At 40.4% G+C, this 144179-nt stretch overlaps 3 protein-coding genes across 10 annotated transcripts; 2 read left to right on the top strand and 1 right to left on the bottom strand.

Annotated features, from left to right (window-relative positions):
• Positions 1 to 63172: 63172 nt before the first annotated feature.
• On the top strand, positions 63173 to 72545 carry DDX18 (DEAD-box helicase 18). The gene is made up of 14 exons (XM_071435374.1): positions 63173 to 63381; positions 63497 to 63676; positions 64661 to 64795; positions 65296 to 65431; positions 65744 to 65844; positions 65941 to 66140; positions 66229 to 66343; positions 67180 to 67319; positions 67515 to 67676; positions 68587 to 68739; positions 69398 to 69511; positions 69976 to 70032; positions 71031 to 71208; positions 71837 to 72545. Exons 1-14 carry the CDS (start codon positions 63264 to 63266, stop codon positions 71977 to 71979), a joined length of 1932 nt encoding a protein of 643 aa, XP_071291475.1. The 5' UTR covers positions 63173 to 63263; the 3' UTR covers positions 71980 to 72545.
• A 5459-nt stretch (positions 72546 to 78004) lies between these two features.
• LOC139593896 (5-hydroxytryptamine receptor 5B-like) lies at positions 78005 to 95242 on the top strand. 7 transcript variants are annotated; one of them, XR_011680421.1, is made up of 4 exons: positions 78005 to 79088; positions 85949 to 87052; positions 91492 to 91576; positions 94935 to 95242. XR_011680421.1 is itself a non-coding variant. In XM_071435379.1 (2 exons), exons 1-2 carry the CDS (start codon positions 78315 to 78317, stop codon positions 86279 to 86281), a joined length of 1101 nt encoding a protein of 366 aa, XP_071291480.1. In that variant the 5' UTR covers positions 78005 to 78314; the 3' UTR covers positions 86282 to 95242. The 7 variants fall into 7 exon arrangements, 2 of the variants coding, with proteins under 2 accessions (XP_071291480.1, XP_071291479.1); XR_011680420.1 differs by having other exon boundaries at positions 85949 to 90647; XR_011680419.1 differs by having other exon boundaries at positions 91492 to 95242.
• On the bottom strand, positions 90383 to 122559 carry CCDC93 (coiled-coil domain containing 93). 2 transcript variants are annotated; one of them, XM_071435376.1, is made up of 23 exons: positions 122331 to 122559; positions 121214 to 121327; positions 119421 to 119515; positions 116797 to 116908; positions 114292 to 114390; positions 113168 to 113224; positions 110968 to 111068; positions 109821 to 109860; positions 108323 to 108415; positions 107805 to 107855; positions 106749 to 106835; positions 103644 to 103760; positions 102148 to 102210; positions 101893 to 101966; positions 101257 to 101338; positions 100810 to 100881; positions 99603 to 99674; positions 99226 to 99334; positions 96599 to 96681; positions 94429 to 94466; positions 93508 to 93592; positions 92729 to 92842; positions 90383 to 91555 (listed from the first exon to the last, which is right to left on the bottom strand). In XM_071435376.1, the coding sequence occupies exons 1-23, from the start codon at positions 122370 to 122372 to the stop codon at positions 91502 to 91504; spliced, it is 1854 nt and encodes a 617-aa protein (XP_071291477.1). In that variant the 5' UTR covers positions 122373 to 122559; the 3' UTR covers positions 90383 to 91501. The 2 variants fall into 2 exon arrangements, with proteins under 2 accessions (XP_071291477.1, XP_071291478.1); XM_071435377.1 differs by lacking the exon at positions 122331 to 122559 and adding an exon at positions 121669 to 121995.
• Positions 122560 to 144179: the final 21620 nt, after the last annotated feature.

The following is a 144179-nucleotide window of genomic DNA, read 5'->3' as shown; positions in this document are numbered from 1 at the left end:
TTGATTTCTTCTACCCTGTTACATATAAAGATTTTTTTAAAAATATTACAGGCAGAGGATCGTGACATCAAGTGAAATAACCAAGAGAAAGCAACTAATGTTTTCCTAATCCTGCTTCCCAGAGATAAATCACAAACCCAACCAAAACAGCTTCGTCATTTGTCAGGATAAGCCATTAAGGTGTGCTCAGAGCAATTGCTCATAAAAGCAGTGCTGGTGTGTGAAGAACTGTATGGTGGATAAATGCTCAGCCTTGGTGCTCCATGACCACTCAGCACAGCCATGGCCTGGGAAGAAGGCAAGGGTAGTGGTGTTCACACACTGTGCAGCACCACAAGGCCCCAAAGCAGAGATTTAAAGAGTTACTTGGAAGGAGAGCAGAAGGTACAGTAATGAAACTGGAGCCTGAGAAACTCATGGGGTCCAGGCTTTTCAGAAGCACAGTGTGATGTATGTTTACAGAAGCCTCAAGTGCCCTTTTCCTTAACTCTGTTTATAGCTCATCTGTGTGCACTAAGTCTTGACCAGAATTGGTCTTTGACACAGACTGTAAAATACAAACCTTAAAAGGGCCCAATGGAAAATAAAAGTCAGTATCATGACAAAATGGATGATTTCTGATGTAATCGCCTTCCACTTGTACCTTCCATGTAAAGGAGACATGGAAAATATGTTTCCTGCTATAGAAATTAGGAATTCTGCTTCAGTAAAAACACATCTGGCTGCCATGACATTGAAGTAAGAGCTTGTTAGTATTATTGCTGCAATTATTACAGCTGCTCCCAAACAGGCAGCCTCCTTCTTGAAGGAGGTCTTCCTCAGATGCCTGTTTTTTGTCAAAGAGAGGGAGGGGCTGTTATAAGAAGAGATGGCAGTTTCCTACCAGTAATACACCAAATTATTACCAGGAAAACAAGCTGAATGAAGCTAAGCTGCTGCTGAGCTATGTAGAGATTAAATACCTATTTATCTGTTCCAGATATTTTGACATTGACACAGCTCAGTGACAAAGACATAAAAAAGTTTCTTCCACAGCTAACAACTTCTGTGACAAAGCTTGATCAGGGGAGGAAATATGAGTAATTTGTTTCCTGGGCTGTCAAGCCCTTTGTCTTGACCCAAAACAAACCCATTGATCTACTTCAAAACACAAAGGGAGTGGTAAGCATCATGACAGTATGACACAAATGAGATTTGAAAGCAAAAAGAGACCAGTAAAAGCAGCTTTTTTATGCTCTGAGAGTTGTGTGCTCCAGCACATTATGCACAATTACATCTGTTTCACATGGCTGAGACTCAGGATCCCCTCTGCTGTGTCCCATGGGCCCTCTGGCCCCAGTTCCTCAAGGAAGAAAACCTCATGAGAGAGCACAACAGTGCAGCCTGCCATCTACCCAGGCCAGGGAATTGCCTTGCAGGAGGGTACCTGGCCTGAGGTGGTGATGGCTCAAGCTGTGAGCTCAGCCCTGCACCTCCATGGACCAGAGCTCCTGCACACAAGCCAGTTCTTTCCTATGGGATCTCTCCCGTGATCCCTGCACTTCCAGAGAGCAGCACAACCATCTAACTCCCATCCCTCAAGCAGGCATACCCACAACTTCCATTTGAATCCAAGTGTCTCTTTCTATCTGGCTTCCCTGTGGTACAGAGCAGGGTGGTCAATGGCTCCACACCACCTGTCAGGATTGCAGCTGAAGCTTCCTTAGATCATCTCCAAGCTCATCTTCCTGAAAAGCACTGAAAAAAAAAACCTAATATTCAACTTGTTTTGGTACTTAAGAAAAGATCAGCTTGCTTGAAGAAATACCAAAAGGTTAAACTAGGATTTCATGTAGACTACCTGGTATTTTTCCTTTAAGAATTTTATTGGAAAAAGAAAGTTAAACAAAAGAGAATTCTTTCTGTGCAGTTGTTTTGATCAGTCTGAGTTCAATATATCAGACACCCTGAAAAGTTTCTCCCTCATTGCAGTCTGACTTGATCCCCCCATTTATTGCTTTGGCTGTAGAGCAAAAATATATTTCCCAGCTGTATTAATCAGCTATTGAGGATATTCCATTATTACAGACAGTTATACAGAGCTCTCAGGTTTTTTCTTTTAACAGAAATGAAGTTAAATCAATACTAAACAAATTTCCCAGAAGCCAAATTACAATGAAGAGGGATGAAGAAGAATTATGCCAGCTAACACAGCAAAGCATGAGGGCACCTGGGGCCAAAGGTCTGCCAGTAAGAGCTGCTCCTTTGAGGAGATGGACAGATGTACAGCTCCTGCAACTCTCACTGGTAAACAGAGCACAAAAAAAAGATTTAAAAAGAGCCTTTTCCCCCACCACCACCAGTTTAACCTTTTCTTTCTAACATCAGTGGAAGGACCTGGACTGATGGACTGTAGGTGTTGTGATGCTCACCATTAAGTACCAGAATGAGTCTGTTCTATTGGCTGTATTTTTGAAAAGACACCAAAGGGTACCCAGACACAGCCCCAGTGACAATGTTGTATGTAGTGCTCATAAATGCTGGTTTTGCTTTCACAGGAATACTTCCACAGAATATAATTTTTCACTAATCTTCAATTCATGCAGGACATAAAACAATCCTCCCTCCAGAAAGGCATGCAAGTACCTGCTAAAATTTAGCACTGGAGCACACATTGAAGCACAAAATAAAGACATTTTAAAACTTTGTTATTAAATTCCAATTTAGCTTAACTATGCTAAGACATGACTTACATTTTCTTTGAAATTTAAAAACTGTCAATAAAGAGGATTTAAACATAATCAGATGAGCAAGAGTCCCTGCACACCTACTAAGATGGATTCACTAAACAGATACAAACTCCATAGTAACATATGCAAATTACATTAAAAAATTAGATAAGGGCTTCAGTATTTACTGTAGTGCAAAAGGCAGACTTTATAATGCTAAATATAGACAGTGACAGGAATAATAAACAAAACAGATGACTATTTTGTAGGAAAATAGCAACCAATTTTCTTTCTGCAAGCAATTCATGTTATGATGTTTATGTACTCCTCACTTTAAAAAAAAAAGTCCACAACTACAGCAGGCACTGCTTAGTAAAAGGGGAAAACCACCCTTGGATTAAATCCCATTTCTAGATGTACACAATTTTCAGACATGGCTGCTGGTGTGGTCAGCAGGCTATGAGAAAAATGAATTTATTCCTTCCTTTTGGACAGCAGCTACACATCCCAGGTTACTTTTCAGCTTGGAAAACATTTTTCCTTCATGGTTAAAACCTAATCTGTCAGCCACTACCTTTTCATGGACACTCAAGTCTAAAATCTTCTGCTAGAATGGAATGCTAGACACCCTCTGGTATTACTTTTCAGAGAGCTATGCATTTAGGATTTGGTCAACCATGGCCAGCAAAGCACAGAGAATCAACAGTGCAACCCCATGACAAAACTGTGCATCACAAACCAGAATGAATACAACCATAAATTAAATAAGTTACCATTCACATTGACATCTAAGTGGATTAGGCAAATGCAGATGTACACAGGGGGGGTTCACTTCTATGTTCAAGTATTTCTCAAGAACAGACTGACAGGGAGCACAAGAGAAGCTCTAACCAATCTTTCCCTTTTATGCTTGGATGTGTCATGTAAGATGGGAAATATCCGAAACAGGGAAAATTGGAAGAGGATGGTACTTAAAAGGATTAAATGATTCATTCAATGGCATTTCTGCAGCCCTCTGTATAATTGAGGAGACTTTCTTCCACCTTTCTTCTGAAAGAAAACCTTAATTGTAACCACTGAAAGGAAATAGGTTTCTGGCTATTTTTACAAAATATGCGCTATGTCTCAGCAAGCCGCTCCCATTTAACTCTGCAATACTGCTATAAAATGGTTTATTTGATTTAGTACCTTACTTCTGAAGTACCTCACACAGCACACGAGGCAGTGAACCACTGAAGAGGTTCAGACTGCAGATGGAAATGCAAAATCTTGAATAAATCCTCCGTAATAAGAAACTTCTGAGGGACTTTGCTGCTATTATTTCAGGAAGGGGAGGGAAAGTCACTTCACTAGCCTGCAGAGAACTTCAGATCACATCAATCCAAAGTGCCATCAGCCACACTTCAGCAAACCATTCATGTATTACCTGGAAAGCAGGGTAAATTTTTTTCTACCTCTCAATCTGTCCCAAGGGATGTCACTTCTTTCCAGTTTCATACCCAGCACTATGTCATAGATATTATTCCCATCAGATTTCAGTCACTTGTCTTCCAGTTTGCAGCCTCCAGGAGAGCTCATCCCTGGCTCCCTCTCACCTGCACAGTGCTCTGTTATCTTCTGCATCCTTGCAGAGGGCCCCCTTCAGCCACATGGCAACTAAACCCTGTTGGGAACTCATTCTCACAACATCTCATCATTGACTCAGTCCAAACAACCTCATGGCCCTGGTGCTCATTTACACTAAAGCAAATTAGCCTGAAATTTCATTTACTCTAAACCCACACTATCACCCTGGCAGCTCAGAGGGGCTCTAAAATGAGCCACCATGTCATTCATTCCTCCTTCATCATGCCAGGAAAGCATAAAGTGGCCTGAGTGCAGACAAGATCACAGCCAAACAACGTCTGCCACTGATTCCATCACAGTAGAATTTGACCCAATTTAGCATTTATTGAATTGAGTGTAAAACCCAGCCCAGTGGTGCTGGAGTCAGTGAAACCACCTGTTGGGTTCAGCTGGGATGCACACCAAGATATCCAAACGTGCTTGGTTTAAGAGTCTCAACAAGATGGGCTAGAAGAAAAGAGCCAGCTCAGACAGTGGATATGGGACAGGTTGCAATTCAAATCCTTCTATTAACTCAATAGGTGGACACTAAAAAACAGAGGGGTTCACAAAGTCCAGCTGCTCCTGACCATAATTTCTAGGCCAGTTTTCAGCCACCATTATTTCATATGCAGCTTCATATCACATAACACTGATCTGCTCTATTTTTGAGTCTCTAGTTTTCATTTCCCCCTCTTCCTTTCCTCATAGTGGCTGAAGAACCAAGAGGTCTTTGGCAAAGACAGTCACAGGTCTTTTCCCAACATACACCTAAACCAGATCTGGGATGTTCTAAGACAGAGTTGTCACACAGGAAGAAGCAGAGAGACCAGGAGATCCCATCAGTCCTGTTCTTTTCCAAAAGCCTGTTTTTAAAAAGCAGTTTTTCCAAATTTTAGCTTGTGACCACTTGTAGCTGTCAAAAATCATCATTTGACTATTTTTTCCCTGTAATTTTTTGACCTTACTTAGCAGCCCCATGGATGAAATAAACGTGAACTAGTCCAACATTCTCTTAGTTTTGACTGCTGAGGAGCAAGGTTGGTAAGTGGAGGGATGAAGCTTTTTGACAACCAAAGCCCATGAGCTCTGCCCAGTTCTAACCACACAATTCTGCTTTGCTGAGCTTGCAGACCAACAATGCCCTGGCTGCTACTCTGCTCCTATAAATCCAAATGTGGATTTACTAGGCACTTCTTGAGGCAAGACTGGAGTCACAAAGCTAAAACTGGATCTGAAGTTCTCAGCTCATTTCTGTTGCCACAAAAAGGCCCAAACCACTGATTTTTTTCAGAGTTTTGGTAAGAACCCTGCCTGTGATACTGATGTGATGTTGTAAAGAGAACTTAGCTCTAAAGCTCTGGATAGAAAATTGCTTAGAAATTCAAAGTATATATCAGTGGGGTAAAGATATAATGCCACACATCACATCACTTGTCTCTCAGGTATTGTAGGTGGACAACAACTCTGAGTGCTGGAAAACAAGCAAATGTTTTCATGCATCAGTCCTGCAAACAGTTTAATGGGAAAAGCAGTGCTATCTTCATTTTCAGTGTGTATTTAATTCATTTCTCTTTCCTGCCCAACTGCTGCAGCTGACATAACATAACTAATCACCACTACCTTTTCTGCACAGAATAAGTGTGTGGCTTCTGACACTTCCACTAATTCCCTTCAGCTTGATATTAGGCTTGAACTAATATCAAGCTCAATTTCACTACAGGATGTGACATGTCTAGCCTCTAAAAATAGTAAGCCTCAGTCAAATGTGTACTACTTGCAAATTGAAATCAGTGTCTAAACTGCAGTCATTCAGAGCACAGTAAGTAATGAAAAACAGATAGGATTATGTTTAATATACATAGAAAGATATTGGTTATTTAAGAGAAAAAAAAAAACAAACAAAGAACTTAAAAATCTCCAAACCAAACTCAACACAAATTTCCCTCCATTTTAAAAGTTTTGGAAATAATTTGTTTTACCTCTTTTTTCAAAGGAAAAAGAACTGTTCATTCATTAGAAAATAAGCTTTGTAGAAAGAATTTAGCTAGGGAATTTGTCATTAACAAAAAAAAAAAGCATAGCTGCACCTTCCAGATGGTAAAATTAGCTTAAATGATTTGCAGTAGGAGTGCAGAACTGAGACCTGTCATATCTGTTCAATCCCTGAAGTAATCATCAACCCCAACCATATAAGACATATCAACTATGCTATTTTTTTCCTTTGGCTTTTTTAAGCAGTTTCCTCATTACAGACTTTTGGAAACAACACATTCTTTAGCCTCTTTGCAGAGACAGGCCCATTAACAAGCCCAATTAAGCACAAGCTATTTGCTACCTCACTTTGTTCTTGTTATTACAACCAGCGCCACATAACTCCTTTATAACCTCCAGTTTTCTCTCCCCATACTCCCACTTGAGTGTATTTCAATAAGCATTTTTCCCAATCTCATCCTGAAACCCGCCCACACACATTCCCAGACTGTTTATAACTTTGCTCAATCCCAACAGTACTCTTTAATTTAAGCACTCATGTTCATTTATGATGTTTTAATCACATTCTACAGGAATAAGTGAAAATGTATAGTCAGGCACAAAAAAAAAAAAAAAAACACCCAAAACCCAAAAAAACCTAATCCAGTCCAGGTACAATCTTGCAGCCTGCAAACCTGACTTGGCAGTGGATGCCCAGAGCCACATCCTGCATTGTGTCCCTGCAGAGGCCTCACCAGGCACCAGAGCATCCCAAACCCTCACACTATCACTAGGTTGGAAAAGACCTTCAAGATTGGGTCCAACCCAGCCCTAACACCTCGATAAACCATGGCACACAGTGCCACATCCAGTCTTTTTATAAACACATCCAGGGATGGTGGCTCCACCACCTCCCCAGGCATGCCATTCCAGAACTTTATCACTCTTCCTGTAAAAAACCCTTTCCTAATATCCAGCCTATGGAAATACCTCTCCTAACTCATCCTCCTGCTGCATTTGTCACCATCACACTGGTGTCTACTGTGTTTCTCTTAGAGCTCTCAGCTTGGACCTGTAAATATTCACCATTCCTTCAGTGACATGGCTTTGCCTTCTGGGCTGCTGAGCTGGATCTTGTTCTTGCTGCTTGCTACTCCAAGGTCATTTATTTCTTGTGTAGAGAGACCCCTTCTTGGTATGCAATCACTCCTTTTAAATATGATCTGCCAAGAAGCTGCATTAACCTAAATTTTGGGGAGTTGTGGTGGTTGCCAAGTTTATTTCATTACCAAAGGAAAATTGAAAAAGATCATAGAATGGTTTGGGTTGGAAGGCACATTAAAGATCAATAAGTTCCAATCCCTCTCCCATAGGAAGGGACACCTTTCACTAGACCAGGCTGCTCAGAGCCCCATCCAACTTGGCCTTGAGCACAGGGATGGAGCATCCACAGCTTCTCTGTACAACCTGTGCCAGTGCCTCACCACTCTCAGTGGGAGAATTTCTCTAACATCTAACCTAAACCTCTTCTCTTGCAGTTTAAAGCCATTCCCCCTTGTCCCTGGGTAAACACAGATTTGATTTTGGTGTTCATCACAGTTTTGTGTAAGAATCTGCTGAGCCCTGGCATTTATAGAGACTGTTAAAATAATCCCTGTAAGTAGTAGAGATGCAGCATTTAAGTTCAAAATAAATTAAACTTACATGTAAAAAATGTAAGTAAAGACTGAACCCTGGGGGGCACCCCCACTATCTAAGAAACAAAATTATTATCCCATTTTCAGAAACCTCCTCTACACAATATTAATAAAGGACAAATTACAAGGCATATTGTACATGTGCCATTAAACCAGTAAGATTAATTTTGCACAAAATGTAATTGCCTTTTGATGTGAGTAAAGCACAAAAAGCCCAATCAGACACAGCACAATCTAATTTATGACACAACCCTAGAACTTTTTGGTGATTGGTACCACAACATCACAAGTCTGATATATTACAGTGTTAAGAGGTACATAGCCTTGTCATAAATTATTTCACTTTTGCTCCTGCGCATCTGAAGTGACAGAATGAAGGTAAATTTCTTCCTGACCATTTAGACAGCTCATTATTTCCCCAGAACTCTCCTGTGCCATCACTAATCTCTGTAATGTATCATCATTCATTTAAAATATCAATTTTCTGCAACCCATGTTTAACAGCACATTTTGTTTTCTAACTTTTTACTATTTTTGAGGACAACTTCCCAACTGAATTCTGCAAAGACTGACAAGTGGCAACTCCCAAAACCCTGATGGCAAGACACCTTTATGAACTGGTTTCTCAGTTGACACAAGTTGTATTTTCCCCATTGCATGTGTTACATCAGGGCTTAGATTGGTTCTTGGAGTAACCAAGGGACAAAAGAGCCAACTTTATTTGGCAACAAGCTATCAGCTTCTTATTAGAAAAGGTGAAAGGTCTCTTCACCCAAAGGCATCTGCCTAATAAAGGGTAATTCCTCCACTTACACTGTGAGCATCAAGTATGAGGTTCTGCAAACAAAGATGCAAATATCAACTTGGACTGCAATGGAAAAGAAAAGCCAGAGAAAAAAACAAACTCTCAGAATTAACTAATTCTACAATAATTCTTCCATTTTTTCATCTACAAGGTAATCAGTGTCAGGTGGTATCAGATTCCATCACAGATAACCTCAAAAATAAGTTTGTGGAGCAAAGGATGCAACAGGCAGCTGCCCCCAGTTGAGAAGTTACATCATGGATACAGTCATGGGAAAAACTTCCCCATAAGCATGACTTAATTTGTCCTATAGGTTTGTTTGATTTCACTGACAATGCAAAGAATTAATTAGTTAACACAACCTGAGCAACTTGAAGAACCATTAATTAAAAGTGAGGAGACCATAAAAACTCTGTTTTGCCTACACTGGTGAAAACTCTGTTACACCTACACTGCTCTGGCCTGACTGAAAATTCCTCCCTGACAGAAAACCTTCACTATTAGACAACAATGTTCTGTTTGAGCTGAGATTTTTGTCCTGAGCAATTGCTTTAGTGGTCTACAAGGGTCTCCTTACTCCAGAGAGGACCTGTAGGTGCCATCATAAATACACAGACTCTTACCCAATTCCAATTTAAGAGGCTAAGCTCAGTTTTAAAAAGCTTATTCTACATATCAGAATTTTTTCCCATATTACCTTGATGCCATTGATATCCCTTACTCAGATCAGACTGCTCCAGAAGTGTTCCTGCAGTTACTTATGGTTCAGATTTATTAAGAATAAACTGTCAAGTGTATTGACTTAACCTCCACACTTGAGGGCAAAAAAAGTCATACCAAATAATCCTATTTGAATTTATTCCATAACTGCTATTTACAAATGCAAATCTTGACTGTTTAGGAACTATCAGAATATCAAGCTGATGTTAAAAGCTTTAAGTGGGCAGATTTCTCACATGGATTATGAAGTGAAATATTCATTAATCAACTACACAGTGTAAAACATGCTACATATTCCAGGCCAGAAATTACTGATGGACATTATGATAGCAAACTTAGTGTTAAGGAGAATGAATTAGAGTAAGGGGAAATAAACTGAAAGAAATCACATATGCTCTGCTTCCTTGCACTGAGGCAAAAGAGAAAGGTAGGCTGCAACCAAGCAGAGCTGACTCTCAATAAAGAGTAAGTTTTAAGTTCAAAAAGAGCCTGGAAGAAGGTAAGCTGAGCTCAGTGAGCAACAGGCACAATTTGGCAGCAGATATCAGCAAGCTCAGAGGAAGCAGAAGCAGCACAGCCTCGAGGGGTTTTTCCAAGGAGCAGCAGGAATCCCCACTAGCAGAGCTGGGGAACTGAGCACAGATAACTCACTTTAGCCATATCCCCAGCACTTTGTCAGTGAGTAAAGACCATTTAGTTCACAAAATCCTCTGTTTTCTTTCCATCAGTTGCTATACATCCCCCAAGAATAAAAATACGAAGTGCAGCAATCGGAAGCTGAAATTCTGCCAAGAGCGCAGCTGAGCACGAGGCAAGTCCTGGAGATCAATACTCCCTTGCAGGTGCCTTTCCCCAGCTGTCCTGCCAGGGAGGGCAAGCATCAATCTGTGCCCAGCAAACCTGCCCACAGAGATGTGCACAGAGATTGTAATTAGACCCATGACAGCTCAAAGGGGAAAAAAAAAAAAAAAAGAAAGCACGCAGCTCCAGAATTCAACTTCCAGCACAGTTGTTCACAATCAGGTGCTCAGCTGGGACCGAGCAGAAAGATATTTAAATAAGATCCCTGAAAGCAAAACTGAAAGACTTGAACCATATTTTGAGCCACTAAAATAGATGGGTGTTTTTTTCTTTAACAAAGATACTCAAATCTGCAGGCCTGAGCCTTTAAATCCAAAGCTGGCTCCTAATGGAGAGCAGCTCCTCTGCCACATCAGACCCCACTCCCAGGAGCCATCCCTCTGTGCCACAGCAAATGTCTACAGGCCACACAGCAGGGAGGACCAAAGGGAAAAACACAGCACAGGGATGCAATTCAGCAAATGGAGCCCCACAATTTAAAAATAAATTTATGGCACTCCAGTGCATCCAAAGGATTGCTGCAAAACAGACCCTCAGGCAAAATAGCAATAAGAGGAGCTCAGAGGATCCCCTAAGAAAATATCTTTACCTAAAGGCAGCCTTTATTCTACTAATAGCGAGTGTATCTCCTTAGGTTACTATATATGTCATATGCACAGCCTTTAACCAAGCATACTAAGAAGAAACAGCAGCAGAAGAAATTAGAAAATAAGACTTGAACTGAAAGGAGACAAAAATTCAATAAAGATCAGAATGTGGTAACAGCATTCCTAGATAGAAGTATTAGGGAAAAAATAATGTTCAAGTCAGTGCTGAAGTTGCCAGAAAAGCCACAGAAATGCAAGTTGTTATTTCTTCACTAGCACCTTAGTATTTGGTACAATACAGCTCCTGTACTTACAGCTACCAATAATAGCAGCTTCCAGCATTAGCAATTTCTATTGCAATAAATCGTGGAAGACCCAGTTATAAGAAAAGTCTTTAGTTAAAGCAAAGGTGAAATAGCTGTTGGGGAAAAAAATGTCTGGCCTCAATTATTTTATAGTTTGTTCAAATAGAAGCAAGAACTCCTGTGGATGAACACAAATTCATAAGTAATTTTAAAGGTGTAATAACTTTTATTTCATCCAAGAAAATACTTGTATTAGTTTTACTATTGAGTTGAAAGGAACAAAGGAATCAATGTAATAATTCTGAAACAAAAAAAATCAAGTTTAATAACAAGCTGTAACGTATGAACTGCTACAGTTCATACATTAGAGGGCCCTCAAGATGGTAGTTGTGTGCCAGCTTTTGACAAGACGTGGCTAGAAGATTACACAGTGCATTTTACACTGGTTTCTGCTAAATGGCAATATTGTGCTCTTCTCCATTGTCTCTCTGGCATGGCACTACATGAAAATGGCTTTTTTTTATTAAAGTTACCTCTTTGTGCTAAAAAATACCATTGTACCTGCTGAAGCACCAGTTCCTCCAATAATTTTAATTACAAAAGCAATAACCAAAAATAATGCAAAATAAGGCAAGACAAAACCAACAACTATTCACACAAGGAAGGTACTGGACTGAATACAGTGAAACAGTTACTGTGCTACTGCTACACACAGGTCAGCAGAACAGTTTAAGTGTTACTTTTATAGGTCAGCTGATAAAAATAAAATAAAACCTTACTCCACTGATTTCCTTGCTCTACCTTGGTCCCTTGATGTGCAAACTTCCCCTTGGACAGCTGGTCAAGGCAACAGGGCAGAGACAAGCAGATGCCAGAAAAGAGAGGGGAGCCCATGCTGAGGCTCTGCCTCAAGACCATCAGTTCAAAAGGCACAACAATTCACAAAGAACTCCCCACACTCACTTGTTCAGGTGAGGTCCAAAGATAACTTTCACCAATTCCAGACCCTCATGGCACAGCCTGGAAGCCCCTCTGGGTCTCTTGTTTAAGTAGTTTCCTTCAGAACTTATTGATAGATTATGCAGTACTCAGCTGTTCTAGCACCCCTGCTAAATCCTTTAGTCCCAGCAAGTTAAGCTTTGTGTCACCTACCCCTGCTTGAGGGTGTTTGGCTCTCCTTAGATAGACTCTGCATGCTCTTACAGCTCAATCACTGACACACAATCAATTTTATTCCAATTCCGAGCTCCAGAAATAGAAATAAACACCAAAACAGACATTTTACAAATGGACAATGTAACTTGTGACATCCAGCAGAAGACATATCCCTTACCTTGCAGCAGGCAGCTCAACAAGCAACATCCTTTACAGTCCTCATTACATGGATTATTAGAAAATCACCCACACTTCTTGGAGAGTACTATAAGTCCACTCAAACACTGTTGCTCTAAACCCAACCCAAACCTTTATCCTGCACCCCTCCCTCCAAATTTCCCTTCCTGCAATGAGCCTTGGCCACCTGTTCCATCCCACCCTCCACAAGATGCAGGTGATACCAATTTTCCAAGGCAATTTGCCCTGAGAGGCTCCAGCTGTCCCTGGGGCTGGACACCAGAGACTCCTCACATGCATTTAATCTTTAGGATTATTATCTCTGCCTCATGGTTGTGCACTCAGCAGCACCGTGTCATAAACAATGTGAATCCTCATACCAACCACACCTGAGGATACAAAGATTTGCCAGGGTGCTTAAGAGAAGTTTAACTTTTACAGCAGGTGAAGAGCAGAAGTTCTTTGCTCTGTTACGGTGTGCTTGGAATTGATATCACTTAATTTCATGCATTTGGGGAAGAAAAGTATGCAATTAGTAGTCTGTACAGCTTGTATTTTGAGGTTTTAATATGCTCAGAAGAGAAGCTTTGGCTATTCTTGTTGAACAAGCACTTCTCACTCAGCTGTCCTGAGCAATGTGCCAGGGTCACTAGCCCAAAGAATTTAGCAATCCTGAGTTGGAAGCTTCAGAACCATGAGATTTCAATTAAAAACTGTAATTTTTTACTCTTTGCTTTCTGATTTTTTTTTTTCCATTTTCAAGGTTCAGTCAATACCTACTTGCAAATTTCACAAACCCAAGAGCTTAACAGAAGCTGAAATTAATTGCCAAGAACTGGAAACTGATACCTTAAGCAGGACAGTAAATACTATAACAAAGGCAGAAGTTATGAAGTCTGAGCAATTCATATTTCCAAAACAGGCTTATGACTAAACTTGTGGAAGTTCTTAATTATTCAAATTTACCATCAACACAGGAGAGTCAAAGCTACTCCCAGGGTTATCAGACTTGCTGCAGATTTTGAGATCCTCACTGAACTTAATTGGCAATTCATACGACTTCAGTGGAGCTGTGCTGAGATCACCAAAAGGTGATGTTATTTTCAGTAAAACTTCTGTTCAGAGTTAAAAAGTATCTTGGAAGTCCCATTTTTACCTATAAAGCAATCTAAATACATCTGCTTGACCATGCTTGTCTCGAAACATTTGAGCTTTCTTTGATAATATCAAGTTTCAGTACTTCAGAAATACATTTATCAGTCCTCCTGGTTTTCTACTCTGGTGACCAGCTTTTTCCTTTGATCTCCATGTAAGAGTTTTCTCCTCCATGGTCTTGGCTCCCACATTTCTGGTCTACTTCCAAGTACCAAACATTTTTAGTTCTCCCATTAGCTTTTAACTTTTGTGGATTTTGCTTCATTGGAACTGGCAACATGGTGCTATTTAAATACAGCTCCATCTGTCAGAGTCAAGTCCTGCAGGTAGGGTGTCATGTTTGATTTCATGTTATCATTTGTTGTGTAGTCAGAGCTAAAGAAAAGAAATGTTTACTATAAAACAGTTGCCTTCACAATTTCCTTTGAGAATTGAATTAGGTTCACAAGGACCTACTTTTGTCCTTGTGAACACAGCCCCTTCTGCACTGCCAGAGAGAAAACAGAAGGGATTCTTCCCTCTCCTGCTTTCCATGTGTCCTAAGCATGTGTGTGAATTCGAATGGCAGAGTTACAGCTGATGGAAAACACTTAATGTTTTCACTTAACAGAAAGCTGGCACTTTGGAGACTGAGTTTTCAGATTTGAAAAGGAATCTACTTTGATTGCCCAGCTTCAGAGCTGCTGCCTGGTATGAGGTTACATCTGACACTGAAAGAGATATGGTTGATTTTTATCCCACCAGGACAACAGTCAGGGCTTCCCAGCCAGAAGGGGAGCAAAAACTTCATTTCCTGGAGCCTTTCTGACACACATATCAAATAGGTCTGGTGAGCACCATTATTTCCTTTGCAGTCTCCTATATTGCTTCCTCTGTACCTTTTTTTTTTTTTTTTCTCAAAAAGACAACCTCAAAACCAGCAAAAATATGATACACCACAGCATATCTAAGAACCTCTGAAGCCCATTAGAGTGTTGTCTTTTCACAAACAATATGCACATCTTGCCTTGCAGGTCTCAATGATCAGACATTAAACAAAAGCCTTCATTTTGCTTTATCCTGGACACTACATCAACATTGCAGTTTTTCAAGCCAGATAGAAGTGGCTATTCAGGTGTAAGCTTTCCTGAATTTCTTTCTTTTCCTTTAAAACTTTCACAGTTTGCTTTTTTTTTTCTTCCAAACAGCAACATGAATGTTTCTAGCCTGACATTTTTCAGGTGGACCTGCAATAGACACCATGTACAGCCTCACCAGAGCAGTGGTGCCCCAAGGTAGAGGGCATGGCCAGCATCTCTCGTGCTCTCCCCCTTGGAGAGACACCATGGTCAAGTGCTGACAGACAATCCATGTTCAACAGTGAGAGAGAGATCCAGCACTTCCCAAAGGACTGACATACGTGTTCTCTTAATATTTAGGAGGAGCCTGAGTGCTGTGAGGCTGTTCCCTTATGGGGGGTCTGGCAGTAAGTGGCACTAAGAGGGGTGAAGAGGCAGGGCAGCTTTCCTGCCATGGGGACCCAGCAGAACTGAGGGGTCACAGGGGCTGGAAGTGTAAACACAGAGAAGTGGGATGCAGCTGGCGGGCTGGGTGCAGCTCTCACAGATGGCCCTGCTGGCACAGGCACCTGCCTCAGCCGCAGGAGCCTGGCCTGACTCTGCACTTGGAAAAACAAACAGCTGGGGAAAGGCCATGTCTTAAACAATCAAAGCTCCTCTGCTGAGTAAATGTGAGCCATAAATCTTAGGGCTTACACTGACATCAGCACAGCTGACCCAGTGCTAGGCTGCTATCACAGGATCTGTGCTTTTAGTGCAAATAAAACATCATGTCAGGGGCAGGAATCAGCTAGGCCCTCTGCTATTAGCTCTGTTGCCATTGTAAGCACTTTTCCAGAAAGTGCTGCAGGAAGCAGCCATTTCAATTCACCCACAATTTGTTCCAAAGCAGAGAGGGCCAGATTCTCCAGACTGATGGAATGTAAACCATCACAGTGGATGCAGTCCAGAGCTGAGGATAAACACACAGACTCTCATCAGTGGTTGTAGTGAGCTGGGGATTTGGAGTGTTGGTGTGTTGGACATTGTGCAAACAGCACAAAAAAGTCATGTGCACCGTATAAAACTAGAAACAAAATTGCAAATGGATAGCTCCTATCTTCACATGTGACTGTGCTCCAATTTATACCAGAACAGTGCAATCCAAGCCCTGAACTAATGCATTAGAGTTACATTAACATTGCCTTTGCTGAGGAAGGCTGCTGGGATTCTTGGGACTCTGTTTTCTGCTACAGTAAGTTTATCCACAGCCATCTTCCCTCTTGGTTGTTTAGTGGCTGTCCTGCACACAGGGGAGGAACTGGGGACAGCTGAAAAGCTCTTACCCTGCAGCAAGCAGCTCCCAGAACCTCACTGCTCACAGCCTGCAAGGGCCCCAGAGCCTGAGCCTGAACCTGAGCCTCTCCTTCTAAACAAGAGACAAGAGCAAACTCTGGATCATGTACAGCTCATGCAATAGGCCCTGAAGCTGACAGTACAAAGCTGGAATTAAAGAGATCTTTCATTTTGTTTGCCTTGTATTTACAGCTGCAAACCAACAAACACAGGCTGGCTCACTGCACAGACCAAGAAGCCCTTTAAGTACCAGGCTTTGCAGAACAGCTGCTGCCTGACCAGGAGAAGCACCCTTCAGGGCCATTGCCATTAACAATTCTGTAATTTGTACTGATGGCAGTGCAGGGAAACAAAACCAACTGCTGTTCAGGCACTAGAAATCCTCTGCTGGACAGCCTGTCTCTCTCCAAAAGTAGTATACAGCCTCTCCAGTTTGGGGAAGGATGGAAAAATGGAAGATGCTGCGGGTCACAGACATGTTCCAAATACCTGTCCCATCCTTGGGCACAGCAGAGCAAAGGTGATCACCAAGGCAGAACTGGCTGCACCAGCACCAACCAGGCTCTTTTTTAGCAGAATTAGAAGTTTGAGCTCACCTTTTGCTTGCTTTTAAATAACATGGGTGACAAGCTGATTCAGGATTTCTGTGCAGTGGTGTGTGAGCTTCTTGTCCCCACATCAAGCTGACATGACTGATGCCACTCAAGAAGACTGATACATTTGGGACCAAATAACCTGAGCACCTTCACCACCATGATTCTGATGGCTACAGACCATGAGTTCCCACCAGGGCACTAAATCCCCACAGGGATTGTACCACAACAAGCAGAAGATTTCCCTTTAAGGGTTGCTTTTGGATTGTCATCTGTACCTTGTTTTTTTTCTCTGGTCATATTTTCCTATATTGGTACTTATAGTCTCTAATTCTCCAGACAATTCTGTTTCCAGGCAGTGATGAGCTCCTCCTCACAAGTCTATTTTGTCTCCTCTTTGTCTGCAGCTTTTAACACTGTGCTGCTTAACCAACATGGGATTAAAATAACCAGAACTGAGGCAATGATGAAATGCTGGAAACAGTTTTAAAAATAATGAGATCAATAAAGTTAAAGCCACATGCATTTGGAACTGTGGCAAGACTCTGTGATGTGAAGCCTGAATGTGGGTGGAGAATTCCCATTATCATGTGTTCACTTTATTAACTGTGCTGCACACCTAGAAATTACACTGCCACAGGAGAGGTGCCTGACTTAAATATTACACCCATCAATTTCACAAGTTATAAATGAAACAACATCTCTTTCTGCACCAGGGTTTGTGCTTAGAGCAGCAATGGTTGGCTGGTACTAGAAGGGAAATGAGTGGGACCTGGGACAGCAGGGCAGGGGATGGAGGGACCTGGCTGAGCAGAAGAAGGGACACTGAGATGGAAGGAGGACACTGAGATGGAAATGTGGGTCAGGATCTGGCCCAGAGTCACTGCTCAGGGTCTGTCTCAGTCCCACAAGCACTGGGGAAATCCAGAGGGACAAGGCAGGTCCAAGGTCAGGAAGCCAAGTCAAGACTGAAAGCTCTCAGGCTGTGCTACCACATTTACACCACACACTGCTCACCACTAAACCACTTAAAAACATTATCCATTTTTTAGGATTATATTAGTTTATATTCTGTTTGCTATTTCGCAGGAGAATAAATTCTTAGCTAAATTTACACTGGTATTGCAAAAAATTCATAAAAAGAGAAAGGAGGAATCAGCACCATACTTTGAGAGCTGTGACTGTGCTTCCTAAATGCAACAGACAAGAGCCACAGAGCTCTTCAATATTCATATGCATTACACATATACTAAAATAGAAAAGAGAAATCCCAGACTCCTTGAGAATCCAATGTGACAGGACAATTGCCTGGGCTGTAAGAAGTCCAGGATTAACTCCCTGCTGAGCCATTCTCCCACTTCCCACAGGTAAATGCCTTGCTCAGAATGTCATGACTGCTCTAGGTGACATCAGCCAACTTCAGAAACCTTCTGCCCTGAGAATACATTCCCAAAACAAAATCACCCAAACTTTTAGTTTCAGGAAGAGCTTGCATTTCCAGATATTTTCACTTTAACAAATCAGGGATGTTATGAGGGGCAGTAGGAGACACTTTTTTTAAGAAATCAAACACCTCAAAAGAAAAAGATTCTGATGCAGCTCTAATTCTTACACAGTCTAAATGGACAAGACCAATGAGAATAGTAGAAAGAAAAATTATTCCTTGAGAGGAGAGAAACAGAGAGGCAAAGTTGCTTACCCAAAATAAATCTTCTGGGTAACCATTTAGTTAGCACCTTACTCAAAAGGCTGTTTCAGATATTTAAAATGCCTTCCTCTCTCTTTCTCTCCCATATAACAAACACCAGACAGATGCTTGTATTCTCATAAGTGTGAATCTTTAATTCTTCTTCTATCATCTGTTTTAAACAGCAGAGTCTGATCTTCCTGTGATAGAGTTGTGGAATCCCAATATATAAATCTGTTTGTGATTTGTAAATGCCAGTACATACGGTACTTGGGCATTTGATTACTGGCTGCCTCAAGCATACAAACTAGCACATTAAATCCTTGGCATTCTAGTCAGAATTAACTCATCTTAATGCTTCTGAAAACAACTCTCACATGCAGAAGTAATTCCCTTCAAAGTTTTTCAAATATTCCTTCATTGAAGTTACTCTATTTGTCCTTGTAAATGGCAGAATTTGTTGCAAAAAGACCCAGTTGACAACAGACTCACAGGGTAACATGGGCAAAGTGTTCAACTCCTTTGATTTTGAGGGACAAATATGAAAGAAGCAGAGGCCTGAAAGTCTTCAAAGTAATCCCAGTCAAAGTCATACACCAGCACTGTATGCAGCTCCCACCGCTGGGACTATAAATAGGTATTCAGACCAAACCTGTGAAGGAAAAACAAGTAAAAAAAAGGTCCCTAATTCCACCTGACAAAATTTAAAATATTCACAAAAATATAACAAATACCATCATTTCTTTGCTGGCAAAAAAAACTGATCTCTCCTCAGTTATCCATCTCTCGCCCCTCTTGTCATTCAGTGGAGCTCCCTCATTATTCAGATTCTTCTCAGTGGAATTCACTTTTGCCTTCTTGTTGCTATCACTGAATTCTCCAGCAAATCTCTTTTTTGGTCCAGTACAGAAGAAAAATAAAGATCACCTTCATCTCCACAAGCTTGTAAATTAGAGCAACCTCCATGTACCTTATTTTACTTTTTCTGTACTCAAAGAATGTCACTTCAGGAGCCATGCACTACCACAAAGAGGTGCAGGGCAGCTCAAGTTTCAGTGCCAAAGACAGAGGGGCAGATAAAGCTCCTTCCCTCTAAAGAACCTGCTCTTCTCCATCTCTTCCAGTCTGTTCTGCCCTTACACTGCTCAAAGACACATTTGTAGCATTACACAGTGCAATATAAAACACAGGTATGCAGTATAATGTTAAACAGAAGACTTGATTTCTCTTGTCTAATCAAGACTACTTGTACATATTAGAGTGCAATCCTATTTTTCTCCAAGCTAATTCAGTAGCATGAAGATTAAGCACTAACTGATGAAGGTGAAAACATACTTAGAACCTAAATGTTGCACTATGTCCATTAAGACAATCACTAGTGGATGATTGTAAAAGTATTATTCAAAAATGTGTATTAAAAAGATGGAGAAAAAAGCCATATAACTTCCAGGAAGTTACTCATTATTTTATTTGGTGGGTTGGGTTTTCTCTTGTTAATTTTGAGCCACAGCAAAGCAACCCCATTTTCCATTTAATTTATAAGTGGCAGCATGACACACCTCTAGAGAATCCTGCCTACTGAAAATTCTTGGATTTTATGTCAAGGGTTCATTTTTTTCCAAATGAAAGTGAGGGATAGTTAGCAGTAAAACAAAGTGTTAACCATTTGTCTAAAATTCTGCAATTTGTGGAAGTCTCACTGTGTCTCAGAAGACAATGGCAAGAGTCTCTTCTATTCACTTTCAATTAAATGGAAAAGCCACAGGAATCCTACAGTTCTGCCATGGGACAGTGAAAGGTTTCCATGGTCAGTGCAGTATGCAATTAGTGAAAACCATTACTTTGGAGTACATTGCCAGCACCCTGCAGGGAGAATTAGATCTTCACAGCTGCCACTAGGCCTAATTTTTCACAAGGTGCATGGAAAGTTTCCTGCACTGAGGATTGAGACTGAACAACAAATGGGAGTGACTTTACTTGTGCATATTTTTATTCTGTTTTTCTGGTTAAATCAGAAGCAGGAATTGTAGTGAGATGCAATAATAATGGACACATCCATGTAGATTTTAACTGGCTTACAGAAGTGTGTTACTTCTTTGAAAACCCACAGGAACATTAAAGCAATACCTAAAGACTCAAGAGGTGCAGACATACCTGTCTATCCAGCCATGTCCTGTGTTTTCCACAGGAGGCTAAGGAATTAAATATCTGTTGCAGATGGGTTTGATCCTGGCCACTTTGTGTGTCTCAGTCTGCTTCCATAAATTTTGACAACCTCAGTCTACAAGTCCTGAACATTGCAATGCCTTCCTAGGGAGAGACAAAACATTCATACCCATAAGAGACCTCAGCCACTGAGAACTCTGAACACTCCCACACCAAACTCCTGTAGTATCTCCCTTTCTTGGCTGTCACAGCAAAGGGCACAAGCTCAGTTTGGACAAACTAATTAGAAGAGGGAGTGGGAAGCTGAGGTGTGTGTCAGAGGTGGCTGCTCTGATCCTAATCCTGGAGCATTGCAAAGCCAGCCAGTAAAACCAGTGATCCTGCAGGTCCCTTGTGCACACAGTCAGGACGTAGTAAGGCCAAGCTTTGCTCGCCCCCTGAAATAAGGATCTGCTGCAAGTACCCAAGCAAGAGATTTAAATTACAAAAAGTTTCAGAAATAAAGCAAAGTATCTCCAAATTCCTGCTTGCTCTCCCAAGGGATGTAGCACAGAGAGCCAGGTATGAAGTTGCTGCTGTGTGCTAAATCCCTGCAGAGAACAGAGCATTACACTTGTAAGGACAAGTATTAGATATCCATGGAGACTTGGAGGAGCTCTAGTGATGAACAGGTTTTTTTGCACCCAAAAGGAATATTGAATCCCTGTATATGAAAAGGACAAGGGCTGAGTTTCTGTCACCTAGATGCTTTTGGCAATGCAAAACTGACTGTCTGGGTCCAGCAGACAGTCTTGTTCTATTTTCAAGGAAGTGCTGATTGTTTTGCTTCTCTTTTTTTCTTGCTAGAGCTGGGAAAGCCCTAGAGAAAACCACACTGGGGTGAAATAACCACAGAAATTTTCTGAAATTCATAAAATTATTTAGAAACAGAAAAGTCCTCAGGTAGCATGACATACCTGAAAACTGTGAGAACTATGTTTGTCTGAAAAGTAAATAAATATGATTGAAAGCAAAGAAACACTTTTCCACTTAATTACTATTTGTTCAGCACCTACTTATGACACATTTGTCTTTAGGAAATTAAATTAATTGTTCAACCTCACCAATGAATGTCTACACTTGTGCATCCTATGATTATAGCAATCTCAAATTAATGACCCACTGATTCCTGACTATTAAAGTTTAATTTTGTGATTAGCATTGTCAATTAAACAAAACAATTCATGAAGCTGGCTGAGGCAGCAGCACTCTTTGTTGTGCACGTGCTCGATCTAAAAGTGTGAGTTATCACTTGTAACTCCTCAGGAGGAGTGACACAATCAGGAATTAAACCATGACTTTTCAGCAGGGACTTCTTAAATGGTCACAGACTTATAATACATGGATCCCTAGTTATTACAGTTGATGCACATTAAGCACCAAAAAAATCTATAGACACAGCAACTCAAGAAAGGACTCATAACGTGAAAATCACTGCTTAGACAAAATTTTAAATCCCTTAAAATCCCAACAGCCTCAGGAGGCTGGATCTAGTGTGCTTGTTGTGTTATGGAAAACCAGCAGTATTATCTGTTTCATGTTGTGAATTCTTTTCATTAAGGGATAACATACACTGTGCTTCCAACAATAAATTTGGGGAATTAATCCTTGCTTCCTATGAGTTTGAATGACTGTAACTTCTCTTTAAATAACACAGAGCGTAAAATTTCCAAGAGAGAAAATATCTCCTATTTCAATACTGAGGACTCAATTTCTAGGATTTCACAAATCTTTGATTCCTAATGTATGTGCTATCAATTTAGATATTTCCTTTCCACTCTCACACCATATCAAAGTAAAGTTTTTGGTGACATGTATGCCATGAACTTCCACTGGGCTATGGAAGGATAATTTGATGATATCTATCAGCCATTTTTATGGCCAGCCAACACTAGGCAACAAATACCAGCTGTGTTTCCTACACTGGACAGAGACTGGTCAATAGAGCACATGGCACATTGAAAAAAACCCTGTAGGGCTTTCAGAGAGGAACTCTAATCAAATAAAGCTCATTATTAGAGGCCAGATATTTTAGATGTCATCAGTGATCCTTCTGTGTTTACATAAGATTTTACCCCTTATTTGCACCAAGAGTCAGTAGCAGTGAGGTCTATTCACATAAAATGTCCATTTTAACATAAATACTAGGAATATTCACAGAGATATCGATCTTTGATTTAGCCCTGCCCCCATGTGGTCTCTTATGTAGTTTTCTTTTATTAAAACTGCCACTGCCAAATACTTAGTAAAGTCAAGATATTTCTTGCCACCTTCTATTCTTATTTTTAGCTTTCTCCATCCACTTGTTCTACAATTTCATCTTGATCTACCTGCTGCCTTCACTTCTTCCCATTTCTCATTCTCTTTCAAGCCTTTCTAACTGACTGGCCATTTCTGAGTAGGTCCACACAAATCTTCCCATGATCCACACCCAGCTGTAGCATACAACTGAGTCACTGCATTTTGATATGACTCATCTTGGTTGAGCAGAGATATCTGAGCACTGAAATTCAGAGGAAACTACAATTCACAAATATTACACTGGACAGGAAGAAGAAGTGGGACAAATTCTCAGGTGTGTTTCTGTGGATGAGCTCTGCTCTCAGGAATCTCTTTCTTTCCCCATAACAAAATAACAATAATCCCATCAGTCTGGGAAATTCTGAATAATACTAATACTGTTTATTTGCATTTCAAACTCAAGGAAAGACTATGCAAAGGTTGCTCTTGCAGTGGAATTTATAGCCTTTCAAGTTACAGGTGGGCATTTTCAGAAGGAAAGGAAATTGGGACAAGGAAGCGTTATTAACATGTTCTTTTTCTCCCAAATTTTCCACGTTCCAGGAGCAAGTTGGCGCTGTGAACTTCATTTTATCAGAGAATACTTTTTTCATCTTTGGAGAATGGATGACAGGTTAGACTGAATTTTAACAAAGGGGGATTCTGCTGATATATCCTAGTTGTGTTCTTTTCTTCACAAATTCATCTGGCAAATACTGTATGATCTTACTCAACTCCAGTTCAGTTCAGTGAAACTCCTGAAGTTCAGTACAGGTTCCCTACATTCAAAGACTGCACTCAGACTTCTCTAACCCATTTTAAAGGGTTTTGATGTCATCATCTCTGGAGACACCATCCTTGCTATATCCCAGTCATATACCAGCTCTATCTCTAGTGGTAAAACATGCTTATCCAAGCAACTTTTCATTCTCAGAATATTCAGAGCCTTTTTCCAGACACCAGCCTGGAAACACATTTCTGCCTTCTGTCTTGTCCTCTTGGCCATCACCATCCTAGAAATGAAAATGTTACCTGTGAGTTTTGCTGCCCTCCTACCCTGATCACCAGAAGACAATCTTTCCTTTTTGCTAGCACCACGCCCCATTTCATCAGGAATGTGAAAACTTCATGTTGGCTTGAAACAAGCAAAGCAGAAAACGTTCCCATATGAAACAGAGTGTATTCCATTTCCCCTGGCAATGCAATGCCCTGTGTAACCCCAGCACCAGTCAGAAATAGTTATAAATAAGTACTTATGACTACATAAGCTGACTTCTGGTGATAAACTACTTAATCATGAGCTAATGGCTCTCTTACAGTCAGTTATTCCGGTGCCAGAGTCTGCTGGCTCAGGTTGCCCTATATGCCCTTGTGTTAATTACTTTGACTAACTACAGGAGTGACTTATTAAATTTACTGATTGCCCTGTCTATAAACCAATATTTTCCAATTCTTCTGCATCCATAACCAGAGTACTGCTCTGTTTAGCACTGATAATTTTTCATTGGCCTACGTTGCTTTTGTAGAAATTCAGTGAAATTTCCCTCTGTTTACAGGGCCAGATTCAGTGATTAAGTTGTGTTTTGTTATAGCCCTCTCCAAGGGGCAATTTTTCTTCCAACTCCAAGGTTTTAACATTTAGCAATCAGTAAAATAGACAAATATCATATGCCTTTGATATTGAGATATATGGGACCTCATTCAATTTGCATTTTCCTCCAATGCTGCTGAACCACTCTTGCAATTTGCAGAGATGCTGCAGCAGTTCAGGCATTATTAGCAGTGCCATTTTCAATTTCTTTCAAGAACAAGTTAATGTCATTATCATCACTATGTATCAGTGCCCCACCTGAGCTGACAATTATGAAAGGAAGAACATTACTGGAAAAAGTCAGAGACTTCCTCAGCATTACTAATTGTAATGCCAGGGTGCCTGTTAGTCTGCACACATGTATCAGGGAATAAATTATTTCAGTCTACTATTACGTTTTCCATCCTCTCCCATCAGTAACTAGTTTCTGAAATTCCTGCTTATTCTGGTCTTCCAAGACCACAAATTTAAATATCTTTGCTTAGTGTGTCTTGAAGCAGACTAAAAAGGTCACCCTTCTGCTAGGTGCATTAAACTTGGCTCTCTCAGGTGCAGAGTTGGTGAGCACCTTGCTCCCCTCTCAATTAGTATAATTACTTATCCCTGTGCTTCACCAGTGGCAGAATCCAGAGCAGGCAGCGATACAGCATCGCCTCTGGCACTGTGGGCTAACAATGGCAAGGTCTCACATTTATTTGAGACAACCTGAAGAGGAACAGAACTGTAATTTCTGGTGTCTCTAATGCATTACTTTCCATACATGTAATTCCCTTTAGCTTTTCAGGGAGTTATCTGGATTTGGAGGTCGTGTGGCAGCACAGCAGAGGCTGCTCAGCACAGGAGAATTAAGGGCTCATTAAACACCTTGGCACCACCTTCTGGAGGGAATGCAGCTTAATTAGGATAAGGACCCAAGGCTTTCCAAGGTACAATATCTTCCCCAAACTGTTTTATGGCATTTCAGTATTGTCCAGAATTTCAGCAGAACAGATTTTTTTTGCAATTCAATTCCCCCCATGCAACATACTTTGCAAAGGAATTTTCAGAAGGCACCTGATTATAACTAAGACAACAGAATATTCCCATGATCAACTGACAGACTCCTGGGAGTCATTTACCTTTACTTGGAGTAAGGAAGGTAAAGAAGAGACAGACAATAAGGATTTCAGACCTTTCTCTGTATAATAAAAATTTCAATACATTTTAAAAAGTAGTACCATTATTTATATTAAAAATATTTATGCTGTATTCCAAACATGGGAGCCATTGTAGAAGAATAAAACCAAAAAGCAATTTAATAAATTTCAGTTTTGTCACTGAGCTGCTATTTTACCAGGCACTAGAATTTAATAGTTACCCTGTATCATCATGAAGCACAAAGTTTTGTGAGTCCATGCTGTTCTGGAAGTAAGCCAGGCAATTAAATAATGAGGGATTTGGACATGAGTCAGAGATAAATGACTCTGAATATTAAAGAAGGAAAGAAAAAAGAAGAATAAGAAATATAATTGACCACAACAGAATAAAAACCCCAGTGTTTTAGAAATCATTGGTCATTTTTCTAATGCTGCAGCCAGGAAGATAATGAAGAACCTAAACCCAAATGGCTTTCTTTTCAGAGATTCTGAGCACTCTTTCATGCAGCTGGAATGGTTTATGCTCAGTTTAAATGCTATTTCTTTCTAAAAGAAGTAATTTCCCACACTACTGTCTGTCACCTTTCACAGTGTTATGACTACAAGGAGTCAAAGCCTTATGATGACACAGACTTCTGTTGAAAAAGGACAATTAGTTCTAAAAAAAATTATGTTTCATGGTGAAGGCTCAGATTTGCAAATTTTATAAAGCTTTTCTACTGGAAACCTGGGTCAGACTTTTCAACTTTGGAGTACATTCAACTTGGAAACATTTAAAATATTGCTCCCAAGGAACCAGAAGCATTATGAATCCCACTGTGAATCAAAGAATTTAGGGTCAAGGCAGTGCTTGGCATTTCACAGATCTAGTTTCTCTGTCTCAAAATATTTGATCTTTAAAATTACAAGCCTTCTGTTCCAAGATGATGATATTAAATAAAATTCCAAAATCTCAGGCTAGCCAAAACCTGTATTTGCAAGTGTGTAGTCATAAGATCCAATTATTCAGAAGCCCAGGTGCTTTTTGGAGAGTGAAGTTTCACCTCAAATGAGACAAATTACATGGCTTTGGTTCTAAGCTCTTGGAGATCACAGGGAACACATTTCATTTCACAAAATGAAATCTGTCATGTGTCATTTATAAGCCTTTTTCTCATTTTTTCTGGATTGCAGCTCTGGAACTAACATAAACAAAATATTTTTTTAAGTGTGGGAAGTTAAGACTCACAGCCAGCTTTAGACAGTGAGATCCCCAAGGACCATTTCCTTACATTTCTATAGAGCTCTTTGGGGCCCCTAACTAGAATGCATAAAAATAATCATTAATATGGCAGAGCAGAGTTAGAGGGGTCCCAATACACAGGTGTAAGCTGATTTGAGCAGAAGATAAGGATTTGTGCCTTTTTATTTAGTTTTTGCCACAAAGAGAAATCCCCGTTTTATCGATCCACACTCCAATCAGTAAATTGTGTGTTATGGAAATTATTGATAAATATACATTCATATTCCTCAGGTAAGCCCTTCCACTCCAAGAATGGGGGGAAAAAACTTCTCTTGATACAAAGCACAAAGGACTGAAGGACTTTAGAACCATCTATGAGGAAAAAACCCAGAAAAACTGATTCTTCTTCCCCAAATCTACATTGCCCAAAAGAATGAAAGGCCCATATCCTAAGTTCCCTTCCAGACTTTCTCTAAAGCTTGTTCTACTTTACCTCCTCAACTGTTTGATCAAACCTATTTGCTAAAAATAAATAAATAAATAAAATTTTTTTAAAAAGGGTTATTGACTTCTAAAACCTTCTCACTACAGATAGATCAATAAAGCCTCCAATGGAAAAAGCAGCTCAAATCTCATTGTCCTTTCTGCATTTGCACTTACATCCACTGAGAGTGATCAGAAACACAGGGGCCCTGCTGGTCTCCTGAACTTCCCAGGATGTGTACTGTGTGTGGATGGATGCCTGTACATCAGAGACTACCAAAAACACAACATAAAAAATTTAGCTAATACACAGCCTACATAGGAGAAAATAATGTATTTTATGCAGATTTTGTTAAGAACTTCTCAGGATTTTTTTCTGAAAGCAGTTTCAAATGTTATCAGTGGATTTCTCTTCTCCTGCTTTTCTGTAATCAGCATTGATTGGCTGGGCTGTGTACAGTGTTGTGCATGCAAACCAGGTACAAAATTGTTGTTAGCACTGGAAAATCACCTGCCTTCAAGCTGCACTCTGTGGATGCAAATTTAGCCTGCTTATAAATGGAAAGCTTGAGAGGGGTACAGAATGCCCCTACAGCTACAGCTCAGAATATTAATCAGTTTGAAATATATTTAGACTGGATGAGCTGGGATTAATAACATCTCAGAGATAATAGATCTTTCTTCTTTAGATAATCGATCCAGGTTTTACTTTATTACTGTTTCATAGCAGCATGATGGCCCCTGTGAAACAAATGGGAGGTCCTGAAGTTTCCTAGTGAACAGCTTTGCCCACATGTCAAGGTCTTCCATCTCAAGCAGTATTTGTGGTCCCAGATGAAAGGTGAAAGCCTGAGTGAACAAAAGCAGCCCAGGCTGGGATTTTCAAAGGCTGGATCAGGGCATTGTGCCAGACTCAGGAAGCTCCTTTCTTCCCCTACCCACCACAGGGTTAGAGAGCTCACCACTGCTGGAAAGGGCTGCTCTTCACCACCACCTCAGCACTGCCAGATTCTCACTGAACACCAGCATGACTCCAGCAGGGGAGGCTAAGAAGGAGGATTCCTCCGAAATGCAGTGGTTACAGTGCTCTCCTGGCAAGAGGAGAACACATCAAACACTCCTCTGCATGCAAAGGGAGATCTCCTGAGCCACATTTCCTGGTGGGTACAGCTGGTGCAGGAGGTCACAGGGCTCCTGTCCTCTCTTCTTCCTTGACAGGAAAGTCAGGTCACACAGTAAGAGGGGTCCCAGGCACTGGGTGGTACAAAACACAGTGCAGCACTGTAGCTGTTGAGTCAGGGATGGAATGAAAGACACCAGGGGGATTAGAAGGCAAAAGCCAGTGAAATGAAAGTAGCAGGTCCTTTTATAATGTGACTTGCTAAGGTGAGACTTGATTGGTCTCAAAGTAAAAAGCTCTCACACTATTGGTGTGAACTATGAATAGCACACTCTGGAGAACCATATCTATAAACAACAGTTACAGAAAGAGAGATAATAATTGCTTTAATTCTTTTCTCTAAGTTTCCCACAGCTTCTCACAGCTTCCCAGGAAAATCCTGGGGCAGCTATGTCTCTCTCTGTTCAGAGGAAATGTGATTACCACACAGCACTGTAGCTGTGCTGGCCCCCATGAAAAAATCCAGAATGCAGCATTCCTATCTCAGAGTTGAAATCCAGCTCCACCATCTCCTCCTGTATTTTAGCTGTGTGCTTCTCACACACCCTGCTCTGACACTGGCCTTATCCCACAGAAAGCCAGTGCACCTTCCTAAGCATAAATGCTGTTCAGAAGACACATTTTGAACTAAGACATTGGCTTAGCAGCCTTATGAAAACCTTTCCCCAAATCCTTTTTCAGGTCTGAGTCCAAGACTGAAAGACACCCAAATTCTGTGTCCATCTAGGTCAGGCAGCACTTGAAGCAGCTTGCCTTATGGTCCCTTTTTAGTGTGTTTAACTCAGCATTCCTGAACCTCCTGCAGGCACTGGGATATGTACAAGGATATCCATATTAGCACAGGCTTTGCCATACCTGCAGCTCAATACTCTGCAGGTATTTACATGGATGCCTTCCATTGGTTCATCTGAGTCAGGAGCTTAAATACCTCTGCAAATGGATCCTGCAAGTTCTCTTTTTCTAGCCTCAGCCCATCAGGCTTTTGTTCCCTATGCTAGGAACTATCATTTTTGGTTACAAAAGGCTTACACTCAGACCTTACTGATGACCTAAATTCAGGACTTCAATTTCTGAGAAGTGATTTTGAAATAAGAGATAAATATGCCACAGCTCTTCTGCAGCATGGTTTCCAACCTATTTTACTGCTGATTATCAGCCTAAAATGAGATTTTATACAACCCAACCTAAAAATGGAAGTTTATCGTAGAACTGCTGATGGACTCTCTGTAATATGATATATGCCAATGCTTTTAAAATTCTTTACCTACAATTTAATTTTAAGAAAAGGAGCACAGAAGAATGAAACCTCACCACTAATACAGTATTTTCACTGTGAAAAGATCCTAGGGTATTTCCATGCTTTACCCAAGGGTAATTCACCTTTCAGTTGCTAGCAAAAAAATTGCTATCTCCATAAAAAGAATTGCCTCAAGGAACTTGACAAAACTTGAACTATTCCATTAATGAGATTTTAATGAGCTGCCCAGTAAAGATAAGGGAATTTCACAAGGATTTTTTTTTCCTGTTCCACAACTACAGTTGTATCACAATGAACTAAACACATCTCCATGAAAACATTTGTCATTCTTCCTGGTTTTACAGAAGGGCTAAATTAGACCCAATACTTCTTGTTGCAGTTCTGTAGGGCTAGTTACAAAAACACCTTTATGCCTTTCTCTCAGCAGCAGAAATCTTGTTATTCCAAACACTGAAAGTTGACCAACTGGATTAATCTTCCAGCCATGTTTTGCTAGTCTTGGCAAAATAACCTCAATGCAGAATTTCTAACATTGCATTTAGTTACAACACTTCAGCCTTTTGTTTCAGAAACAAAAAGGGATCAACAGTCTTATCTCAGAAATTTCAGGTAATTCTCATGATCTAGATTTTTCTGGGGTTACCTTCAGGTCATTAGCAGTATGTTGGGCATTTCCTTATGTATGAACTCCTCTGGATGTTTGTTCTGCACCATGCAGATCCCCTTTCTGTAGGATCCTGCTTTCCAGTGGTATGCCTGTTGCTGTCAGCAGCATTGCTCTTCTCCAGCTTATTCTCTGCACCCCTGTGCACAGGAAGGAGGAAGGGATTGTGTGAGACTGGACAGCTGAGGGCATTTCCCAACACAGTTGCACAAAGATCTTACTTGACAGCTATCACACCCCCCTTAAAAATAGAATGGGAATCTCCAATGTTACCCCATTTGCAGTAGGGAAAGAAATAATATTTATAATATTTTTAAATCAATGGAAAGGGAGAAACTTGTCTTGAATCTAAGCTATTTTTGACAGTCACAGCTTTTACATACTTTTAATTCGAGATCCTCTCATCTCCAGCTGTAACAAATATTTTAAGCAAATAAATTACCACAGAAGTAGAAGAGTGCCACATACTAATTACATTCATAATTTGTGAGGAAATTAAATTGTTGTGATCACTGACAGGGAAAACAATACCCAATACAGTATTTGTTCAGAACAAATATAAAAATAAAAGCCAAAACCAAGCAAGAGTAACATTTCTCTTTGAACTCCTAAATTGTTTGTTTCAATTAGAAACCAACAGGCAGACACAGCAGAAGTTGACCACCTCAGAGGGATCAAAAAGGACTGCACCCTCCTCACTGTTCTCCACCCCAATTAGTGCATATGCATTACTAAAAAGTCCCAATAAAATCCAAGTGTGGTTATAATTTTTTCATAAACTGTCTAAAATCAGCTCCTTTTTGAGATGACACTTTGTTTCAGTGTTTGGTTTCTCCACTCCCACACACGTTTCAGATATCCTAAAATGGCACAAGGACTCTGTTGAGCATGATTTATTGCCTTGATTTATTGAACTGAGCAATGACAGAGCTCCCACTTGACAAGTTTTCGTTTCTTCATGGCAAGTAATTAGCCTTCATATTGCCAAAGGGCCCTTCAGCTGCCCTGTCAATGCTGCTCAAACCTAATGAAAATACATCATCTTATCATGGTAAGACATTTACATTATTCACATGCTGCTTTCCAGTAGCCTCTCATTAGCTCCAGCCTGCTGGTTTATTTGTTGCAGCAAAACAAAAAATATGATGCTCAAGGAGGAAGGGAATCACCCAGCTGCAACTTTGCCTCTCTGCTGGGTTAAAATGACATCTTCTGACACCCCCATGCAATGATTTTGAAGAGAGGATGTGGGTACCCACACCCCAGCACACATTCCTGGCTATATATTTTCTTTTTAGCCTTCACAGAGCTGCATCCTGTCATTAGGCACAGTCACAAATAACAGGTAGTGTTATAATCCTCACTTCATCACAGTCATAATCCCTCTCCTACCTCTTCCTCCTGACAGGTGCTTTACAGCTCTCTGATCCTGATACCGACCTCATCTCCTGCCAAGCTGCCAGAGCTCCAGCAGCAAACAAAATCTATAACCACATCCCTGCCTCTTCCCTGACTGCCTGGGGGGAGGATAAATGTCAGTTCAACAACCCTGCTAACTCTTTCAGGCTGGGACCAAGCCCTGCAGGCAGGCAGTCCAGCTGGGGAGGAAGAGGAGCAGTGAGGGCATGTGCCCAAGCCATGGTGCTGCCAGGATTATACACATGGTCTGCTGAGAAATCCCATAAAAACACACAGAGAGAGATTTGCAAAGTACCTCAGCACACAGACCTACCCAAACAACTTTAATACAGCCAGTGCAGCTGCCAAGAGCAAATCTGTCCAGCAGCAAAACCTTCAAGGCTGTACCAGACCATTTTGGAGCCCTGGTTAGGATGATAGATTGTGCAAGAAAAATCACCTGGTGAGAGTGAACAGACAAGCTGCCACAAGATAGAAATTCAGCCAGGCTCTCTTATAAACAAATCATGACAGATCTTTTCAGAACTCTTTTCAGAACATCATTCCAATCCACAGATTAAGATTTTAAGGTGCTTTCTCCACCTTGCAATTATTTTGTTCTTGTTTCTGGGACAGAGAACTCTTCCACATCTACATAGAACTGGTCTGTCTCTTGACTGGGAGTCTGGACTGCCAGAGAGAGAAATTAGAAAGCAAGGCATCATTAGGAAGAAAATCTAATTTCCTCATCTGGAATGGATGATGAAGGAAGATGAATTTTACCTTGCAGACTTCAAAGTTATCAGCGAATTGCTTAATCTATAGCAATCATTTTCAGTCTGCCACCAGCATGATTAAGAAGAGAGATGAATCCTACTAGGAGAGACAAGCATCTGGCAAAGATATTTTTATAGAAAGCTGCTTTCTTTGAAGAAGCTACCTAATGGCCAGTGGAGTATTTAGAGAGTTTACATTCAAGAAGCCAACTTCCATCTGGACTGCCAGAGCCTTGCTTTGGTCACGCCAGATAATTGTTTAACCCTAGGTGGATGCAAAAGGGTAAAATAGGGAATAAGGCCCCCACAGCTCTGCTAAACTCTGGCTTGTGGCTCTCCTCAGACCTTGCCTTCCCCAGGAGACATAAAAGAGGGGAAAGCAAATCTCACCAGCCTCTGCTTAATCCTATCAGACAAGGATAGGGAGGAAAAGTGAAGCACATTCTCGGTCTCTGTACTCCCACTGGATTGCACACCTGAGAAATACAATTGGAAATATTCATGAACTGGGCATATGGCTCCCAGCAAGTGAGAGATAACAGATAAAAACAGTGTTCTCTAAATCCCACATTCTTCCCCACAGACCCTTTGGGGGATGATAAAGACACATCTAACTCCATGTTCTGGTTTTCTGCTTCTGCCTTTTACTGTCCATAGAAGGAATGCCTCATCATCAATCTGCTACTTACTCTTTTATTTTACTTCAGCTTTCAGGACAAGAAATTCCCTGATGTAAAACAACTGTCCAGTAGAGCAAAGTCCAAAATGGATGTATTCTTCTGCTTGCTTGTGTTTATTTTTGCTGATATTGCCTTTGATACTAATAGTGTGCCTTCCTTTCAATCTTCAAAGCACTTGGAACACTTTCTACTGCCCACTTAAGAAATACGAGATACTCATAAAACATCACTTGGGAGTAACAAAGATTGAGCTGTCCTACAGCCATGTATTCTGAAAAAAAAAAAATTGATTAAATTCATGCTTTACAGCTTAAGTGTAGCTATTCCAACTGTGAGCAACCAGATACTTCATCTTGAGCTTGCTTTTCAAGGCAATGCCTTAGGAGGGTCTTTAGTCATAGTTCCCTCCTCATCTCAGAAGTTTCCCCATGCCAGTGCTATTATGCATAAACATCCTTGGAAGCTGTGGCAGAAAGCAGATACTGGGCTTCTGCTATTAAGGCCAAAGGCTGCAGATAAATAGGGTTGTGGGGGCCCAAGGGAATATGCTGTATTTCTTCTAATTGCTTTTTTCATTTTCCATCTGAATGTACAGTGACAAAAGCCTACTGAAATTTCAGGGTATGGGAAGAAGGCTGAGAACAGAAAAGTAATCACTTTTTCAAGTTTCCTTGAGCCCTGAGGAAGATTCAGCGTGAAGGCTTGAAAGTCAAAAAGTAGGTCCTGCTTTTCCATCTGAGTGATCAGAAAAAAAGAAATATGCTAAATTTGCCTGATAATTAAATCTTAAATGTAAAAATGAAAAAAAAAAAGCAAAAGCCTAGAGTTGAGAGAAAACTAAAGTTCATTTGTAAGGATTTTAATGACAGTCTTCTTTTCTTTCCTTTGACCCACTTAATATCAATTTCATTGAAATCTTGCTGTGGGTCATGTAACCTCCAATGCCTCTCTTTAAGCAGTAGGGAGCTGAGCTTTCTTGTAGGCTGAAGGCTGTATGGCAGATAAACAGGCTCCCCAAGATGTGGAGGCTTTTCAATATCATTGATCCACTTTTTTTCTCCTTATTCTGCATTTCCTTATGAGACCTTGTTATATATTTGCCAACTCTAGAATTCTTATCCCTCCACTTTGGGTTTTTCTTGGGGTTATTTTATTGGTGGGATTTTTTTGTTTGGTTTGGTTTTTGGGGTTTTTTTGTTTTGTTTTGGGGTTTTTTTGTTTCCCATTTTCCTTTCCTTTCTCTTTTCTTTTATGAGAAATCTCCCTAATATTTCATTATTTCTCCTTTGGTCACATCTTCCTTCCTCGATTCCCTGGGTGAGGGGGATGCTGTCATTCCCTGTTGCATGTAACCCATCCAGGCAATGCTGGCATTTCTCTTCTCAAAGTACATTCCACTGCACAGCTCAGAACCAGAGCTGTTTGCAGCAGCCCTGGATCTGTTTTTCTCACAGAATTCCCAAGTCCTGCTGAACTGCAAAGAGCTGTCCTCAGAGATGACAATTCACATGCAGACAGCTCATCTCTGAAAAGCTTTTTGTACTCACCTTGAAGAAAGGAGCTGGTGAGAGCAGGGGGCAAAGCTGTGTATCAGGGATTCTTTCCTGGTTTGAATATTGTTCAGGGGCTCTGAAACTACAGGCCAGTTTGCAAAGGTGGGGTGCAGCCAAGATGGGAAGTGCAGATACAGATGGCAGCTGGAAGGCAGTGGCAGGGCAGAAGATGATCTATTGTTAGATCTTGACAAGCTGGCACCAAGTCCTGCAAGCTGCTGGGTTAATGAGTCATGAGAACAGGACTGGAACAAAGACGTCCCTCAGGATAAAGCTAATGTCCTTCAGGGGCTGAACCAGAGGCCTTGGAGAGAGGATGGGTCAAGAGCAATTGTAGTTAATCAGTATCACCTCTTCTTGCTGCAAAGCACCCACAAATCCCTTTCATTGTGAGTTACCACACTGTACCTCAGAGACCTTTACAATACACCTTTCTCAAGCATCCTCAAGCAAAGCAGATTCCTCCACAGAGCCCTTAACTACAATTTTCAGCTCACCAGTGTATTACAGTCCTTGGTGTAACTCATGTGAGTCACAGTAACACAGAGATTTTGCTTGCAGCAACAAAGTAAACACTAAATCTCCTTTTTAATTCATGTAAGGCTTATGCAGAGCCAATGGGTTTTTATAACATTGCCAAGAAACCAAATATTCTGCTTTTCCCTGCTTCTCTTGGTCTGGCAGAGTTCCTCCTTTTTATGTGAATTGTGAAGACTAAACCAGACACAACTGAGGGTAAAAAAAAATTGTTTTAAACTTTTTAGCAGCGTTTTTCAACATTTTTCTTATTTTTTTCTGTTTAAAACTTCCAAAAGAAAAGAGTTTAAAAAAAAAAAAAGAGGGGGTTGGGGTGGTGATGTCACAAGCATGATCGAAAACCTAGTGGCTTAGATATTCTTGAGATGCACACTTCTCTAGTCCAGGCACCCCAGTGAAGGAGTCTCCCAAAATGCAATATAAAGGATTTCTGCTTCTATTCCTGCATTCTCACACAGAGGGACAACCCAAGAACTCTGACAAACAGAACAAAACCAGAATGGAACTTACTAAGGGCTTCAAGATATTACTTCTGATATCCTTTTCTCATAACTTTGTCACATCTAGATTAGATGTCCAGCTTGTAAGAGATTGCAGAAGCTACATACAACAAACATTTTTTATCATATGAAAAGAGATAGCAGTAAAACTGCCAAATATTATATATCCAAAACACCAAGCAGAAGAGTTAATAGAAAACTCACTTCAGTAGACATAACTCCCTTATCTTCCTCACAGACCTGACACAGAAAGTGAATTAGCAGAGTAAGAATGGGACTCTTGCTGGGTAACATTACTTGTAGCACTAATGTGATTATGAGAATAAGAAATTGGGGGTATAACCTACCTTCTTCTTCTTTCAATATATTTGTTCAGTCACAGAAATTCCATTAGAAAAGAAGAAAACTGGGGTGAGGATGCATCTCAGCAATGCTTGGGTGGCAGAGTAGGAAAACGATGGTAACATGACAGGCATTTTTAAAAAATGAGATATTAGAGATGCCATCACAGAGTTTATATAAAGTGTACAAGACATAAAGTGTACAAGAGATGTACAATTAATGCAACTAATCTGCATGGATAATATCTATTCAATGTATATGCTAAGAGTCTCTATTTGAAATGGCTGATATTAAATCCTTACAAGAGTCAACCCAGAAGTTTCTGTGCCTGAATCTCCACGCAGAGTGGGATTTAATCACAGTTAAAACAAAGATGGGTGAAAGTGGAAATTACTGGCCCACACACCAGACAGGATGACAGAGAGGGGACTTAGGTATCCCTCTCAAAAGCTTGAAAGTTCTGCTGCAGAAGGGAAGGACATAATCCCAGTGTACCTCTAAACCCTGAGGTCAGTGTTCCTCCCAGAAGCACAAAAGGCAGAGAAGTGCTCCCTGGTGCACTCTGACCACTCTGATCTGTTCTGTGCAAACCCTGTCTGAGCTGTCTTTTGGAGAGCCTTAAATCCAGCTAAGAATTTTGGCATTACAGATGTCATCCCAACATTTAAGAGGAAAAAGATACACTAATAGTACAGCACTGGATGAGAGTATTTAAAAGGGTTTTTTCATTTCAAAAAGATCAGCTAAACTTGTTTGTACCTTCTAATAAGAGTCCCCTATGTATTCAAAGAATACAAATTGAACTAAAGAGATGTTATACAATTTTTATATAATTTATTAAAATATATCATAATTAGTATAATATCATCTGTTGTTTCTTGTTATTTGTTACAATGAGATGAAGGAACAAATAAAAAAAAGGTATTTTAATTAGATGTTTCTTCATTATAATATTCTTATCACTACTCATTTCTTAACCAATTTAAGGCAACCATGTCATTTTAGGAAACAAGCCTGGGAAATAATTACCTCCTTAAATAAAATTCAAAAACTCCTTATCCTTTCTTGTTGCTGGAAGGTGAAAAAACACACAAAAGATGCACAAAGGTACAGCTGCTCTAGTGCAGCCCCAAGACTCCTGCTTTCTGCAGGTCATGTTAATGACACATTTATGTGTCAAATCTAAACTGTCAATGCCTCAAAGTGCCAAGAGGGAAAGAGGAGTAATACTGGAAGTAAAAAACAAGGGCTCATAGGGACATGGCAAGTTATTACTTACTAAGCAAATTTGGGGGTTTATTCTCTGATAAGGACTTCAGCTGTCAACTTTGTGAGTCATTTTAAGACACATCTGAAGAAAGACTTCGGTTCCACAGTTGTGCCTAATTCCCATTTGAGCAAGGCAAATCCAAGTTACAGTCCTGAGTAAAATCATGCAGGTGACACTCCACAGACTCTTCACCTTTCTTTCCCCATCCTGTGTGGTCTCTCCTCCACCTGCTGAGCTCTGCAAGGAAGTGTCTGGCTTCCCCCATGCCTTCAAGGGGGACTGTAGATGTCTGGTTTAGCTTAGGTCACAATGTCCTGGATGAAGTGATGAGCAGTAATATTAAAGCCAGTACAACTCAATGGCAAAGCTAAGCTGAACTGTTGGGCCAGCACTGTTGGGACCTAGGCTTTAGGAACAAAATTCCAGGTTGATGCAAACACAGCCCCATCATCAGAGAAGGAAGAGCTGGAAACTGAAGTACTACAGGAATGTGACCTCTAGAAAACTGGTGGACCCTGACCACATCCACTGAGGCTGTTAAGAGAGTGATTGCTGGTGTTGTGAGGCCATTCTCCATAATATTTGACAAGCAATGAAGGGGTAAAGAAAGAAACTGTCATTGTTTTATTGCCACACTCCATGCAGACATTCATGCAGAGACAAACACCGCCTTGTTGACTTCCATAGCCACAGGACAGCTTAAGACACTGAAAAAAACAGTTTTAGGAAGGCAGAAACAATGGGTCCAGAGGGAAAAAGGGTTGAAATACAATCCTCAGTTTTTGCTCAGCTACAGCTGCCCTTTCTTTTAGCTGGGCTGAAAGGTGTATGTGAAATATTGACAGACACAAGGAGAGTGTATGTGCATAGGCAGCTAATGTGGAAGACCTTGGCCTGTAAGACTGTGTTGATAAATAATCTTCAAGGGGTGGAATGCAAAAATTCCCACTAACATAATAGGAACAGTTAATTAAGAACAGAAAAAAGGGAAATAGTGTAGGGAAAGAAGAAAAAATTCAAAAGAAAGAATACAAGGCATATTAATTGATGCCTGGCCTGTAACAAACAGAAGGAACCCCATAAAAAAAGTTTAACTTCAGTGGGAAAAACAACCCAAAACCAAGCAATTTTAAATAAAAGTTTAAAAAGGAAGAAGCAGAAAAGAAATTGCAATTTCACCTTCAGATAAAAGCTACTAAGAGAAAAAGAAAGTACAGAATGTAAAAGAGCATTTTCTTTAAAAAAATATTTTACATATTTCAATTCTCATGTTTCCCTTGGGGTTTGCATATTTCAGTCACACAGTTATCCAATTAAAATGAAAACTCTGCATTATCCTTTAGGCGAGGACAGCTGCCAGCTGCTAAGTTTTATAAAGTCTTTAATCTTGTCCATAAATATTTAACAAGAATTGGTTGGTACACAAACCAAAGTAAAGTAAGAAATCAAAGGCATGAGCTCTGCAATAACCTCTGTATTGTCTGAATAGAGATGAACTACTTGAACAAAATTATGACTTTTCCCTTTTTATATTAAAATTATTATTAAAATGTATTCAGGCAACTTTTCTGATCATTTTCCCATTTTCACCTCCTCATGTAATATAAAAAAAGAGAAACAAAGAATTAAACATTTCAAAACCGAGATAAAATCTGTCTTTTCCAAAGAGAGTTTACAGCACAGCAAAGCACCAATCTCTGCCATTTTATCCCATGTCTTTAGGTGTTAATCAGTTGTTTCTCAAGCACAGCTTTCAATAAAGGGTAACATCTGCTCCTGATGCAGGTGCAATGAGCCTGCAGGTGCAGCCCACTCCAGGTCTTTGCACCCTCAGCACCGGCACGCCCCGGCACGTGGGATGCTGTGTAAAGCCAGCAGTGCTCACAGCCTTCTCATTTCCACTGATATTCACCTGGCTGGCAGCCTAAGCCACACCCAGGAGCAAGGAGGAGCCCTGGGATCTCTGTGTTTCCATGGATTATGTGCACAGGAACATACCTGGGAGGAAGGAGCCTCCAAAGGCACAAGTTTGAGGAAAACAGTGATGCAGCAACCCCGTGCTAAGCCAGGGAAAATTGACAGCCCTTGCTTGGACATAGAATATTCCAACAAGTGCTGAGCTGAGGGACTTTGTACATTTACATTTTTAAGGCTGCATGCCTTACACAGCCTCATTTTCCCAAGAAGCAGAGGAATGTTCCTGTTGGCTACAAGGAAATGGTGTCCAGTGCTCCCTGGCAGGCCCAGGCCTCCAGCCCAGTGTTCTGTCCACCAAACCCCATTGCCATGGCCTGGACCATCCGCTCCCCAGGATTTTACACCTATGGCACTAGGGAGGACACACAACATAAGGAACAAGGATGAAACAGCACCTTCCAAGTCCTCTCTACATCCTCTACATGGATGGACAATCCATGCCCAAGGTAGAGAATAACAGCTGCTGACTCACACTTGCAGATAATTTTTTCCCAAATATTTGCAAAAAGAGTAACATATTTTTGTGTTACTGTGTATGTGTTATGTGTTTAAGTGGATTTAGTCTGATTTCACCTTTGCCTCAAGGAATTATTGTAGTTGAATTTTTCTTGGATAAAATATATAGTGCTAAGTATAATCAAACTGAGAAAAGGTCCTTTATCACAGCCTTCAAAAAATAACCATTAGGATGACCAATTTCTTGCCTATTCAATTATTTGGCCTGTAGAAACTCAGAATTGAGAAACAGCACAGTGAGCAGTCTCAGTCTAATAGAAAATACACAACCGCAAGCACTGCTCCTAATCCTACTGGTCTGAGAGCAGCTCTTCAAATATCACACTATTTCAACAGGAAAAATATTGAAAACTGTAAGCACAGGCTCTCCAAGCACAGGCTACTGAAGAAGAGGATCACCCAGATGACCTTATGGCTCTATCTCTGTGCCAAAAGCAGGTGTCTGTCAGCTGTACCCAGCTCAGGTGAGTCAGAGACATGCTCTTAAACTGATTGGTTTTTACTAAGGCAGCTGCAGCTGATATTAAAAAATATATTAATTTTAATTTCCATAAAGTCTGCATCACTTATAACAAAATAAAATAACCCTCTGTGTCAGAAAGTCACCCTTGATATAAACAGTTAGATATTGGAACTTCAGTCAGAAAACCACAGCTGCATATGCTATAAATTGGTTATAAGGCACTCCCTGGCACAATGGAGCAAAGCAGGCACTAGAGCTTAATCCTCCTGCTTTCAGAATCAATAGAAATATTCTTCTCAATTTAGCAGGACGGGATGAAAACACTAGACTCAGCTTCACAGAACTGGCAGAGTGAATTCTGAGGAACACTGGAGATGAAATTAAATGAAAGGGGTCATTGCTAGGACCTTTGTGAGTGACAGGTACTTTTCAGAACTTTGCATTTTCGGTTCTAATCTGAAACCTGGAAATAAAGAAGCCTGACTTTTCAAAACAAGATCTTTGACCATGTTATTTAGGTGGGAGGCTGGGAGGAAGACAGGCAAAAGAAAAGGGTTCTTGTGAGATTTCTGGAAATTAAAGCCTTGATATATTCAAAATCAGCAGTCATTAATGAAAAAATATGACTCATTCTCCCATCTCTGTCGCTGATGAGTCAAGAAAGCTTCAAAAATTCTGGTTGGAAGTGCAGGTGACTGCAAGTCTCTCTAAAGTTAATGAAATCTGCAGAGACTAAGCACAGTGGGAAAAATCAGGTTATTAATATCCCTGCACTAAAAATTCACATATTTAGATGGAACTCTGAGGCAGTACTGACTTACCTTCTTCAAGTAATTAAAATCAAAACATTTCCTTGAAAAAATGGTTTAAATCTCCTGAAGACAGACTCAAAGTACAAAGCCTATGGCATATCCCACCCAATCTGTGATTAAAATGCTATTTGAACTTCTGAGTCCTTTACAGGACTGTGAATTATTGAACAAAGGAATTCACTACTATGGTCAAGGTGAGCAGAACTTGATAAATATTTTCATGGAGGAACTTATCCTCATAAGAAAATGTCATAGCAGAGATTCATCTCTGACATGTATTAATTATAGATGAGGGAGCTCAATGCAAAGATAAGCTAGGTTGGGTAGGTACCAGGAAAGACTCAGAAAATTTGCACTTAGCCTATCGAGCAAACCCACTTCGGTCAATGCAGAGCTCCTCAGGCTCACAAGCCCTTAGGGCAGAGCTAATTATAAAGTTCAGACAGAGCAGCAAGAAGTGATGAGCTTGACAATTCCTCTGATGAAGAAAACAATCCAGGGGATACCCATGGAAGGCTGAACATAATCAACCTGAGGTGAAACAAAGCAAGACCGAGGAAGGCTGTATGAAAATCACTGATATCTGGGTGAAAAGAGCTGGGGTAAGCAGGAGACAGTCCCATACTTTGCAGTGAGGGGCAGACAAAAGCAGTTTTGTCTGCAACAAAAGTTGCTTCTTTTTTTCTATTCAATGAAAACTTTTCTTCAGCAACAGCACAGTTTGTGCACCAAAGGACAGCGTGACTAACTGAGCCTGAATTAGCTGCACAGAGCAGTAACTACTGCTGGGTGAAGCCATGGCTCTGCCAGCAATGCTGTGAGTGGATGAACACATGTGCAGGTCAGCTCTAGACGCTGCCAGGGACACAGGGTGGCTGTAACCTGAAACGTGTCCCGCAGCCACTGTGGGACAGGGAGGAGAGAAGGAGCATTTCTCCTCCAAGGTGAGGAACTGTCCAGCAGAGCAATATTTGTCTGCCAGAAGAGAGGCACAGACACTCCTCTCCCATTTTTGGATCTCCCCTGTAGACACCACAGATAAGACATTGTACAAGACACAAGCAACTTGAAGTGCAGGACATATTGGAATTCTATTTTTACCTGATGCTACTTTGGAAAAGACTGCAATTAAGCAAATAGGAACTTCCAAAGCAACACCAACTCCCCTTAACTGATACTATTACTTTAACTGATTCCTTCAGCAAATAGCCAGCAATTGCCTTTATTTTCTAGCTTCCTTCCCCACAACAGTAATTGAATCCTTGTTAACAATTTTCAGGAGGAAATCTGAACAAACTAATCTCTGATAAAGTGCCTCTGCTCACAGCTGTGCAAGCTAACGTGTTTCTGAGAGGGAGACATATTAAGCCTTGAAATTCATCCATTTACTATCCTCATGCCAATGAGAAAATGGAACATTTTAATTGACTTTTGAAAGAGTGTTTGCAAACTGCTGACCTAGAAGGAAAGCCCTGCAAATCATTTGCCATAGATTTCTTACACGACTAGCAAGAAATCTGTCAGGAAGCAAAACAGCCACAGCCACAGAGAGTGAGTAGTGCATAAAGATCAAGGTAAACACTGTTTTTCATAAGCCTCAGCCAGAGCTAAATGTAGCTTTGATTCAGCAGCAACTGAAGCATTTTGCACCACAGTGTCATGCACACCATTTAAGCTTTCCTTGAAAAGGGAAAACCCAGGAAATCCCAGGGAAATAGGAAGATATAAACAGATACAGATGATCTGGTTTATAGTGTTTGCCTCTAAGGTAGAAATTCAGGTTTCTTAAGCAACTATCTGTTTGTTTTCTAATTTAGAGGGACTCTACACAAATTATCATAAAACCTAGGAATAGAGTGGATACTCTCATCTCATTCTGATAAAAATTGATTCAGCATAATTCAGCTGCCTTGAACAGACCAGTGCAGCACACCACCATTAGGCAGCACACATAGATCTGCTCTAATGTGAACTTTCTGTAATAAATTATTTGGATTTCATTCTAAAACTACATTTCTGATAATGAAATGTGCTACTAAGCTCAGAGATGCTTACAGCTGCAGAGAAACACACCCCAGAGTCACCAGTAAGGAAAAGCATGATACAAGCCACACTCCTGCACTTCCAGACCTGGGGATTACATTTTGGGTTATCTTAACAGGCTGGATTTCAATACTTCATATTTTGGACAGAGTATACTTGTGACTTATAGTGATGGTTCCCTTCTACTCAGCCCTGATGAGACACATCTGGAGTCCTGTGTCCAGCTCTGGATTCTCCAAACATGCACACGTGTTGCTCTGAATCTGTGATATGGTGATCCAACCAATCAACAAGGACTGAAAAGGGCTTTTAGATACAAATAGAAGCTGAGAGAGCTGAGGCTGCTCAGGCTGGAGAAAGGAATGCTCAGGGTGACCTAAGCAATGCATAATATTACCTGATGGGAGAGTAAGGAAAATGGACTCAGGCTCTTCTCAACAGTGCCCAGTGATCAGACAAGAGGCAATGGACACAAAATGAAATACAAATATCTGTATAAATAAGAGAAAGCTTTTTCACTCAGAGGGTTCTCATGCACTGGAACAGGCTTCCCAGGGAGCCTATAAAGTGTCCATCCAGACCTGACTGGACAGGATCCGGAGCAATCTGCTTTAGCTGCCTCTGCTTTCAGAAGGGCAGCAGGATTGGATTATTTCCTGAGTTGTCTTCCACCATCAACCATTCTGGGATAACGGAATTTACCATTTGTTTAATTGTCTACACATCTTTCAGTGAGGTAGTTCAACAAAATTGTGTGATGCCTATTATTTAATTTAAGAAATGTGTGTATGCCACCAGGCAGGACACATTTGATGCTATGCTTGTGAACTGCAGTCAGGGAAACGGTTTTGAAGTATACTTTATATTGCAGTGCATTAGTGTGACTGCTCCTACTGTCTAGGGACTGTTATTAGACAGAAGTACCTGAAAAAATGGATGCCATTGCTCTTTCCAAAGTAATGTGTCTAAAAAAGAGTTCAGCCTCTTTGTTAATGCACAAAGAAACTGTAACTCATATTTTATATATTTTAAAGCTTCCATAATTCAAAGATACCAGCACTTACATGTTATTGATTATACTTACAGCTTCTAAGTTCTGGGACTCGTTTCTCAGAGCCTTTTTTTCCTTCTAATACATCCATATTTTTCATTGAAGAGCTGCTTCACCCATAGGCAAACACTTGTATTCAGTTGCTGCTTCACAGCAACCACTGCCTGTCTGTTTTTTCCTCTTAGCTTTAGTATGATCTCAACAGCAATTCTGTTCTGATTGATCTTACTTAAATGTAGTGTATACATGTCTCAAATAGCACAAATATTGAATTACAAAATGTTACCTACCATTCTGGTATTTCTCTAGCTTGGTTTCCTTTCTGAATCTGCTAGTCACATCTGTAAACTTTTTTGGATCAAGAAGCATTTCAACTAAAGCATGCAGGTGGACAAAAATAGTAGGAAACATGAACAATAAATCTCTCTCACTGCATGCTGAAAGAAGGTCTTGGCTTCTCTCTGCATGTGTACCTTCAGAAAACAGATTGAGAAGATTGAACACAGGAAGACTTTGCTATGGTGAGGAGGGAATATAATCATGTAGGACTTGAATAAATATATTAAAAAACAAACTAATAGGAACCAAAGTTCCATTTTCTCTAGAAAATTCAATATCATGACTAGCCTTCTCCATCGATCTCCTCCCTGGCAGAAGTATTAAATGCTGATATGGTGCCAACTTAGCTGGTCAATAGTGAGTGGCTGGGCTTGGGCTTGGTGTGGTCTCATCAGCATTCAGTAGAACTACAGCATTCTGCAGCAGGGATGAGACAGGAAGGGGGAGGGAGAGAAGGAAAAAAGGATTAGTGTAGTAAACCCCATGGACTTAGGTAAGGCCCCATGGAGAATTGAATAGTAGGAACTGCTGAGACAGCAACACAAGTTCCTGTCTCTCTGACCCCCGCCCCAAAGCTTATCTCTGTAACCCTATAGGCCACTATACCTAAACCTTACTATTGGTCAAGTTTGGATTCCCCTTAACCCTATAAAAGGGGCTTACTTTAGCCCATTTGACAGAAGAGGAGCTGTTGCTGGGACCCTTCACAGACTCCCCCAGTAAACATTGCTGTGGAACTGCCAGGACCTCCCTCTCCTCTCTCACATCTGCTGCAGCCTCAGCCAAGGGCTCCCTACCTAGCAAGCTAAAAGCTGATATCCTGAGAGAGCTGCAGTCACTGAGAGCTGATAATCAGCCAGCTTGCTAAGGGGGTCAGCCCCCGGTGTCAGCCTCGAGCTAGCCCAGCTTTTGGGCACCCTGTCTCCCTGAGGACTGGGCTCCTGGGCTATCTTGCACTGCTTGATAATAAGGCCAGAATAGAGGCTTTATCATAGATTAGGACAAATACTATTTCTTAAATTACACAGTTGGTTTTCATGTTAATGGATATCCCCTTGCAGACTTCATGCTAAGTAAAGAAATTGGCTTAGAAAATACCAAAGACACAAGCAGGATTATTTTTGGTGGTTTTGCTTTGGCAGGAATTTTGGCAGCCTTATTCCACACAGATATGTAAACATATCCTTCACTCTATAAACAAGCCTCCATCAGAGCCAGAACAACTTCTACTATTGTTCTCTTCTCTCTCTGCTCCTCAGACTACACAAGCTTTTCTTGAGCAAAGAACACAATCCAAGGTCCTAATAGCACCTCAGAGCCAGACCTTTCTTTTTGGTGCTATCAGATTTTTTTTATATATAATTGTATTATGTTCCTTTTGAGGCTTCTATGTTTTTATTTTCACCCTTAAAGCTTTTTCAACTGGGGCAAAATTTTGTTAGTTTATGCCTTTAATGAAATACTAAACTTTTTGAGCAAAAATCCACCTGGCTTAGCATGGAGCCTGGGCTGTCACCATGAACAATCCCATACAGAGCTGTCAACCTATTTCCTTCTGCTCTTCTGGCAGTCCTATTATCTAGAGCCTTCCCAGTCCCACCCTAACCAGCTGTGCTGGCTGCTGGGGTAGAATGCAGTCACAATCCCAGTTTCACCTCCACGGAGTCACACAAAATTTGGTAGGTGGGATTAACAGTACAATTTCTTCTTAAGGATTCATGGGAAGTGCATTCACATCAGAAGAAAGCAGAGAGATGGAACTGTGATGAAGATAGGGGTTTAAAATTCCACCTTGTAGTTTCACAAGGTGTTACTGTGAAAAGAAAAATCATTTCCATGTAAGCCTCCTCTCTCAGTAATATTACTGATATATCAAGAGATTTCACTTTCAGATTTTGTCACTTAGTAATTTATAGACACATCTAGAGCTGGTTCTAATTGATTACTTCTACCTGTTTCAAACACCCTACCTGAAATTTTATAAAATATAATGTCAGCAGTTTACTGCAGATCAATTAAAAGGGACCATAGATTTCTGATTCCCATTTGTAATGAAAATCAGTAACTAGGAATAAGACAAGAGATTTGTTATTAATATGGAAGGTCAGGAACCCACAAATTTAGGTTATATTTCTAGGTTGAGTCTAGGTGCCTGTGGGTCCAAGTATATAATTTCATTTTTTTGTACCTAGCTGCCTTTGTAAAATGAAGAATTTAATTTGCAGAAGGCTTGCAAAGGTTATCATTTATAAAGGTCCCGAAGTCTTCAGGTGGAAGGGCAGTCTGGTGTCACCAGACTAATAACAGGGGGGCTGATCAGTTGAATATAAAACAAGTGAATTGGGAAATATTAGGAACAAAGCTGGACAAAAGGCAATTAGTCAAGGCCAGTTCAGTTGCCCTGATTCCTTTCACTTCTTGAACACTGATTAAGGCAGGTACCCTGTAGAGAAATAAAATAGGATGTTATAATTGAAGACACTGGACATATAGTTAATGTTGCATGGGCAAGCATAAATCTGGCAATTTTCAGCCTCAAAATACTTGATTTTGCAGCCTAAGCAACTGTTCTAATGAACTGCATTGCTCCAAATAAAAGTAGACTGTTAGTACAGACAAGCATCATTTTGAAATGGGAATAAATTTAAATAACATAACTTATATTTAATTTTTACCTGTGCCAAGCTTACATCCCCAAAGTCATTTGTTAGTCATTCTGTGGACACAGCTGCCAACCCCACAGCCCCAGGCCATGGGGGTCTGCCTGTGTTTGCCTGAAGTTACTTCTGAATGTAGAAGGTATCACTGAGCCCTGAAAGACTCCCAACCCACGGGTCAAACAAGCATTTACCAAAGAGATAAAATGGATGTAACACCTCTTTACCTTCCCCAGATTCTGCCTTTGAGTCATCCCTGACTTTGCTTCCCTCTGAGAAACACCAATGCTGGCATCCACATCCTATGGCACACCCCAGCCATTAGCAGCTGGAAAAGTCCCAGAGACTGCATTTAATTCTTCTTTGAACTGAACCATGCCTTTCTGTGAAAGAACAGTCTTGCTAGGTAGAAAAGCAGAGAGATCTAAAGCTTGCACTGCCTTGCTCTTTCTTGTACCACCCTCACATGGAGGGGGAGGCTGTGGAGGTGGCAGGAGGTTTTCCCCCAGGTAACACCCTGGCTGTCAGTGTTTGCACAGCTGTGGCTTAGCAAATGGGCCTGATGCTAAAGAGAGACAAGGAAAGGAGTGTTTTTCTTTGTGGTATTGGCTGAGCAAATCTCACAGGCACTGTGCTAACAGTGAAAAATCGTTCTGAGGTGTCTCTTGTCATGCTAGCCAGTGAGTATTATATATACACTCTCTGAGTGCAGCCTGGTTGAGAAGGAAGAGACAATCATTACATAGTTACTTTTTGATCTACACTGTATTTTAAGGTAGAAGTATGTATTTAAAAGTGAGAACACAAAGACCAGTCAGAGAAGAAATGCTGCTTCATCTGGAATGAAACCAGCCATGGCAAAAAGACAAGACTATCATGAAATACTTTCTTTTGCAGCATGAGCAACCAGCTTCAGCACACGTCCTTCACAAAGCCTTGATAGCTGACCCAGACCCTACAGAAATGAACAGCAGATTTCCATACAGAATGTTCCCAGTTTCATCCTGCTGTGAGTGCAGGATATATTTATACATTTCTTGCAACAGACAAACTATTTTGTATCTACTGACAATCAGCCACTGTCATTACCCAGCCTGTGGGAGGCTGACTGCCTGCCATTATATATGCAAAACACCTAGAACTAACTAGGCTGTGATCTGGCTGCTTTCCCCTACTAGTTTATTCTTGTGGAAGTGCTGTATGATTGTGCAGACAAAAAACAGTGTAGGATCCTTCCTAAGTGTGCTTTTTGCCAGGTCTCCTCATCACAGAGGTGCAGCTGGACTACATATGGCCTACAAAAAAATGTATATATGAATGTCCCCACAGCTCTCCAGAGTGGGCTGTACCCAGCCTTGTCTTTGGATTCACTCTTAGATGTTAAAATAAGCATTTCAACTTATTCTGGAGAGTTGCAGCAGACAGGTGTCCTTCCTGAAGCAGCAGGAGTGAGTGGCATAAAGTCTTTTTAACCTCTGTTGGCATTATATATATATATTCTTTCTGGAATAAAATATAGAAACCAAATAAATGGCTGGAAAAGTACAGCTGCACTGAGCAGAACAGATGGGGATCTTCACTTCCCACAGTTGTGCTCCCAGTCCAGCCCAGTCTCATCTCCCCAGTGTCAAGGACAAACAGCACTGGAGTTTCTATCTGTAATGTGCAATTTTGCAGTGCACCAAAAGCAGATATACAAACAACAAACACAACGTGTGGAAAGATCCTACCAGCTCCTAATTCAATTCACAGCTGCATTTGTGGTTTGCAGAGCTTTGCCTCCAAAATCCTGGCATATTTTGAAGTTGTCTCTAGAAATATAGAGGTAGAACAGAATCACAGTGAGAAAAAAAAAAAAAGGTAATTTCAGCCATTAAAAAATGTTTGGGATATAAAAAAGTAGATTCAACGCTAAAATGAACTGAAAATCTTTGCAACTGTTTACATGATTTTTGTAAAAATGTACTAGTTTTTTGGGGGGTTTTTGGTTTGTTTTGGTTTTTTTTGACAAGAAGCAATTGATATATGCCAAAATTTCCATGCCAATAGAGGGAGTATTTAATTTGTCATTTCAGTGCCTTCATTGTGGGGATTTTAGCTTGTGGCACTTCAATGAAACATAGTCCTTTACAATGCAAATACTGCTGTCAGATGGACACTCATCAATCAAAGCACCAACTAGCTCCTTTCTGTGGAGAGCCTGAGTCACTCCTTTTTATATCAGAACTGAGCTGCAGGAAAGTGGCTGTGTCAGCTGCCCCACTCCAAGAAAATGTTTGATTTATTACCAAAAATACTTGAAATGATGAGAACCCGCTGTCCATGACAGGCAGATGAAGGATGAAGGCACAGCAAGGGGAGAGATGCACTCTGCTGTGCCCTGTGCTTTCTGACTGTACAGGAAAAATCTGTAGGGGTGCTCAGGCTGCCTCTGCAAACTCTTTAAGGTCTAAGTCAAAAATCACTTCTTCCGCTTGTTTCTGCAAATACAGACAAAACTAAGGGGGGATCAACAGACTACCTGCTTGATAAATTGTCTTTTTACCTATTTAAAAAGCAATGCATATTTAACATAAATATGAAGCCAAAGGGGGCTCTTTTTATTTACAACATTCTGGTTAAGATTGGTTTCTATGGTAGCAGAAAGGAAGGGGTTAGGGTTTTTTTCCCATACACACCCTCCCAGAGGAATTATTCAACTATTGAATTTAGGAAGAATTATTTAGCTTATTAAAAATATTTTTATTATTTGATAATATGCAAAAAGTGATAAAAGATAGCTACTTGTTATCATATCTCACTTTTATAATTTCCTTCAATGTGCCTGCAACTGTACTTTCTTGTTGCTGTTCCATGTTTCAAAAGAGGTGTTTGGAAATACAGCAAGGGCATTTGATTATCCAGCACCAGCCTAGGTCAGAAAAACACACTGAATAATGATACCAAGCTAAGGAGAGTCACAAAATTAATTGTAATTTACATCAGACCTTCAGAAGCAGATAAGATAAGATAATGATAAGAATGACATTAGGGTTTGGATAATCACCTATGTAGCTGAAGATAATTTCTCTTAAATTAAAGCTATATGCATTTACAATTTCTACTTTTGTGTCTGCTAGCAAGAGCTATAATCACCAACTTATGTTGCAGATAAGGAAAGTTACATTCTAACATGTTCAGATAAGGTAAAAAGTTGCCGACAAAAGAAATAGAGTCCACTTTAATTTTCCACCCTACAGCCAGGCATTAGTGGGCAAGTCCAAAGACTGTGATCTCTTTACATTAGAAGACCAATATATTCTCACATGACACAATATGTAGATCTATGATAAAAAAGAAATACAGCCTGGCAATCAGCAGTGGGGAAGTACTACGAGGGTAGGTTTAGGATAGCAGCTCAGGATTATTCACTGCTAGGCACTTGGAGATTGATTTTATTTCCACTGAAGTGAACAATTATGTTTCTCTTCACGTCCATGGTAGAGATTTGACACTTTGACTAAATAGCTTCCCTGTTGTATGACAGTCTTTTACAATAAAATGCATCAAGCTGCACAGCTTCCCAGCACCAGAGGTGTGTCTATTTATAACCAACATCTGCTCAGAAGTGTGCTCAGTCCAAACCACTACTGTGTCCACATTGTGGGGACACAATTTGGGTTTAAATCTGCATAATCCCTTGATGTGTACTGAAAGAAGACAGTGGGAAAAGCTGGATCCCAGGTGTCCCTTAGCACAAGTCCAACAGCATCAATATCCAGTGTTGATAGGACAGATATGCTACATTTAAGCTGTCTGCTGCCACATATCCCACTTGCTCTTGGAGCACTGGCTGAGCTCTAGAAGACTTCTCATCTACAAGGTCTTTTCTGAGACCCTTTTGTGTGCACAGAAACAAATATTGCAAGGACTCCTGCAAGTGCAGGCTCTAGGCAACAATCTACACACACTCCATATGTGCAGCTCAGTATTTACCTTCCTCTCATGGCAGAATCCCTGAAATTCACAGGAGAAGCAGCTTTGATATAGTGATTATTATCTATGCATATTCATCCCATGTTTTGCAGGACCTCTTCCACCTTCTCAGCAGCACCAGCCTAACATCTGGAACAGAACAAGTAAATGAATGCCTTGTAATATCTTTGGTGCTTTCAGGGGGGTTGAGTCACATGAAAATACTAGCATTAGCATGGTCTTGAGTCAAAGAACATTGTTATATGGACGTCACACCCTGTATTCATAATTCTTTGCAAACCTGGCCCTATAACCTTCAGTTCTGATGCCACAAATATTTGCACAGATAAGGAGTTTTTGGGATAATTGAGTTTTGCTCAAAATGCACAATCCCACATTTGAAACACAGTTCAGCTGTCTATACATCTGTGTGAAAAGTGCTGCTCAATTTGGAGCACTGCTGCTCAATTTATCACACCAATGCACTAAAAACATAACATTTCCTTTTATTGCAGGATATTTGCCATATTGTTGAGATGTGCTCTGAGAAACTCTGCTGGACAAACATCCCATGAAGCCTTTCAGTTCTGCAACTGCTTTATTGCAAGGCTCTCCAGGCACAAAGAAGAGTGGTACCTCATCCCATTGACTGCACTGTGAATTACACTTCATTCCTTTACAAGCCTCTCTCCTCTCCCTCTGAGATGGAAACTGTTCAATCTCTGCTGGAAAGAGAAGAAAAAGCCTGGATTAAAAAGGCAGCAAAGTGTATGGTGATTTGCCTTTTTCCCTGTCTACTGAGAACTGTCCCAGAAATGTTCTCCTAAAGTCAGATGAAACGGAATAATATATTTTAATAGCACTGAAGGCTAAGTTTGACCTTTAAATATTAATATTTAAATATTAATGAAATAGCAGGAGAAAGCAGACTGACAGGTGTAATACAAATCAGACAAAATAGCACTGTGAAATTATTTCATGCATTGAAATTCTCATTAGTGATAATGAGAAATGCACCTATAATCCATGATCTGAAAATGTACTCCAGAAAATCCTAGTAGAATAAATGATCAGAAAAATTTGCTTGAAGTAATTATTCTTATTTTATAACGTAGGGGGAAATTCTGAAAGAGAGAAAAAGTCAGAAACCTGTACTTATCCATGTAAGTGGACTTTCTCTTTAAATTGGACCCTACTGGATTTGTTTCCTGAAATATTTTACTCAAGGGTCTATTTCCATTCCAATAGCATAGGAAAATCTTAATCTTTCTACAGTTCTTCTTCTTTCTACATTAGTTCACTAGACTGTTCTTGACTGATGAAAGTGTATCTCTCAAACACACCCTGAGTACTGCTTCTATCACTAAAGCTGTCTGAGAAAAGCAGAAAATTACATGCTGAAATTATAAACATTTTCCCATTAAGTGCAATATAACAAGAGGGAAGCAGAATTTTGAAGCAGGATCAGTTCTTCATCCTGCACTTTCACTCTTACATAGAAAGGCAAAATCAGAGAAGTCAGTTGAAGACACTGGGAGCTTTCAAATCACACTTAAAATCATGTGTGTTAATTGCTAGATGATTTGAGTATGAAACTCACAGAATCTGCCTTAAAATCAATGAAAAAACACAATAATAATGATGGAAAGATTAACAGATCCACACCTGCTGTCTCATAGGTCTGTATCTCTGTTAAAGCTGTGCTGTTTAAAGGAAAGATAATATGATGTTGGAAATTATGTAATCAAAAATGGTTTACAATTCGTTTGTTTATTCTTCTTAAAGATAATTAACTATCTAGAGGGTGTAAAGTTGTAGAAGGTGCAAATGTATAGAAGTGCACAGTGGAGGGGAGGTTTAACTTCCCTGGAGGAAGTAAATATTCTGCACTAAAGTCAGACAGGGGCTGGCCAGGGAATTCAATTTGATCTATCTCCCAGTGTCTCTCAGCATCACCTCCCGTGCCAGACTTATTCAATGCCTTATCTTCTGTCAGACCAATAAAGTAACAACATTTCTGTAGCACAAACAAAATGTCTTTACTTTAGCAGATAAATTCCTATCCCAAGTAATCAGATTCTGCAGAAGGCCTCATAGTGACCAACAAATAGCTGTACAACATCAGCCAGAGTCAGAGTACTGCAAAATCATGTACATAGAATAGAACTGAAAATGGTGCCTTCAAAGGGGGTGTATACTCTGAGGAGGCCAAGATCTGTGTGTGCCCTAAGTCTGAGCTACTAGAATATATCCTGAGAGGCCAAGGGCTTAGCAGAAGGACACTGTGACTGTGGTCACAAGGGTTTTCAGGATGAAGAAGAGACGAGAATGTTGACTCCATGATCAGAAGGCTTGATTTATTATTTTATGATATATTTTACATTAGACTATACTAAAAAGCAATAGAAAGGAAAAGGTTTCTTGAGAAGCTAGCTAAGCTAAGAATAGAAAAGGAATGAATAACAAAGATCTGTGTCTCCGACAGAGCAAGAGCCAGCTCTGCCATGAGTGGTCAAGAAATCCAAACACCCACAGGAGACCAATCACGGGTCTACCTGTTGCATTCCACAGCAGCAGATAACCATTGTTTACTTTAGTTACTGAAACTGCAGCTTCTCACAAGGAAAAATCCTAAGAAAGGATTTTTCATGAAAGATGTCTGCGACAGGACACAGGAAAGCCCTCCAGACCATGTCTCTAACAGTGTCCAGGATTCCCTGGCCAGACAAAGATTGATCATTTCATGCCCTGGACTCTGGTCAAGGATTGATCATTTCATGGATAAGCAAGCATAATGGTTACTGAACTCTATCCAAATGGTATGAGTGACACTCTAGGGCAGTACAGCACTTCAATTGATCCAGGTGAATCTCACCACCTACAAACCCAGAGGAGCACCCAGCATGATTTCCCAAACTGCTCAGAAGGATTGCTCAGAGCCTGTTCACCCCATACTCCCAACAGCCAATGAAGAGAGACTGGCACCACTGTGGAGCTCATGTGACACTGGCACTGCTTGGAGTGAGGGCTTTAACACAGGGTCTGTGATACTGACCATGGTTACACGGCAGGAATGAGACAATGAATGATTTATTCCAATCATGCAGGATGTCTATGGTAAAGGCAGAAGCTCCACGTGTATTTTCTGAGTTCCAGTCCTACAGCCAACATGGAAATTTGATTATATTATTGTTTCTTTACACCTATCAATTTACATGAGAATGTTTTGAGCTGTCAGAGAATGGGGTAGTATAGCATCTAGTCTGTATACCACGGCTTTCTTCTTTGATTCATTCATATCCTCCAATAAGGCTCTGTAATTCTATTACCTGGTATGCTCTTGCATACCCAGTAAATGACCTGTGTTTTACCACTATAAAAGTAGAGATAGAACATCTCTCTTTGAATGACTCAATGATTTAAAAATTATTAATGAGACATTATGCTTTTAAACATTTCTGGCAAATGATTAAGCTAAATGTTTGACATGGCTTTTAAAGGCCTGGAGCATGATGCTGCCTAGCAACTGAAATGTCATACACTTTTTTCTGATATTTTGTGACGCAGATAAAATAACAAACTTTGGTAAATACACTCAGTGTCATTCATATATCAAGGAGTTTTGTCATACTAAAGAGTTTTATATTTTCAGTGTATCCAAACTTTCAATATTCCAAACCTGTACCCAGATACTCTTCACCATGTACACAATTCTTACCTGCAAAATCCTGGCAACTCCAGACATTTTCATTCTAGATGTGAACAGATCATCTTCCTGTGTACCAAGTTAAAAACAGGGTTTTGCAGGATGTCTACAGGCATGGATGCTCAGGAAAACAGTGCCAAGACATTGAGTAACGTGCACCAAACTGAACAAGGTGAGCTGCAGGAGAAAGGTTAAGGACCTTTATACAAAAACATGACCTGGAGGTCTGTTATCACTAACTTGAAAAACCAAAACCTTTCCCTTACACTACTGACAAATATGATGAGTAAGAATGGAGCTGGACATTTGGAGCAATGTATTGTTTTCCTTCTGTTTGGTTCTGCAACAAGTTCATGTAGCAATTAGAATTCTTAATAAATGCTAGCTAAGCTCCATATCTCCTCCCCTTATTTAACACTGTCCAAAAGAATGTATTCATTTTATTATTATAATATTTCTAATAAATATAATAAATTCTTAATAAATGCTAGCTAAGCTCCATATCTCCTCCCCTTATTTAACACTGTCCAAAAGAATGTATTCATTTTATTATTCTAATATTTTTATTAGTCAGTTATGTGTTGTTTAAGAGAATTTGAACTATTTTTAAAGTGCAAAGCAAGAATTTTCCTCAGTGAAAGATGAAGTGTTGGTCCAAACAAGGTATGAGCCTGATGTTATCATGAATAATAACTGCTTTTGGTCTTTCCACACTTGCCATTCCCATGCACCTTACAGCAGTTTAAGGAAAGCAGTGGTAATGCTGAGAGGCAGCTTTGGGAGTCCAAAGTCCATGATGACTGGGGAGATACAAGATTATTAGTTTGTTAGAGTTAAATCTATCACAGGTTCTAATAAATAATTGAAGGCAGATCATGGTCTTCCTAAGCTCTGTTTGAGTTGCACTGTGTCAATAAAGACAAAGACTTAATTTAAGCCACATTTTTTCCTGTGCCATTTTCTGGTGCTTAGTCTGCAGAAAAATATATAGAAAGGTAAGAAGTTTCTGTTCATGCTTGCAGCCAACAGCTCAAAAAAAACCTGGTATCTAATACTGCGATTAAATAATTATTTCTCCAGTAAGAACAGACAATCACACACCAGGACAGTGTTATCCCACTGGGCTATAAACAGATGTGACACTGCCTTTTGTCACATTACATAACAGAGATCAAAAGCACCACAGCCACTTAAAACCATCTTGATCCCCTGAGGAGGCACTGATTTGTCCAAGAATGATGACACATAAATTGAGGAACAGAGTAGGTCATACAGTCTCTGGGTTACTATGCTTTTGCTGATTAAACATAGATGAATGAATTGAGTTTTGTTTCTAAGCTGGTTTTCTGTGAAATGGCCTGCCTTCATATCAAGAGCACAGTCTCAGCAAGGTTGGCTACTCACTGGCTTCTCCTCTGTGTTACCAGGGAACAGAGAACTGTACTTCAGGTATGTTGAAAGAGCCAGGTGAGAAAACTGCACTAAGGCCAAGGTGAACCACAGTTCCCCCTGGATTTATATGACAGTTCAAGATCTGACAACTGAAAGAAAAGCCTCTGGAAGATACCAGGGCAAGAAATGGTTTCCTGAGCCAACAAGACAAGAAACATGGACCTTCCTTCACCTCATTTTAAATTTTTTGCCTAACCTGAGGCACAAGAACAGAAGTTGCAGTTACCAACAGATTAAACCGTGATCCATTAAGAAAGACTGCCATCTCCTGGTTTCTTCCACAACAGCCTTCCTTGGGAAAAAAGAGTCGGTTTAGTTAAAGCTTATGGTTGATCATAAAGTCATGCTTGCTCTGAACCTTTAAGGGAAAATGTCACAGTTAATAAAGGACAGGCAAGTGAAAGCTGGAAAGGCTAATGCATTATGACTGCACGATCTAGGTTAAGCCAACGTGTGCAATAATTATAACTATCACAGCTTGACACAGTTTATAAAGGGTTGAACCATAAAAGCTTAGAGCCCAGTAACACAAGCTACTTAAACATTCTCTTCTGGAGTGCTGACTCTCCAATCTTCTGCTAACTTTCAATCAGGAAAAACAAGATTACATAATGGTTGATAGGAGCCAATCATTCTCATTCTCAGGGATATTAAATCTCCTCTAAATGCCAGTCTGAAAGGGGTTTAGGAGTAAAAGTGACTTACACCATGTTTAGGGACATGCAGAATTATGCAGAGCAGAAGACTACTGTAAAACTATGGATGTAAGAGCATAATAATGATATTGGGCAAGGGAGGGGTGAGCCACTCCAAGGAAAATGTGAGAATGAGCCCTTTTGATATTTTCTTGAAGGTGTTTAAGAATGGGCTAAAATGACAGCCAGCTGAAGGTATCACAGATTATTTGACATGGTCTGTGTTCCCTATTAAGTCTCTAGGTTGATGAGAATTTGTTCCCACTAGATGTATACTTTGCAATAAAGCAGTATTTTACTATCATTTGTATATTTACATTTGGTGGTTAAGAATAACACACTTTTGTTTAATCAATATTACAATGGTGCCCAGAGCTCACTGAGACACATGGGCCTTCTCTGTCCAATACAGACTCTGTCTCTTTAGGTCCCATGCAAATACTTGCTTTAAAATAGTTCTTTCTTCAAGGCCTTGCAACCTAAACACAAACAGCCAGTGGGAGTGAAGAAGTATGGCTATCCTCACCTTACTGATGAAGATATTCCACTGTGTGGATGACACAAACAAAATGACAATGACCACTTAAGGTAACAGGAGCACCCGCTCAACAAGGCTCAACAAGACATTGAGGTGTGTCCTCACAAGTCCCACTTGGGATGTCTGCAAGGAAACAAACATTTAAAGCATAAATGTCACTTGGAACATAGACATGCTGTCTGTATTACTGAATTCAGAGGTCTGAGCTCAAGGAGTTGAATTATAATTAGAAGAATGCTAATACCATTGTTGAATCAGTGTTTTGTTTAATTCAATATTACAAACCTCATCTTCATCAAAGGAAGAATTTTGTATTGTTTAGAATAAAGGTAAAGGGAATTTCAAACTGTTACATACAGAAAATATTACTCTTCAGCACAAAAGGTTTTACACATTTTAGGAAGAAATGTGACAGCTCATGATATTATCTGAAAGGTTTTCACAATAATTACTATTCCATCCTTCCATAAGCTTTAAGACTTCCAGGTAAATGTATGAAAATTAATGTTACTGCAGAAAACTCAGAAATATATGTCACTTTGTTCTCCATCATCTTTTTCACTAACAATATAAGAAACATAGGGTTACTACTCAAGGAAGTGAAACCCGATTCCAAATTTCAGAACCTACTTTTAAAAAGCAATTAAAAATGATAAATGGCATGAGAGAATTTTCTTATAAATACTCAGCAAGGTGGAGAAAATTTTGCAGTGAAACAGTGTTCCAGGATAGGTAAATGAAGGAACACATGTGACGGACACTTTAAAAAAAAAATCCTCAATCCTTGGCTCTCTTTCCTCTTCAGCTAAAGGCATTTGTGTGTTGGAGCTCTCTCACAGCGAGGGTGACATCTTGTGTTCATTCCAGCCACAAACTGCCACTAATCAGCCTCCATCCAGCTGCTATGCACCAGAATATCCCTCCCCTTCAAATTTTATCTTCAAAAGAGCTGCTAAGAGTTTTAGCTGACCCTATATATTTCCCTTACTGTATCAGTTTTCATACTTTCTTTGAGTTTAATCATGACTTTATATCATTTGAGCGGAGCTATTTTAAATGAAGATCTGTAAATGATAAAGCATTATAAAAGACACTCCTTTTGAATGGGAGGCAGTCATATACTTACTAGGATTCTTTAAATTAATGAGGGCATTGTAAAAGGAATGCCTTTTATGCCTGAGAAAATTATTATTTTAAGGGTTATGAACCTGTCAGTCTGTAAGTTATAAACTAGTTGCTCCACCTGCAGTTTGATTAATCTGCTAATAAATCACTTCATCCTACTTGTAGCCTTTGCAGCATTTTGAGAAACCTTCACTAAGTTTTCTAAAATCAGGAAAACATTAGAAATTGGATCTTTGTAGGTAAAAAAAAAGAATATTGTGAATTTACATTCTGTCTTAATAAAAGTACCTGTAGCTTATTGTCATGTGCAAAACAAACTATTTATCAACACCTGCTAGGGTTTGTAGAATAGGAGAAGCAAACCTGTAAACAGCCTCCTAAAATAGAAAATGTTTGAATATTATTTCATCTGACTCAGAAAAGCAGCTTCTGAGGACCCCAAAAATATTTTGTAAGTTTAAATTGCAAACATCAGAGACAAACTTTAAATAAAAATAAAATTAAATAAAATACAATCTAACCTCTTCAGCTGTGTGCCATGCGTAATATTTGCACTTCAGTTATCCTCATGGTACCCTCCTGCCTGCCAGTGGTACATTACAAACTGTGCACTGCTCTTGCGTTATGTATTTTTTGTTCTCTCGTTGCCTCTGTGAGGATAAAAATGTGTATAGCACCTTGTTTTCCTGGAGACTTTTGTTTGCAGTGTGTGGGTGATAAACATAAAATAATCTCTTACTGCAAGGAAGAACATTTCCTACAAGGTGGCATTTCCTGGACTTTGGTCCTCTGTGTGACAAAGAGGAGATTGTGCATTAGAACACTTGCAATGGTTTCAGTTCCAGCTGTAAAATATGGGCTGAATGAGAAATAAAAAATTCACTGATGTGATTTGAATCCAGGTCTATTGCCATGTCCACCAAGTGCTGCTGCTGTCACTTATAACTGAGCCCAGACTGCCATGTGGCACAAGGGACACATTAGCTGAAAGCAGCATTAACCAAACCCCTAAAAATACGCGATTGTGATCGCCTACCTTGCTTTTTCCAAACATGGATACCTTACTCTCCTTGTAAGCCATACTTTGAATTCTCCCACAGGTTCAGGGATATTCAGTGATAGCCTACAAAAACATGATTTGTACCACCAATTTCTAACTCACACTAACATTGACATGTTCTGTAAATCAAGTCATCTATTCTCCATGTGATGTATCTGAATGTACCTGTATCTCTGACATTTATATCAGTTCAGGTTTGGGTTACTTTTCTCTGTCAAAGTCCACATTTCAGAATTATATATCTCCACTAAATTAGAAAATTTATTATTTCTGCAGACACCTTGTATCCATCATTTGCATATGTACACAGACTGGTAAGGTAGATGCATTTAAAAAAAAATCTGATTTTAAACCAAGTCCTTTTGTATTACTGTCTGACAGATAAATTTGCATTTGCATAGCATGGAAAATAATAATCTGCTAAAAACTAAAAGATAGCTCTGAACAGTTTTCCAGTTTGTGGCTGCAAGCAATAAAAGCTTTAGTTTTCTGGTTCAGAACTTTTAGTTGAATAGTGCAGATGTTCATAAATTACATCAGTGTTGATTTTTTCATGCCCAACCTAAGACATCAAAAAAGCATTTCTTCAAAAATTCTGATTTCTGAAAATAAACCTTGTCTTCTTTAATTCAGCTCTGTACCCAAAATCCTGTATTAAAAAATGACTACACACTTTCATTTCACAACCTTTTCTAGAAGGGGTTTTGGTACCTTTTGTATAAATTACACCTTCGACTTGAAATGATACAACTGAAATCAATGACTACTTCTGTGTTACATTTTAATCAACCTAAGTTAGTTTATGGTAAGTAGGCACAAATATTCTGAATTTGGCTATAACTCTGGGAGATAAAATACTGTCATTGGCAGCCCATTAAAAATATTCACCTTTATCTCATATGGACTTATTCTGCTCTATAAAGGTTTTACTCACACAAAACATGTTTCCCTACAAACCTTCCTGCAGGATCATGAGCAGAAAATTTGGGATATTTTGACAACAATTCAATAACCATTTGAGAAAATCCTATTGTTAGTAATGATTGCCTGATAACTCAAGCAATTAGGAATTAATGTATTGGACAAAAATGACACTTGTACTAGAGGGGATTCATATGCTATCTAAGAAATGCCAAAATTCAGAGAAAAACTAGAAACATGCGTTAGTGGTTTAAATTACTGTCTAGACTTGTCACAATAATATTATCATTATTATCTTCTGAGTCTTCTATTTTTTTTTTTTGTGACTTTCCACAATAACAGCTTGAAGAAAAAACAAATAGATGCTAAAAGAAGGAAGCTCAAAAACACATTTTGAAATTTCCAGAGAAGCACATTTGTTTGTTAACTCTAAGTAACATGTTTTAGAATATATTGAGAGAAAGCAATTTTGGAGCTCATGATAATTTGCCACCTAAAAAAAAATAAATCTGTACTTCCTGAATTATGATACAGAATGCCCTGACATCTGTGTACACAGATGCAAAACCATCTTTTGTCTATAAAGTTTTCCTTGTGTGCCGTGCTGATTGTAGCCAACAGAGCAGGTCAGTGTGACCTGACATAACTGTTCAGGACAGTTTATCAATGTGGGCCTTGTGCCACACTAATGCAATTTCACAAAGACTTGCCAAGTCAGCCAGAACCCAGCATGGACACTGAGGTGAGTTCTTTTATATAAAGGCTTTTACCTGACCAGAATCCTTTACCAGGTCCTAATTCTTGCCAGAGCTGGGGGTGTGGTAACGTGGTGAAAGCAAAAATACCAATGATCCTTGCACTACTGGTTTAAATGGGAACATGAAGACCATGCCATGCCCAAAGGATGTAACATTGTCCTCCCTCAGTGTATTAGCATCAGCTCCCTGCTGTCCAGATCTTTACACATTTTATCTGCACAATGACCATATTTCAGAAAGAAGCACTGCCTGGGTTAAATCTGGATCCAAACAGTAAACCTAGTCACATCCATATAAATCAGTACAGATTAGGAAGAGCAAACTTGTCTACTTAAAAATATATTCTGCAAATGCAATATAAGATAGCCAAAGAGAAAATAGGCACAAAACCTAAATTACACTGAGCTGCAGCAAGAAACTTTCACCTGCTTAAAATTAAGCAGGTAAAATTGAGTTCCTTTGGAGTCTGTACCAAAAGCCTTTCTTGGTGAGGATGGATCAGTTTAGTTTCAAATGCAGCTGATGGAAATAGCAATAATCTGTTCAATTTATTAAAGCAGTGGCATCCAGTCTGTGAAAGTCTGGACAAGATGGTATGGTTCACAGTCTGAAGCTCTGGTAAGACAAATATTTATCCTGGTGATCCAAACGACCTATGGAAGCCAATGATTACAGATGGTGAAAAATTACTTCGTTACTTAATATAGAATTAGTTCCGCAGTTTATTCTGTGTTACCCCAAGGGCTGAACCTCATTCAGTCTGTAGTCTCGGGTCTCAGAAGGCGCTGGTTTCTGGTTTCAGGTGACAAAGCACATCCCTGTGCTGTCTGTGCCCTCTGCTGTCAGGAACCAGCCTTGGGGAATCCTCTTTGGAGGAGCAGTGACTCTTTCCCTGTGTTTGGCACTGGTGATGCCACACCTGGAGTGCTGTGCCCTCAGTTCCAGGGCACCGGGGGCTGCACTGGGTGCAGTGAGGCTGGGCGAGGGCTGGTGAGCAGCGCTGAGGGAGCCGGGGATGTTTAGCTTGGAAAAAAAAGGAGCTTCAGGGACCCTTCTGCCCTCCACAATCCCTGACAGGAGGGGGCAGCGAGGGGGCGAGCTCTGCTCCCAGGGAACAGGACAGGAGCACACGGCTTCAAGCGGCGCCAGGGGAGGCTTGGGTTGGATATAAGAAAGAATTTCTTCACAAATTGTGATTAAACATTGGGATGGACTGCCCGGAGAGGTGGTGGAGTCACCATCCCTGGAGGTATTTAAAGAAAGCCTGGACATGGTGCTCAGTGGCACGGGGTGATTTTGGTCGTAGGTTGGACTCGATGATCTCAGAGTTCTTTTCCAAGAAGGCACCACCGGGCAGACGGGCGTTGTGAGGGTGGGATGGTCTGTGTGGGACACGGCGAGCCCCCTCCACAGGGAAACCCGGGGCGTGTTCCGCCTCGGCGGCTGAGAGCGGGACGGGGAGCGGGGCCGGGAGCGGAGCAGGGATGGGGGCCGGGAATGGGGCGGGTATCGAGGCCAGAAGCAGCAGCGGCGATCGGGGCAGGGATAGGGGCCGGGCCCCGCGCGGCGCTGCCTCCGCCGGGCCCCCAGAGGGCGCTGCCCGGTGCCCGTGAGGCCCCGCGGGCGGCGGTTCCGGCGGGTCCAGCTGCGGCCTCCCCACGTGTGCCGGGAGCGCGGCGTTCCCGCTGCCGCTGCCGCGATGTCGGTGCCGGCTGCTGCCAGCAACCTGCCCATGCGGCTGCTCCGCAGGAAGATCCACAAGCGCAACCTGAAGCTGCGGCAGCGCAACCTGAAGCTGCAGGCGGCGCAGGGGGCAGGTACGGGCGGGCGGCGCCGCGGAGCCTCTCCCGGGCTGAGCGCCGGCGGAGCCGTGACTAACTTCGTGTTCTCTCCCCTCTCTCTCCTCCTTCTGTCTCTGTCTCCGCCGTGCAGTGCCCTCGCCGAGCGAGGCGGCTTCTCAGGGACCCCCGGAGGAGGAGGAGGTGGCGGTGCCAGAGGAGGAGGCAGCGGCCGAGGAGGGCGCGGAGCCTGCGGACGGAGCCGGACCCCGCCGCGGGGAAAAGAAAAAAAAGAAGAAGAAAAAGAGAAAAGCGGTGGCCAATGGAGGAGATGGTGCGTGTTCTTAGCAAAGACAGCCTGTCTCCCAGGGCTGTGTTAGTCTGGGAGACCCCACAAGCGCCTCCTTTGGGTTCCCGCAGCGTCGGGGAAAGTTTGAAATGCCATGTGCCGGTCAGGTGTGCGCCTTAAAGTCCCTGAGGTCTAAAGATTTACACGTCTCATTCCAGCTGCGATATTTAAATCCATAATTCATACTAGTAGCCAATTTATTTGTTCCATGTGACTATGCTTTGTAACGTTGACTGGATGTTTTGCTTGTTTAGTATTTCAATACATGCCCTGTGTTTCAGGGCACTGGTAGATGAGTGCTGTCTGTACTTGGCTGTGCAGCCAATACAGATTTTTAGCAATATGTCCAGCCTTTGGCAACGTTTATATATTATGAAACTGAAGTATACTGGAAAACTACCAAAAAAACCTAAAAAAGCACCACACAAATATTGCTAGGTTTGCATATATTTTTGTATGCATAGATTTATAGATACATATCTAGACATACATGAGTAATAGCAGCTTTCAAAATGTATTTGATTTTTGGGACATGCATCATGGTTATGCCAGTGAAGAGGTGCTTTCATCTCTAAAGATTCAGGTACCTAAAATGCAACTTCTCACGTACCCTGACCACAAATGGTGTGGGAAATTTGGTGTTTGCATTGCCAGTGGGAAAGAATTTTGTTACCTGTTTAAGGACAATTATCTTGCTTCCACACAAGATATCATATGATATACGTGATGCTACATTGTTTCACTGTGCAAAGTGGGCTGTGTGGAAGGAACTTGGGGAATTTTTGCTCTGTGCCTCAGAAAATTCCATAGAAACCTTGTCTCTCCTCCAGCCCCCTTCCACCCCAAAAATCATGATCTTTGTACATGGTTTACGGACTAAAGGAAATTCAGTCTGTGGAACAGCTTTTCATGATAACCATGACCTTTGTATTTCTAACTGACTTGTTTTCTGTAAAAATAACACTCCAGATATAGAAACCAAAAAAGCAAAAACTGAAGAAGATGAATCTGCAGAGGCAGAAGATGGAGATAAGCAGGACTCTGGAGAGAAAGAAGTGGAAGAGGAGGAGGATGAAGTGCCCAGTTTGCCACTAGGTGTAACAGGTATCTTGTGTTCTCTTTTTCATGCACAAGCAAAATCCCAAGGTCTGACCCTTTCCTTCCAGAGCAAGTTGCAGTTTTCAAGTGAGCTTTGTGAGTCAGGTGTTTGAATACATGATGTGACATTGGCAGCTGTACAGCTCTCACCCACATGCTGTTCTTGGAAATTTGCATTATATTCACACCTGTTGGTCCTACAATTCCCAGTGAAAGTGTTTTTTAAACCTATATACACATATGCTTATCTGTAAAGGAAGGAGTCCATGAAGAGCAAGCTGGAGGTGTAGAACTAGTAAATCTGACAGAAGAAGCAGTGCATTCATCTTCATTTTTATTAACTCTGTGTAGTTTTCTTATGAACACATTAATACAGAGTATTTTGCCAGTGTCTTTGGATTTTGTGGTAGAATGCAATAAGAAGTCCTTTGGTCAGTTTGAACTGGTTAATCTCAGATGGCAGAAAAAATAAATTTAAATATTTTTTAATTTACCCCTCACTTCAGGTGCTTTTGAAGACAATTCCTTTGCTTCCCTGGCTGGTTGTGTCAGTGAGAATACATTGAAAGGCATAAATGACATGGGTTTTACTCACATGACCGAAATTCAGCATAAAAGTATTAAGCCCCTTCTGGAAGGCAGGTAAGAAATAAGGCTTTTTAGTCACTCTAATGACCCCAGATATTTTGTAAATTTCGCTGGCAAGCTATATATATGAATCATAAAATCAAATCATGGTATCATTAAGGTTGGAAAAGACATCCATGATCATTGAGGCCAGCCTTTCACTGGCTGATTGCTGTGACCTGCCTATGCCAGCGAGCTCCTAGTACCAACTCCACTGGTCTTCTTTAAGCCATGTCAGTTTTTTACATTGTCAGCATGGATCAGAGTGAGATTGCTCTTCTCTTGGTATGGTCAACTAAAACCTTCTTTTTCTATTGCTGCTTACAGGGATATTTTAGCAGCTGCAAAAACAGGCAGTGGAAAAACACTCGCGTTTCTCATTCCTGCAGTAGAGCTCATCTACAAGCTGAAATTCATGCCTAGAAATGGTAAGGCTCTTCATTTCACAGCTGAATTTGACTGCAAAGCAGCCTTTGGAGGGTTGGATGAGTTGTAAGTGACTCTCTGGTTGATGTATTTTTTAGGAACGGGTGTTATTATTCTTTCTCCTACTCGAGAGCTGGCTATGCAAACCTATGGAGTTCTTAAGGAACTTATGAATCATCATGTTCATACCTATGGTCTGATAATGGGGGGCAGTAACAGATCAGCAGAAGCACAGAAGCTTGGAAATGGAATCAACATCATTGTAGCCACACCAGGAAGACTGCTGGATCATATGCAGGTAGATGTCTAATTGATGTCTAATCTGGTTGTTAAAACATAATAAAAACCCCTTTCCCTGTCTGACTGTGAGTTTGTTAATCTTCTAGAACACTCCAGGTTTCATGTACAAGAACTTGCAGTGTTTGGTAATTGATGAGGCAGATCGAATCTTGGAGGTTGGATTTGAAGAAGAAATGAAACAGATCATAAAACTTTTACCAAGTAAGAAAAAAAAAAACCTTTCTTTCCTGGAAATCACTTGACTAACGTTATGTCTTCTTTCTGACTCTATTATTATAGGAGAACTTATTAATTTTTACAGTTCTGTAAATGAACTTCATAGTGGTTTTCTTACTCTATCCTTTTTTTCTGCTAGCCAGTATATATTACTTATTCAACATCATTTATCTGAAGAACAGAGTTTTCAAATGCTCTTCAGAGATATATTTCTGTTCATATAAAATCCTTTTAGTTTAATGTTTCCATTTTCTCATTCATCTTCCTCTGCCTGTTTATTTCCTGCAATTCATTATTTCCTAATAAGGTTTAAATTCAAGGAAAAATCTTTCTGAATTGCAGTTCAATCTTTTTTGATACCTCTAAGACCAGTATCTGGAAGAAGTTTTAAGTATTTACCTTAAGTTTTTCTTTTCCTAATTTTTCATGTAACTATTCCTTGTAATGGATGTATTAAACACAATTTGAATCGTTTTTTCAAACAAAAATATTGTAGTATTCATGGAAATTAATTTAGAATTAGAAGATTGATCTCGGGGTTTTGTTTTGTGTCTGAATTGGGTTGCAAATGATTATTAACATTTTTACAGAGAAAGAACACTGTGTTTTGATAGAGGTTAGGATTTTGGGGGTGGGGACAGCTGAAGTAAACATGATGTACACCCCATAATCCAACTGCACCTCTTTCTTTGTCAGTAGCAGTATGTTTGAATTAGGATTTAGTTGGAAGATTTGCCCAGGGAAGTTTGCAGTTAGATTTTATGGAACCACTGTTTGAATTCTTCTTTAAAAAGTGAGGCTGTATTCCAAATATTTTCCAGAGCGCAGACAGACGATGCTTTTCTCTGCCACACAAACCAGGAAGGTGGAAGATCTGGCCAAGATCTCTCTGAAGAAAGAGCCCCTGTATGTTGGGGTTGATGATAACAAGGAGACAGCAACTGTAGATGGTCTGGAACAGGTAAGACAAACATTAGTGGGAGGTTCGAGATCTGTGACCACCAAGCCCTGTGGTTTTTTGCCTGGGATGTTTCAGATGTGTAACTGTTTGGTGAGGTTTTTTTCACAAAGTAGCCCTTTCCTGATGTAATTGTGTTCCTAAACCACAAGTTTGCTCCTTACTACTTTTATTTAACAATGTTTAAAATTTTTGCAGGGTTATGTGGTCTGTCCATCTGAAAAAAGATTCCTTTTGCTCTTCACATTCCTCAAGAAGAACCGGAAGAAGAAACTGATGGTATTTTTTTCTTCATGTATGTCAGTGAAGTACCACTATGAATTACTCAACTACATTGATCTGCCTGTTTTGGCCATTCATGTAAGTATCTTATTCATTGATTTATTTTGAGTTATTCTGATAACACCTGTAAGCTGTTACTGGCTTTACATTTGCCTGGTTTGTTTCAGTCCAGTTTCTAATAAATTGACAGCCTGCTCATAAAACTGATGATGGTCTTGATTAGTCTGTAGAGGAAGGAGATAAAGCAAAAATTATATAATAACACTTGAGTAATCAGACTTGCTATTTTTTGAACCAGTGCTGAACACTGATACTAATTTATGCTCTCTGTGTAGCAACATTTCTGTTTTCTTCCAAGAAGTTACCTTTCACAAGCACTAAATAAAACTCAGTATGTGGAGTGAATTTCTTGTCAGAGAAATCCAGAGTCTGATGCCTGAAGTGTTTGATGCTTTTCCTAAGGCCTGGGTGATGTTTGGATTTACTATGCCAATTCTTACCATTTGGATGAGCATTGTAAATTTTTGTCAAAACCACAAAATGCACTGTTGAGAACAAAGAATTGACTGAAAGTCTTTGAAACAGTTGCATCTAATCACAAATGTCCTATTTTATTTTGTTTTGGGGGGAAATGTCTTGCTATTCTTTGATAGAACTGTGACAAGGGTCAGTTTTATTCGGTTGTTTGCTTTTATAACCTGTAATCTGTCTAACATATTGCTAGACTTGCAAAAGTCCTTTTTCTGGACTTGAAACATGCATGTTGTGCTCATGAGAAGAATGTTTATACAATTTTTTATGTTTTGGGAGATAGATTGTAACCTTTGAGGGATGCCACTTCTTGAAACCCTGTGTGGTTTATTTTTTTCTTTGTTTCTTCACTGCAAAATGGTCCTACTTGGTCTGTACAAAACCATGATTTGGAAAGATGCCTCAAATTACTTTTTTAGTTGATATTTCACCCCCAGTGTGTTTGTTTTCTTTTCAGGGCAAGCAGAAACAGACCAAACGTACTACAACGTTTTTCCAGTTCTGTAATGCAGAGTCTGGAATACTGCTGTGCACTGATGTGGCTGCCAGAGGATTGGACATTCCTGAGGTTGACTGGATTGTCCAGTATGATCCTCCAGATGATCCAAAGGTAGGTTAAGGAAATAGACAAGTGTCCAAGCAAGAAATCAAATTCTGACTACAAACTTAGCTGCAGAGAAGAGCTGAACCTGCTGCTTGACAGAGAGCAGGATTCAGCCATGGTCATATCCAGCTGCCCTCTCATATCACTGCCCTTCACCAGCTCCCAGGAAATGCTGCTCCTAGCCAAGACCTTGTTTGCCTTCTTAAGAATTGCATTTTAGCATATTGTTTGTGTTGTGAAATTAAAATCTAATCAGCTAAACAGCCAAACACTTCTCAAGAGGAGGATGAGTTTATGTATGCATCCCTGAGCTTTTCCATTTGAAATTTGCTTTTTGTTTAAAGATAATATTCTTACTTGAATAAAAGTCTACTGTAAACAAGAGAAATTCAAAAATCTAGAAAATCAAGGTTTAATTTTTAATTACTGTGTACTAAGATTTTTTTTCTTCAGTAAAAGACAAAATGCTTTAGTCAGGGCTCTGCCTCAGCCTGATGTTGCTTTCCACCTTCAGCATTTGTCTTCCCTTATCCATGTGTCAGTGCCAAGAAAAAATCTAACCAAATAGTGAATGATGCATTACATTATATTGAGGTTAACCCTGGTGTATTTTTGTTGATGATGAAGACTGCCTGACCTTGTTGCCTGTTACTCTTTCCCAAAGGAATATATCCATCGTGTTGGTAGGACTGCCAGGGGAATAAACGGCAGAGGACATGCTCTGCTCATCTTACGACCAGAAGAACTGGGCTTCCTTCGGTACCTGAAACAAGCCAGGGTAAACTTCTGCCCAGTTTTTAAAGGCAAAACTTGTTGGGTTGGTTTGGTTTGGTTTGGTTTGGTTTGGTTTGGTTTGGTTTTTCAGCGATCAGTTTCATTGTGTTTAATTCCAAAAGAAGAACAGTCTTCTTTTAAAAGTAATCATTTTAACAGAACTGCACACAGAGCTGCTTCATTGCTCTCCTTTTGGACTTGTTTTGTGACTTTAATTAAAGTGATTTAACTTCTAAAGCAAAAGTGGTAAAAATTGGTGTCATACTGAGTGTCTCTATTACTCTGGCTTAAAGGAAGTGATAATACTGTCATATTGATGTAAAGGCACTTTCCAGATACAGCTGTGGTATTAAAAAAAAATCTGTTATCTAGCAGATTGTTTTCTATTTGTCCTTGGTCTTAAAACACATTCACTGTATTTACACAGTGTAAATAATGTTATTTTACTTCATTTCTTCTGTTTTTAAGGTACCACTAAGTGAATTTGAATTTTCTTGGTCAAAAATCTCAGACATCCAGTCTCAGGTATGACATGTTTTTACACCTCAACTACTTTTAATATCTTTGTTATAACTTGTATGGAGAATGTTGCAGTCTATAATGACTGCAAGTCAAAAATATGTGTGCTTCTTTAGCAATGTTAGTATATAAGCCCCTGTATATTTTTAATTAGCTGATGTTAATAAAGCCCAACATAAGCTAAAATTCTTTTGTGCTCCTGTGCTACAAAAACAGCCAAGGAACACAGAGTTGAGTGGAATAGCATAGATAATTCTGAAGATGTGAGTTTCTGTTGTTGATTACTTCTGTGAATCATTCTTTTGATAAGAGTTCTTTAAAGTTTCTTTGCAGTAACTTGAAAAGTAGCTGCAACGTAGCAAGTACAGGAAGCAGTGAAGACAGTCCTTACAGAGAGAGATTCCTAATTAAGCATAATCAGGGAGAAGTGGTGCCTAATGTAGCTTATTTTTAGAATGCTGAGTTAATGTACATTAAACATCAAATGAAACACTGGGATCTGGTGAGTATTGGGAACTTGGCCCACATTAAATAAAATTATAGTTTACCCTGGTGTATCTTCATTTTTGGCTTAGAATTAATACTGCTGATTTCACAGTGCATTGGTACCATGATAGATCAGACTGTGCACAGAATTGCATGGAATCACACAGTTCAGATGTCAGGCTGGCAGTTCTCATGCACAGGGTTTCATGGTGTGGTTGCAGGTGTGTTGTCCTTGATTAACTTGATTGGCACAACCCAGTGTAATATTTCTGTAAATTTTCATATTTCTGAGGCTTTATTTGTACTGTAAGTCAGCTTCAGGATTTTTTTTGTCCCTCTACTTGTTTATAAAGCATTTTTACACCTGAGTGTGCACTTTGATGTCACAGGGCAGTTTAGCTGAAGTGAGGAGTGAATGTCATTGGCACTCATACAGTAAAAATGTCAGGATATAATGTATAGACTTTTAACAGCTACAATTGTTTATGTCTCTTATGTTTTTATTTTCCCCTCACCAGCTGGAAAAACTGATAGAGAAGAACTACTTCCTTCACAAGTCAGCCCAGGAGGCTTACAAAGCTTACATCAGAGCTTACGACTCCCATTCTCTGAAGCAGATCTATGATGTCAATAACTTGGATCTTCCCAAAGTCTGCCTTTCGTTTGGTTTTAAAGTTCCTCCGTTTGTTGACCTCAGTATCCTTTTACTGCAGAGTTTCAAAGCTGAATTTCTGCATTATAAATATTCAGTGCAGCTTGCTGAATTCCTGTGGTACCTCAAGTTCTGCTGTTTTGTTGTTGGGGTTGGAGTTTTTCTGCTAATAACTATAAAAATGCATCATGCTCCAACAGTACTTTCTCAAAGAAAATGTAAATATTAACTGCAGAAATGCCTACAAACATCTCTTTTAGCACATGTCCATGCTGTACAGGCCTCAGTTGCTGTCAGGCAGATTATGGAATGCATCTGTGTTCCAAAGTATTGTTCTCCTCCTTGCAAAATTATTTTCATTGAAATATGCTTGCTTAAGTTTCTTAGTCGTGGAATATTGGCATAGAAGGGCAGGAGCAGGAACTAGAAGACTGTATCTAAATTACTGTCAAAGCTGACAGTGGATGGAATTTGAAGCAGTAGTACATTGGACAGCTTAACTGGACAGATGGAGGAGTATTTAGAACCACAGGCACAAAGTTCTGGCTTTCTCTGTAATTAGGTAGCTCAACTTTCTCTCTGGTTTTTCTCACATCAAATAACCCTTAGTAAACCCAAAATGCATTATTTCAAATTACTCCTTTTTAAATTCTTTAACCCATGAAATTTCAGATGTGAACAGCAACCATGGCAGAAGACTACAGAAGAGAGGTGGAGGTGGGGGATTTGGCTACCAGAAATCAAAGAATGTCCACAAAGCAAAAATCTTCAAACACATCAGCAAGAAATCTGACAATCGGCAATTTTCTCGTTAATTCTGGCCACTCAAATGCCCTGGAGTAGCCTACCTTGATCAAAACCATCTGGCAGTTGCTTCTAATTTAAACAGCTCCTTTCCCATTTTTAGGTCTCTTTAAGGATTTTTTCTTTTCTGGGAACATCTTTTATTTTTCACTTCAGGAAGACTCTTCAGAACTGTGGCTAAAGGAGAATATTGCCAGGGAATTTTGCCATACTGGTAAGGAAGAAGATCATTTAAATCTCTGAAATCAATACTACAGAGATTTTTATTAAAGAAAGAGAGAATACCTTTAGGTTTTATAGAAGAATTTGCTTTACATTTACCCTTCTTTGTATGCATACCTCTGAAAATTGTTAGCGTGGACAACATAATGACATTGTGAGATAAAAAGGTTTTGCTCACATGAATCATTGCAAGGGATTTGCTACAGGACTCTGCTTTGGCCATCAAATATGCTGAAGAATATGGATTACTGAACCATGGATTAATAATTAAGGCTGTATAAGCTTGTGAATAATTTCAGACACGGTATCTGTATAACAACTACACTGTCCAAAATAAAACAAATATCTTACATCAGTTCTGGTACATGATTAATACTGGTTTAATGTGTTATAATGGTAACACTATACTGAAATACTTGGTTTTTCTTCATGTTTAAATCTGAATTTATTAATCTGGGGCCGTCTAGTGTAGTCTGCAAAGAATTAAGGAGAGCAGATTACATAAATTAAAGCACTCAAATCAGGTATTTTTTAAAGATGCTTAACCATGATGCAGTGAGAAGTACTGCAGTTGTATCTTGTAAATCACAAAAGTGAATTGCTTTCAAGTCTTAGTATATCAGATCAGCAATGAGCAAAATCAGAGACGCTGCCACAGGACTGGGGGGTGGAGAGACTCAATAAGTGAAAAAGTGAAATGGGGTATAAATATACTAGAAGGGTATTTTGAAGGAGGAATATAAAAAACTGAAATGAAAGAGGGTAGAATACACATTGCAGAGAGTAAAAACTGTGGAGGCTTTAGTAGAAGAATAGATAAGTTGGGTAAAAGAGTAATTGTATTACACATATTATTTCCATCTCTCTGCCATTGTAGCAGTAGGTAACTGCTCTTACAAGGCTACAGTGGTGGTGAGAAGTGTTTAAAAAATGTTCATGTGTCAAGGAAGGGCTAAAATGTCACAAAATCCAGAAATGTGGGCCATCTGTGATTACAGTAAAACAGCTTTTAATTTACATTTAAAATGTAACCCAGGAGCTGTTACAAATACAAAGCATAAGTAGTTATTCCAATATAAATTGGACTGTTATTTCTTAGGTCTTCTGAGGTAGCATGTTGGATTTAAAGCTGATACATGCATTGAGGTATTTTTTAAAAAATCAGTGGACTTTCTTTCCATCCTTGGGGAAAGCAGATGGGGAGAAATATTAGGACCTGTTTCAAATGCTTCCACCATTCAGAACTGAGCATTGTCTGGTTTTCCCTCTTATGAAATGGCTGATTTTAGACCCTAATGGGCTTTTAAGATTTTTAATGTCAAAATAATTTTCTAACTAGAATTGGAATGTCTTGTGCTTCTAAGCTTGCAATGAAATAGCAAAATCTTCTTTGAATTGTAAGCAGTGCTAATTTTGATGCCTGTCTCATTGAATTTGAATCTTTGATCCTGGGTTTTCTTAAAAACTTATAAATAATAGATGTCCAACTAATTTCCATGTCATTAATTTAATTTTATTTTCATTAATAGCACATCTTAGGAGTTCTCTCTGAGATCTACATCATCATACAGTTTAAGGCTTCTGTTTATACCTGCCAGCTGTGCAGTTACTGCATGGGAATTATCTTTCATTAAAGCAAAAGAAACGCTGAGGGACTCATTAGATGAACTGCAAAATTAATTACTGGGAAAGAGATGTAAGCAAAGCTGCAGTAAACCACTGTGAAGATCAGTGTGGTTATGTGGGCACAAGCAGTGGCTGCAGTAGTGTGGAGTATTGGTTTGGAACAGGAAAAACTTGGGGTATGGAGTCCGTGAGCACCTGTCTGACCACACGCTCATGGCCAGAACTGGTTGGGCTTAAAAGTGCATCAAAATTCTGCCACTTCTAAAGTCTGATACATGGAAACCTGATAAAGAGCTTGCACAACTCCTCCCTGTGATACTTGCATTGTGTTTCCTAATTTCATAATACAAAGAAAACTTTGAAACAAACTTCTGTGGGAGATGGAAGGGCTGGTTGTTAATTGCTCTAGAGTAATAGTAGCTTACACTGAAGGAAAAAAAATTTAACACTGTTACTTGAACATCATGTGTAATGCTCCACCCTGCCTGTAGTACCTACTGAGTCAGCTCTGTTTGCCTGATTAAGCAGAACAGAAATTCATGAGCTGAGAATAAGTGGGAATTAAAAGCTTCCTGTCTAGTGCAGGTGCAATTACCTTTTGCTTTGTTTATGAAATCGTAAATGACAAATAGTTTCTGATGAAATATCTGTGTATTGGGCAGCATCTATTCCACCATGGTATTGCAAGAAGTGCAAAAGATTGTCAGACTGCAATTCTAAGGTTTCCTTTGCAGCTTCCCCTGCTATCAATCTTGTGAGCAGTTAATAGACCTCGGCCATCAGGCTCTCAAGGCTTGTCTCATAGCAGTGACCAATTGCTCAGGGACTAATATCGTGTGCTTTGAGAAATTGCTTTCTTCCTCTGAGAACCTTGACAAAGAAATTGGGCTCTTTAAACCACTTAAGGGGGTGATCAGAACTCTCCTGCTTGAACTGGAAGATGTTTTTGACAGTTCTTGGAACAGGCCCATAAAGGAGCACTCTGCCACCGAGTTACTGCTCATAATTGTGAAAAATCTTGTCATGATCTGAGTTTCCTGTGCCATAAAGCTGCAGAGTTACAGACAAGCACAACTCTGGTCAGAAAGGGTTGCCATCAAATTTGTCAGGGTGAATGTCACAGGTAGAAGGCACCTTTATTGACACTGTAGAGCAAGAGTAGTTGAGAATTGAGTAAGATATCTACTGAGGTCTGCTGTAAATAAGAAGTATGTTTATATTTTGGCAGTAATCAGCCTTTCTGATTGATGTATGACTTGACAACTCAGTTTAAGTAAGTTACCAAAGCTCTGATGATTTGCTTTCAAGCCAGTGACTTAGGGCTCAGGGAAAACAACTCACAGGAAGTTGAAAAGGGCTGTATGATTTAAAAAAAATATTCTAGTGGAGGTCCCACTGGGAAGAAAAACATGGTGCTGACAGGATACTGCACAGGTCTGTGACTTTGGGTTTCAGTTGTACCACTGCCCTGCTTGGGAGATCATTGTCCAGTCACTTCAAGTGCCCAAAACTTAGAAGGGATTTTACAGAGCCCTGAAAACAGCCAGAAAACATCCAGTTATTAGCCCTTGAAAGGTGGGTTGGTTGTTGGGTTTGGGTTTTTTAATTTTTTTCAAATTATAGTAATGCTGAAAGAAGCCTATAATCAAGGGGCTAAGCATACAGAATACAGTCTATCACTGCTCCTGGCTTTTGCTCTATTGGCCTGATTTTCTCAGGATTTTAGAATTCATGCAATGCTTACTGAGGCTTTTGTTTGTCTGATGCTTTTAGATTTATAGAAGATGTTAAGCCCTGACAATGAGAATCCAGCCTCTTGAGCTGGAATGCTCTTAGCTGCTAAAAAATCTGCTGGCTTGCATCAAAGTCATAAATACCATGATGTTGCTTCTGTCAAATCTCTTTATTGCACAGCCATGTGGGGAAGAGATTACTTTTGGTTTTTCCTCTTAGCCACCACGATAAACTTTTGATATGGAGTTGTGAGGAGAGGTGGAGGAAAGATGCCATTGGAAGAAGGGAAGACAAATGGAAAATCAGGGTCCTGTCTAAAAACACATTCACTTTGCTATATGGGTGTCATCCAGCTTAAGAACTGCATTCACTTTTCAAAAAAAAAACCCCAAAACCTTAGCATACTCCTCAATAGCAGTCCATCTTCCCAGACACTTTTGTAAGCTGCAACACTGAAAAACATAACCACCTACTATTTTTCCCAGTTGGTCAGAGTTTAAAGGGGGGAAAAAAAAAAAAAAAAGAAAAATTGTAGGCTCTGCAAAATCTTGTATAACAGTTACAAAATTTCCAAACTCTCCTCTCTATTCTGGCTAAAGATATTGAGACACCCAGGGCTTTCTGGGCTCCTCTGTGAGTGGTTGCAATCACCTCTGAATGTTTTCATTATTAATAAAATCAATATTACCTGGCATCTATGTGACACCTAGATTCTCCATCACATTTTCAATCGTGAAAGTATGGAACCATCTGTCAAAGGACTTTGGAAGGTTTGGTTTTTGTCCTGAGCTGAAATTTTCTGTATATTTCTCAAATCAATTGCAGGATTTATATAACTGACTTTTCTTAAAATGCTTTAGAAAGGAGGCTTATTTTCTGCTAATGAGGATGGAATAAAACTGCATCTGCTAAAACCTTTTTTAGCACTTCTGAATCTAAAACAAAAAATGGAAAATATGTAAAGAGTCAAGTTCAGCGTAGTCCCTTTATAATGGTCTAAAAATAATCTGCCTGTAATGGATAAAAACAAACTTCTGGAAAATGTAACATTAAATTTTATATATTTGGTATAAAAATACTGCATTGCTTCACAAAATGGGCTGGAATTCTGTTATCTGTGGATGAATTATCTCTGGATGAATCATCACCCTCCAGAGCTGTTACTAAGCTGCATGCTGTCCTTGGAAGTGCTTGGAACTGGTGCTGTGACAACGCTGACCTGGGCAGCTGCTCCCTGGGGAGCACAGACACCTCCTCACACAGCTGAGCAAAGGGGAGCTTGGACACAAATTACAAGGATGCAGGAAGGGTTAAGCCAAGAACTTTCAGACTGACAGAAAGAAATATTATGACAAGACTGAGTCCGAAAAGATTCAGTTAAAGAGAGTCCTGAAGTGATGTTTGGTGAAGTGATGACGACTAGGAAATATGTTTTGCAATTCTTCACCTCTGTCACAAGTTCTTTTGTCATCAATTCCCAGATCAACAGGGAAAAGTGAGAACAGATGCAAAGGAAGATGTGAAGTAGACTTAGACTTACAAGAGATTGCTATTGTCCATCCTTTTGTGTTTGCATCCCTCAGACTTCTCAAAAGCGCCACAAAGCACCAAATATCCAGATGGAAAGATCACATTCCCTTGTATTCACTTTTGATTCTATTGTCCGTCTCCAAGCCCTTGGTCACATATTTGATTGCTTATTTTAAGAGCAATGAAATGGTTGGTGGGAACATGGCAGGAAAGGGCTGTGAAGAGAAGAGGGTGTCCTGTAGCTTCCTCATGGGGTCCATGGGGAGAAGGGGGTGTCTCGTCACCACCTGGGGCTGTGGGGACACAGACTATTGCTGCGTACTTGGTCCTGGTGAGGCCACATCTGAGCACTGTGTCCAAATCGGGGCTCCTCTGTACAAGAAAGGCAAGGAGCTACTGGAGAGGGTCCAGCAGAGGCCACAAAGGTCATGGGGGGGTGGGGTCTGGAGCATCTCTGTTAAGAGGAGAGACTGCGAGATCTGGGCCTGGTTAGTCTGCAGAAGACAGGACAGAGAGGGGAGCTCATTAATGCACATTAAGTTCTCAAAGGAGGTGCCAAGAGGATGGTGCCAGACTCTTTTCAGTGGTGCCCAGCGACACCACTAAGAAACTAAAACACAAGAAGTTTAACCTCAATATGAGGAAGAACTTTACACTGGAGGCGGCAGCGCACTAAAAGCTGCCCATGGAGAGCGTGGAGTCTCCCTCTCCAAACCCACCTGGACGCGTTCCTGTGACACCTGCCCGAGGTGACCCTGCCGGGGCAGGGCGGTGGGACGGGGTGATCTCCAGAGGCCCCTTCCAGCCCCGGCAGCTCGGATATCCCGGGAGCAGCAGGCGTCTCGCCCCTCACGGGCCGCGGGCAGCAGCCGGGGAGGCGCCGCCTCCCGCCCCACACGGCCCGGCCGCGCCGCCGCCCCCGAGGCGGCCGCTGGGGCGGGGCGGCAGCGGCGGTGCCGCCCGCCCGTCCGTCCGCGCTACCCATGCCGGAGCCTCGCCGTGCTTCCTTCCCTTCTCCAGCCTGCCTCCCTTCTCCAGCCGCCCGGGATGGGCGTGCGGAGCGGCGGGCGCGGGCGGGAGCGGCGGGCAGCGCTGGGGCGGTGGCACATGTGGGGCGGCCGCTGAGCGGAGCCGCGTCCCGCTGTGGGGCTCCCGCTCGCCGGCAGCGGGGCTGGGGACGGTGCCGGCGGCCTGGGAAGGGGCAGCGGTGAGGGGTCGAGCCCTGGTCCTGGGCATGGCGGAGACCCTGAACCCCTGCTCCCCACGGGGCCAGTGCCAGCCCAGCATGGGCACCAATACCTCGTCTGCCAACGTGGACGCCAACGCCTCCTCCTCGGTGGTAGGCGGCAGCGCGTGGAGGGGCCGGGAGCCCTTCTCCATCTTCACCGTCCTCATCCTCACCCTGCTGGTGCTCCTGACAGTGGCCACCTTCCTCTGGAACCTGCTGGTGCTGGCGACCATCCTGCGAGTGAAGGCCTTCCACCGGGTGCCCCACAACCTGGTGGCCTCCACGGCGGTGTCGGACGTGCTGGTGGCGGCCCTGGTGATGCCGCTGAGCCTGGTGAAGGAGCTGTCGGCGGGACGGCGGTGGCGGCTGGGCCGGGAGCTGTGCCTCGTGTGGGTGTGCTTCGACATGCTGTGCTGCACGGCCAGCATCTGGAACGTGACGGCCATCGCCCTGGACCGCTACTGGTCCGTCACCCGGCAGCTGCAGTACACGCTGCTCGCCCGCCGCCGCATCTCCAACGTGATGATCGCTCTCACCTGGCTGCTGTCCGCCGCCATCTCCCTCGCCCCGCTGCTGGGCTGGGGGGAGACCTACAGCCCCGAGCAGGAGCGCTGCCAGCTCAGCCAGGAGCCGTCCTACACCATCGTCTCCACGGGCGGAGCCTTCTACCTGCCCCTCTGCGTGGTGCTCTTCGTCTACTGGAAGATCTACAAGGCGTCCAAGTTGCACATGGGGGCCCGCAGGAGGAACGCCGTGGTGCCCCTGCCCGAGGCTGCCCAGGTAAGGCCGGGCAAGGGGAGGGAGCCCTCGCTGCTGCCCCGGGCGCTGCGCTCCTGCTTCTCTCAGCTCCGGCCCTCACCCCTGCCAGGGTGTGCTCGGCGCAGCGAGAAGGCTGCGAGGTGCCCTGGGGGGCTCCCGTGTGTGTTTGACTTTGTCACAGACTGGACGTGAGCAGTGATTAGCCAGTCAAAGAGTGCAGCTCCTGGAGAAGAGCTTTATTCTTATTTTTTCCTTGTTTTATAGGAGTAAGGGACAGGTGCGCTCACTGCCGGTTGGGAGAGACATTTGAAAATTGTCTCTTTGTTCTGAATTTGCCAGTCCTTGGTGGTTTTTTCCCCCTCTTTATGTTCTTTATAGCATTAGTGGGGTAAAAAAAGTCATAAACAGATCCCCACCTCCTGTACTGAGATAAATGTGCACTTATCTACCACCACACTTTGTGTGTCGGAGTAGATTTTGGTAAGCAAATTATGCACTATACACAATATAAACTTATATATATTGATGTGCTTAGGCTATTTTTCCTTGAATGCTGCTCACTGCATAGTGTTGAAGCAATGAGCAATCGTTTCTGGTTTAAAATTACCTGCTGGCTTCAAAACCATGTTCTTATCCCAAAGATTGTCTGCAATCCTGCAGTGCCCTAGCTATTTGGGAGGTCTCATTCATTTTGGGGATACACCTTGCTGACAGGAAAGCTGTGTCCCTTCAGAAAGGTTGGGGTTGGCTCCTTGTGCTCTGTAAGTCAGGCTCTCTGCATGATGCTACTGTCACCCATTCCATGCCTCCACCGTGCTTGGCTGTGCTCTCTGTAAACTTTCCCTGCTTTCTGTCACACACTCTTGCTCTCATTCCTACCAATCTTTATGTTTTTTGTGATTACACGTTGCACTTCCTGAGCCCATCCCTTCCCAGTAGCCAAAGATGGGTTGTGTGGATCTTAGAGATACCTACCCAGAACATTTTGTTCCATTGGGGTTAATCCTGCAGAGCCTCATTCCCCTGCAAAATCCTATCTTAGATTTGGAGGCAAGGAAGCTCATTATGATGGTCACAAGTAAGAGTCTGTAGGCTGTGTCCCCAGATAATTGCATAATTGCACTGGCAATAATTGCATAATACACTGGCAATTATGTGTGATTAGACTTGCAGATTTGGATCATAATATCTTGAAGCTGCTTCTAATATATATTGATTTATGAAGGTATCTTCTATGAAAAAGCAAAAAATGTGTTAGAAAAGTAGAGAATATCTCCTGTAGTGGCATTTTTTTTCTTATGATCTTCAGCCCCTAGTTTGCTCCAAATTTCTTCCAAATTGTTTTAAGTACAATGAAAATATTGCTTGTAGTTAATGTATAATCTCTTCAAGCACAAAAGCCAGCTGATTGTTTGTAGTGTTTTTGCATGCTCTATCTTTTACACACACACAGATCCATACAGGAGTAGTTGGCTGGAATCTAAAATTCTGGGAAGTGAAATGAGCTGAGGCATTGCTGCTCGAGCCAGTGGAGAGACACCTCACATGACAGTCTTAGCCAGACTGAGTCTGGCTGCAAAATGTCATAGTTCTGTCTGCAGGAGGCCCCGAGCATGGCTGCCAGGTGAGTGCTTTTTGTGATGCAAACTCTGGGGGCTGGTCTAGGCTGCACTGACAAAAGGGCTCTGTCACAGTGAGCTACGTGCCCATTTTGGAGGAGTTATTGCAGCAGCAGCAGATGCTCAAGCCAGTAGGTCTTCTTTCTCATTGGTGTGATTGACATATCAACTGTGATTGACTTCTCCTGACAGGCATTCTTGAGTCTGCAATTGGTGTGTAGTGGCAACTTCCTCTGTTGTCCCAGCAGCTCCATTTGCTGACTTAAATTAACAGACTTCTGTGATTCAGATGCAAACTTTACTCCTCACCTGAAGGAAGAACTGATGCTGCACACATATACATTAAATGAACTCATTGATCAAGCAAGCTGGCATTCAGGATGCATTTCTTGTTTTCTTTCTAAATTAAGATGCTGAGATTTACTCACCAAGTGTTATCCTGATCCTTTTTAAGCTTGTAGTAGTAGGATCCATCACTTTCACAGGAAGAGTAGCAGTTCCCCAGCGAATTCTGGAGGGGAATCTTCACACACATCACTACTGTTCTTTGGCAATAACCCTGTTGTTTTTTTAACATGCAAACATGAAGGTAACATTGCCAAGCTTTGCTTCTCTGCATGCAGGGGTGATCAGGCTCAGCATCAGCTCTGTCCTCTCTGATGGGGCAAATTCTGTTCTGCTTCTCATGGTTTGCCCATCAGCTCATTCTGATTTTCCCATTCTTTCTCCCTTGATGTCTCTCCTCCCTCTACTTTCTTCCATCTCCATTCTCAGAGAATGCTCTCCTGTCATGCTCACCCTGGCAACATTTTCCTTCTGTCATTGTGATCTGGATGTGAATTCCCCTCTGCATCTATGTCAGTCCTCACTCCAGGTTGCCCTGCACCAGCTGATCCGAGGAATATTAGCAGGGATTTTTTGGCAGACGATGCCCAAGGCTGGCAGTGCTTCCCAGTCTGGAGGTGAGCAATCACAGCAGTGATCCCTGCTGGGAGAGACATCTGTGTTGCACTCAGGAATGAGCTGTCAGGTAGTGCTGGACTGGAACTGCACAGCAGGGCTGCACTTGGTGGCCTGAGGTACAACCAGCTGGCAAGTCTGAGGACAGAAAAGGTCTGAGTTCATAGTACTCAGATGCCAGTAGGGATGTCTTGGAAAAACCAATGCACCAAAAAGACACCCAGTAGGGTATCTTGGAAAAAACCAATGCACCAAGTGGAGCAGTGAGGGTGATATCTTGATGTTTGTCAGCCAGCAGAGTCAGGCACCAAAGTGCTTTGCAGGTTGCCTATATATGTGTGTGTGTATATATGTGTGTGTTTGTATATATATATATATATATTTATATATATAAAATGGTTTGGGGCTTTTTCACAGAGAAAGGGCATTCCTTTCAAACTGGGAGTTGGCATACATACCTTATGTTCCTACACTCTTACAGAGCTGCAGAATAGAATAGGTACAAAATAACTATTCTGAGTCATTCTTTGGTTAAAATTTTACTTGTGTTTTTTGAAAAATACTTTTCAAAACCTTTGAAAAAATTCGGGTGAGGGAGATGGATGTGAAACATCCGAGGTGCTTCTGGTTTTAATGACAGCTTGGTTTTTCTTTCCTTTGAAATAAAATAATTGCCAAATTGGGATCCTAAATTAAGCTGGTGCTTTTATAATTTTTTGGTTTGCCAATTATGAAACTCCCTGAAAAGTGAATTCTGCAGGCAACACTGACTTGGGTGACCCTCATTAAAAACCTAGTGACATATCATCACTGACAGAGAGCTATGCTCTGTCACACCTGGTTGACAGCAGGCAATAATTCTCTTTCTAAACAGTCCAATTGAAATAAATGAGACTGCTTGAAAAGCAGCAGATACTGCTGGAGAGTGCCCTTTTAAATCAATGAAATCACTTGTAGCATAGGGATAGCCCAGCAAAACCAAGGAGGATGGGATCTGAATGTCTGCATTACTTACATGTAGCAACTGCAAAACCAGGTTTAAATTTTCATGGGAAGAGTTAAAAATCAAATTCTGTTGATGATTGGTGGAGGTTTTGTTGTTTTTTTCTTTTGTCTTGTTTTTGTTTTTTTTTATTTCTCCCCTCTCAAAGTATGTGTATATAAAAACATTAGGCATGATCCTTAAAGTTTTGTGAGAGTCTTTCCCACTTTGGCTAACATCAGGCCCCAGAGCTCCAGAGGTGCTGTGTTGTTCTGTATCTTGGCCTATTCAGCTTCTCCAACTCACTTAACCAGTCAGGACAATGTGGGAGAAAAAAGCCAGATTCTCCTTTTCTGAAGGGATCTCAGACTTTTTATTTCTTATTTGGGCCTCTGCACAAGTAGGAGAGATGGGTCAGGAAACAAAGTTCAGCTGTCCAGAACAGGTGCAAAAAATGTCCAGGAAAGAGTGAGGCAGGAAGCAAAGTGGGGTGGGTAGTTATTTCCTAGGAGAAATACAGTTAGTCCTGCTTACAGCAGAAGAAAATCCTGTGAGAGAAAGCAGGTGTTCTTCTCCCTGTCAAATGAGCTGTTTGTCATGCTGGTGGAGCATCCAAGACATTGTAGACCTTTCTTTGTTTTGGTCCTTTGTTGTGCATTTAGCTTCTTGTGCTCTTGTTCAAAGAGCAAGGAGTGTGCCAGGGCTGCACTGAGACAGTATTGACCTTTGCTGAACCACACTGTGATAGGCAAAGCTCTACATTTGATACTAAGGCAGATTTGATTGATGTTTATCATTACTGTTGTTTTGTTATTGCAGGCCCTGCAGGTGCAGGGCAGACACACACAGAGCACCTGCTACAAAGGACCAGTAATAACAATCATTAAAGCTGTAAGGAACATTTTTAAATCAAGGGATTTTGTCAGAAGCTCCTTGGTGGCATGTTTTCTATGACATTCTAGGAACACAGGAATTGGGAACATGTATCCATTTAGGAGTAGTAATTTACTGGGGACAGACAAACAAGAGAAGAGGCAATGAACTGTAATTGCTGATCGGTGTACAGAAGAATAAATTCTGGAATACAACCAAACTCCTTTGTGACTGTAGAAGGATTTGTACTTGAGCTCATCTCCTTCATTTACTTTTTATTAGTCTCACAGAACAGCAGTTATCTCTGCAGTTCTCACAGCCCATTGTCCTGGAAATAGCTGATTTCCCGAGTTCTGAACCAAATTCTGGCCTCAGAGGAGCAGTCCTTTCATGCCAGCTATTTCCCCAGTGCTCCTGACTCGCAGCTCCTGGAGCAGTGCCCGGGCAGATGGAAGGAGATCTGTGCCCGAGGCAGAGTGTGCTGCTAGACACTGAGTGAGAACAGTGTGCAGCACTGCAGAGATGGCTCCAGCACAACCCAAGGCATCTCCATGGACTGCTCTAATTACAGTCAGTGACCACCTCTTCTGCTGTCACAGCCTGCCTGCTAGTGCTCATCACTGCACCCAAAATGGGGCAAAGGTTCTATACTTGTCCTTTGTTCTGTGTGGCATGGAGATAAAGGTCAGCTGCTGTGACTTACATTGGAAAGTGGAGTCATGAGAAGCCTCTGGGGCTGGCACTGGGAACTGCAGATTTGATGCAGTTAGAGCTGCATTTAGTTCTAGCAAGTAATTTACAAAACATACCATGATCTAGTAATTTACAAAACGTACCATGATCTAGTTTCACTTGCTGTTTTGTTTTCAGAGGCCTGACCTAACAACTAGGGAAGTTTATAAAAACTCCTCTTACTTCAGTAGGGGCTTGACCAGGCTGAAAATGCAGGCTTCATTGTGGAAAACACCTGAGGGCTGAGGTATCTTCTAGCAAAGGAAATGAAATAACCTTTTCTTACAATATGCAATTAAGTGATAAAGGGGTCACTGCTAGGAAATTCTGCAGTCAGAAGTAGTGAGAAGGCTCTGATTTGATTTTGTGATTTGATGATGGCACACAGCAAGCTCTATCTTATGAGCAAGAGTTGAAGGTTAACTACAGTACCAAACTGTGCCTGATGCTCAAGAGGAAGTCCTTTGTATGGCTGTTCCCAAGAGGCACTTAGGTAACTGCTCCTCAGGGCTAAGACATAATCTTTCAGGGTTGCTTGTCACAGATTTGTCCTCGTGTCATACATTCATCCCTTTTTGCAGAGTGTGATTAAGGACGTGCAGAGCAAGTCCTGCAGACAAATGGTGTGATCCTTGCTACATGAGGGGTGTCCCATTTTAATTGTCAGAACAGATGTGATTTTCATTTCCCTCCATTATTTGCCTGTGCCCATAATCTGCTGCCCTTACGTTCTGCAGCCCTGGCTCATGTCTGAGGGTGCAGACAGGGATATCCATCCTGAAGAGTGATTGTTCAGCCACTGCCAGTGCTTCGCTGTCTGAATTGCTGTGCTCATACTGAGTACAGGCTCTCCTTTATTACAAAGGTAGCACATGAATGTGCAATACGTAGCTAATTTAACAATGGCCCCTATTTGGGGTGCCTGTGAATTATCACTCAGGCAAATTTTACAGCCTTAAGCTGTTGCTTTTATTGCGCTCCCTTAATAACTGTAGTGCCTAGAAGAACTTTTTAATATCACAGACACTTCTATCTTCAGATTAAAATCTCTAAGGAGTGTCTTCATCTGGTCAGACTCAAAGCACACAAATAACTTCTTCCCAGAAGCTGTTTGCGCTCAGTGAGAGGAGACAAGAAGCACTGTTGACAGCCTGGAGTAGCTGAAATTTTTCCTCTCTTGTAAAACTTCTACTGAAGCCAGAATTTGAACTGAAGGTCAGTTGAAATGGTGTTTTTCTGGCAATGGTGTACTTTTTGAGAAAGTACAGAATCACAGAATGGTTGGACTTGGAAGGGACCTCTGGAGATGATCTAGTGCAAGCCCTGCTGAAGCAGTTCACCTAGAGCAGGTCTGGAGGCCATGCAGCAGCATGAGTCTGGTGCAGGGATAGGCAGCAGACACAGGCCCTTGTTAGCCTGCCTTAACAACCTCATTTCCCCTAGGTTTGAAGGCATCCAAGACAATAAATTGAAAAAGAGTCCCACAATACACATGGTACCAGGTACTCTTTATTTAACTCTGTCTGTCAGCTACACTTGGCAGCTTTTCCATTGTAATGAGTTTGGCACTCTGGGGCATTTTCTTTCTTTTAGCATGGAAGGAATGAAGTCCAGGCCTTTTGTGGTAGGTGCACAGATGTTGTGCTGTCATTTAAAAGTAATACTTCACTCAAACAAACTGTCTTGGTAAGAAACTGTGTTTGCTTTTGTTTGAGGTGAAGGAAGCTTCGCAGGAGCCACAGATGGTGTTTACAGCTCGTCGTGCAGCTATCACTTTCCAGACAGATGGAGAAACATGGAGAGAACAGAAAGAGAAAAAGGCAGCTCTGATGGTTGGCATCTTAATTGGAGTTTTTGTACTGTGCTGGATCCCTTTCTTCATCACAGAATTAATAAGTCCCCTCTGTTCCTGCAACATCCCACCCATCTGGAAAAGCATCTTTCTTTGGCTTGGCTACTCAAATTCTTTCTTTAATCCTCTCATTTATACAGCATTTAACAAAAATTACAACAATGCCTTCAAGAACCTTTTTATAAAGCAAAGATAAAAGGGGACACGGAGGAGAAAACAATTATTGCATAATAGAGAGATTTCTTGAGGGAAACATGCCTGTGATATGAACAGTTGCCATGCACAAGAGCTACTTGAGGGAATTTAGGAGCAGTGAAAAAGAAGATGGAAGATGTCTGGATATAAACCTACTGAGAGTTTACAGCTCCCCCTTAGAAATACAGATGTGCTACGCCAGTGTTTGGCAAAGAAGGTGGAAGCAGGGAATGCCTCCCGTCTGCCCTTCAATCATCACAGGCTGAGCGAGGTGTGGCCGGTGCCGCGGCTGCACACCCAGCACGGCTGATCCCGCCCAGCCAGCGCCGGGGCCCTGCTGGAGCTCTCCTCATTAGCAAAGGCACCCGTGGGAGCTGCTAATTGAGCACTACTGACATGTTGGTGATATGAACAGGATGCTGGCTTCGGGTTTGAGATTTATTTGGGAGGGAATAAACATGCTGCAGTCAATCAGTCCTTGAGTTGATGTGAAATTAAAGAGGATGACCAAGCAGCTCAGAAACACAGCCTGGCAGGCCTGAGGGGCTGTGTGCTCTGCAAGCAGCAGGGCTTGATGGGCAGGCTTGCTCAGACAGGGCTCAGCTGTGTCCCCTGGACTTAAGAGAAACTTAAGGAGCAAGGATAGAATTATTCAGAGCCCCTGAGAATGTGTTCTCACTGCTTGCACAGGAGGATCCAGTGAGGATTTTTCACTTGTGTTGTCCTCTCTCACTCTGCCAGGCTCAGACTCTCCCTGTTTTATGAAACCCAGGTGAGCTCAAGATAGACACCAACACCTCCAAGTGAATGGGGACTGTGTGCATGGTTATTTCGTGCTACCATCAAACTGAGCAGGCATCTGTGTGACAAACACCACACAGGATGCTCAGTGACACCAGGTGTGCTGGCAGCAGAGTGTGGGTGAGTGCCTGCACCATGTCTGGGGCCTTTGCACCATCAATGTGCTCATCACCCAACCTGCGTGAAGGCCACAATTTGTCAGCTGGCATCAACTTCCTCCTACTGTAACAAAGGTCTTGATGCCATCAGATTTAAGAGACTCCCCAAAATCCAAAGAGACTCAAACCTAAGCCTTAAATCATTTTCCCAAGATCTGACAAATATCCCTGTCCCAACAATATATACATACATAATCTATTTCCTTGCATACTGCCAAGTCCATCTTGCTCCATATTTGTTTCTCTGGTGGGTTTTACTTCCTCCCCTGCTCTGAGTGGGAGAGCTGACAGCATCTCTGAGTATTTCTAGCTTGGCACAGAGTCCCAGGAAGCTTAAGGGAGCTTGGCTGCACCTCAGGAGCACAGTGTATGGTGAGGTCAGGTGGTGCTGTGACAGTCCAGTGTGACCTGCTGTGCCCACAGCCACCTGTGTGTCCTGCATTCCTGCAGAGGATGCTTCTCTCAATTTCAGTGGGAATTCAGAATTCAAATTTCTAAGAGTAGATAGAGTCAATAGAATTTCAAAGAGTTGTTAGACAGTGACTCAGACTTAAATGCTGATTTAAATAACTTTCCCTTGTGACTCTCAACTTGCCTGCATATGGAATAGCTACCATTCAATCCAGTGTTTGGAGGCTTAATTAAACCAGAAGGAAGCCACATACATAAGAGACTGAATGTTACTAAAACCTGCAGCCTCATTCAGAACCACTGACAAATTTTTCAAGTCAATTTTTTTCATGTAAGAGAGTCACTGCTCTAAAACCTTTAAAATCCAAACAGATGACATGGAAGGAGGAAATGCAGAGGTCATCTTGAGCTGGTGTTGAAAAGCATACAAATCTTCTGCATGTGGCACTCCTGAAGTTTCTAATAATCATGTTTTGGACAAATTTTAGTGCCTGTACTCCCTGAGCCTGGTAAGCCAAGCCATTACTGTCACACAAATCCAATGCCAGCACTGGTGCCCTGGCCCATCCCAGTATGGCTGCAGTGATCTCCAGCAGCTCCAGTTGCAGAAGCAGCACAGGCACCCTCTGCCATGGCTCTGGAGCTTGGGAGGACACCACAGAGCTGCAAGGCCCTGTGCAGTTCCTGCAGCCTGCACTGCTGCAGCTGCTGGCCTGCAGCACAAGCAGGGGAGCAGCAGCAGAGCACTGACACAGCTCTCCTCCTCCTCCTCAAGGATGAATTTAGCTCCCTTGGCAGGCGAGGCTGGGCCTCTGGAGTTCTGCTGTGAGGAGTTCTGAAGCTAAGCAGGCAGTGCTCTGCCCACCCAAGCATCTGTGCCAGCAGTGTTACAGTGATGGGCTCACACAGCCAGCCTCTGTACACACAGTGAGAGGCAAGCAGAGCTTTCATTTCCTTGCAGTAGCTTTAGAAAGCTCTCAACAAAATCAGCTTCCCACACTGGCTCTAAATGCAGACTGCATTTAGAAGGGTGGCAGCACAGATTCAGGATTTAAAATTCTGGTTTTTATTCACAGCTTGCTGTGAGGCAAAGAAAATATGTATCAGTGGTTCCTGCCTAACCTGCTGCATGCTCCCATATGAACTAAGGTTAATGACATAGTATCTTGACTATCCAAACAAAAAAAAATATTCTAAAGAGACATCATTTGGCACAGCTTAGATGTTATGTATTTATTTCCCCAATAGAAGCTGCCAATTTGAGTACACCAATCATCTCTGCTTGTAACCAGTGGACTACTGGTTTTAAACTTAATTTCCTGACACTGAATTTGCTCCTAGAAAAATTTACTGAAGCCTTTTGCTCAGCAGAAGGGCAGAGTCACATCCTGGAGCAAGGTTTTGAGAATCCTGCATCAGCTGCATTGAGCCCAGAATGTGCTGAAATGAAAGGGCTTTGGAAGATGAGCATGAGCAGACAATGCTAATAACCCTAATAAAGAAATTAGGTTTTGCTGCAAGTCCTGTAAATGGTATTTTACAAGGTAACAGCAAATGAGTTCAGGACAAGACCTTTCTCTTTGAACAAGGAAATCCAGCAATACTGAAGAAAAATTCTGAGAAAGTCTCAGTTCCTCACTTGCAACCAGCTGAGATGGAGAATTAAGGCAGATTCTCCTTGCTGTCAGTTCCTACCCAGGTATGAGGAGAAATGGCACCCAACACACAGAGCCTGTGCCAGAAAGCAAAAACAACTGATGGAATTGTTTTCACTCCCTCACCAGCTCCTTTCTTCTCCTTTTCACATGGGCCTCACACCAAAGGTCGTGGCCATCTGCCCTGGGCTCCATCTACAGCAGACAGTGAGTTATGATCTGGACTCTGATTTATCCTTTGTGAGCAACAACTGCATTCTACAAACCTCAGATGTATATCTTAGTCAAAATCACAAGCTCCTAGGATCTCACATTTTTATAGTCCTTGTAGAAGTTTCCAGGTTACTGTGTTTATAGCATGTAAGCATAAATTTTAACATCACACTGAACAAATAATCACATAATTTATTCTACATGCAAGTTCATTATTTATCCTACTATTTACCATACCTAGGAAATTTTTCTTCATGCTAAAAAGCAATTGTGATTAAAATGATAAATCCCAAATTGAAATGCTCATTCAAGTTACTTTTTTAGAGTTGCATGGTACATACACAAACACAGCACAGCTTGAATTCCCAAGCATGTCTCCTTGGTGCCAAAGCTGAGTTATTCAATTTACAAACTAGAAAGAGCCTGACAGTTTTTATAGAGGGCAAAGTTTGTAGACAGAAATAATGCCTCCTATATCAAAGCTGACTACAGAAAGTCTGCAAGCAGCACTCAATGCAGGTTTCCTTCTTTGAAGGAATGCTGAGGGTAAATTTTTCCTTCTTTGAAGGGACTTGGAATCTGATTTTGCCTTCATTATTTTGCTAGCTCTGGGCAGACTGACTTTTTGAACAGATTCAAGAGGAGCAGCCCAGATCTATTCCCTCACTAACCAGTGTGGGAGAGCAAGGTCCCAGCTGGCTCAGGGGGAAGGTTTTCATTCTGTTTGTGCTGAAGGAGCAGGACATCACAAACACAGTGACTCATCTAACTGTGGACACGATTCATCTTTTAATGCACTTGTGATTCAGGAGCCTGGGAAAGCTTCTGAGGCAAGTTCCACCTTAAAAACACGATATCAGAATGTCACTGGATTCCAAACATCCTTTATTTTATATCTGCTGCCATAGACAGCAATCGAACAGTGCTGTCATCAGTGTCAGTGGCAAAAAGGAACATGGGTCTTCTTCTCCTGAAGATGTCATGTACATTAAGAAGTCAGTCCAAAATCCTGGAGTTAAGTACAAAAAGCAACTGTTTGAATTATAAAATACTGTATATACAGATATAAAAATGTCTCAGAAAGTGTCCCACAAAGTTTCTGAACTTTCAAGAGCAAGTCTTCAGCAGGGTAAGTAGGTTGTTGTCTTCAAAGGTGAGCATCAGTTCATTAGAGCAGAATGTCTCAATCTTTATCTTCCTATATTACAAGTGACAGACTCTGATTTTCATCCCAGCCAGGGATAACGTGGTGATCCTAGCATTAAGGTGTTTTTTTTCCTGGAGCTATTAATTTAACAAGCACACTCTCTATATATAAAAATGAAATTTCAAAGAAATTTATACAACAGCTAGACTTTATAAAAATATAGATCTATAATTTTACACCAGGAATTATCCAAGGTAAGGTTTCATTTTCTTAGCCATTAGAAATTAATTGTTATCATCTGGAATCCTATATATGGCTAGAGTATAAACTAAAATAATGTGAAGTTATTAGCTGGAAAAGTGAGTTTGAAGAATCTCATTCTGTGGGGTTTTTTTGGGCCAAAATTAACAAACTACTGCATTCTGCAGTGCTCATCCTGTGGGGTGGTGGACATACTACACAGTACATGTAAGTTTATTCCAGAATTTTCACCTAATTCAGTGTTAAAACCCAAATAAAAAACCATTCCCACTGTCCTTACTGTAGGGAAAAAAAACCCCAAACCCAAATAAATAAAATTAGACAGTATTTCTATTTTGCTGTACTGTGTTAACTCTTTACTGTGTAGTGGAGGCAATAATGAATAATACAGCCATGTGATGAGGGAATGTAAACTGAACACATACTGGAAAAACCAGACTTTTCAGCTGTGTGTATATATATTTTATATATATATATCTATATATATACATCTACATTGCAGTTATAACTGTCACCTCACAAAAGAGATTCAATGGACTGAACAATCTTCTATAAATTTCCCCAGCTGGAGGTCTTCAGGAAGAACTGGCTTTCAGCTTGGACAGCAGCACTTCATTCTTACGGCATTCCTGTTAACAGAGAGCAAACAGGTAAGGAGGAATTGCTCCTAACTCTGCTGCCTGTAGCTCCACATCAACAGAACCAAACCCTTTCTTTCAGTTTGAAACATCTCCCAAATCCAAAGCAGCCTGGAGTGAGTGATGAGTTGAAGATAATTCTGATTCATCCATAATGTTATTCCAATGGCAATACTCATTAAACTTTATGACATGCAAGCCAGAAGGAACACTGCCTGACCACCCATCTGAAGTTTTTGCTAAAGCAAATTCAGCTTTTTACTTATAAGTAAATAAATCTGAAATGGACATTACTTGTAGATGATCTGGAACTTCTCAGGACAGTTTGCAAAAGAGTCAGTGCTCAGGGAACAATTCTCAGTCAGGAAATATATTTCCACAAGTACACCTGTGTTCAGTACCACACCATGACTTTTTTATTTTTAAGGGTAGCAGAGTTGAGCAGCTCACATGGCAATGGAAGAAAAATAGGTAAAAAACCTAACAATAAATCTACTTAAATTCTGCAAGTAGGATGTAAAATTCTGCATGTCAGAGTAGCTGAACAGCCCTTGTCATTCTGCCAGAGTACGCTGTCTGAAGCAGGAAGGAACTGTCTCAGAACAAAGCAGGAATAATTACACAAAGATGATTTTCCTCCAACATATGAAGCCAAATGACAATTTTGCCTGCAGCATTCCTTTTCATTCATTCATTTTCATGGAGACAGCAAGTAACAGAAGCCCATGATGATTAAAAGCTTGGGAAAGGCTAAATCAATGAAGTGTTATACAGTGCTTTCACAACCACTAGGCAACAAGGCTGGTTCCTGAAGATTAATGACCAAGATCCTGCATTTCCTCCTCATTCACACACATTTCCACACCCCTCTTTGCTCCAGTAACTAACTGCTCACAGACCTTCATGAGATTCCACTTGAAAACCTAAATACATCACTTGCTTGATGACCTCTCCCTGTAACATGGAGAGGTGCCAATCTAGCAGTGAAAGAACTCCCAGAATCAAATTCAGAGTCCAAGATGCACATGGAGAAAATGACCAAGGTACATAATGAACATGGTGTGATAAGCATCATATCAGGAAATCTTGTGGATATGTTAATGCACAAATACATCAAAATGGGTCACTGAACATGACAGTTGAACACAGCAAAAGTGTTCTTACCTCTTTAAATTCTTTCACTGTTTTGAAGTAAAGCCTCTGTTTCTCTAGAAGCTCTAAGTATTCATCATTCAACTGGTCTCTTCTCATTTTGTTTTCTTGCTTCTTTTTTTCCATCTGTTGGTATGCAGGAAGGGTAAGAGATCAGATGTATGGGATACACATGGAGGACACACTGCATAAGGAACAGCTATCTATAACACACTAGGGGAGACAGATACTTCATAAATTATACCCCTGGCTCATACTTGAAATGCAGTGAACATTTAGGTCAGCTCTTAAAAATTAAAAGCCTAATGCTGAAGTCTCACTACCAGTAGTGGCATTGGAGGTGCAGCTGGGAAAAGGGCACATGATGGTTGGGATTCTGAGGTGCTGCTGACCCTTTTCAGCAGCAGAAAGCAGCTTCAGTCAGCTCCCACAGTCTGAGAAACTGCCTGAGGTGCAGGTCTGACTGCACCCACCCAGTCCAAATGGAAGAGTTCTCACTGATTTCAGTGGCATTCAGTTGTCTCAGGCATTTAAATCACAACAGTGACAGTAATGAAGTTGAGGAGTATAAGATTCCTGTCAGACAGAGGTGTTACAACACCTCTGTCATACTCTATTCATTGACATTTAATAGTGAGAAGTTCCTGATCAATGTGAAAAGAAATAATCCTTTTAAGTTGTTTGCCTAATTTGCACCTCATGTAATGGATAATAATTGCGCATAGAAAGACCCAAGAGGCTTTGCTGAGATAATTCCCAGGTTTTAGCAAAGAAAGTGAGGGGAGTCAGACCTTCATTCGATTCTGTTTGATGCCTTCTACAATCTGCTCCATCTGCCGCAAAAACTGCTCCCGAGATCCGGACGACGCCATGGCTCTGGAAAGAAGAAAATGGAACACCTGACAGGGATATGGGCCACTGTGTCTCAGCTGCTGCTGTCTTGCACATCTACCCATGTCCAAAGTTCTCATTGCTTAGTGTTCTGTGTAAAAATTCATCCTTTTAATCACTGGTACCACTGACAGTGCAGCTCTTCAGCTACCAAAGAGATGGGCACAGAGAGCTCAGAGCCCGTCACAGGTGTGCTCCCTGTCAGCTCGAGTCTGCTCCTTGCTCTCATGTGCTCTACAGAAATCAACTGCTAATAACTAAATAAAAAGTTGTACAATTTCTCAGTGGAATAGGGAAAGCCTAGAAGTCATTTTAGACCTCGAAATCATTATTTTAGACCTCGAACTCATTGGAGAAAAATAAACGCTGGCTGATTCACACACTGATCTTTGACCATGAACTTCCGAGGCAACCACAATTTTACACTGACTCCACAATATATCAAAATCTCCAAATACAGAGGTAGTTTATAATAAACATGTCTGAAATATGTCCAGTCTAATGTTTTGTACATAATGTAATAACCACAACTCTACAAAAAGGAGGAAAATACTTAAATTAACTCCAGGAAAATTATGACTGAATTTCCACATCTAAAGAGTCAGATATTAAAAACATATGTTAGCTATAAAAATTACGTAATTCCAAGTCTGTGATTCCCCAAACTGGCTTAAACAGAGTTAATAAACTCTTCTATAAATCAGTTTATGACTATAAAATCTTCTAAGAAATTTTTAGTCTCTATAACTGGTGCCCACTCCCATTTGTCCAACCAACTCTACCACTTTGCAACTATTACAAGATAAAGAACTATAACTTACTGGTGGAAGTTGTCATGGATAGAATTCAGTAAGTTAACCTGTGAGTTGGAAAAAAAAATGATGAAAATACACATTTGTCTTTTCTGGTATGAGTTTTCACAGACAATAAGATGAATTTTAGTTTAAAAAAAGTTACTATATAGATAATGCCTTCAAAAGCAGACAGATGTACAAAAATCACCATGAGTTTTCTTTCAGAAGATAAGCTACAACTGGTTGAATGACAGAAGCAGAAGTGTTGGACCACAACTGATATTTTTAATTTTACTGGTACTCAATTATAGCACTGAGAGTTTTCCAGCATGATGCCTTCCCAAACTAAAGCAATAAAGTAAAATGGCCTGTACATGTGTTTAACATGTGTTGGAATTTGACATAAAAGCAGATGCTGGTCCAGTGTTCAGTGGTGATTGTTGACATGTGCACAAGCACATCACAAATAAACAGGAAAGAAACACTTTTGCCTTTGAGATGGGAACCACTCAACACAATCTGTTTCCACACAGGGCTCTGAAGACTCTCTAAGCAGGAGCAGCAGGTGAATTCCTGCACTGCTTTCCTTGTGCAGATGAGGTTTACAGATTCCCTACCAGCCATGCATCATAACTCGCTCTGCTGCTTATGGGTATTTTACTGGGTACTAAAAGGTGAACTCATAAAAAGCACAAAATGGCATTTCAGAGGTGTGGCTTCTTTTACAAGAGAGTAGCATTGCACCCAATGAAGACAAAAATAGACATTTATAACATTTACTCCCAGGAATATTTTGCTGTTTGTATAAATTCCCCCCACTAATAAAACTATATGGAATACATCCTATGTAACTGCCTTTGATTTTTTTTCCTGTTTTTTACATATTGCCTAGAGCATTAAAATTCAACAACTGGAAATTAATGTGATCCTTTCTCTCAGCTTTGAATACATCTTGCAAGTCTCCTGTGGTTAAGCCTTCCCAGCAGTTTCTCCTTTTGATGAGTACTTGAAGAGCTCTGCACTAAGCAAACCCAAGGGCTGCAAACAGAATCACCTGCCCCACTGCCACAGAAATCTGAACTCATCTCTCCAAAATCTGAAATCCTCCATCTGAATGAGATAGCAATAAGCAGGCATGGCAGAATCTGCAGGTGTTCCTGACCTTCCCTTGGATAAATTCAAATTCTGAACCCCCAAAAATAAAACAAAACTCCCAACAAATAAGTCTGTATTAAATACTATTGTAAGGGAGAAATTAAAGTAATGTTAAATAATATAGCTTTTACTTCATCAATTTTTAAAAATATGGCATATGACTCTTCTGAATGGAAAAAATGAAAACCACCTAACGTGGATTAGAATCAGCTGCTTAAGGGAAGGAAATGGTTGCTCATGATCTCCAAAACAGGATGTGAAAGAACACTGAAAAAGTGTCCTTCAGAAATGTGACCACTGCTTGTCTCACAAACTAAAGAAATACATCTAAATAATGCAAAACTCACTAATCTGTTCTTAGTTTATTAGAAGAAACAGAGAAACCTGAGGTATAAAATACAATTTTGTATTTTAAAAGTAAAGTGGTAATTTTTATTTCCTCTTGTTTCCTCCTATTTCTCCATCTTTACTGAAATCAGACACTTGTCATTGCAAAAAAAAAAGACTGGAATTGCTCAGTTATGCCCAAGAAAGAAGTGAACACGACATAGATGGGAGAGAGGAGGGGAAAAAACCATTCTTTCATGAAAACTACTCTTCTGACCCAGTAAAATCACTAGCAAATAAAGTGTAGGCAGCTCAGACCCTGAGAACTAAATTTGATGCTGCTGATAGCAGCTTAAATTTGCTCTCCAAAGTTACTGACTGTGGTCTGGGTTCATAATAAAAGGTATTGACCAAAAAGAGAGAAAAGGGTAATTTGGTGCTATGATTACAGAGATATTTGCTGATCAAATGCTATTCATGTTTCAAGAGCACAGTGAGTGTTTAAACATGCTGTACAAACAGCAATTCTTTTACAACACAGACCATTGCCCCTCCAAGATTACACATATTCTTATGATTCTGTTGTTCCATTTTTGTTTACAAAGACCAGTAAGTCTGCTCTAACAGGACTGAATATGGTGAAAGCCAAGCAAAAATTTTTTAATTCCTTCCCCACAGACTGAATACTTAGAAAATAGTAATAACATTTTCTTACCTCCTTTTCCAAATATACTTTCTTATCATCCAGTGTATTATAAAGAGTAAAAAACTGCTTTGTTTCTTTGTGAGTTGCTGAGACTGCAAACAAAAAAAAGGGGGTAGAATAATAAAAGAATATGAGGTAAAATGGAATCTGTAAAAATACTCTGTAGGCTTTCCATAACATATTTTCCACTATCAATAATGGAACACAGTCACTAATGTACATGCAGGGGGAACATCCTCCCAGAGTTCTCTCAGCAGGGTTCCAGCCATCATCTCCTATAAGAACAACACAGCTCAGTGTCTAAATTAAGCCCAACTGCTGCCAGCCCTTTCTGCCAGCCCATGCTGGCACCATCAGCTGCCTGTCTGTGCTTCCTTCCCAAGCTGTGCCCTGACACCACCAGGCAGCTGTGCTGCTCACAGGGGCCTTGCCTGGCTTGTTGGAGGGGCACGGGCTCAGCAGGGACAGGGAAGAGCAGATAATCTTGGTAGTACTGCAGGGGAAAAAAGTGCAATAGACTGTAAATGTCAAGTTACACATGTGCAAGATGCCCAACAAAGCTTCTGCTGTTTTAAAGTATTTTTATCTTCTTCCTAATCTATGTGTGGTGATAGAATTAAGTAATACTTTCTGGTTTAGGTGGTTACAGCAGATGTTGGTCAGAGCTCAGCTGGGAAGGCAAGGCTCAGACATGCCTTCCCTTTGGGTCTACAAGATGATACTCAAATCTGCTGAGTGTTCCTCTAGTCTTAAGCTCTTCAATGCCTAAGGAAATCCAATATATTTGTGACTTCCAAGGAAAGAGTTCAACAGGCAGCAGAAGTAATTCTGGCTAGAAACCACAAGCTGGAAAAAATGTATGGGTTAAAAATTATAAATCTCAGTGAAATCTTACTCATTAGTCTGGGATTTGCAGAATTGCTGCCAAATGAAAGAGGCCTTTCCCAAACCATTTCCTTCATGCAACTCCTGCTCTTCCAGCAGCTCTGGTAGTCCCAAGTGTTTCATGAGTGGATTCCACAAAACAACTCAGAAAACCTTTCACGATTTCACCTGTGTTGGAAAGTTGTGCCAACTTTTGGAGCCTTATGGGCACCCACCAGAACCCATGCAGGGTAAAACAAAGGGGGAAGAGGAAGAGGGAACCAATTGGCTCATTGATTCTCTTAAACATTTTCAATGGAAGAGACTTAGTTAGGTGAAAACCAAAACACTGAATATAACTGAAAAGGATTCTGGTGCAAAAATCACAAAATCACAATGGTTTGAAATTAGTGCTGAAGATTGTCCTGTCTAACCCCTTGAAGCAAAGTTTAAAAAAAACAGGTTTTGGCAACTGAAGGTCACCTGAATCTGGCTAAGGGAAAAGCCTCTAAGTACCTCTAAAAACACAACAATTCACAGAAAAACTGGCTAGAGATTTCCAGCTCATTTCTCTAGAAGCTTAGCCTGGGCAATGCAGGTTCCCAGCCATGACTGAGCAGTGTGTTATCCTGAGATACTACTCACAGTTTGTACTTTAGAAAACAAAGTCCCATAAAATTCAAAGCATCTTAAATCTATATCCAAAGCTGCCCAAGTCTCTTTGATGCTAATCTCTCTGTACTTCAGATATAAAGAAGCTCCATCTTTTGAGCAGGTAGCTCTGACCAGAGCTCCGACAGAGAATAAGACATGTCAGAGAATGTGCAGAAAATTTAAGGAAAAACAACAAAGCTCTTTATATCTGGACTTGATTAAATAAGCTGCATGGCACAGCAAAGAGGGGGGAAGAAGCACTGGACTTGTACTGACATCTATCCCATGTATTTGGACAACACACGTGGAGAACAGCACAGAACTGTGCCACTGGAGATGCCTCACCAGGGCAGGGGATTTGGATCCCAGCCAGATAACCAGTTTGGAACTGCTCACCCTTCCAGAGCTTGTTTCACACATTTATTTAATAAATGCAGACTATCTCTGAATCATTAGCTGGGTTTTCTTGTGCTAACACACAAGTTAGTTAAATATACACCAGTAAGCATACTGGTCTGTTATCAGTTTAGTGGAACAACTTTGAAATTTTATTCCATTTGCACCTTTTCCAATTTTATAATTTCTGATCATAACAGTTAAAGACAATTTGTATTCGGCTCCTACCAAGGAGCCTACCAAGATGCAGCAGGATTGTGTTAATTAAAAATGAAAGAAACCAATCCCCTCATGAAACTGTTTTTACTTGGTAGTTCTTGACATAGTTTGGTTCAGAACCAGTTATGTCATGTCAGTGGAAACAATAAAAGAAATCTAATGGTAAGGCAAATTAATTAAACACAATTCAAACTTACAGCAACCTCATTTGTAAATGGTGAATTAAGGAGCTCAGAACATACTGGCTATTAACCTAAATGACAGAACCTGCTGCAGACAAAATTTAGTCCAGAGACCTTGTGCATTGAGTTTCACCCTCAGGAGTATTCTTAAAGCCCAGCTTATAAAACCTCAAAAATATGATGTGTAACATGAATACCAAAAACCTTTAAAATACCACCAAATTAGCAGGTGCTGTTGTTACATGCCATATGCTTAAAATGCAACTGCCCTCCTTTCAGGGCTTTAGCCTTCAGCAGGATGGTCCTGCTTGATATACATACCCTGACTGTAAAGTTCAATAAATCTCTTCTGATACTGTGTGAGCTCAGCTCGGCTGGGTACTTCATCAATCTTGCGTTGTAAAATGGCTATTTCTCTGTTTCTTCGTGCCTGAATAGAAAGTTAGGAGGGGAGAAAACAAAGCCTCTTCTTGTTCTCTTCTTAAAATGGATGAAGCCCCCCCAGCAATACTTTGTTATTAAATAATTGATTTTAAAAACAAAAAGCTTTGGCTGAGGATCAATTTTTTTTTTTTTTGCAATTGATTTGTGACAGAAACACTTGTTAAAATTAGAACAACAAGACAATGTATTAGAAGTTCCAAGATAAGACAAACATCAGCAATTTTGCACAAGTAAGGACACAAAGAGTAACTCACCAGTAGCAGGCGGATCTTTTGAAGTTTCTCTTTCTCAGCTTTGTACTGCTCTTCTATAATCTTATTTGGCTCCTGGAAGTTGAGAACCCAAAACAATTGTGTATTACAGTAGCATACGAGAGCTGCAGTGCAAAAATGGGCAGATTTGATTTGTTTTCTGCTTTTGCCTATCTCTGGCTCCCACAATAACACCAACATTCATTGCTTGGGGTTTTTTAGAATAATAATTCGTTATCTGTATTAAAAGCCTGACATAATTTACTCTAAACAAGGACATTTAGATGGTTTTTAACTTTTGATGTTTTAGTTTTTAAGAGTTATCAATAGCTTTTGCACTGCTTTACAACAGTCACACTTTAAATGAAGATACAAATTCAAAGATTGAGTGTACCCCTTGTCTGAGTGTTTATACTTTGATTCAGTGGTGGGGTTAAGAATAAACAAGGCACCTGAACAGAACATAAAGCCTCTGACATGTGTACTAAACTTCCTGCAGTGTAGGCTTCTAAATTTGAAGATCCAGTGAACTATGTTAGATAGTTTTTTTTTCCTTGCTGAAAAATTTAAGATTTCAGTTTGCACTTTAATTTTTTTCATGCCGTGTTGAGGAGGACAGCAGCATCATGGAAGTTGTAACCTGCCTTGTTCCAGAGGCATGAATGCATCAAATGTTTACCCACTGAAAATAAAGTCATTGAAGCTTTTCCTTTTCTGTTCATTCATTATTCATTGCCATCAGTCTGGATGCACTTGTGTTAAAGTCTAACTTCTGACAGCTGCTCACTGCATGCAGTGCACTGAGCCACTGAAAGCTCGTGCTTTCATCCTTCAGATAACCCCACTTCTAAGAAAAAAAACAACCAAACCAGACATTCTTTCTAAGAAGGACATGTTTCTGTCAGAGATATGCACAGCTTTTAGCACAACACCCAGAGATTCTTCTCTGGTACTACAAAGAAAGAAGTAAAAGGCACAAAAGCACCTACAAGCAGAGCCCCATGGATTCTGCGAAAGAACAGATAATCCTGTTGCTGTTTGCACACTCCTGTATTTCTAGGATTATTAGCCTGAACCGTGGCTTTACAGAGCTCTTTAAATATTCTAGCAGATACTTCAATGCTTACAAGAATGTCCCAGAAGTGAGAAAGACTTAAACAATCATTCCCAAATGCAATTTGAAAATAAGAACTTAGGCTTTTGCTATTACCTGTTCCTCCCCATCTTCCGCTGCTTCAGCTTTCAGAGTCTCAATATTTTGTTGTAGTCTCTCCATTTCTTCCTTTAAAACAAACAAAATTTGAGGTTTTTTTAACTGAGACTTCTTCTCTTAAGAAAGGTGAGGGAAGGATCTTGACAACACAACTTCTAACAACATTTCAGAGCTGATCACACACATAATATTTAAATTTGGAAGATTAAACAGCATTCCCTGCTTAAAGGTATTAAGAAAGGCCACACCTGCTTAAAGGTATTAAGGAAGATCCTTCCTCACTCCTCCCTGCTCCAGGGGTGCTAATATTCAAAATAAACTTGGAGTTAGCAGTACCTGGGAGTGTGGGACAGATGACAGACAGGCACACACAGCACAACACACCTGGAAAGTGCTTATTTACCAAGTTTGAAATGAATCCTTCCAGGAGACACTGGAACTTACCCTACAATGTGCTTTGAACTCTTGCTCCTGGCTCTTTAGGTTTTCATTCATGGCCACCAGTGCTCTCAGACTCTGTAATATGCTAAATTTGAAGATCCAGTAAACTATGTTAGATTTTTAGTTTCCAATTTAAACAGATGGAGAATTAACATATATTAAAACAAGCTTAGTTCTAAATAAATTTACAATAAAACCTGGGTAAATTAAAACCCCAAATATCAGCACTGATAAACCAAGGTCAAAATAAAGATGGAGTGTTACACTGAACATTCTGATGGCTTTGTTATGTTTTAACCTCATTGCTGTGAAAGTTTTGAGAGACTTCTATTTAATTTATGTGAGATGAAGGTTTCAAATATGAACAAAATAAATCAAGAAGGCTTCATCTGCTTGTCAGATGTGTCTAGGGTTCTTCTGCTTTAAACACCTACAATTATTTTGAACTACAGACTGACACTTTTCATTCTGACTGAATCCTATTGCAATGTTTCCCTGTCTCTGGAAAGCAAACTGGAGAATAATTTAATTTTTAAATCTTAGTTATTTGTTAAGGTTGACAAACCAAGAATCATTGAATGATTCATTTTAAAACCATTATTTTTCAGAATTTCAAAGGTAACAAAGGAAGAAACTTACCTAGAATCTGCTTGGGATTCTATTGTTTCTAAGGCTGCCAATTCCTTGTCCAGCTTTTCACTGTAGCTCTTAACCTAAGGGTTACAATTAATAATAAATTGATACTAAATTGATTAATAATAAATTAACTTTCCCACACCATGAGATCAGTGAGTTAAGCTGGCAGACACCTTTACTGTTTAATACACCCCTTCACAAACAGAATTTCTCAAAAAAGTTTCAGCTACAAACAGCACAGATAAAACCAAAGATTACCTCTGTTAATGTCTCTTTTGCTTTGGTACATTTTGCCTGGAGATCAGCACATTTAGCTTGCAACTGTTACAAAAGAGGAAAAAAAAAAGAGTTGGATTCTATATTCACACTAATTACACCTGTAATGGAGAACAGAGAATATTTGAGCTGTTCATAATGGTTGTCTGTCAAACAGCAGGCCAAGCATAACAAACACTGTCTTTTCTTGTCAGCTACTCTTGCAACTGATTGCAAGAATTCTGACTGAATATTTAATTACTAATAGCAAACATTTTCCACCTGATCCTTTAGGTCCATAAAGTCCCAGAATAAACAACAGCTTTTCCAAAATAGAGGCCAACAGAATGGTGACTTACTGGACAGAATCTCTGCTAAACTGCTCAAACTCTTCTAGCCTGGCTGTACTGGCCTAGTTTCACACCAAGCTAAGAATGAGTCCCATTTTATACTTCTCCAAATAAGTCAGGGCAATTCAAGACTTGCACAGAAGCACCATGGCACCAAACCACAGACACTTCCACACCAAATAACCAAGCTCCTTTATGGTTTTCTTCTGTGTGTCTATGGAAAGTCTAGTAAGGCAGTTAGCAAAATATGTATTATAAACAAATATTAGATATTTCACTTGGTAATTCATTTACAGAAGATAATTTTAGAAGAACATCCTTCTTTAAATTCCCTATGATTTAAGATAACATTGCAAATAGTAACAACAAAAATAGGGCATGGTTTACAAAAGTGGAGCAAAAGTAAGCAAACAAAAAATGCACATGTAGCTCAGTTCCACTTCCTTTCATGCTATTTTAGTGTGCTGTTCACAACACAGAGCTGTGACTTAATGCTCCACTCTTCCCTTTCCAAATTTATAAAAATAAAGCTTTTTCATTGTTTTTCATAATTTTTTACCAATAGATCACCAACAAATTTTATCCTAACTAACTAAAAAAAATTAAGTCTGCAGTGCACATCTCATGAAAACTGACATGAATTGTTAGTTTTGAGAAATCTTGCCAAAACTTACTGCAGTATTGAAGCCAGAACTCCATAAATATTACTTAAAAGACAGGGTTCTTGACTGTCACTGATTTCAAAAGCTGCTTTTGGCAAGTGGTAAATGAAATTCAGCCAGGAAATTCTTACTTTAGTAAAGTGATAAAAGGATTATATTTGGCTTACAGCTGTCAGTACATTTTTTCCCCATATAAAAACAGCACTGAGATTGTTATGTACTGAAAACAAGCTGCACAGAATTAAAGGGCCCTCAACTGTTAAAATGGCAAAATCATGGTCCTTCCCAAAATTAAGGCTGAGCCAACTGCCCCCAGGAACACAACCTGTTCTCACAATCCAAGGGCAATGCAAGCAGAGAAATCAGTGTTCAGCATGACAAATAGCTGGTGCAGAAGATAGCTTGCAGATATTTTCTGGATGGCAAAAACTTTGTGATCAACCACTTTTATCAATGTTTTCTTCCTTACTACACACACAGTACTTACCTCTTCGAGGAGTTTGGTTTTCTGCAAGATCTGCTTGTTGAGAGATGCCACCTTCCTTCTGTGTTGCTGGGCAGCTCCAAGCCTTTCTGGTCTCTCCTCAGCAGAAAGCTCAGATTGCTGAAAAACCAATAACAACAAGCTTTTGGACCTCACAGCACTGTTTTCTGCTTCTTCAGAAGCTCAGGAAATACCAAAGTGGGACACACCTATGATATTCCTTATCAAGAACTGTGTCTATCCAAAAGAACGACTTAACTGATTTACCTCCCATCAAAATAAGCAAGCAGCTGAACAATTGAATTATATTCCAAAATTTACAAGTAAAGTAAGCTAAAAAAGTCAGGTGCTCTGCAACAGGTGGAAAATAGTACAGTGTACTAGAAGATATATTTTTTTTTCATCAGCATTATGGTTAAACTTGGTAGAGCTCTTCAATGGAAAAAATGCAAGCATACTAAAAAACACCTTAAGCCATGGTATTCACTGAACTTGTTGAATCAGAGATGTTCCACATCCCAACAAGCAGCTCCAGAATTTTCAGAAGCCTTGAACAATAGTGTGTTCTGAAATAGAGGCTTGGATGCATCTCCATGCTGAATGACAATGACATGCTCAGTGTGGTAGATGTGTTTACCACTCTGGGGTTTTTTTGTATGTGCACATGCACTGCTGACACCAGCCTTTGAGAACTACTCCATCCAGCATGCATTGCCAAGGGTGTCTCATAAATGCACAACAGAGACAGCAATCTGGATCCAGCCTCCTCTTCTCTTGAATTGTGAAAGCAAAGCTGACAGAAACATTCTTTATAAAAAATAACATTTAGAATAGAAATTGTATTTTTGCAGTAGACAAAAGAATCATTAAAAACCAGTGATATCTTGATCTCTAAGGTATTATTTGCCTAAAAATTATTTGTACCTTTTGGAAGTCTTCACTTTGATACTTACATCCATCTGTTTTTGTAATTTGCTTCAAGCACTCAGACTTCTTTTTTTCACTTAATCCATTTTCCAATATTTCACTAGAAAACCAGTTAATTTTCAAGTACCTCAAGTGCTAATTTATAGTCTGTCAAAGACTTCAATACTAAGTGCTTCTTGAATAATTACCCAATGTTGACAACTGCTACAATGCATAATCAGCTAAAATGCTACAAGAAATGTGATATATTCTTCACTCATATTTGCTCCTGGTTCCACTCCAGGCAGATGGGTAAGCAGCTTAATTTTAAATGAAAATAAGAGGCAAAGCCTGTCTTCCTCCTCTCCATTTTCTATGTAATTCATATTGAAGAGCAGCTTAATGATGTTATGTTTTTACATCCATGCAAGAAAAGACCAATTCTGATGGCTTAACCCAACAATTCAGAGGCTTTCTTTGCTTTTGTTGTTAGGAAAGAAAGAAATGCCTCTAAGCAACACCTGTGACCCTGAACTACTCAACAAATATATACTCAGTCTTACTTATTCCTCTCATTATTTAGGCAAATCACATTCCTTCATCATCTTATGCATTCCAAAACCTTATCCTTCTCACCACCACATTTAGCCTCTCACATGCATAAGATACAAATGGAGAAAAATGGAAATGCAAGAGAAACAAACATGAGCTGAACTAGTCTGAGACTGATGTTTGCAGAAATAGTAAAAATCCATGTAGTACAGCTTTCCCATTAAAAAAAAGTGGATCTTATTTCAAGAAGTAAACTTTACAGCTTGCTTTTGGAAAATGGGAAAGAACCATCACTAATGTCTCTGGCTGTTTAAAGATGATCAATTTGCTACTCATTAATAATTTTCTGCCAGTATTTTCAGAAGGTGAGGAATGACACTACAATCCCTCCTCCAGTTCACTCAGCAGGTTAACATGGAGGGGCAAATGCAGAAAATTCTAAGCACTGACCTTGTGCAAAAATGCCTCTTGTAAGAAAGGTCCTGGCCCATGGCAACATCAGACCTAGAATTTGGCTTGTCAGGTATCTTTACTGGGCTTGTGGTAAGACAAAACTCTGATAAAAAAATAAGCACTGCTGTGTTTCTCAGGCCATGTACAGTTACCAGGGGCTAAGACTATTAGAATTATATCCAAACATTGCTGATGCTTCAATAAACTCTTTGATAACATCCTTAATTTTTTTCCTGGTGCATGCATATGTGCACAGAAATTCTATTTTTTTTATCACATCCCATAGATTTGAAAAGTGATCTATTTTTGGTTTGACTTGAATCAGTTCTTACTTTTCAGAGTATTAATCATTGCTCTACTATAATAGTCAAGGTCCTGCTCCCTTCTCTCAGAACAGAAGAAATGTAACATTGAAATATGACCCTTGGGCTTCTGTTCTTCCAATCTTTTATAATAAAGAAAGGCCAAGAATTTGCTGTTGAGCTATAGGGTTTATCTCCAAAATGGGAAAGCTCCATACCTCAAATGTGTCAAGAAAAAGGAAGAAATATGAGAAGACTATTGGACAAGTAAGAGCGACCTATAACTCATATCTGGCAGTGATGTATTGGATGCATTAATTGCTTGAAGAGCCAGATTTTCTTTTCACATTACTGCAAAAAACAATCACAGCTGAACACAGTAACTGGAGCAAACACACACATTTAATTGCTTTGACTTCTCAAAGCAACAAAGGTTTGGGTTTGATGAGATGAGATTCAAAACTTGAGAGCCAGGGCATGACTGAGAACTGGGGTCCAGGGCAAACATCTGGAAATCTGAGTGCAGGAGGCCTAGACTTTTCACTGAGCAGGCCCACAGAGCTGTATTTCTGTGCTTAACACTGAACATTCTAAAGCATATCAAGAATTTAGGCCTCTAGTTTGAATTGATACAACTCAGGGCCCTCTTCATCCATGAAAGGATTTAGGCAGGTGCTTAAACCCCAGTTAGTCACAAATGCAACTCAGGGACATGTGCTATCACACCAAAAGCCTGGGTATGTTTAACTTTGAACTCTGGCTGTGCTGCTGCCCCACAGCATGTATTAAAAAGTGTGGTGCAAGAGAATCATGGCAATGAAGTTGGCAGCTTAAAGCCTAAATTAAAAAGCTATCAAACACCACATTGTTAAACCCACTCAGGTAACACACTTACCTTCTCAGCATATTCAGACACAATTTGCTTGATCTCATCTGACTGGAGTCCAACAATCTGGCCAACTGTGCTTGCTGTCAGTTTGCCCTGCAATTGTATCAAGAAAATGCTTGAAGCTTTGGAACTGCCTGTACTTTTACATGATAATTTCGAATAAGTTCTAATTTTAAACAGAAATTTGCATAATGAGTAAAAATCTCTAATCATAAGAAAAGTCCAGGAAACATTCCACCCTCCAAACATAATTTTGCTGATAGGAATTTCTCACTTAAATCCTTTTAGCAAATTTTTATTCATATTTTAGAAATTAAGTTTTTATTCTTTATACTGAATTTTGCATTTGCTTAACAAACCTCTAAGCATGCAGGCATGTGCAAGAATTCACCTTTAAACTGCATGTATGTATAAAACCAGTTTTCAAACAGAACTGAATTCTACAATGGATTTCAGTACAAAACATGTCAGTCAACTCTGAGACTAGACTAATTATTACCTTTTCTTTCATGACTCCAGCATAAACAGAAGCAATGTTCAACAGCTGAAATTATTTCCAGTCCTTTCACCCAGAAATCAAAGAACAGACTACAAGTTCCACTGTATCATTAAATACAACAAATTAAGAAAAAAAGATGCATATCCAGTATTTTTGTGTCTTAAGTCTAATGTTGTATTTATAAGTGCTTTGAAAAGAACCTTGAAAGGCACAGTTTTCCAGCACTCTCCCCAGTAATCCTCTGAATAATTTCACAAGATGAGAAAACTAAGACAGTGCATCTTGGGTAGCTGCAGAGTGATGTCTTTGCCCTGAAATTCTTGTAGAAGCCATTTGAAGGCATTTATTTATATTGTCATTACAATTTCAAGGCAAATGATGAATTAATTAGCCTTGTAAAATTTACTGTCTTCCTAATTCAACCATTTTTATGCACTCTCCTTACGAAAATTTAAACAGTTATTCCATGACTTCAGACCTGAATCAGCAGCCTGATTTTAAGAATAATTACCACAATCAACCATAATTTAAAGAAAGCTGTATCAGTTTTAAATGCTACTGACCTCTTCTGTTGCCATTGCAGCCATTCCAGTCATGAGAGTTTTAATGCGAAGCTACAGTAAAATATGAAGAATTACACATAACAATTTAACTTCTAACATTTTGTTATCTTTCTGCCAAGGACATATACATAAAATTAGTATCATATAATGTGTATTTTAAAACATGCAATGGGGCCCTATGTCTGTGAAAAGAAGAGGTGGCTAAAGTTACCAAATGTAAGGAAAATTTCTCGTAACAGTAAACTTTCACTCAGACTATTCCACTCCCACTGTCAACCAAAAATCAACCTTTTTAAAAAATGCTCAGATTCAAGAAATAAAAAAGGTTTGGGGTATTAAGCACCAACAAGCATTAATTTTGTGGATCAATTTCAGGCTCTGTATTCTCCTGTGGGAAGCAACTTTCACTTCAACTAACCGTGGAAATTTTCCTTCTTTTGGAGAATGACTGGGCAGTGAAAATTGCTGCTCTCTCCCCCAGGTTAGTAACTCCCATGCCTGCTGTGTCTGGGGCTCACCTCTTCAGCAGCCTGAAGGTCATCTTCATCACAAGGCTCAGCCTTCCCTGCTGCTGCAAGCCCTGGAGGTAGCACTGCTTTTTTATCTTCAGCCTTTTAAAGAAAAATGAAGACATTAGAATATTGGAACTAGGTATAATAAAGTGTTAAGAAAGACATCCAGGAGAAAATTGGAATGTAGCTATTCTGAATATGAATACATTTCAGCTACTGGAACATCCTCACCCTCCAAATCATGCCAACTGAAATGTAAGCCCTCCTGATTCCTCACAAGGGTTCCAACTGTGTCTCTGGCTTCCTATGGACTTATCTGGTCTGAAGATTCCTTCAGCTTTCAGAAGCACAGCCTTCTGAGAGCTGCCAACCTCAGGAGACAACCCAGAATATGATGCCTACTACACAGGACAAGACTGAATTTTTTTTTAATAAATTGTTTTTGCAACTTAATATTGGTGTAACAAACATACAACATAAAAATTGCAAACATGCCTGGTTCAGTTAGAAGAATTTGTACCACTGAAGTAAAGAGAACTGAGGACAGCCAGACTCAATTTCTAGGTCACCCTACCCCACCACTAACATATTTCACTGTCCACTTCTGCCTTACTGGAGGCTCAGCTTCCACAACAACAATGATGAACATCTAATATACAATATCCCAAAGGCAACAGAATTTTTGAAGAAACAAAATGAACTCTATAAATATGACTAGTGGTTACTCTGAGTGGAAAACAGGCATGCCTAGATTGAGAAATATCTCCATTTATAAAAACATAAATGTGACATTTGTATGTGGAATATTGAGATAATGAAGAAGAGCAACTTTAATCTACTCAATGTATTGCTGGGTCCATGATGTGTTTAATGCATTACCTTCATTATCTCTGTAATAAAGACTTGTAGCCAAATTAATGCCTGCACTGAAACAACAAAACTGCAGGTACCCTGCATTTTATGGACATTTTAAGATGCCATAATTGTCAAAAGCACAGCAAAGATGCCAATTTTCAAGAAGGACAATGATTGATTTATTTATAGGTTTCTCAATCACATTAAACAAAGTGTTTTGTAATAAATGTCTACAATATTTCTTACCAAGTTGAATGGTTCTTTAAAAAAGAAAGACTCTTTAATTTAAATCATGTTATGGAACACTCAGTTGAAAAATATAAACAGACAAAATATGTCATTACCTAACAATAAAAGTCTAACCAAAACAAACCCAATGCCCAAACTGTCTTTCTTCTAAACAAAAAAAAAACAGTTTGCAAAATGTGATCTGTAAGCAGAGATGAAGGAAATCCTTTAAAAAGGGTAATCAATTACACCTTTCATGGCATGCAGGTTTTTAATTGCAGTTAGCCATTTTTAAAATCTCTTAACAGTAGAAGTTATAGCTGTCTATTCTCCTGTATTCTTTTAAGAGTTAACAGTAACCAACACTTCAACAATGCAGTTCTTATCACAATTTGAGCATTTTAAATTAGTATATTTTTACCTGTTCTGTTTTTCCTGCTTGTCTGCTAAATCCATATCTCCTAAAAGAAAAATAGTAACATGAAGGGAAAATACTGTTGTTTATGACTTCCACAAATACATTAAGTTTTTATCAATTTTCAACATAAGATATGCACCAAGAGCCAGGATCAAATTAGTTTTGAAATGTTTTGAGTAAACTAAATATGCAGGTACTGGAGCATATTTACAGAATGGTTTCATATCCATTATCTGAATATTCCATATCCCATCAAGATTTGCAAATTTTGACTTTCCATAAAATATTATCATGTAAAGCTCATGAGAGGAAAAGGCAATGCTCTTTTCCCATTTGAAAGTAAATCCTGAGCTATTACACTACAGTCCATGTTACTGTTAAAAGGAAAGTACTCACAACAGTGACACAAAAAACAAACAAAAAAATCCATTGCTTTGGGGGAAAAGAAGCCCCAGAAGATAAAAAATGGAATTCAGATGTAATCTGCACTTGTTAAGTATTAAGAGCTCACACAGCAGACAAGATGTCCTTACCACTAAACTGTGAAAAGAAAACTGGAAATAGAAACTAGAAATAGAAGCTCTGTAACTTCATTTTTATGTGTTTCCAGAGCTCTCAGTAAACCAGAGGGACTTTCAGAGATAATGGAAAATCAAAAGCCTTGGTAACTTTGTCTCTGAATGAAAGTTTGCAGCAAAGTGAGAAGACAAAACATTCAACCATGATTCAGCCTCCTGATGCAGCAACCACATGAGAACGAGAAAAAGAAGCAACAGCAACTGCAGGTCCTTTTTCACCAAATTTTCAGTGGATTGCTTGCAAAAACCTAATATTGATTGACACACACTATCTGGAAGAATGGTGTATTTAAGCTGTTTTTATAAAAAACAGGTATGTTAAAAAAACACACCCTAGAAGGAGCATAAAGCCTGGTCTCCCATTGTACAAAATATGGTTCACAAATATGAGGACTGTCCAGTCCCCAGAGAACTTGCAGGGTAAGGAAACAAAATCTGAAATCAAACAGGAGTAAATCTGAAATAGCTCAATTCTGAAGTAATAGGAAAAACCCTACCACAATCCAAATTTTATCTGTAGTGCTTGTAATACACACTATAAAACCTAGAGAGAGCTAAATGAAGCCTTTCACCTGCCATATTCCAGAAGTGTAGCATGAACCTTTGATTCCTCATCCAGCAGCTCCTCAGCTCCTGTCTGACGTTTGTATTTTCTCTGGGGTTTGTAAACTTCCTGCAAGACAGTCAATGAGTGCAGAGCTTGTAAAAGGGTTTTTTATAAAAAAATAAATGAGGAATTGTCATCTAAAGTGATATAAACTTTAGCTTTCCAACTCAATATTCTTACCCAAATAAATCGCCTTAACCTTCTCTTTCTGGTACTACTATTATAAAACCTTACTGAATTAATTTCTAAGCAATTTCCTACAGAAATTTTCTAAGTTTAAAAAACCATTATAAATGACTGTTTAACATGAAACAATGTCTCAACCATCTCCTCTGTCACGTTTGAAAGAAGAATAAAAAGTAACACACTCAACATCTGTTAAAATGATTTGGCTGATGCCAGTGTCTAGAAATGTTACCTTCTTTGTGAGTTAATTCTATTTTTAAACTCTGATTTTAAATAATTAAATTTAAATTTAGATAATTAAATGCAATTATTATTTATTCAATGATCACAGGTTACAATGGAATTAAAGCAGATTTTATTACAATTTAAGGGGGAAAAAAAGTCTCAAGAAGTTGGGTAGTAAAATGACTTTTATCTCCTGCTATCCAAGTGTAATCCAATAGCTCAACAACAGCCCCTCAAATAAAACAAGAATTCACAATTACTATTTTGTACTGATAGAGCTGCTCCCAATTTAAAAACAGAAGGGAGAACATTTCTTTTTTAAATCTGGGTTTCCATACCACACAAAATATTATTTTCCACAAACAATTCCTGCACCATAACACTGCTGAAAAGGCTTTCCATCTTTTTCAAAGATGTGATCCAAAAGTGGAGATTTCAAACAAGTACAAATTGACAGAGGGTGAGCTAACGTGTAAAACAGAATACATGTCTCACTGGAAAGACAAGTATTTCTAGCTGGAGTTAAAGACTCAATGTAAGTCTGCTGATAATTAAAAAACCCAATTAAAACATGGGGAACAACACTTTAGACACTGTAATTGAAATTTCCAAAGCAAGGACAATTATTCAAATAGATTGACAAAGGAACTACATTGGTCATCACCTGGAGACTTTCATTGCAATATTATTCTACAAACACATGCTGTAATTCAACCACATATATTATACTCACCAGCACTCAGGTCATTTGTACAGAAAAACAACTACCTCCCTCCAAAACCTGCCAAAAGAGTAGGTGACTTGTCTGGCCCATTACACAACCTCTCATGTGGCTCCTTACATGAGCACTGAGCACCTCCATCTATGCATGAAGAGCTCAGGGTGCCTGGCTAGAGCTGTCTGAAAAAACAGGGATTTTCTCAGGAGAGCAGGGTTTCACCTTCTATTGAAGAGCCTTGAAAATGTCCCATTCAAAGCAAACCCAGATTTCTCCTCTCTTGTCAAATGCTGGCCTGGAATTTATCAAGATGATCCAAAAACCCCCAAAGCAGTAGTGAACTACTGTGAGTCAGAAATGGTGAATTGATGGTCCCAAGCAAAGGGGAAATTAGAAAGCAAGGACAGAAACTCCAGTTACCAGCCAGACAGTTGAGTTCAGGTATGAGAGTGAGAGAGCCTAGGTGTTTTACTATTTTACCTCTCTGTAGCACTCATGAACAAGCTTTCAAAAAATACATACAGTTTATCCAAGAGTTAGAAGATTTGCATGTGGAAAGGGAGAACACAGGTGAGACCACCTTTCCCAACCAACATCTGCTGTTGAAGAAAACAGTCCTGAAGGAGGGTGTTTACTTTCATTGCTAATTACAAGAAGTGAAAAAGTCAAGTTCTGAAATGCAGATAATTGAGATCATCACCATATTAACTAATTTCAAGACAAATAGCACAACTGCTGATAGCTTCAAACACACATTTAAGTCTGCTGAGGGTTTAATAGTCTGTAGGCTACCCTGTGGCTTTTGTTTGATAGTGTGGGATTCCACACAGCCCATGCAGGCAGTGGATATGGTTTATCTCTTCATACAGTGCCCACCTATCAATGTGATATACTGGCATTTGAGACCTGCCTCAAGGATGAAGATCAACATGTAACTTAATTGGGATCTTCTCATGATAAAACCCAATTAACCACATCCATTTCATTACTAAAACCACTCGCTTGGCCATAAAAAAAAGAAATCTAACATACTTACAAAGATATCAGTAACTGTTTTGAGTGCCTTCTCTTTTCTTTGCATGAATTCCTCATCCTGAAAGACAATAGTGGAGGTAATTAAAAATACCAGGAATGGACACTAAATCTCTAACATTCTAATGATTCTGTGAAACAAAGCTGTCAAACAGTTTCTGAGTTGCCCAGAGATTTGGTGAAATGTTAGTGATTAACAAGAAAAGTTTTGCTTCTGCCTTCAGATGGCAGATAGGTCATCAAAACTGTGTCCAGATCAGCAGCCTAGCTGCTCTCTGCTCAGGCAGGACCTGACACAAAAGCAGTCCCAGCCCACTACTGGGATCTCCAATCTTTATTACACTATTAACTAATTAAGCTGGGATAGACTTGATGTGGAAAAGAGAAGTTTCCTCTACTGTTTAGTTTCTAAGCATTAAAGATAATTATTAAAAAAAAAAAATCAAAATCGAAAGCACGCCAAGTTAATTAAATCTGTCTATCCCAACACTAGGGCCATCTGCCTTTAATCCTGTTACTAAGGGACAAAACTTGGGTTCTAGACATTAAAAATGTCTAGAATGCCTTGTGATATGTAAGAACAGAACTGATGGCTTTGCACTACAGGCACATGTCCAAGCTCATTCAATCTCTCCTCCTCTACCAAGACAACTTCATGTCATTGCTGAAGAACAGTTCAGTTACTGAATGAAGTTTTTTACAAATCTAGTTTTCAAAAGCAAATTTTGGGGTTTGGATACAGGAAGACAAGAGCTGCCTTTCAGCACTCTGAAAGAAACCCCAAATTATAGAGTATTAACAGCATATTCATTCTCAATTAACTACTAGATTACATTCTCCACAGCATGCTAGGTGTTTCTGAACAGCTAGAATGACACAAAAATACCAAATACCACCAAAAAATGAAGGCAATCATTGGGCAAAAGTTAACCAGAATCTACAGAATTTCTGTCACAATAATGCCTCAACTTCTTCCCAGATAAATTTGTAGGGGATTCCTTTAACACTCACTCACAAAACAATGGCACTTTACTCTGGTGAAGTGAGCAGATTTCAGACCTGTGAGGCTGGTAATGCAACTGAACATCTGACATATTATAACAGAAACAAGAACTGCCTTGATCTTACCTCTGGCAGCCTGTGAGTTTTCTGAAACTGTGATATAGAGTAAGATCGGACATAATCTCCCATTTCTTCCCTTGTTTCTATTGCACGTTTCACCAGCCACTGAAAAAAAATTGTATTAGCTGAAAACAAAATAATAATAGCAGCAAGCATCAAACTGCTGCCTTATTTTTTAATACATGATAAAAGTTAAAAGCACATTTTAAGCATGGAAACAAGAGCATGTGATTTATTTGTAAACACAGCAACTCTTTGGCCTAACCCTAACAAAATGTGTCAGTATTTGCTACTTTATAAACATTTCTTTTTCTTTTGTGCATATGTTTCTTGTATGAAATTGTCCTACTGTAGATTGCTCACTGGTTTAAAAGACTACAGCTCCACCATGAACAGACAGATCTTCAAGCCTATGAAGTGCTCAAGAAGAACCACATGCCTGTGCAAGAAAAAAGGCTTCTTCTGACATTTATAAGACCACACAAAAAGCCACAAAATACTGAAGTACATTTTAAACAATGTTGGAGAAGATAAATCTTGCAGACTGTTGACAGCCTGTGCAGGAGGTCACAGAAGAGATGAGATCAGTTGTGGGATCCAAGTTTGAACCAACAACTGTTTCCTGTGCTATAACCATGAACCCCTGGAAAGTGAGGGGAACATGATGACAACAAGAGATGAAAATGAATATTAATTACCAAGAACATCTCAACACAAGACTGTGTACATACTTTTGCCTGTGATCATATGCAGAATTTATTAGGAAGAAGAATGACATTTCTGCCCAATGGAATATTTGTAAGATTTTTAATTTTTTCTTTTTAAAGTTCTGCTACAGTCTATGGCAGTGAGCCAACTCAGTCTAATTTCTTCCTGTAGGGAAGGATCCATCTAAATTCTTGCACAGTGCAAGAGCTAATGGGACACAATGCCAGACTTTAGAGCAAGCATTTGTAGTATTTGAAAATTGATTTGAGATTTACAGATAGCAAGTGGAATCTTGATTTTAACAGGGCATTGAATAAAGTGCCATTACCAAAGACATAATTCTTACATGGTGTAGTCAGCATTTTATATTTTGCATGGTCTTTTTCAGAACACAGTATTCTGATGACACCAACAAGTTTTCTTGAAAGTCTGTCTTGGATGGGGTGAAATGAGATGTGGAGCAGGCAGAACTTCACAGGGACCTGACAGAAAGCCACAATTTTTAAACCAAGATCCTCTACATACTAAAAACTAAGCCCATCAAAAAAGACTTGTATGGGTCAGCTCTACCACCTACTGGCCAGCTACAAATACTGGGAGTCACTGCTCTCAGAGAAAGCCAGAAGCAGATTTCCTCAGTTTAGAATTAATATTTCTCCTTTCCAGAAGTAATATCCCAAGGCAGGATTTGTGATAAAACAGGTGACAGAGAAGAACACCTAGTGCTATTGTTTTTACAGGAGGAAGAATATATATCCCATGAAAGAAGCCTAGTGCTGGATAAATGTAACCATTCATTGCCATCCAGTGACCCGGGCAAGAAACTCACCTGGGTTGAATTTTTTTTTTCTTCTGTATAGGAAATAAGGGTTCAGAAGCAAAAACATTAGCAAGATACATACTTTCCACAGCCTGAAAGCTGTGTAAGAGCAGCACACACCACAGAATGTTTTGTGGGGAGTGCTGTTAAGTGTGGTTTTCCTCAGGAGCTTCCAATTAGAAGAGGAAAGATCACCAGGAAGTTTTCCCCACTTCTTACAGATTGAAATTTAGAGTCTTCTTACTTGCTAAATTCCTTCACAGGCATGAGGTAAGGAGATATTTAATGGAAAAGAAGCTTGCTTAACAGTCTTCATTTTCACTATCTGTCAAAGATACCTTTCTGTGTGTAGATGAAAGGAAAATCAAAAAATGCCAAGGATTCTCAAAATACCACATGTAACTGGAACACATTAAGTGTTAGCTTAAATCTTAATAAACTTGAGAACAAGGCACATGGTGAATTAGTGGTGCTCAACAAATACACAGTAAGAGGATCACTTGTCAGAACACAGGTTTTAAGTGATAGGAAATAAGGATGAATTATCTTAAAGAAATGACCCCAATGACTTTTGCCTTATTCATATCCTTCTGATTCAAGGTTTATCTGCATAACTTATGGAGTAAGTTAAACAGAGACTGGAAGGTATTTGTTCTATTTCCTAATCTGCCAAAGCAGACTATCAGATTCCACAACAAGAAAAAACTTAGGTTTCTTTAAGCAGGCATTCCACAATAGGCACAATTTGACTCCATTGCAAAGAATTTAGAGAGTTTGTTTTGTTTACTTTCTAATACTTCAAAATTCTATCTTCCATAATGTCACTTCATTCTTTAAAAACATTAATTCAAACTACTTCTCTGTGCTTATTTATTCCGAAGTTAAATAAAGAGCCAAACAATAATTCAAAGCTTTGTTCTATTTTTTTATGCAAGTTTTATGGCCTTTTTCAGCAAAGTATCACAACACCATGAAATTATTACCTGTACAACAGGAAATATATGAATGAAATCCAGTCCCTGGATCTGATGTGGTTCCAAACGATGTGGACACTTCATTTTTGGTAATACTGACACGATTTTTTCAGTTAAGGCACTATTATAAAAACAACAAAAAGACAGATGTATGTATGCTACAATTCTCTTTTGTAAATTACAGATTATTTTTGAAAACACAGTAGTGCAAAGATTCCCTCTAGTAACTTCCACTATATATAACAAAAATCAATCAAACTCATTTCCAAAATAGCTTTTACAGGCACTATTTATATCATCAGCCTGTGAAGGGGTGATTAAGCCCCACTTACAGGCTCCTACCTTGGAAATTCATTTAACTACTACAGAAAATTTCAAGATCTGCATGTCTGGACAGATAAAATATCCATATAAAATACACCACCACAAACACCTTTGCATGTTATAGGGCACACCCAACATGAAGAGACAGTAGCTTTAAGAACAGTTACATTAAGTAAGACATGTATGCTCCAAGGAAGCCCAGAAACAAATGTAAGGACTTAAAACTTTATTTAGCAGAACTCTCAAAATAAATATTGATATTACACCTGAAACTTTCTGAATTTAAATACATACTGCACTTAAAAGCTAAATACACAGTGCACTTCACGTACTTTTCAAGTGACTAAAACTGAATTTGCTGGCAGCAATCTCATTCTAGAGCTCAGTAAGAGCTGGTTAAGTGAAAGGATTACCCTGCCACAAGGGATCCAGCTGTAAGAAATTCATCCTGTTTCCACTGAATACCTAATTTTAGGGAAAGAATTTTTTTTGCTGTCAATGTTGGCAAGTACATTTCTAAAGCAGGTGTAACCACTGAGGATGAGAACTTTACTTGGAAAACCAAAGCTATTTCTCCATGAAGAAAAAGAAATGATCCAGTACTGATCCAGTACTGAGCTCTCAGACATTTAGTACTGTTCAAATGGACAAGTAAGGTCCTGGAAGAAAAAAAGGGGATCAAGAGATATGAGACAATGACCAAAATCTGGGAATAGAGCCTGAAGTGTTTTACTTCCTAAAAGGAAGTAAAGGGAAGTGAAGCACAATCAAAGCAAATGCAATTAAAACAAAACTATTTATCCTAATGTATGCTTCCATGTTTATTTGAGCCCAGCAATTAAATAACAGGACACCATCACAATGGAATAATACTGAGAAAACACAGTTTAACTTTGCTTTATCTTGAAAACACCACAGAAGCCCTGAGCCTCTACCAACACAAACATTACATGGACATCAAAACAGCCTATGATCCTATGTTCTGAACACTTTAGATTTACAAATAAATCATTGTTGCTGTTTTGGGAGAGGAGCCTCGTTTTTGTTTTGCTAGTTTTTCATCCAGTCAGCTGGAAAAATAACAGAACATTTTGAGAACAACTTAACCAGTTCCTACCCTGTTGTTCTTAAGCATAGCAAAGACAAAAAACTACCACTACCATTTTCATTCCTAGTTTCTACTTAATTCTTTGCACTCAGCAATGCTTTATGTAGTTAGTTATCTATGATGTAGTTACTTATCTATGTAGTTAGTTATCTATATCTTTGAGTGTCTCCAAATGCAATTGCAATACCTACAAATATTTATTTTGAAAAGCCTTGCCAATGCTCTATGACTTTCAAGAAAACACAGAAAGATGTTCTTTTTAACTACACTGAGTAAATAAGTCTCTTAATAAGCCACTGTAACTTACCAGGCTAAACTTATTTCCTGCAAATTTTAATTATGCCTCTTTGTCAGATATAAATAAAGAAAAAAAGGAGTTTAGAATGTGTCCCCTTTCCTAGCATAAACATCTATAAGCTCCCTGGCAGAGGAATTAGCTGGCTTATGAGCAAATTCCATGCATAAGAAATGAATCAAAACAAAATGTTCTCACTGGGTCACCCTGAGGAAGGAAATCCTCCTCCTCAGTATGGGGCAGATACCTATTTTGGCAACAGTGACATGCTTTAAATTCTGTTTGCTGATGCCTACAATTCTAACCCAGAACCATAAAAGGGAGTCAGAGGTTATTTACACAGCAGAACTGCAGACACAGGGAACTCAGGGAAGGCCTTCTAATGTTGCACTCCAGCTTCCAGCAGCGTGGTCTCCCTCTGCCCTTTGCTTTGGCCTCTGCATGATCCCCTTGTGCCAGCACAAGCATCTGTACAGCTGCACAGAGAACTGGATCCAGGAAGTCATTCATGTTAAAACTATTTTCTTTTTTTTTTTTTTCTTTTGGGTTTTGATTTTTTGGGTTTTTTTTTTGGTAGGTTTTAACTTGGATCAGTTCCCAATTCAGTTCAGTGTGGAGCCACATAAATGCTTTCAGTGCTTAGTAGGGATATAAGAACATGGCAGCCCAAAGGGAATAGCCCTGCCTTTTTTGAAATAAGCATCTTTCTGGATTTAGAATTTGTGGAACTACAGTCCGAGAAACCCAAAAAACTGTGCCTTTTGTAAACAAGCAGTCTCCAAAAGCAGGAAATTTGAACTAAAACTCTTTCTTAGAAACACAGCAGGTAACTTCCCCCTCCCCACCCACTTTTTATTTTCTAAGAAAAAGACGAAAGATCCTCCACTTGCCATTTAATCAACTTACATTTTTTGACCAATAGTAGAGTTTTCCTGAAATAATAAATCCACGTCGATATCAAAGCTGCAGGTAGTGATACACCACGTCATGCCTCCCACCACCTGCCAAAGGAGCAACAGCATGGTCAGGGCCATTCTAAACTGAACAGGTAAACCCAAATGTATCTTCCAGGCTTTATTTATTTTAGAAACTACATCTCAGTAATCTCACCATCCTCAGTATCCTCTCTGCTCTGAGACAGACTCAGATAACATAACCATACCAACTTCATACAGTACTATACACAATACATGCATACAAGAAGACAGAAACCACCCCAGCAGTTATTGACAACCTAAATTCCTCTCTTAGCTTTAGATAATAGTTTTGAAACAGCTCTCAGATTGAAAACAAGAAAACCAACCAACCAAAAGGATAAAACACAACAGTATGTTAAATGTCATGACCTCTAAAAAGTGACCATATCAAAGTTTTATCAAGGATCATAATTACTGCAGTCTTATATTTACCTTTTTATATACATCTTTGCTACTATTATTTCTTGCTTGCTGACACATGCAACACAAAGTGGTAGACACAGCATCAGCACACAGGAAATCCCCAGCTCTGCAGAAATCTCTATTTCAGGCCCTATTCTGACATGGGCATATTTAAACTCCTGAGCCATTTCATCAACTTTACATAAATATTTAAAGACAACCTTGCATAAACATGTGCAAAATAACCTAAATGTATGCAAAGGCAAAGAAGAGAAAAAGGGATTAAAATGGGGAATAACTTGTCATTATCACACAGCAAATCAGGAACCTTGGTTTCTAACAAGGTTTCTGACATATTCCCCCTCTCACACCCCCCTCTATGTTAACCTACATATCCCTTTTGCATTAGCAGTGTGATAATTTTCAGCAGCAAGGCTCCTTTTGGTGAGGTTGGGCACTGCAATGGAATGGTAACTTTGCAATTGTATTTAAGTACCTATAAGTGATTTCTACACATAAATGCAACAATGTTACATCCTAAGGCAGTCTCCTTGAAACTTCTCTGTCTGTAAGCACAGACTCCTGAGCGGCAGCTGGCAGCAAAACCAAGGAGCTTGAATAAAATAAAATTGCATTGCAAAGTGAGGCTGTGCTATGATCAAAGAGAGATCACAAAACAGAAGAATCCATTTCAAGGCTGCTGTAGTTCTGTGTTTTCAAACTTTGGCTCAGGAATTTCTCACAGAGTCAGCATTAAAGCAATTCAGAAATCTCTCTTCAACCTGAACTTTGCTCAGTGTGTTAGCATCACACACTTCCTGTCTAGAACAATGAAAGGTTAATAAATATGACATTCTAAAGATATGTAAAAACAGCCCCCAAAATAATCTCACCAGGCTAACTGTTCCTTTCTTACACAGATACTTCCTCATTTCTCATCAATGTTGTTTTTAAAATTACCATGCTATCTCCAAGTATCCAAAGACTCGAAGTATCCAAAGACTAACTATTCTATCTGCTCTTGGGAGAGAGAGGAAAATTCCCTGCACACAACTCCAGCATAGGCCACAGCACCCAAAAAAAGCAGACAGCAGTAAGCTGGCATCCAATTGTCTCCTTTAGAACAGGCCCTGCTGCACAAAATCGTCTTTCAAGACTGAGGAGGTCCTGTCTGTCTGAAACTAGGTCATTTGCAGAATTATTTACACAGGGAAGCCTCATAAATTGCAACTGTCTTATAAAGAATTGCTAAGCAAACCAGCAAAACATATAAGCCTCTTATACTTAAAAGAGGGGTTTAAAATATTGTAATGGCCTCACCTTGTCAAAGGGTGATAACCCCTTGATTCTTGCTCGAAAATACCCAGCAGCTACCAACAGTTCCAAGATTTCAGTCAACTTGATGTTTTGTTCCTCATCTTCTCTTGTTTCAACCTGACAAACAAACAACAAAACACTAATTCAGTTTTTCTCATTCATTTGAAGAGTGAGCATTTTCCAAGCCTTGGCACAGACCACATACCAGGAGAAACCTGCCTTCCATTTCTCACTTGGTTGTTAATTTGAAAAACATTAAAGAAACAGGTAGCACATGTGATGTTAAGTCCATTTAGAAATATTTCACCCAGTTAAATACTTTAATCTGCTTTTGCTGTTCAAACTCCTGGTCCACTGCTTGCCCCTAGCTACTAATATTGTCCTATTGCCATAAGCCAGTTAACTTATTCTCCATTTCACACATTTCTTTCAATTTCAGGGTTCATAAACTCACATACCTCAATTTCACCTCTATCCCAGCCGAAACCAGGACACGTTTCTCTAATCCTTCTACAAAACCAGGAGGAGACGCTCACACGGAATTCCACTTTTTGGGCAATGCAATTTCAAAGCACGGCAGTCACAAAGTGAGCTGTGACGGGCAGCCCGGACAGCCTCAGCGCTCCGAAGCCTCAGCAGCACAGCCAGCCCGTCCCAGGGCTTTTGTCCCCTCCTTACAGGATGAAACCCCCCAGCTCCGGGGACACATGTGATTTCCTAGAGGCACAGAGCTCCCCAGCAGCTCGGCCCTAGGCCGGAGAGTCGCTCACAGGGCTCCAGGTGCGCCCCGAGGGCTGCACGGCCCCACCTGCACACCCTGCCCACCTCCACCCCTCTGGGCACCCTCCTCCTCTCCGCTGCCTGCCACGGGAACCCGGCCAGCCGGGCTTGCAGCGGGCACACGGGAGGCGATGGAGCACCGAAGGTGACCCGCACAGCGCTGCCGGCAGCCCCGCAGGCCTCCCCGCGTTCCCCGCACCCTGCGCGGCACCGACCCCCGCGCTGCCGGCGAGGGCCGGGAGCCGGGGCAGGAGCGGGTGGGGATCCCGGTGACGCCGGTGCAGCGGGGCCTCGGCAGCGCCCGAGGGACGGGGGGCTGGGAGAGACGCGGCTCCGGTACCTCCTGCGGGGCCTGGCGCTCCTGTCCCCGCGGCACCCCCATCGCTCTCCGCCGCCAGCCGCGCCGCTGTCACGTCCGCTCCCCGCCGCCGCAGCGCCCCGGCGAAGGGGTGTTCCCGGCCGGCGGCTGCCGGGTTCCCCCGCCCCCGCTCAATGGTTCGCCCGCACCCTCCTTGCGTACAAGCGCATCCGGGCCGTGCCATTCGCGGCCGAGGGGTGCCGGGGAAGGAGGGCGGCGGCTCATGTGACTGACTGGCTGCGCGGAGCGCAACGGCCGCGGCCCCGCCCGCGGGTTGCGCCCTTGGGGGCGCCCCCGGGTGCCCCCGTGCCCGCGGCCCCTCAGAGCGCGGCTCCTCCCCGCGGGTCCCGGTTGCTTCCCCTGCGCGGCGCTGCCCTTTGCCCGCCGCTCTTTTCTCCTTTTTTTCCTTTTGCAAGGGGTCCTGAGGCCTCCCGCCTGCATGGAGGACAAGTTACCGAGTGCTCTGACTGCGAGGCGCCTCACGGCCGCTTATGCTCCGCTGGGCGCTGACACTTCTCATTGCCAGCCGTGTTTCCTTTGGTGACCTAAGAGCTGAAGTGGGGTTTCATTCTGTTTTTTCTCCCCTGCACACAGGTCACAGAATCACTGAATCCATTAGGTTGGAAAAGACCTCTGAGATCAGCAGGTCCAACATCTAGCACCACCACCATGTCAACGGGACCTTGGCACCAAGAGATATTTCCAGGCTTTCCTTAAATACTTCCAGGGATGGTGGCTCCACCACTTCCCTAGGCACGTTGTATTCGTGAATAAAATCACTCCAGTGCACAGGGATTTGATGGGCCGAACAGCTGGATAGCAAACCATGGCAGCATTTCATGGTTGGCGATGGCTTAGGAAATACCTGACAAGGGTGTCTTTTCAAGTCTATCACAGGTATTCTGTTTCCAGACTCTTTGCCACACACAGAATATAAAAAAAAAAAAAAAAAAAAAAAAAAATAACCTTGCACTCAGCTGTGGCTGGAAGCATCTCAATAAGGTGAAGGAGCAGGAGTGCAGCATTCCCATCCTTTGGAGGGCAGCAGAGCATACATGAGCCAGTCCATTCTGACTGCTGCCCTGACAGAGCAATAATAATAATAATAATAATAATAATAATAATAATAATAATAATAATAATAATAATAATAATAGCAGCAAAATTAGGCCATAATAATAATAATTAATAATAACAAAAATAGGCCAGACCAGCTCAGGCCATGTACTGGTGTAACCACAGGCCACATTTTATACAGAGCTTCAGAACACTGTTCCACAGCCCCAGAGGTTAATGTGGTCACCACAGCAATATGGGCTTTCTGTGTTTTGTTGCCTTCTCCTCACAGAGAACTGTATGGCTCTAATTTGACTGCCACAAAAAGCAAAGACAAGGGTTGAAACAGGAGAGTGTTAGGAAGGGATGTAGATCACCTTCAGATGCAGCAGCAAGTGCAGAAATAAACAAAAATAATAAATAAAAAGCCAAAGGTATTATGAACTAGGGGCTTAAGTGGTAACTGAGTACCAGACAAGGAAGAGAACTAACCCACCCTAGGAAATGGAGCTGTTTCTCTGGCTTTTTAAAGCACAGTAAGGCAAAGGAGAGAGACAGGGCTAATTAACTGCTATGAACTTTAAAACTCATGCAGCTGGCCCCCAAAATCACAAAGCTGGCTTGGAATGATGTACTTACAGAAATGTAATAGGTTCTTTTAATTTGCTTTATGTCTATGAGATCTCAAGAACTGGAAACATTTTTCTCTTTTATGGGCTAGAATTTTCCTTCATCTGGTATGTAGTTAGGAAAGAAAAGAGTAAGGCATGAAAATACAGAAATCTATGGTCATTATATGGTCATTACAAGTCATCTTGGATCACTTAAACCTCAATAAAATACTTTGCAAAAGCACTGCTTCCCAACACCTAGTTGTGATGCTAATTCACTCAGTTACTCAGACAGAGCTGCTGTCCCCTATGACATTTGGATAATCAATCTTCTAAATATCAATTAGTTTTAAAAGGAGTCCCAAGAGGGGTACCATCTAAAAAAGAAAAACCTCCTTTCCTTTAGATTTTTAGATTTTATGCTTGCAAATCTCTAGCAGTTTCAATTTAGGCTTAGTTTTCCCTTTCCCCACTTTATTTTGATCTGTGAAGGTAAGTGAGCTCCAGTTCTTGTGCTGCTGCTTTCAGCAATCCTGTCTTGATCTTTCTATTTCATTAATCTTGATCCCACAAAGCTGAGCTAAAAAGCTTCCTCATTTTTTGTATAGCCATGTGATTCATTTTGCTGCTCAGCCTGGACTTGTGACAACATTAAACTCGGTCACCACTGAAAATGTAGCAGTAGATCTCACTTTTAGTACATATTTGTTTCTTCTTGTCATAAAAATAAAAACATGAGATGGAGTTGTAACAGCAACAGCAAGGGCTCCACTGTTTGTAGAGCAGACACAGTTAGATAAAGTAACTTAAATAACTTTTTTAATGTGCACAATTCTGAGAAGGCCTAAAAGAGATTTATTTCCATTTTGCATTATAGATAAAATAAAGTATGTATAACTTCCTGTGCAATGCTCCTTTGTACAGCATTCTTGTTAGGGTGCAATGTTTTTTTTTTAAGGATACCATGAAACAAAGTGTCATGGACAGACCTTGGAATAAATGGACAGGATCTCAGTGGTTGCATCAGGCCATGGACCTTGGTACTGCCATGACTGCATCTTCCCATCTGGATTCCTTCTTACAGGAGAAGCTGAAGCCACTTGTAGGGAACTAAACCCATGCCTTCCAAACTCAGTATCAGATTTTGCATTGTTTTCTGTGGCTCATATCTTGGATGGGCTCTTTTTTCATCCCATTTTGTTGCCTGGTAGCCCCAGCACAGAGATCACTTCCATCCTGCTCCCTAATGAAATGATTCCTGTGATAAAGGTTTTCATCCAGGTTTCTGGAATCAGCAATACTGTGGTAACAGCACAAGTATCTTCCCCTGCATGCATTTACTCTTTTAATTTGTTGTCTTGGTTGTATCCCATCTCCTTACAGTTGCTCAGTTCATCTCTTTCCTGAGATGTAGTAGGCATAGAGAACCATTCAGTGGGCAATTGCAAATTCCCAATTATCCTCAGTGAAAGTGAGACTGTGCACTGTGAAATGAAAAAGTCACAGACCTGTTACAGTGGCCACTGTGTTAGGGGCTGCAGCAGACCATTGCTGATATTATTTGCAAGGTATTGTGCCCTTTCAGCACTCTCATATAACAGGAAATAGTGGTGTTTCAAACATGCTCACTGTTGTACCCATGGGTGACATTTAGAAGGTCCAATCCAGCCAAGGTCCTGTTCAGTCTCTGAACAATTCTTATTTTCAGCACTTAATAGTTTAAAACATACGGGCAGACAAGAAGACATCTTTTTCTTGAAAAATACATTTTTGTCATTTTAAATATTGTTTCGTAAGATTGGAAATATGAACACAAACATTTTTAGCTCACTTACTTGGCAGAGGAAAGTGGCCTGTGGAATTTGTAGAGGATAAGGTAATCTGATAGTGGAAATATTGAGATTCTGGTAAGAAAAAATCACAGCTCCCTCATGGTCTGTATGACAGAACTTGACAGAATTGGTGGCTGGTCCTCTCTACAATTTCATCTGTGGCAGATCTAGAAGTCTCCTGGAGAGTAATGAGAATATTACAACTAAGGATGTGATGAATATAAAGTTTTTACCAGACTTCTCTTTCTGCAGTGTCATGATTTTGATCGCATGACTCAAAGACTACAGTCACGATATGCAAGTAGCCAATAATTTTGGGTATTTAAATTTTTGAGAGGCTGGGTTTTCATAGCTACTGTGCTCCCTTTGAAAACCAGGCTGCTGAGGAGTTTCTCAGTTTCTACAGGAGTGCACACTGCAAAGTCCAGGCAAGGACAAGCACAGCACACCTTGACACAGAGTAGTCACCCACAGAGAGGTTTGTTTGGAACAGTGCCTTTGCACATCTTTTCTGAAAGTCTCAGATCATCTGTAGCTGTTGTGCTCAAAATAAATTAATATCCAGGAGAATGAAGTGGGTCTTTTTAACTCACATATCATCCATGAAACAACTAATTAAATCTGATTCACTGAGCCTCGACCTGAGGAGGAACAAACAAAATGAAAACCTTTGCACTGTAAGTGCATCACAGACTCCTTGACTTGGGCCAGGATATTAAATTTCAGATCACAGCTCTGTGAAGAAATGTTTTCCTTCATTTTTATATTGAGACTGAGCAAATCTGATATGGAATTGTTGGAAAACAAAATGCCCAGGAACTTATAATGTATTTGTGAAAGGTAAAACTTCTCCAAACAGAATGACTAGTAAGATTTTCTTGAAGTTATAAGAATAAGTGACTACAGGTCATTGGATTACCGATTTACAAATCCTACAAAGGGGTGTGTATATTTTCACTGTGGAATTCTTAGGCAAAATATATAGATTTAGTCTTTACCTTCTACATGCCATAATACTATGACACATCCTTCACTTAAAATAGTTGTAAGAATGAACAGTTAATTTCCCAGTGGAGTGAGAGAGTCTGAAACAGTAACAGGCTTCTCACAGGTACACCTCCCTCCCAAGAGAATGATGATCTAAGATGGAGGAGTTTTTTTTAGCTTTTCTTCTTCCATGTTGATTTTTTTGAAAGAGAATTGAAAAGGCAGATGAGTGGTGAGAGAAGCAAGATAAAATATCAGTGATGTAGAGATAAAAAAGACGGAACTATAGAGATTCGAGGTGAGCACTGGAAGTGTAACCTGGGACAGAGCTAAGCAAAAAGGAAAATAGCCTGCAGGAAAATAAAAAAGGCTGTGTACCATCTGGATAGACATCCAGTTTAACATCACTAATTTATACAGGTGTGCATTTTGAAATGAAACAACCCCAGCAGGCAATGTTTTTTTAGGAATTTTAGCCTGACTGCAACTTAACCCTAAATGAAAAGCAAACTTTGCTGCCATTCACTACCACTCCCTCCATCTTCAGACTGCTTCTAAGCAGGGGATTCTGGCGTAATCCAAAACTGCCAGTAGGACCACGCGTCTTTTAAAGAATCAAATCTTGCTGGCACTGAGGCAGCCACTGTGCCAGACGGTGGGAGAGCACCCTCTGGTGACAGCAGGCACACGCTGAGCTCCGCTGCCAGCGGGAAATGCGATCCCGCAGCACGGGCGGTGCCCTGGAAAGCCGCCCGGATGGGCTTTATTTAGTAGCTTTTAATTCATTATTCGGTTATACATAAGGAGTACAGGAGTGAGCGTCCTGAAAACAAATCAGGGATGACAGTGACCTTACTTCTGTCTCTTAAATCACCCAGTTCTTGTAATTTGAATCAAACATTTTCTGAATTGTTCTGAGACATTTTTAGGAGGCTTTGGAGCAGGTTTTATGGGCACCATGAAATGCAGTCCCAAGTTTTATTGCACTGGACAGTTCAAGGCTTTTCAGAGTGTGATCCAAGAGTTTTCTTACAGCATTCAAGAAACTTGGCTGAACTGTCTTTTCAAAGATTTTCCACAGAAGCAATTATTAAGAAAAATGAATTACCTTTTGCTGTTCTAGCTATCCAGAAGTAAGGAAAAAGATGGATCTTAACCTAACTATTATTTGCAAATCATAGCTCATTTCAGCACAAACAGAAGCCAAATATGCTAACAAATAAAATACATGATTTTTCTGAATGGATTCTTCATCTCAATGCTGATGGCACCCATTTCATTAAAATCCAAGGGCAAGCTAATATGAGCTCCATCATGAATTAATAAAAGCAGTTAGTGTTTATAATAACTTTAGGAAACACTTTCTGCAAAGAACTGATTTTCTAAGGCTGGGGTTTGTGCAGACTGATTCTCTCACACTTCAAAAGCTGTGCAAAGCCCCTAAACATCAGGGAACCTTGCCAAAACCTAGGTGAAGGTAAAAAATGTTGAAACCATTGAAATTCTTAATTGTAATTCAGTATGTAATTCATGAAAAAATGGTCATGTAATTACTAAATTATTTTATAATTTATCATATGAATCTGGTTCACATAATATTGATTTAATATTTTATTTAGTAAGATAATACAGTGTTACATCTCCAAAGTGTAAGGATAGTCCTCAGAATGTCACCTACCATAAAACTGAATAGCATGTCTGAATAAGTCAGCACAGAGCACCTCATGATTACCATGAAAAAAAAGGGATATGTTGTGCTTCCTCCCAGCATCTCCCAACAGTGGGTGGAAAAATTGAAGAAAACCTTTGTTTCTTAATTAAAACAGAGACTTTCACCTAATCCCTTGATTCTGGGAGCTGGGCTATAAACAAACATCAAATATTGCAAGGCTTATAATAAAAATAACAATTGCCAATTCCTTATTATGCAACTTCACATCCTTTATGCAGGGCCACTGAGGAGAAAGATTTACCTCTAAGATTGTCAGCATTTTTCTTATCAGTCACCTCAAAAGCAGCAGCATGGCTGACTCCAGTGACTGTGTTGGATTTTTTTACAGTTCAAGGCTAATGAAGTCTTTTGTTGTAGAATTCTCCTAGCAATTCCTCCACTGCCTCCAGTAGTTCATATTCTCATGATTTTGAAAGGCTGGGAGTAACACATTTGGAGTTACACTGCTTATCTCCAAAGCATGGCCTCTTATCAGGAACTATGCCTTCTAGAAACAAGATGGAAAAGGATGCCTGGTAATTTCCATGACTTTTGGAATGAGGAGGAAAGTTCCTACAGGTACACACACACCTGGGGTATGGCATGTGCTGCCCAGCACAGTTTGTTTGGAATGGCTGTTAAGGCCACAGCTCAGTCACAAGGCAAATGTTACAAACTCCTGCAAGCTCTGCTGCCCACTGCTGCTGCCTTCTTTCTTGGGATCCATGTTAGTTCTACTCACTACAAGAAATAGACATGCAGCTACATCCTGGTTCCTAAATCTGTCTCTGTGAGGGAATATCACCTCTTCCAGCTTTCCATCTCTTGGCCTTGCTCTGACAACTTACCATACTCCAGGCTGTGATGTCCTGTGGTTGTAGATGTGTTACTCCTCTTACTCAGACTTTTTGTAAACTAAAAAGCCATGCCAAGCTCTTCATTTCCTACAGATGGACTCATCAGAAATTACTTCCTTCCACTTTGGGAAGCCTGGGGCTGGTGGGAAGCTGAGCAGTGAGCACAGAGCAGTGCCATAACTGGAGTCATGGGGAGCAGAAATGACTGAATCCAGGGACTGCTTCTAGGGAGGAGATGAAGTCAATCCCATTAATTCAGGACTATCACTTCCACCAAAGGAATAATTAACCTTTTACCTTGCCTACTGTTATACTGAGCTTAAAGCAATTTCTCTGTCTTCATCTCTTCTGCTGAAACTGCCTCCCAGTTCCCTTTTTACTGCAGATTTAAAGAAAAATCTGACAGTGCATTTTCTTTTTCGTCAGTCTTTGCTTCCCTAACTGGCTGTCATCTAGTCAATCCATTGACTATACTCTTCCCTTTGTACAGCAAAAAAAAAAAAAAAAAAAAAAAAATCCTGCAATTTTTTGATTTAGAAAGTAGGATGAATTGAGTGCATATGCTGTATCAGAACATCACATCAGGATTCTCCTGCCTTTATTTCTGGAAGTGTGTATGAAGTGAAGCAGCATGTTTCACTGTGGCTCAGAGAAAACAGGTCTGTGCTGGTCTGTGAGAGACAGAGCAGCCAAGGCTGCTTTCAGGGAGACAAAGTGAACTGGGAGTTCCAAAGTGAGAAGGACAGCAGTGGCTCTTGTGCTGTGCAGTAAGTCAGAACTACCAAGTACCAGTAATTTTCCACAAACTTGCAAACACACAGAATTTCAAATGTTGAGCCAGATCTGAAGAGATCTAGCTCATGAATTCTGCCTCCACATATGCTGGGTGGTTGTGCAGAAGAATGGATGTTCTCAGCAGAGCATCCATCTGTTTCATAGGAGAAACAGGGGAAACTGAGGAAACAAAGAAATGCATGAAAAGGGTTAGATTCAGAACAAGTATTTAAAATATTTTATGGAGAAATAAAGCACAAATGAAAAAAAAGCAACATCTCTGGCCTTAGACCATGGTGAACTCTATTCCAACTTTTTTGCAAAGTGTTTTCTGTAACTCTTTCATTTTCAGAGTCTTTTGTTCCACGTTTCATACTGAGGTTTTTCAGGAGATCTGGACATGAGTTTGACTGTCACTGCATTCTGCCCACCAGAACACACTCCTGTGCTAACACTTACCAAATGCTGGACAAGACTTTTTCACATACATCTTGTTTCCCTGAGGATATTGTTGTACTAAGGAACCGGCATGCTGGTGTACCATTCTGATGTATCTTCACTGAACTCCATAACAAATTCACCCCATTTATAGAGCAGAATAAAATTTTCTAACTGCCTGGTCTGCACTTAACACAGTATCTGAAAATTGAGCTACATTTTTTCAGCTCATAACTTAGCTTTGATAGCAACAGATATTCTGAGATCAGGACTGAAATGCAATTTTATTGTTTGGACTTAAGAGGACATAGACCATATCTTGCTTTTTCTACATCTGTACTGATCATCAGCCCTTTTAGTAATTAAAAAAAAAGAAAATCAGAAAAGCAAGGAGATTGAAAGCATTGCCATGAGGAAAGATTTCATACCAGAGTAGTAAACTGCCACTGACAAGAGCCTATTCTTGACATTGCAGAGTAAAAATATACTGTTTGTAATAAATGTGTATAACTGTAATATCATTTACCTTTCAAGGCCATTCAATTTACTTTCTGAACACAACATTTATGTTAATCTTCAAATATGACCTTATCTTCCACTGTAATTTTGCTAGCAGTCTCAGCCAAAGCCTGCTGTGGTCAAAGGAAAGTTTTGTTGCTTTCTGTTGAATCAGGCCAAAGAATTAAGTCATTGAGTCAAAGCTGGAAACATGTACATAGGAAGCAATAGAAAATATCATGCTTTTACAGACTTCCTGTCTCTAACTGCACCCATCAGTAGCAGAATATATTCCACTTTTGACATCTTTTTCCATAAGCAGATTATTTTTCAATTCATAGCCTAAATACACATATATATTTCTGGGGTTTTTTTGAGTGGATGCTGTTCAGTTGGTTGAGTGTATTTTTTTTTCCCTGGATGCAACCCATTGTCCACACTGAGTGTTATTTTTTAGATGCAGTGAAAATGCCAGGAGGAAGTAACTGGACTGGAAGGAACTTCCTGACATAGAGAATGACAGAAGCTGGTGATCCAGCTGCTCCAGCACTCTCTGCCTGATAAACTGATGGTGCTTCCATTGCACAAAATGAGAGATGGCATAATTACTGATTACTTTTCAAGTCCTTATTCTATGTACTTTTATGCTGGGTGGAAAAGATGGCATTTTCCAGGATCTGTTTGAAGGAACATAGGGCAATAGTGCTGTCAAAAAGAACATGAGCAAAAGTGGGAGGAAAATGCCAAAGGAAAATGTGCCTGAAGAATGGTGGCATGACTTAGCTTGGTGCTGCTGGAATATTCACAAAGTGTGACAGGGATAAAACATTCCCTTGGATGAGGTAATGATGCACAGGACACAAACCATGTGAACAACAATTTCCTTCCTGTCCTTTACAACACAGGAAAATTGGGTTAGACTTGGAAGTGCTTTGGTAAGCCAAACCTGGGCACATCACAGCTATTTCCCAGGCCTGCAGGCCAGGTTCTCTTCCTTAACAGCAGATGGCAGTGAAGTTAAACAAATGAATGGAAATAAATCGAGAAAATGTGTTTTGCCTGGTGCTGGTGTTGCTGCAGATAGCTCAGAGAGCTCTGGGCATATTCAGACAGTGCAAGGTTGATTTCCAATTCAGAGATCTCCTGTAGCACATTCAGGAGGCAGAGAATATTAATTCATCCATAGCTGTTTGTAGTCCAAGTAGTTTATTTTGCTTGTGATGTCTTTGGTGACAGTAGAACAGAGAGAATCTGTTGTAGTTTCTTTCTTATATCCCTCTTTCATACATTTAAAATCTATGCATAGTTGAACTTAGGAGGATGAAGCTCAGTTTCAAGTGAGTAAATTTCTACTCTTTATTATGTCTTGTGCTTCCTTTGAGACAATGAAGATACAGCACCATGGGTTGCTTTAAAACTTTTAAATTGCCAATTATTTTTTGCTGCCAAAAAACTGTGTGAAAGGGTTATTAAGGCCACAAGAACACAGATTAAGAGTAAACTTTTACAGTCCTGCCTTAAATTAGTCTCACTTCTGGTGGCAAGATGGGAGAGGGGGCTGTTTGTTTTCCAATCTCCATCAGGCAAATGATGGAACTGTCAGTCCAGATATTTGATTGCAGCTTCAAGTTCTTTGCCTAAAGTGAAAAAGGGATGAAAAGATATTAGGAATATCTACGTAATGTCATTAATAGCTTAGTTCCATGGCAGTGTCATGAAAAAAGGGTGCTTGTGTGGTCTGTGATTTCCAGTCAGGTGCTAGGCCACCAAATAAATAGAGCATCAATTTCCCTTATTTACTGCTCAGTGCTCAATCCACCTGAGGAAACCCAGGAGGATCTCCCGCCCTCACATACCAAGGTAATCACTCAATCCTGTAGGATCATGCAGAGCACTGAGGGGTGCCATGAATATGTACCTCAAAGGCCCAGAATTCATTTCCAAACCCCTTCAAGACTAAGCCAGCTCTGGATGAAGCCTTGGCTGTTCTCAGTGCTGACCTGAGTGTCACTACAGGGACAGCAGGAGGAGAGGAACCAGGGGAACCCTTCTTGCCATGCTCTTTTGGATCACTAATGCTCAGCCCCACAGCCTGGGACTCTGCAGTCCTGTTCTTAAAGAGGTGCCAGGCCAGTGGCACTGCTCAGAGGACAGAGGGCTGCTCCCAGGAGTTGGATGGTTTGATGCCTTTTTGTGGCATCCATAGCATATCTCCTCTTTTCAAGCTCGTATTCACACATCCAATAGTCTCAATATGCTTTTAATCTTCCTGTTGTATTAAAACTTCTAGTTAAAAAATTCACATGACACCCCAGCAGACATATTTATAACAAGCAAGGGCACAGGCCTCAATCACTTGTGAAAAAGCAGCCCTTCATAATCTGTCAGTCAATCCATGCACAAAATGCACAGAGCATCAATTTCTTTTTAGGTTATTCACTGTGACTTCTGTATCTGCCAATAAATCTCAAATACAGGTCAAAGAATATGTAGCTCAAGTAAATCTATAAATGTAGCAGAAAAGCTTCACTAACTACCTCCGATTGCCAAAGCTGAGGTCATTTCCTTGTTGTGAAAAATACCGAGTCCATAAATTATTTTTATCACCTCTGGGGCAATGCAAACAGATTCCCACAGATGCTGAAAGTATGATATGTTTTTTATTTGATATCAGAACACCACTTTTACACAGCTCTTAAAATACAAGGTCCAAGATTCTGCTTGTGCTTTAAGGCCCCAATTCAGCAACATATTAAAACAGATGCTTCAGGTCCTGACATTAAACACATGCCAAAGTGCTTTGTTGCATAGTCACAAATTGCTGAATGGAAGCCTAAAGACTAAACCTTTTCCCCATGAAATTCTGGATTTACCTTCTGTTTTCCTTCAAGGAAAACAAGGCATTTATTCAAATGTAATATACATAAACATTCAAAAACATTCAAAAATGCTCATCTTTCAGACCTCACTGGGTGAGCCATAGCTCTGGAAGTAAACCTTGGACAACAATTGATGTAGCAGTTTTTACAACAGTTTAACTGATGTTTACTTAAAATTTAGTCAATGTTTATTTCCACAAAGAAAATAAAAATACTTTGAACATGTGAAGACACAAGCATGAATGGTGAATGTCCTACAGAGAACTTTGGAGAAAACACCACTGAATTAACTTACAGTACATTTGTTAAACATGAGCAGCTCTAATAATGACATTTCATTTAACAATGCCCTTTGTCTTTTCAGTTCATCAGTTACCTATTTCAGTAATGAACTGCAGTCATACCATTCTGATTTTCTCCTAATGTAAAGGCTGAGATCACTTCACTTGCAGTGAAGCGTGATGCTATTATTCTGTTTGTGGCTTAGGAAAAAAGCTATAGAATATATCACAATTGCAATTGGCTAGCAAATATTCAAGCCTGTGATCAGTAAGGATACCAATAACTTTGTTTAGTTATTAATGGAAACAAGTAAAATTAAAAAAAATTAGAAATGGTTGAAAATGCTCAGAATATCTGTTTCATGAGCAGAGGAGCAAGAATTCATCTGGGAAAAAAAATGAACCGCACATTAAATGTTATTTTAATTTTTTATCAAGAATCCAAGCATAGAACTTAACATCAACATTTTCAGATAGGATGGATATTCTCAGTTGCAAAAATAAAATGGAGTTGCCTGTCTTTGTAAGAACGATTTTCTAAAGAACTAGAAGAAGTTGGATTAAGTGGATAATATCCCACTTTGCACTATGTAAACACAAGAGAGATAAAAAATATCATAGGTCTACTTGATATGATCCATAAGTCTTACAAGGGGTAATGGAGCTTGCTTTTACTCATTTGCCTATCTCTTTTTTTGGGTTTCTTAGATTTCAAAAGCTTTTTCATTGCCTTTCTAGCTGCAAGAGAGATATTTTACCCAGGCTGCTGTTTTCACTTTTCTATTCATCGTGATCCATTAAAAATATTTTCAGAGCTCACCAAAAACATTTAATTAGCAGCCAGTGGTGTCCAGCATTTCATAATCTTTTCCCAACTGAACCAAATCTGCACAATTTACAATAGATCTTTGGAAAACTGCTTTTTACTGTGTGCTGCATCTATAGATCTCTCTCAATTACCCACAGTAAATTTAGGCATTGTACAAGAGCAAATTTTACAGTCCATGAAGAGATGAAGTGAAATCTAGATGAAATTCATTGTGACAGATTCTCAGTTAGTGCCCTGATGTGTCTGTATTACAGAAGATAGACATTCTATTAGCATGGAAGCTCCCATAATGGACTGTGAATCATTTCAGGTAATAGAGATGCCAACTGGAATGACTGAAAAGCACTATTGAATTCCATTAGAGCTCTTTGTTTTTAAATCAGTCATTTCTTTGTGAATATCCAACTATACACTTCTTGACCTTAGCTGAGAGTAATAATTGTGAACTAATATTACAAAACATTAATCTGAGTTACTGTTCAATTAATGTTTCTGTTTGAGGGTTATTTTTATGCTGCAAATGTGAAGGAGACTGTGGCTTGTATTACAAATATGTATTTGGACTTGAGCTAGTGCAGAATGCAATTTTCACTTATATTTCTCTCTCCACTGTATTCAGTCTCATCTCATTAGCTGTAAAAAGACTCAGGTATTGGCTTTTCCTTTTCCATGTCATACTACCAGAATAAAATAACTATAATCAACAAATCTATAAAGATAAACATTTTTATAAGAGATGCCACAAATAGTCTTCTTTCATTTCGGTGCTTGGTTAATTATCAGTAAAATAACTAACACCATATCCTCTTACCCAAACAGCCCCACCTTATCTATCAATCATGTATGATTTATCAGACTTGATAATTGCTTGGATAATTAACACAGAATTTAGGTTTATTCAGTCTGCTGAAACCTCAGAAATGCCTGCATAATTGCCATTTGTGTAGTAGATGAAGTTATGAATAATTCTTTTTCACATAAATATGAAGGCTGGATTGCAGGCAGCACAATTTCCTCACCCATAGCTATTAATGCAGATATTATGTCACACAAGGGCTATGGTATTGTCACATGTTAACTATATGTAGATAGTTCAAGTAATTAAAATGAAAATAAAGGGAAAATCTTTGCCTTTGTTTGTAGGCACTGCATGCTTCTCTCGTGAAGAAGTACAGAAGGAGAATGAAGGAAAATTAGTCTGCTTGGTACAGAAGCAACCAGATTTGAGTCCTTGTAATATTCACTCATAAATCCTTTGGGAAGCCTTTAAAGAGAGTAGGTTCTGTATCTTCTGTCTACGATCATCTATTTTCACATCAGAATGAGCAACATTATCCTTATATACCAGAGTTTCTGTGTCTACAGCTTGAAAATGAGCCTCTCCTTACTGCTGTAATGACAGGTGTAAGATTAACTTTGTTAGGTGTCTAGCCACTCATGCAAACTAAATTAAATTAATGGAACAAATTTCTCTCATAATTAAGATAAAAATTCATGTCAGCTGTAACCTTGCTGTACACTAATTATATACAAATGATTTATCATCTGCTTCGCCCAGAATATTAATCCTCAACTCATTGATAACTGCAGCCAGTGTTAAGAGATGAGAGTTGATTAACTATGACACATTGGGCAACCACAGTACCAAGTGCCTGAACAACCAGTGAAACCAATGATATTCAAATAGCATTTCTTATTTAAAAATGCATTCCCATGGAAACAGATGCATGTTTAATGAGGGATACGGAGATTATTTCAATAATGACTGATATTGGAAGAGTGGGCAGAACTAATCAATAATAATTAAGTCCTTAGCCTGGATAAGATATGGTTTTATAAAGCAGGTTATGTACACATTAGTGAGGTACTAGTTCAGGCCATGTTACCCATAATGTCTTCATGTATTGCTGTTGGTTATTTATTTTCCTACTGCAGCAGATATTGCAGAGTTTACAGAAGTTAAAAAGTCTACAGTCTAGTCTTGGGTCCCACCAGCTCCAATAAAAAGAAGAAACTGATGCTCCCAACTGTCCTTTGAAAGTCAATTCCTGCAGTAATTCTGCTTTGGGAAGTTTCTTTATAAAAATGCCATTCTTCAAAAAACCCCAAACAACACTTGAAGCATCGCCTGTTCAGAAGGACACTCATTCATCTCTTGGAATATGATGCTGTATTTTTTATTAAAATTAAAATTATTAAAATTAACTTGTAAACCTTAAAAAGGTTGGTTTTATTTTTAAATGGGTGATATGTACTTGGGGGAGATTGTTAGTTAATAATGTATCCTTTGATAAATAAAAAGAATAACAAAATTGCAGACATCTCAAAGATTTTCAAGTTAGGTCTTGGGCCTTTTTAGTACTAATTCTGTCTCCCCAGGACAGCTTTTTTAAACTAATTGCTCATTGAAGCTCCAAGAATCCCTGTCAGAAAGAAGAAAAAACCAGTCTTGTTCCTAAGCACTAATAAGGCACAACCAGCCAGCTGGATGAACTAAGTGATATTGCTGTAAATTAATTACTTCCATGAAAAGCTGGTGTGTCTGAAGACAAGTTATGTATGAGAAGGAAACTTAAATACTAATATAAAACTGAAGCCAATTGCAAAATCAACGCAGGGCATGAACCTGTCATTCCCAGTGGCCAGGTGGGACAAGCCCAGGGATGGAGAGCCTGCTCTGCAGGAATGTAGTGATGGCACAGAGCTGGGGACAGGGCCCTGAGCTGCCCCCACCCAGGCACTGCAGCCACAGCTCAGGCTTTCCTGTTCACCAGACTGCTTCCATTCTGACACAGAGGGAAAATCCAAGAAATTGGCTCCTGTCCTGTGCCTGCTCAGGGCCTGGGTTCAAGAGAGCCAAGCTTGCTCTGTCTGCTCATACGGACACACCAATTCCTTTGGAACTGGGGTGGCTATTTCACATAAGCTAGACCAGGATTATGTCTCAAATGAGATTTTGAGCCCTTTCTTCTGCTCCCACGCTCCTTAGCACGCACTCAGCCTCTGAGTGGACACAGGTATTCCTGCACAGGTAGCTCCAAAGCTTGGCTGGATAGCAATTTGAGCTCCTGCTGGGGACTGTGGAGCCAGCTGAACGCCAGCCCACGGCAGGGACAGGCTGGACACAGCAGATGGTGTGGTGCTGCAGGTTTGGCTGTGCTTTGTGGTAACCTTGTAGGCTGGGACTGAGCACACACACCTCTAGAAACACCCAGCATTGCTCCCAGCCCAGCTTCAGCTGCCAGGAGAACCAGAACACCAGAGCCCAGCTATCCCAGCACCAGAACTCTCAACATGTGGATAGAGACTCAGCCTCTCAAAGAGTGTTTGAATCACCAGCCCAGGAAGCAAATATTCTATTTCATGATAATTGTCCTTTTCAGCCTCCTGTCCCATGAGGGACTTTCTCTTTTTCTCTGTTTTTTTTTTTTTTTTACACTTGTCTAATGTGCTTCAAAAGAAATTAAAGTTCCACTTAAATGAAAAAGAAAATGTGAACTTTATGAGAAATAAAAATTCAAACACTTCTTTCTCTACATTTCTAGCTATTTCAGGGCTAATTGCCTTTGAATTTGTAAATGCAGATAATGAGAAGAATCCTATGTATATGGAATTGAAAAGAATATATGCAGAGCAAGTCAAGTACTTGATATCCAATTTAACTTGGAGTTGGATATCAACTTTAAATAAGCAAAAAGGCCTTAAGTTTTTTTTCATCATCTTATCCCTAGGGGATACATATCTGCTATGAACCTAATCAGCTACAAAGCACCACGGATCCTCTAATGAACATTCCTGTGGTGGAATAGAGATGGATCATCAGCACTGCAGGTGCAGTGGGGCGACCAGACACTGCCCCACACACTTCTACAAAGATTCACTTGATGCAAAAGTTTGGGTGCAAACTGCTTTTCAAGTCTTGGGGATTGCCACACAGAAGCAAACCACCAGTAGAAATACTTTACAATGAAAGCGTAGAAGAAATTCCTCATGTAAAATTACTTTTCTGAGCAATTGTAGTGTCACGCAAACCATCACCTGCCAATGCTAACAGCATCTAGTGAGATGCTGAGCTAGACTTTGTCCACACAAAGCCATGGCAGAAGGGGCTGTGCTGCAGCTCCCAGAATCACCCTTGGCAGCAAAGCAAGCAGCAGTTCCCATTAACACAAAGGTCCCATCCTACACTCTGGTCCTACTGCAAGTCCGACTGCTCTGGTGGTTGGACTAAACAATAACCTGTCTTTCCAGACCACATAAAGGTTAATGGATCAACTTCAGGGGAAATGCCAGTGTGGAAGTCAGAGGCACTCTTTGCCCAGGAAAAGATGTAAACTAGAAAGACAGCATTAATTAGGGAGAAGGCATGTGGTCATTTAGCACATCTTTTCTAGCAGAAGCACAGCACAGACATTTGCCAGTGAGAGTGTCTAAAAGCAGCCTTCTAGGAATGGCTAAAATGGTTCTGTATTGATTAGTGCTACTTTGGCTAACTGCTGGAGGTAGGAACTAGAAACCCCTGGTGGTCCTCATTGCCAGTTAGAGCTACAGCTGATAGACCTAAACTCTGCTCATGCTGACACAAACAATAGCACACCACCCTCAGTGGGGCTCCTCCAGTTTAACACACACAAGGAGGAGAAGCCCACACAAAAAGTGGAGTGTCCTTGTCCTCAATCTCTTTTGCACACTGAATTATCTTGAGCACCTTCAGCCCTTTCCACTCAGAGTAAGAAGTGGGATTATGCTGCCTTGCCCAGCAGTATCCCTTCATTCCATTGATCAGGCTCTGCAAACAATGCAATTATCTCAGAAGGGAATGCAGCAAGCCCTGGTTTTGCTACTTCATCAAACTACCCAGCCATTTTCCTGCAGCCATCTTTAAAACAGGCAATGATCTCAATGTGCTGCTAACCTAATGAGGGCTGTGTGTGACAGAGCCATAGATACATTTTCTCACTAGCCTAATGAGCACAGTGACAGACAGTGAAACAGTTCACACTTGAGTAATTTTCTAGTCATCAGCAACTGCAGTGTTGATGGGAGCAGGAGCCAGAGAGGGGACAGAGAGCTGTACAATAAATACACACTGGCTCCATTGGCCAGAATAAGTTATCACTAGGATAGAGGTCTTGGGGCAAACTCCCTTAGGAAATTCAAACAAAAAGAGTCAATTTAAGGCATCTCTAACAGTGCATTCAATTAAAATTAAATTTAAAATGTAGGATCAGCTGTTGGGCTGTTAGGCCACCTGCCCAAAGGAAGAAAAAAATTAGAGATGTAACGAACCTTTACTCCTGATGTCTGCAAGCTGCTCGTGAATCACTGAACAGCACCAGCTTCTCACAAGCACCCATTCAGCACAAAGTCCAGTTCTCCTTTGTCTCCCACCCCAAGAAGGAAACCAGCAGCATGTAGCTCATCATCTATATTGACAGCAAGTGTTTGTGTGAAAAATGCTGTCCCTCTTACATTTTTAATGTACTGGCAACTTCTCCCAGTGAAACCATTATTTCTCAAAGGTATGTTACTATGAGCCAGGCCTTGGAACATCCACTGGCACAGGCTCCAGGATAGATTCCACAAGGAAACAGCAAAAGCCATTCAGAGCTATGCAGCTCTTCAGGCACTGCTAGTGCACCCAGCACCTCCCACTGCCCTGATGATCAAGTATGGAAGTAGAGAAGGGAAAGAGCCATTCCCAAAGATGGGAAAACCAACTGGTCCAAAGAGAAGCATTTCACCGGCCAATGGTGTGATCCACATCTTGAAGTGATGCCACACCAGTCCTTCTTATCCCTCCTTGATCCCTCTCCTTGGATATTGCCATTTTTACCACTGATAAAATATGCCTACCTCTCTTCCTTCTTCTCCCAGATGAAGATAGGAGACATTTGATGCTGCTGGGACAAATACAGCAGCAGCTGCAGAGTCCACCTGTCTAATCCCAAATGTCCCCCTGCAAACTGGCCTCTCTAAGCAGAAGGCATGTCAGGAAATAGAGCCCTGTAGTTCCTCACCTGAATCCTTCTGCTGTGACCATTCCTGCCACAAATGGGAACCAACACATGGGCAGAGGGACAAGTCCTGTAAACATTCTGTGCTGGACTGTCTTCATGGAGAGCTGTGGACATGCTTTAGAGGTGCAGCAACCAGGAGTGGCAGAGCTCATGCTGCCCTTCAGACCTGGTGCTGCTCCACAGGCAGCAGTGATCACTGCAACTCTTTGAGCTGCCCTCTGGGAATTGGTTGATGCTCAAAATGCCTGAACTGCACCAGTGTCAGTCAGCTTCAGCTCATGGGGCTGCCTGGGCAAGTGCAGGGGCTAAAGGGTGCAACAAAATACCTCCCAATGACCTCAGCAGCATCAGATGAGCCCTCGTGCAATTCAATCCTCCCCTGCAAGAGGCTGGAGACAGCACAGGTCTCAGGGTCTCCCACTGAGGGCAGAGCTCTTGCACAGTGTTAGCTAGCTAATTCTCCACTCAGTAAGTCATTTCTGCCCAGATTTTCAGGCTGAAGGACTTGCCAGGAGCCACCAGAGGCACAGGTGCAGTTAGCCAGGAAGCCAACTCAAAGGTCTGGGTTCTGCTCCTCAGCATGGGCTGCTTGCCCAAAACCTATTTATCCAAACCCACTGTGAGCTTGGCTGAGCTGTTGTTTTGTCTGACATTTCTCCTTGCACATGTGAAAGAATCCCCTTGGCTTGTGAGAGAAGGGCTGTGGTTCAGGAGGTGAATGGGCTCTGAGTCAGGTGCCTCTGTCCTACTGTGTCTGCTTCTGCTTCCCTGGGTCACCCAAGGCAGGGCATTTAAACTCATTGCACCACATTTGTCATGTTAGAAAAACCCCAAATTTATCCTAAAATGTTGTTGTCTCAGCTGGGGGTAAGCCAATAAACACTGGGATCTTTTATAATTAGGAAATTCAATGCTTATCTCTCCCTGACTTTCACTGGGCTCAGCATTCAATTCCTTTAGGATATTTTAAAGATCCTTGTCTAGAAAAAGAAACTGGCATTTATGGGCACAGCACAAATATTAAGCTACTTTGAATAACTCTCCATGTGGAACTGCTCATGTACAATAAAAATGGCAGTGTTTTCCAGTACAAATAATCACTCATTTCTTGAAATCATAAATCATTCACCTTTTGAATTATTTGGGTGTCAAGGAATAAACTGTTAAATCTATATTTAGTATCTAACTCAAAGTCCTGCCTGGTCATCAGAAGTACTGCACACTCTTCAGCTGGGAGAATTTGTACATCAGATCCTTTGGATAAAAGTGCTTAAATTTGAACTTATATGCTTACATTTAAAAACTCCACCCAACATTTAAGAGTACTGAAAATTAGTTAAAAGCTGTTTTGACCATTTTCAAAAATTACACAGTGGAAGGCCTTCCAGGTGAAAATGCTCATCACAGATACCCTGGGACACAAAATCCTGTCTCTGGCCATAGCATCTATGCTCTGGATCACTCAACAGAGGCAGAGAGTGAAAAAAGCCAGGCTTGGGGTTAAAACCAGCCAGTTGTTCCAGGGAGATGGGACATCAGGATGGGACAGAGCCTGTGATGCAGTGCTGCAAAGGAGAACTGCACCACCCTTGTAGTGGGAGATGCCAGCCCACAGTGTAACCCTCACCATCACCATGGGCTCGACGGGTCTGTGCACCAGTAAACAACCTGCAGCCCAGGTGATTTCAATACCCTGAGCCATCTGAGTGTCTGCACAAAAGCCTGTCCCAGACTAGATATGGTGCCAAGTTTTTAGAGGGACCTATATGAAACTGTTCCAGTCCCTGAGTAGAGATGGACACGCAGAATCTGCCAAAAAAATATTCATCCAACCAGAAAGTGTCAAGAGGATTTTATACAGGAAAAAAGATTTGAAGAAATTCAGTGGTTAAGGAAATGTTCATTTTACTTTGTAATTCACCTTAACTGATCCTGTATGTGAACCAAAACCCCCGAGACAAGAAATGTGTGCAAAAGATATAAACCTGTGAAATGGTGGGACAAATAGTTTCTCCTCCTCTAGTAAAATGAAACACCAGCTACTTGGGAAAAGAATCCATGTGCCAAATCTGTAAATATGCTCTACCTCTTTTTATGCTGCTGCTATAATTAATGTAAGAACCTTTAAAATTCCTATCTGATACTTACACTTGTTATAGCAACATATTTAATTCCAGAGCTACATCCTTTAGCAGATTCTTTTACTTCATTCAAATTACTAATCTTTTAGATTCTCTCTGAAAGTCTTTCCTCCCTCACTCCCCATGCATGCTTAACCTAATTAACTATAAATGAGAAAAAATGCTATTCACATAAAAAGAAAATGTTAACCTATAAATTATCCAGTGCTCCCTCCCAAGGCTGGCAACGCCTCTTGCAGAAAAGCTCAAATGTTGGTGCAGTATTCTTGGCTTCCTATCCAGTTTCTGCCACCCAAAATCATTTTATACAACACATTACTCTGCCATTTTGTACATCTGGCAACATTTACTGATACTAAGTCCTCTCCTGTGTTTTCAAGATTACACGAAGGAGGATTTCTGGGATGATTAATTGGAGAGAGAAAATCATCCCTTTATATTTCAAGGAACATTTGCAGAAGACTAATGGTCACTTATCGAAATATGGCCTCTTTATACCCATTAATGTCTTCCAGTGCTCCCTGTGGGTCACACAATTAACCACCCTTTGTGTTTCTTTGCTGCCATCATCCAAAATCCTCTTAGTTGTTGTCATCCATTGAAAATCTTCTGCTTTGCCATGGCCAGATCAAAAGCACACTCAGGTTTGTGGGACTGGAGCCATCTAAAAGATGTACTTTATACATTTCTCCTCAAAATACATTTTTTTCCAGAGGTTCTCAACTGCATTTTGCCAAATTCGACCATGACAACCATTTCCAAATGTATTTGTAAATCCAAATAAAAAGTAGAGAGAGGCAGTCCTTCATTTTCTAATTCTATTCCCATGCTTTTGTGATTTTATTCATCCCATTCTCCAGTGGTGATGGAAAGGGCTTTGCTGTGCCTAGCACAATATAATTCTGATCCAGAGCTAG

Source organism: Agelaius tricolor, unplaced genomic scaffold (genome assembly GCF_023055355.1).
Source record: "Agelaius tricolor isolate 1412-34295 unplaced genomic scaffold, bAgeTri1.0.p SCAF_10, whole genome shotgun sequence".
Taxonomy (NCBI): domain Eukaryota; kingdom Metazoa; phylum Chordata; class Aves; order Passeriformes; family Icteridae; genus Agelaius; species Agelaius tricolor.
This window is presented reverse-complemented; position numbering and strand designations above follow the sequence as displayed.

Bases quoted from the DNA above. Each gene is read 5' to 3' on its own strand.
- LOC139593896 (XM_071435378.1), top strand. From the start codon at position 78,315: ATGGCGGAGACCCTGAACCCCTGCTCCCCACGGGGCCAGTGCCAGCCC. The intron at 79,089-85,948 runs GTAAGGCCGGGC...CTTTTGTTTGAG, and splicing joins CCCTGCCCGAGGCTGCCCAG to GTGAAGGAAGCTTCGCAGGA.
- CCDC93 (XM_071435376.1), bottom strand. From the start codon at position 122,372: ATGGGGGTGCCGCGGGGACAGGAGCGCCAGGCCCCGCAGGAG. The intron at 107,856-108,322 runs GTGAGCCCCAGA...ATTTTACTGTAG, and splicing joins ACCTTCAGGCTGCTGAAGAG to CTTCGCATTAAAACTCTCAT. The intron at 99,335-99,602 runs GTGAGTTACTCT...CTTTCTATTCAG, and splicing joins AAAAGATCCGCCTGCTACTG to GCACGAAGAAACAGAGAAAT.
- DDX18 (XM_071435374.1), top strand. From the start codon at position 63,264: ATGTCGGTGCCGGCTGCTGCCAGCAACCTGCCCATGCGGCTGCTCCGC. The intron at 65,845-65,940 runs GTAAGGCTCTTC...TGTATTTTTTAG, and splicing joins GAAATTCATGCCTAGAAATG to GAACGGGTGTTATTATTCTT. The intron at 66,141-66,228 runs GTAGATGTCTAA...TTAATCTTCTAG, and splicing joins GACTGCTGGATCATATGCAG to AACACTCCAGGTTTCATGTA.